This window comes from Helianthus annuus, chromosome 9, assembly GCF_002127325.2.
Source record: "Helianthus annuus cultivar XRQ/B chromosome 9, HanXRQr2.0-SUNRISE, whole genome shotgun sequence".
NCBI lineage: Eukaryota > Viridiplantae > Streptophyta > Magnoliopsida > Asterales > Asteraceae > Helianthus > Helianthus annuus.
Genome location: NC_035441.2, coordinates 716,632 through 860,810, shown reverse-complemented (window position 1 = coordinate 860,810; position 144,179 = coordinate 716,632). Strand labels below are relative to the sequence as shown.

Here is a 144,179-nt window from a genome sequence, read left to right as displayed (position 1 = left end):
CTTAAAAACAAAGGAATTGGGTTTGAAAAGAAATTGGCTAAACAAGTGGTTAAGCCAAAAGAAAAGATAGATGATGTTTTTGTTGCTGGTCCTAGTACTGAGGTTGAAAAGGAATGTATTTTTAGTCAAAAAGCTGTGGACGATTTCAATGCAGCACAGAAGCTTAAAGAAGAAACGGTCAAAACTACTTTTGTCGAGTATGATAAAAGAGTGTGCTATCGCTGCAATGAAATTGGACATATGGCAAAACAGTGTCAAAAAGTGTTTAAGAAACATGTTGGTGAAAAACCAGTTCAAAAACAAATGGGTGAGAAACCAAAGGTTGAAAAACCAAAAGTTCAAAAACAAATGGTTGAGAAACCAAAGGTTGAAAAACCAAATGTTCAAAAACAAATGGTTCAAAAATCTCGACCTAAATCACCAGTTGTTTCAAAAGGTAAAAAGGAAATGGTTTCTCCGATCCGTATTCTGAAAAGAGGTGAATCGTTGAAGTTGGAGGATAAGCCGAAATCGACTTTCGAGATTGGCGAATCCTCTAAGACTATCAAGACTTCAAAGTTTTACCCCAAGACGAAAATTTTTGAAAATCAGTCGTGGATCGTGAAATCAAAACCGTCGGTTGAGATCAAGAAGATGGAGAACGTTTTGAAAAATGATTCAAATTTTTTTAAAGATGATGTGGTTGATTTTGAAAATGAAGTAGATAAGTTTCTTGATGAATTTCCTCCAATAACTAACAATGTTAAAACAATTGTGAAAGAAGAGGTTTCAAATGTCACATTCGATTTTCCTAAAACAAATAAAAAGTGTGATGTTGTGTTCGGGACTGTGTCGGAAGTAAAGAAATCATGGGCTTCATTGTTTGAGTAATTTGTTTTTTGTTGATTGCAGGGGCTGCCCAAGTCAATTCTATCAAGATGGATCATGGATAGTGGAGCATCACGACATATGACTGGGACTTTAGCTCTTCTTTATGATGTTAAGTCAATCAATAGAAGCTATGTTGGGTTCGCAGGGAATCAAGGAGGAAGAATTGTCGGCCAAGGAACGCTTACAAACGGAGTGATCTCATTTGACAAAGTGAACTACATCGTAGAGTTAACGAACAACTTACTGAGTATATCACAGATTTGTGATAAAGATTTTAGTGTGCATTTTACTAAATCTGAATGTTTAGTGTTGAAACACGGGTTTAAAATCCCTGATGAGTTGGTGTTGTTGCGCGCTCCGCGGGTAAATGATCTTTATATTTTGGACATGAGTGCCGCAACTCCAACAACTCATCAAAAACAGTGTTTTGTCACCAAGTCTAAAGCTACTGAAAAGGAGTCAGTAATGTGGCACCGGAAAATGGGTCACATTCACGTGCGAAAAATGAATTTTTTGGTGCATAACGATTTAGTTGATGGTGTTAGGTCCGGTTTCGACACCGTTCGATTGCGTAACGACACGTTCAACGTGCGGAATCCGTGAACGTGCGTGACCGAACACACGAGATCGTACTAATGACGTGATTCTATTGATAATCTGACAAGTACAAGCTCCGTGAATCACGTTTTGCCACTTTCTCTCTCTAGTTTCTCTCTCTAAGCACCTAAGCTCTCCAAGCTCTAATGTGTCAAAAGTTCTCAACTCTAAACCTAAGGCTCCTATTTATAGGCACAAGGTTATAAGAGATTCCCCTTATTTACAAGTTTGCCACCTTGCCTATTTCTCTATTAATTACAATATAAAGCCTATTTTACTTCTATTTCAGCTATTGTTCCGATTGACGCAGGCGATAGACATTACTGCACTAACAGACTCCCCCTTGGATATTGCCACAGTCAATCTGTAGTCAAACTCGTAGCGATTAGTCTTTCTCTCTCTCTCTGAGTCTTCTTTGAAGGTTTGACGGTATTAGCAACCATAGACTCCCTTTTTTTCGAACAAAATCCCCGTGGATCTGTTTTTGAGCTTCCGTTGCTCCCCCTCTCGCTTAGACTCTTTTTCTTCAGGCTCCCCCTTTCGTCAAGCTTCCGTGCTTTTGGGATCGACACCTGCTTTCCGATTACAAGCTCTTCCAGGAACGATACCTGGCTCTTTGAATCCACGCTTTCGTTTGCGTTGAGCTCGTCTTCAGACTCCCCCTTAGACTCAGCTGTCGGGATCGTAGTCTGGCTTTCATCGGTTCACAAGTTCAGGATCAATTCCTGGCTTTAATCTGCATCTGCTCAGGGTCTGAAACCTGGTTAACCTGCATATCCTCTACCTCACCATAAGTTTCACAATTTTATAACAGTTGGATTTTAAGAAACTTTACTGGTAGAAATCATTCATCATTAATTTGTAAAATTACATCAAGTTCAAATGAATGACCTTGATTAACTAATCATACAATCTTTCAAAATATTTGTATATGACATTCAAAGTTTTCAACATATTCTCCCAAACCTGTTCATCATGATTAGCACTCAAATTTTGAATATCAACTCTTCAACATCAGTTGTCGAAAATCTTTTTGACTTTTCAAAGAATTTATGCTAAAACACTCCGAAAATCTTTTTGGATTTTTATTTTTGAAAGAAATGCAGTAAACAAAAATATACAAATAATATTTTTGTGAGTTTGTGTAAGAGGATCATATCAGTTCATGAGACAAATCACTAGCACCGTTAAGCTTTAATCATTTTAAGTTCTAAACGATTCACCTCGATTGACGATATAGTTGTCCTCTTAAATTTTCACACAATTTTCAATCTATTCAGGATACGATTTAGATGTTTTAGGAACTTAGCTCAATTCATGTGTCCCACCTCTTGAATATACTCCCGTATCCAGAATCTCAATATTCAGTCTTACAGGCAAGAATACTACAATGATGTCTGTACATAAATTAGGGGTTAAATGCGAGAACTGAGGGATCTCAGGTCAGAACTTCCGTTCAGCAGAGAGATATCAGTTTCGACTTAGCAGTGTGTCCCCTTTAGAGGATCTTTTCAGCTACAACAGATGATTATCAATTTTATTGTCTAATCAATCTGAGGACTATAATGCTATGTTTCAAGCATTTTGGTGAAAGTATTAGCCAAGGACTAGGTCAGAATTACCGTTCAGCAGAAGTCCCGGAATAATACCCCAGACATCAAATAGTATAGACACCTAGTATATCAGAATACGAGACCTTTCAAACGAGATTTCAGGGGTTACCTATATATCCAAGTAGTGTTCCCCACAAATTTCGCAAGTTTGAAATTTTAGGTTTATATCCCGAATAAATCTACTAAATGTATGAAAACCTATCGTCACATCATTAGTGAGACCGTTTATCACTTTTAACAATACATTTCTTTAGCGTGCTGTGATAGTCCACTGATGTACTATCATTTCCTCTTTTGTCAACAAAACTCATTTTTGCTTTTTCAATGTTTTTGGAATTTTCAAATTTTCTAATTTTTTTAAAATTTTTCTCCCCCTAAAATCAAAATATGTTTCAATTTTGATTTTCTGGAAAATTTGAAAACTGTACAAATAAAATGACAAACTGATATCGAATCACTTCAATTCGCCATTCATTTGGCATAAACACTCAGAACTCCCCCTCACAACAAACTATTTTCCCTTTGTGATTTCAAAACACTTAAGTTTGTTTTAATCAAAATGGTTTTTCCGGAAAATTAGTTTTGTGTGACATTTTATAAACTCGGGGTTTCATCACATTGTTTTTCATATTATCACTTGTAGGAAAGATGAATCAAGTACAACTTAATGTCCCTGATTTATCTTTTGAAAGACGAAAAATCACCATAGTGAAATTTCTCAAGAAATGTGCCGATTCATGTTCCACGCTTACCAACCTGGGAACTCCGGCAAGTCAGGGTTTTTCATTTAAACAGATTCAGCCAAGCCTGACCAGTCTTGGGTGATTTTGACAATTTTACCTCAAAACTTGGCTCTTCTGGTTTTGACGAACCAGAATCATTGCCTGAATGTGGCTTGTCTGACTTTGACCTGTCAGATTCATCGCCGACATGTGGCTCCTTTGTTTCCGAAGAAACAGATTCATTGCCACTAAATGTTACCTTCTTCTTTATCTCCTCTTTTGTCCTCAGATTTGCATCTGACGAACTCTGCTTGCTTGACTTTGCAGTCGAGTAAAGCGATTCATCAGTACTCTTATTCTTACCAACAGATGAACCCGGGGACAAAATCCTTTCCAGATATTCTCTGGCCTTCTTCCTCTTCTTACGCAGCCTGTCTTTCTGCCCCTGAGAAAGTTTTACTTTTGTTTCCTGAACTTTAGGTTGTTGAACCTTCTGTTCTTTGGGCTTGACTTTGACTGGTTTCTTTGCCTTACTTTGAGATTCAGCCCTCGATCTTCCCATTGATCTCCTTGGGCAATCTCTGGCAATGTGTCCTCGAATTTGACAGTTAAAGCATCTTCGCGTTTCATAACTCCAACTCTGGCAGTTAACCGCAATGTGACCTCTAACTCCACAAGAGTAACACACTCTGTTATCATACCATATATCACCTTCACTCCAAACGCTCAGATCATAACACTGTCTGGCTTTGTAGTAATCTGCACTCCTCCTCAATGTTGGATTTGGCTTTGAAGCACTGTGGTCAAACCTGCACCACTTATTACCAACATTTTGTGAGTTTTCATTTTTAACTTTTTGTGATTTTTGAAAATGATTGGATGATTGATCTGATGAGCTTTTATTTTCTTTTTTAGGATTTTTCAAATTTTTATCTTTTTGTTTCTGTTCCACATTCTTCTTTACAGTTTTTTGCGTTGAGCATTCACCTTTCTCAGTAGAATGTAAAACAGTATTTTTAAACATTTCATTTAATTTCAAAAATGTTTTTCTTTTTTCTTCCTTTTCCTTTTCATCATCAGATTTGTCATCACAATCTTCAATTTTGACTTTGTCAAAATTTGTGACCTTGTCACTTATTGGAACAGAATTGATCGGTTTTGGACAGGGAAAATTCAACCTGTCTGATGAAGTCACAAAACCTTTCAATTTCATTTCAAGTTCATCAATTTTGATCCTTGAATTCTCAGCTTCATTTTCAAGCTGTGATATTCTCTCAAGATAAGACTTGATTGATTTTTCATTTTCAATTTTAAGATTTTCAAGAACAGATTTTTCATTTTCCAAGGCTTTTAACTGTTCTTGAAATCGTGTTTCATTCTCTTTTAGATTTTTGTTTTCCAGTTTAATCCAGAAATCTTCAGATTCTGAAGATTTGCTTTTGCTTTCAAAATCTTTTTCAAACTCAGCATTTTCTTTTGAGCATCTACAGCTTCATGCTCAAGTCGAATAATTTTTGCAAGATGAGAGTTTATTTCGCTTTGTTTTTCCAAATTATTCTTGCCAAAAATATCTCTCTCATCTTGTAAAATCTTCATTTGACTTTTGAAATCATTTTCCAATTTTTAAAATTGTTGTTTTCCAATAACAAACTCTCAAGACTCTTTAAAAGTATGTCATTATCAGATCTCAATTCCAGAATCTGTTCGTCATCAGCTTTCTTCTCGTTTTTCAGGGTATTGTTTTCCAATGTCAAACTCTCCACATCCTTCAAGAGTTTCACACTGTCGGCTTCTGATTTTTCGCATTTCGAGCATACAACTTCACATTTTGAAGTTTCATCCTTCTTAGATTCTTCAATCTTTGTTATTCCTTCTCTAACCCTGTTGATTAATTCAATAAACTCATCCAAACTTATTTTTTCCGAGTTTCTTTCTATTTCATCTATTAACTCTTTCTTTTTCTTTTTCTCTTCTTCATCTCCCCACCATTTCTTCTGCCAATAATCATCCTCTTCTTTGTACTCCAGGATGATGGCTTCGATATCTATCGTTTTGTCATCAATCACGATGTTGCCATATTGATCAAGATAGAATTCTCTATCTGGATCCCATCTGTTTGCTCTTTTAGCTTCCAGAAAGACACTAGAAAGTCTGATGATTTTGGCTTCAGCAACCATCTTCCGGTATGTATACTTCTGTTCCTCTGTACGATTATCCTTCCACGGAATAGGTTCATTTTTCGCCATGAACTTATATTTGTGAGTTACCTTGTAAATTCCCTCGTGTTACCTGCAAATCAACAACCAAACAATCAGTTTAAAAATATTAAACAACTGAATTTGACGAGAAATCGATCGGTCAAACAGAATGCTAGTTGATTCGGACGGGGTACTGTTAAATATGTTGATCGATCGGTTGGGCACTTTGTTATTCGATCGAATGAAATTACTAGCCGATCGAACCAAGACAGTGCTAGTCGATCGAATGAGAATGTTCTGCTAGCCGATCGAGCGAAATGTTACAAACCGATCGAGTGACAATTTACGCTGCTGTACGATCGAGTACACCAGTCGATCGAGTGAGTGGTTGATCCAAGATTCCTGTTTGTTTCAAATTCTTCTTGATTTAACCTTCCTAGCTAGGGCTGTAAACGAACCGAACGTTCAGCGAACAGTTCGTGAACCGTTCGGCGGGAAGTTCGTTTATGTTCGTTCGATAAGCTTAACGAACGAACATGAACAAAAAATTTCGTTCGATAAGCTTAACGAACGAACACGAACAAAGGTCTCGTTCGTTCGACTGCGTTCGTGAACGTTCGGTAATATGTTCGTTTATGTTCGTTCTTGTTCGGTTTTTTATGTTTATTTTTCTAAAAGTTTTTAATGTTTTATTAATTTTTTTACTTTCCCCCATAAGTATTATTTCCCTCTCTTTTTATGTTTACCCATGTGGCCTTAACGGTGCCTTTTTTTAATTTTCAAAATTAGTGTTCATTTGTGTCCGTTTGTGTTTGTGGTTAGTGTTCACGAACTGTTCGCGAACAACCAAAATTCTTTAACGAACGAACACGAACACAAACTTCTGTTCGTCATGTGTTCGCGAACAGTTCACGAACATCCAAGTTTCGTTAACGAACGAACACGAACATAACCTTGTTCGTGTTCGTTCGGTTCGTTTACATCCCTATTCCTAGCCGATCGATTGAGCTACTTGATTAAAGAAACTTGCTAGCCGATCGAGTTAGCTAGCCGAACCAAAAAAAAATGCTATTCGATTCAAGTAACTTGCTGTTTGATCGGTTTGGCCAACCGATTCACTTGTGGCTATTTGATTCAAATAATTTGCCGACAAAGAACTTGAATCACAACTCAATGATGGAACTTATTTACTATGGTGGACACATAGACAAACTCAAACATATGGCAGTTGTGATGTTACTGAATTTTTAACTCAATTTGACTTTTAGCCACATGGGGTTGTGATGTCATTGAACCTTCAATAATAGTTAAAAATTTGACCACCTTTTAGGTATATATCAGACACCTTAGAATAATTTTTCAAAGCTCATTGGACCAAAATATTAAGTGGGGGCGGCAAACTAATTGTGATAGGGCCAAACAAAAAGGTAGTGTATAGTAGTGGGCGGTGGGTCGGTGAATCGGCGGTGCTAGTAAAGAAATGGATTGGGTATTAAATGTTAGTGGGTCGGTGGGCTTAAAGGACGATGATTGGGTAAGAAGTGTTAATGGGGCGGTGCCTTGGGCTTTTTGAACAAAAAATGGCGGTTTTGAATTTTTATAGGATAGATTCTTTAAACAACATAACCGACAAATTTAATATTCAAATCAATCTCATTTGGCTATCTACACTTAGTGGGTCGGTGCACTCAACATGATTTGGCCGTTAATCATTGAAGTCACATGGTTTCTTAAACTATGATAAAAGTTACACGTGATGCTAGTCGTTCAGGTTACACGTGCTATTCGATTGGATGTTAAAGGTGGTGATGCTAGCCGATCGAGGCAGGTAGCCGATCGAGGCAGCTAGCCGATCGGTTACAGTCAAATGGTCAAACTTATTAAATGAATGTCAGGAACTGCTAATCGATCGAACAGGGTCAACAAGTCAATGCTTTTAATGAATGCTGCTGTTCGAATGACTTGGAGGTGCTAGCCGTTCGATTAGGCCAATCGATTGATTTTGCTGTTCGATTCAAATATATGCTGTGCGTTCGATTAAAGTTTGCTAGCCGAACGGTTGGTAATTTGCTAGCCGTTCGAGTGGCCTGTTCGAACGAGTGGCCTGTTCGAACGAGTGGCCTATTCAATCGAGTGGCCTGTTCGATCGAACACGAACTGATGAACAAGTTGACGAACGGTTTCAGCAAAAACGTTCACAAAAACGCAGATTTCTCCCAAACGGCTTGGAATTTTGACCTGAAAATTTGTAGCATTATAGATCAGATATATGCGCACAACATATCAAAATTTCAGCCAATTTGAACCGTAAAAACCCGTTCAAATTTGTAAAATTCATAGAAAAACGTGAAGAACAAGAAAGTTAAGAAGAATTTGACAAATCTGGATGTTTTTGGCTCTGAATCTGCTAAAAACTTGTACGAATCTGTGAGTTTGATCTTCGCAACCGAGCACCTGCTCTGATACCACTTGTTAGGTCCGGTTTCGACACCGTTCGATTGCGTAACGACACGTTCAACGTGCGGAATCCGTGAACGTGAGTGACCGAACACACGAGATCGTACTAATGACGTGATTCTATTGATAATCTGACAAGTACAAGCTCCGTGAATCACGTTTTGCCACTTTCTCTCTCTAGTTTCTCTCTCTAAGCACCTAAGCTCTCCAAGCTCTAATGTGTCAAAAGTTCTCAACTCTAAACCTAAGGCTCCTATTTATAGGCACAAGGTTATAAGAGATTCCCATTATTTACAAGTTTGCCACCTTGCCTATTTCTCTATTAATTACAATATAAAGCCTATTTTACTTCTATTTCAGCTATTGTTCCGATTGACGCAGGCGATAGACATTACTGCACTAACAGATGGTGTTAATGTAAAAAACTTTCATTTAACTGATGATTGTATTGCATGTAAAAAGGGAAAGCAGACTCGAAAGTCACATCCACCGAAGATGCTCAACTCTATCAGGTTACCTCTTGAGAGATTGCACATGGATCTCTTCGGGCCTATCAACGTCAAGAGCATTAGCGGGGATTTATATTGTTTGGTGGTGACAGACGACTATACGAGGTTTTCTTGGGTTGTGTGCTTAGAACGAAAAGATCAAACATTCGAGTCATTGATGATACTTTTCAAGAAGATGGAAACGGTGTACAAACTGCCAATCCGGAGGATTCGGAGCGACAACAGAACGGAATTCAAGAATAACAAGATGTACGAGTTCTGCAACGAGAAGGGAATTCTTCATGAATTCAGTGCGCCATACACACCATAGCAAAACGGCATAGCTGAACGAAAGAATCGGACCCTGATCGAGACAGCACGTACGATGTTAGCCGATTCCAAGCTACCAATCTACTTCTGGAGTGAAGCAGTTTCAGCAGCCTGTTACACTTTGAATATGGTTCTCACTGTCAAGAAATACAAGAAGACTTGCTTTGAGCTGCTGCACCGTTACAAGCCAAATCTTGAGTTTTTAGAACCGTTTGGTTCACCTTGCACGTTTATAGATGAAAATGGTAAATTTGGAGCAAAATCTAATGAGGGTTTCTTTGTAGGTTACGCAAGCCTGCTGAAGAGGGTGTTCGTACCATGTCTGGGGAAGGTGATTCAAGTCCAACACGTGGATTGTCAGAAGCACACTCCATCGCCACAACTTTTCTGACAAAGATTCCTATTCGACTACGACAAACTCCGGGAGTCGTTTCAACTGCCTGTCGAGCCGAGTGATGAGGAACTTGCTTTTCTGTACCAGTATCAGCAATATACTTCACAAGAACCTGTGTATAGTCCGCTAGAAGTTTCTCAACCCACCGTGGGTACTCACGACAATGAAGCAGGACCAAGTGGAACTACTCATGAACCACCAGAGGAACCAGCTCCGTCATTTGATGTTTCTGACAACTCAGAGGAGGTACCCGCTCCTACCTTTGATGAGGAGCCAAATGATAGTTCAGAGGATGCTGTGGATCAAGCCGTTGATCTCGATATTTCGAATTTGGAATTGGAAGTAGTTGTGCCTGACACGGTTATGCCACAGACGTTGTCTTACCACCCTTCAGAACAGATCATTGGTGACCTGCAAAGTGGTGTCAAGACCCGACGTCAAATAGACCAAGCTTTTACTTGTGTTCACTCTTCTATTGCTGATATGCAGAAAGAAGTCTCACTTAAATGTTTTATTTCGCAGATAGAACTCAGAACCTACAAAGAGGCATTGACCGAAGATATTAGGGTGAATGCAATGCATGAGGAGCTGCAACAGTTTGAAAAACTAGGTGTCTGGAGACTTGTCGATCTGCCAAAGAATCAGAAGTTAATCAAGACAAAATGGGTTTTTAAGTGTAAGCGTGATGACAGAGGTGTCGTGGTGTGAAACAAGGCACGACTTGTGGTTCAAGGCTTCAGTCAACAGGAAGGAATAGATTACAATGAAGTTTATGCACCGGTTGCAAGGCTTGAAGCAATTCGTATTTTTCTAGCCTTTGCATCTTGGAAAGATTTTAAAGTCTATCAACTTGACGTCAAATCTGCTTTCCTGTACGGCACAATCAGAGAAGAAATGTACGTGGGGCAACCACCGGGGTTCACAGACCCACTACACAAAAACAAGGTGTATCTACTGGACAAAGCGCTATACGGACTGCACCAGGCCCCGAGAGCCTGGTACGAGACGCTTTCGACATACTTGCTGGACAACGGGTTCACAAGAGGCACAGTAGACAGCACTTTGTTCACCAAAGAAGAAGCAGGCCACTTGTTGATCTTGCAGATTTATGTGGACGATATCATTTTTGGATCCACCAACGACGATCTTTGCAAAGAGTTTGAGAAGGTAATGAAGAAGAAGTTCGAGATGAGTTCAATGGGGGAGATGAAGTTCTTCCTCGGGCTGCAGGTGGAACAAATGCCCAACGGAATCTTCATTCACCAGACGAAGTATGTAAAGGACGTGCTCGATAAGTTCGACATGACAGATTGCAGTCCTGCATCCACCCCCCTCGCGCAGAATCATGGAATTTGTCCCGACGAGCAAGGTGTGAAGATGGACGAGACATTGTACCAATCAATCATCGGATCGTTGATGTATTTCACGGCTTCACGTCCAGACATCAAGCACCCGACGTGTCTCTGCGCCAGATATCAGTCGAATCCGAAGCAGTCACACCTGACCATAGTGAAACGTATTTTACGGTATTTGAAGGGTTGCCCAAGCATCGGCTTGTGGTACCCAAGATCGGGTGACTTTACTTTGTCCGGTTTCGCTGATTCTGATTTTGGTAGCTGTAAACAGAATGCTAAGTCCACCACTGCTAGGTGCCAGTTCTTCGGAACACGGCTTGTCACCTGGCAGTGCAAGAAACAAACTGCAGTAGCGCTCTCTACATGTGAGGCCGAGTACATCTCTGCTTCTAGCTGTTGCTCGCAGATCCTTTGGATCCAACAGTAGATGCGCGACTTCGGTTTGTAATTCTTGGATACACCGATTTTCGTGGACAATGAAGCAGCCATTAATGTTACTAAAAATCCGGTTCACCATTCGAAAACTAAACACATTGAAATCCGTCATCACTTTATCCGTGATTGTCACGAGAAAAAGTTAATTCGGATTGAACACGTTAACAGCGATGATCAGAAAGCGGATTTTAACACCAAACCATTCGATAAAAAGAGATTTTATTATCTTTTTAGATTAAACGGGATGACGAATCTGCAATCTGGGAGGGTAATCGAATGTGAAGCCGAGTTGGGCGGCGATCTGACATGAACCTGTGTCGTGTTGTCAAATTTTTTTTGTACAGTTGTATTTTCTGCTTTTCGATAAAAACAAAAACACAAAAATATGTTTTAGTTTTAGGGGGAGATGTTCGCAGAAAAATACAAAAACATGATAAAATAAAAAAAACAAAAACAATAGAAAACCATAAAATCCAAAAACATTAGAAATTTCAAAAAGATTTGTGTAGAATAGGGGAAATGATAGTACATCAGCTAGATGGACACAGTACGCTAAAGATTTGTAGTGTTTAAAATGCATTTAAGCAGTCTCGCTAAAGATGTGCTGATGGGTTTTTACAAAATTAGTAGATCAGTTTGGGATATAAACATAAATTGTCACTTGCATTTACGTGGGGAACACCTCCAGGATACATAGGTAACCCCTGAAATCCTGTTTGAAAGGTCCCGTATTCTGAGATACTAGGTTTTTATGCTCAGTGATATCTGGGGTATTATCCTGGGACTTCTGCTGTATGGAAATACTGACCTAGTCCCCGGATAATACTTTCTGCAAAAGCTTTGAAATATAAGCTCGCCCTCAGCATGCTGATGAAACAATAAAATTGATAGTCGCTGCTGTTGAAAACAAAAGATCCTCTAAAGGGGACACACCTTAAAGTTGAAGCCGTCATCTCTCTGCGTATACGGAAGTATCGACCTGAGCTCTCACGGCCCTCGCACATTACCCCTTAACAGATATCAGCTGTGGTATATTCACCTGTAAGACTGAATACTGGGATCCAGATACGGGAGTATATACTGAGGTGGGACACATGTAGATTGTTAAGTCTTAAAACACTAATCACGTATCCCGAACAGATTGAAAATTTTGTGATAATTTAAGTGGATCAGTATATCAGCAATCTACGCGAATTGTTTAAAAGCTTAGTATGAAATAAACAGCTTAACGATGCTCGTGTCTGGTCGGTAGCTGATATGATCCCCTAACACACTCACAAAAATATTGTGTGTACATAGTTTCAGTTTATCCAGTTAAAATCCAAAAAGATTTTCTTCTCTCATTTTATTTTTCGACAACCGATGTTGGGAATTAGAAGATCAAAGCCTAAGTGCAGAGCATGTCAGTGGTAGATGAGGGATGGGTAAGCTGGAGATTGTTATACAGTGATTGGTATATTGTATGAAAGTTAAGATGTGTGTGAATGTTTGAAATGTTCAAAAGTTCATTTATTTGAACTGTTCTCGGAAAGAAATGTCAGCAAACTTCATAAATCTGATCATCCAAGGCCATTAACTTGGACTTGGTGGGTCAAACAGTTGACCAAGGTCATTGATTTGGACTTGGTCAGCTGGGTGTAACTGTGTTTAATCTGAAAAATAAATAAAAATTAAAAAATTGAAATTTTTGAAAAAGTTCATCACAGGTTCGCTTTTAAGTCAACATTTCATAGTGGTTCGCTTTTATGTCAAATACATTGTGGTCCGCTTATTTGTTCATTGTGGTCCGCTTATATGACATGTGTCATAAAAGCGGATCTATACTACATATATAAGTCACAGTGGTCCGCTTTTAATGTCACTTTACACACTTTACGCGGTCCGCTTTTGTGATTTTGTTTCTCCGGCGATTTGAAGCGGATCTCATTCACGACCATATTCAGACGTTGTGCTGCCCAAATTTCAACAGATTTAGTTAATTTCTTAGTATTTCAATCATGGGCAAGGTATGTCTTCGCTTAATTTGATCATTATTATGCTTATTTCATGGTGTCGGCATGTCTGTTTGAACGAAGTGTAAAATTTGAGTTTTAACTGTTAAAACTTTACAATAAAACAAGTCAATGTAGTCGTATGATTGTGTAGATCATGATGGTATGCTTTGATTGTATCAAATCGACTGATTGTTGATGTGTGTCAATGTTCGTGTTTAACAGATTTAGATCTAGGCTTTGTTATCTGTCATAAATGAAATTAAATCTGATCCCTAGTGTCGGATTCCTCATGCTATCATAGTAGGGAAGTAAATTTGAAGATTTGATTAGTTTTTGAAGGTTTGACAGTAGATTCGCTTGAACGGTCATCTTAGGTGGTTCGCTTATTGGTACACAGTAGGTCCGCTCATGTGATCAGATATAGGTTTGTTCATTCGAACATGTGTAGGTCCGCTTGAAAGAACATATGTTGGTCCGTTTGAATGAACATGGGCAGGTTCGCTTGTGTGAACCATAGGGATTCGCTCTTGTGTACATATTTAGATCCGCTTGTATATACATGTGAAGGTCCGCTCATGTGAACATTGTATGGTCCGCTTGTATGAACATGTGAAGGTTCGCTTGTACAAACATGTTTAGGTCCGCTTTTGTGTTCTTATGAAATTGTTGAAAAATTCGTCAAAAATACATGATTGAGTGTATATGTTTGATGTGCAGGCTTCTAATGTTATATTTGATCCTGTTCACAACAGCTGTTGTGACTTGGATATTGAGAAAAATCCAGAATTGGAGAATTTCAGGAGTATTCTGGAGTTTATGGGTCGTATTCCTATCCAGAAAGCATTAACTGACCAAAGGCCTATCTATAAATCTCACATCGAGCGTTTCTGGAACAATGCAAGTTATGACGATCAAAGTAAAGTAATTTCATCAGTTGTTGAAGTTCATAGAAAGTCAGAAAAGATTTTAGTCACAGAAGCACTGATTCGTGAAGTCATTAATTTTCCTGACGAGCCTGATGATCCAACAAGATTTCCAGAATGAATGGTGAAAGGGTGTATGTTGAGAATGGGATATAATGGAGCTTTAAATGCCGGAAACTATTTAAAGTCAAAGTTTCAGAAGCCTTATAAGTTTTTAATTCATTGTGTACAGATTTCATTAAGTCATACTAAAGGTGGATACGATGCAATGCGCGATTACCAAATGAATATGATTACGACATTGGTTTTGAACAAAAAGTATAATTTCTCACATATAGTATTCCACTATATGGCTGAGAATAGCAAGGCAAAGGTCAAGACTTGGATGTATCCAAGATTTGTGCAGATGTTGATTGACCATGCGTATCCAGAGATTGATCGAAATATTAAAGATGATTTGTTGGTGCATGCTCACATGACCAATAATACACTGAAGCAGCTTGTGAAATATCATCCGAATCACCCAGAGCCAACACTTGTTGTCGAGCCTTTCGGTTTTATTAAAGATGTTCAATATGTTGATCCAGATCCAGTTAATCATCTAAACTGGAGAAATGAGGCTGAGATGAAAGAAGCAAGATATGCTGATGAGTTGAAAAAACTTGTAGATTTCAAAAATACAAAGAATGAATGGTATGTGAAAGAATCCGGACGAAGACGTAGAATGGCAACTCCTATTGTTCGAGAAGGTGAAGGATCTTCGTCATCAAAACCTAGAAAGAAGCAAAAGAAAGCAGAAACAATGTCTTTGGTTGATGAACCGGAAGAAGATAATCCGGTGGTAACTGCTGAAAAAGAACAAGTGACAGCTACAGCAGATGATCCATTTAATGTTGATGTGTTATTTGATACAGATGTCTTGGAAACAGGGCCAGAAGTTGTTGCTAATGTTGAACAAGTTGTAGATGTTGAATCACAGAAAGAGAAAGAAAAGGTTGCTGATGATATATAGGGTGACGATGTAGATAAAAGTACAACAAGTTCATCAAGTTCTTCAGATGATGGTATTGATGAGATTGAAAGTCGAAAAAGAATTCAAGAAGAGATAGAAAAAGAGAAGATGTTGAGAAAGAGAAAGAGACAAGAAAAAGACGATGATGATGTTTATGGGCCTTCTCCAGAGCATGTCTCAGGATAACAATCTTCTCCAAAAGCTAGAAAGAAAGCGGGAGGTCGAAAGAAAGTAGTTTCTCCAAAGATTGTCAAAACCTCTCCAAAGATCAAAGTAACGAAGACTGTGCTCAAAAAGAAGAAACAAACCAAGAAACCACCTACACCACCACATGAACCTACACCACCACAATCACCAATCCAATCACCACCCCGACAACCTACTCCACCACAACAATCCTCACCCCCTAAACAACCAACACCTCCAAGACAACCATCACCTATTCATCAAACACCACCACCACAACAACCTTTTGTTACCTCACAAGAACTATTTCAAACACCTCCACTCACCCAAATGCAACCTGGTTTGTCTAGTAGAGGTCTTTATACTCCACAGGATAATCTGTTAGATGTTGGAGATTTTGATTTTGCCAACACTTCACAAGTCAGAAATGTTGAAAAGAAAGTTGAAGAAGTTGTTGCTGAGAACAAGAGACTAGCAGCTGAAAATAAGAAAGTGTCTGACCGTGAAAAGAATCTAGATATGAGAGTAAAGAAGTTGGAGATGGAAAACAGAGAGTTGGTGAAAAAGATTGACTTTGATCAATCAGAAATTGATATCTTGAAGGTTAAAGTTGCTGAACTTGAAGAAGAGAAGACAAGACGTGATGAACAGAATGAATACTTCAAGTTAAAGAATAAAGAGCTTGAGGCAACTAAGGCATTAAGAGATCACGAGTTCTATATGTTGAACAAAGTTCTCGAAAGCATGCTCGAGACATCGGTAGAACAAAAGTTTGAAGAGCTGCAGGTTGAAGAGCTCAGAGCTGAACGTCAAGCCAAAATAGACGAGCAAATGAAAGACAAAGGTAAGGGAGTTGAAGGTAGTTCAGCTGTGACTAAAAGATCGATAGTACCTTCTATGGTGGTTGATAATCCTGAACCTATCACTGCAATATCTTGTTTGTTTGAGGAGGAAACACATCTTGAAGAGTTAATGGGTAACAGTGATGATGATGATGATGAGGAGGAGGAGGATGAAGAAGATGAAAGGTATTCTCTGCGAGCAGTCATGGATCTGGTAAAGATGATGATGATGATGATGATGATGCTCAGGGAGGTACAGGTTTGAAAGTTACAGAAGCTTCCACCGAGAAAACAGTTGATGATCTGATGAATGATTCGGTAAATGAAGAATCATGGGAAGCAAGTGGAAAGGGGGAGTCGAGTAAAACTCAGATAGTTGAACATTCTGAAAAGTTAATCTTGGGATTAGATGTTTACAGAGAAATGATGCATACTGTGGATCTGGAGTTCAAGTTTGATTTTGAAGAAGAGTTGGAGTCTTTTGATATCAATCAACAGCCTGAATACACGTATAAGTATGTTGAAGAGCCTGATAAGTACGACAGAGTTGAGATTGAAGACTGGATGGATGAGGAGGATGTAGTTGAAGATACTTTTAAGTTTCCTACACTTATGGAGTTCTTTGCTGAAGAAAATAAAGAAGAATTGAGACATAAGGTGACTGAGGCAGTGAAAGAAAAGAACTTTGATAGTGCTCAAAAGGAAATGGAAAAGGAAGATAGATCGAAGTGGTTCAAAAAGAGTCACGAGAGAAAGTTTAAGAGACCTTTGAAGTATTATCAGCGTGATAGAAGTGTGTCTCTTGGTGATATCATCAGTTGGGGTTAATTACCGCAAGTAAATGCTTATGCAATCAGACGAGAATGCGGAGTTCAATACTTTGAACGTTTATATGACATCATGTCATTACCTTGGTGGGATGTAGATGAGCTACCGAAGGTTAGACGTTTGGATTACCCAGTTCGAAAGAATGATGTTGCAATGTGGGGTTACATCAAGTATGAATCTTTGAAAGAATTTCGCAAATGGAAGCCACATCATCCAAAGCGCGTGCAGAGGGTAGATCCAGATATCGGGGTTACAGAGACTATCCTTAATGTCAAGCCTCCGAGAACAATGAAGACAATTCCAATGCCTCAGATGGAACAAGATTTTTATAAAGGATTCATTGGATGGGTGTATAGTTGTATCTCAACCGAAGCAATAATTACTTACAGAGCAGGAGGGGAGATTCGAGAAATACATGTTTATGATCCAATGTGGCTGGTAAATTGCTCGCCGAAGGATATAGAATGTCTTTTCATCAACGAGATTCACTATCAACCAGTAGACAGAGAACAAGCGCATCAGTTTCAACGTGTTGTTTTTCTTTGCTTTCAGAAAAGTATCAATTCTAAAAGTAAATGGAAATCTTCTTGGTGATCGCTTGATGAGAAAATGAAAAGGAAAGCTAAACGTGAACGTCAAAAGCTTGAAGAAAAGAAAGGTACGTTTTTGAAGATGCAAGCTGAAGAAGAGAAAGCGAGGAAGAAAGAGAATGAAAGAGTAAGAGTTGCGCTTAGCAGGAAACCGAAGCCAAGGGAAGAGTCGTATAGAGCTGTCTAAAGACCCAAAGACAAGACGAAGACTGCGGCTGTATCCAAGGGGGAGTTTGTTGGTGCATTATGTCTAAAGCCTGCATCTTAGTCTTGTTATTTTAATGTATAGGGTCTAGATAGGTGTTTATGTAAAGTACAGGGGTTAATAGTGTAATTTTGTGATGTTAATGGTTTAGGTCCGCTTATATGGACACTTGACATAAAAGCGGATCTACAAAGAAGAGGTCCGCTCATATGGACATGTCCATATAAGCGAACCTGTCTCCACTATATATACCCCATTCAGTCTTTCACATTTGTAACTTTGATGTCATCGGGTAGCCGAACTGCTGACCGTGTGTTTTCTGAAGAATTAATGTGAAAGCAAGTTAAAAGTGAATTCTATCTGTTTTCTACTCATTTCTTCTATCATTTTGCTTTGATTCATGCCAAATATGTATTTCCGCTACATATTCGGTAGGTACTAGCTCGAATTGACTCATTTGACTGTCAAACTCGGTCCTACAAAGAGTTTGTTAGGAGGTTAGATGTCACTTTCATGGTGACGTCAGCTAAGATGCTCAGTGGTTTGTTGCGTGCCTATAAATAGAACAGTGCTCTGTACTGTTCTTCTTAGCTCTTTTACCATCTTCTTCCTGCACGAACAAATACTGAGCTCGGGTTGAGGGGGAGTTTGCAAAGCATACATGCAATTGTAATCAAAGTTTGAAATAAATTTAAGCATTTGATTCTTTGTTGAAAATGTATGTTTGAAAGCATTTCTTCTGTTTGATTGTGAAAAGTTTGCTTCCATTTAATTTCCGCTGCACTACTCTTTCATTGTTCATCTTAATTCAAACACAAATCACAATCAATCCAAACTCAGATCCTAACAATTGGTATCAGCAGAAATTAAATGGAAGCAAACTTAAAAGTCTGCCATAACCAAAAATTAAAATCAAAAATCCTTAAAAGTGAATTTTTCATTAAAATCCTTAAAAGTCTGCCATAACCACTGATGAGTTCAAAAGTCTGTTCTACTTCAAAAGACTGCCCACTGCTGAAAGCCATCCAATGCTCTCTCATTTCTTTGATAAACACTGTTGTTCAAAAGCAGTGTTGTATCCACTGATGAGCTATCCACTGATTGTAAAAATCATCCACTGCCTTCCGTACCGTTACAACAACTGCTTTCTTCAGTAACTTTCACAAAAGTATTGTCCTTCACTTCATCAGGGGATGGTACGTGGACAGTACATAATGGTCAGACCTTTTGTAACCGCTGCCACGTCAGCCTTCACTTTTTCGCCATAAAACCCCTTTTCACGCCCCAAACAGGGTTTTACTGTTGAATTGAATTCACAAAAATTCTCTTCTCAAAGCAGTTTCCTTCACATTTCATCAAAATCATCCACAAACTTCCTCAATCGTCTTCTCCAACATGCCTAAATCAAAGTCTTCTGCAAAAACTTCATCAAAAGCTGCCTCTCAAAAGGCTACACCCACCAAAATTCCACACAAAACTTCTCATATTCTTCTGGGTCTTCTTACAAAACCCGGCACCGTTGATACCTTTGATTCCATCCTTGATTTAATAACGGCTTCAAAGTACAAAACTTTGTTGACCGTCGATGCACCAATTTACTTGACAACCCAAAGAGAGTTTTGGAAAAATGCAACCCTTGAAAAACAAGGCGAAACTGTCACTACCATTACCTCTTCTCTAAAGGGCAAAGTTGTCAACATCACACCGCAATCCATATCAGAGGTCTTTCAGCTCGATGATCAGGAAGGTAAAGATTCTTTCCCTAAAAACGAGTTAAAAATTGACTTCATTGAGAGAGGGTATGCAGACACAATGATGAAGAGGGATACCTTACAAAAAGGTTTCTTCCCTCCTGCAACAAGGTTTTTATTCCATACCCTCCTCATGTGTGCTTCAAATAAACCACTTCTTTTAATGAAATACCATTGAAGATTCAAAACCTGGGGTATGCTATTCTTCAAGAAGAAAACTTTAATTATTCCCAGGTAATCTTCAATGATTTGGTTAAAAATGTTGAAACAAAATCATTCTGACTGTTTCCAAGATTTCTAAGTTATTATTTTGAGAAAAAAATTCAGTAAGAATGATATTGATGTAATAAACCAAGGTGAATCTCTACAAATGCACAGCTTAACTGCTGAAACTTTTACAAGAATGTCAACACCTTGCAAAACACAAGCAGAGGTGCATGAGCAGAATTTAGCAGCAAACACTGCTCCTCAGGTATCTGCTGCTGAGCCCACTGCTCAAGGTGATCAAGGTAGCAAAACAACTGCCTTGAAACCCACACCTAAAATCACCAAAACGCCACAAAAAAGGAAACTCAAAAACCCCCCAAACCTACCAAAAAGGCAACTCTGGAGGATGAGACACCAGAGCAACTGCCTGTGACAACACAAAAGTCACAACAAACCACTGCTGCTTCTTCCTCACAGCAGTTGGTAAAAATATCTCACACCATAACTGAAACTCCTCCTGTCTCTCAGGTTGTACAACAAGGGTCACCACATCATGATGCTCTGGAAGCACTTGTTTCCATCATCCACAGCCCAATGCCCGGGGCAAATCCTCTTTCTACACACAAACTCACATCCCCAATTCCTCCAAATACCAAAATTTTGTTGGATGCAATTGATTTGAACCTGGCACAAATCAGTCCTTCTCAATCACCTGTTCATGAGAATATACTTCAACAAGCGACTGGGACTGATGTATCAATCTTTGCTAACCCACCAACACAACCTGAGGATGTTACACCCCTTGAGTTACAAGTAACTCTTGGTGGTAATCCAAGTGAAGCAACCACTACAAGTGTTGAATCTACAGGTTTACACTTGGATAGTGGTTACATCAATAAGACTTCCTTGGAGGCAATTCCTTCTATAACACCTCTGTTATCTGCTAGTGAGTTTGTTTTAACCACTGGTTCCATCAAAAGATTATCAAGTGTTGAAGGAAGAAGACCCCAGTACCAAGAAAAAGGGGCATCAGTTGGGTGATGGTTTAAAGTACCAGGAATTGGCGGACAGAGTTGAAAAACTGGATACCTCTGTTGCAGAAATCAAAGAAATGATGCATCAGTTGTTGACAGTTCAAATGGTACAATCCACTACTGTTCCACCTCAACCACCTGCTCCACCACCAGCAGTTGTTACAAATGAGCTCTGGAACCTTTTACAACCTTTTCTCCAACAACAACAACAAGTGGCTGATCAGCAACATAAAAAACATGTCCAAGAGCTGAGAAACACAATGGAGTCTAGGTTCAAGAACACACAAGATGACATCAAGGCTAACAAGGCCCATCTGTTGACAACCACTGGCACTGCTCCTCCAACAGTTCTTTATAATGATGAACTCCCCCCAGATAATGCCAAAAAGAGGGAGAAAATTCAGGAGTGGAGGAAGAAAGGGATTGATAATGGTCTGTATCTTGAGCCTGAAAAGGATGCTATGCTCAGAAACATTCCCTTGCCAGATGGTAGCAAAAAGGTTGATGTTACCCAGAATGCACTTGATGAAGGTGTCATAAGTGTAAAAAGGGATAGAGCGGCAAAGGATTTATCAAGGTGGAATGAGGAGAAGAGAGCTTTCATGGAGCTGAATACGCAGGGTTGTTCTGGTGTAAAGGATGTTCAAAATCCTATTCCAAAAAGAAATCTTACTAGAAAAGTAAGGAAACCCAAGTCCACACCATCCAGTCTTGTCACACCCCAAAATTATCAGAGCATTGGCGTGACTGGACTGGTATCTTCATTGCACAGCGGAAGCAAATAATCTAGTCTTTTAGAAATTGAACGCCCAGTAAGTACTGGATTCTCCAATGGTTCTCCTATTCCAACCGTTCCATAATTTTGAGAAAGTAACCTGAGAAAGAAACATGCGAAAAATAGACATAAAGTTGAGCGAGTTCATAGTTTGTTTGTAAAAGATTTGAAATAAATCTTTTGAGTTGTGGAAGATTTGAAATAAATCTTTGGAATAACAAGGTTTTTGAAATGGTATTGAGAAAACGAATTTAAAAATCATTTTCTTGTCCAGTTATATGAGCACTTTGTATTTGTATCGATCTATGATCGTAAAACCATGTATTTGTAAAGTTTGTATAACCGTCAATGCCCACCCTGACTTTGACTCTATGCCCGTATAATTCTATACTCTGAATTTGTATAAAACATGGTTTTTATTTTGTATAAATCAAGCATTTTGTAAGTGTGTATGATAAAAATTTCTGGTATGTAGCAAATAAGGAAAATTGAGATCACCATTGGTTTGCAAGGCCAATGATATGTGTGAAGTGCAGTAGGAAGACTCAAACCTAGCAGATTTTTGCGTCGGGCTCAAAGTCACCCCGAGGTCCGTTCTGTTGGGCCTGGGCTCGCTACACCCAAATAGATCTACCGCTAATGACCCTCGGTCCTACAATGAGGATTAATGGCCTCCAGTTCCCGCCTACCCACTCACATGATCTAAGTAGTAACCCTCCTTATGCTAACCATACCATGTATATAAAAGTATCCGTATAATTGTAACATGTATTTCACCCCAGCCTCTAAGGCTGAACCTCCCCAGACACCAAGGCTGAACCTCCCCAACCACCCGGCTGAACCTCCCCAGCCACTAAGGCTGACTACCTAGTTATGAAAATCATTCGCATTTCGAAAACACACATTTGTGTTGGACCGTTCTTTGACCCGAAAAGTCAGTCAGAGTAGCTCATCCTCACATATAAAGGCGGAATCAGAATATGCAAGGTTACAACAGCTTGTACTATTAATTTCCTGGCTTTTATTAGCTTTCTAAAGATATTTTGACAGAGTTTCGGCTCCAAGCACCAACACACGTCTATGGTCCGCTCAGATGACCACACTATTTATAGACATCCTGGTTCGCTCATATGACATGCCATATGAGCGGACCTGATACAACTTGACTAAAAAGCGGACCAGCTAAGACCAAATAAGCGGACCACTATGCAACATGACTAATAAGCGAACCGACTTCTATTTTACATAATATTTACATTTTGTCCCCCTGTTGACCAATTTTGACTTCAGACTTCTTGTAGACGCAATCAACAGACGTTTCGTGTATCAACAGACTCCCCCTTTGATGTTGACGTAGTCTTTATCAGTCTTCAGTTCCATAGTCTTCAGTCTTAGTCTTTTCCTTAACTTTGTCTATTCTCACAAGCATTCTTCACAGGTTTCAAGATTGTCTCCTAGCTCTAACTTTAAGCTTCCCATTAGCTGCTGATCCAGACTCCCCCTTTCACAAACTCCCCCTCTCAGTATGCTGGGATCTAAAGTATCTGGTTCAAGCTTTGACAGTTTGCCTCCGTGAGAATAATGAAGTCTCCAAACCTGTTACTCAACCAATAACGTTACAATCTATCTCTTCTAACAATAAAACTCACACTCAATCAGTTATAAACATCCACTCAAGTATTCAGGTTCAAGTTAATGACCCTGATCACCTGATTAATCTACCAAGTTCAATTTAATGACCCTGGTTGATCTTATTGACGAATCAAACTGATTTAGTAAAATCATTTTTTTTTAAAAATGTAAAATAACAAGTATCAAGTTAATGAACTTGTTTGTGACTTTGAAAACACTCAATCTTCCAACAATGTAAGCTCTCCTCATTCTTCAGCTCAGAATCTCCTGCATCTGCTTCATCTTTCTAGAATCTGACAATCAACTTTCCACTCTGGTTTGTCTAAAATAAAACAGAAATGTAAAATCTTTTTGGATTTTTAATGTGATCTAAACTAACAAATGAAATACAGAAAACTTAAATTGCAGAAAGTAAACTATTTACACGTTTTATTTTTGGCGAGCGTGTCAGGGAATCATATCAGCTTTTCAGACAGATTACAAGTACCGTTAAGCTACATTTCATACTCAGACTTAAACAATTCACCTCGATTGTCGATATACTGATCCATTTTAAATTCTCACACAAACTTCAAATCTATTCAGGACACCATTTAAGTGTTTTAAGAACTTAGATCAATTCATGTGTCCCACCTCTTGAATATACTCCCGTATCCAGAATCTCAATATTCAGTCTTACAGGTATCCACACTACAATGATGTCTGTACATAAATTAGGGGTTAAATGCGAGAACTGAGGGATCTCAGGTCAGAACTTCCGTTCAGCAGAGAGATATCAGCTTCGACTTAGCAGTGTGTCCCCTTTAGAGGATCTTTTCAGCTACAACAGATGATTATCAATTTTATTGTCTAATCAGCTGAGGGCTTTATGCTATATTTCAAGCATTTTGGATAAAGTATTAGCCAAGGACTAGGTCAAAACTACCGTTCAGCAGAAGTCCCAGAATAATACCCTAGACATCATAGAGTACAAACACCTAGTATATCAGAATACGAGACCTTTCAAACGAGATTTCAGGGGTTACCTATATATCCAAGTAGTGTTCCCCACGAATTTCGCAAGTTTGAAATTTTTAGGTTTATATCCCGAATAAATCTACTAAATGTACGAAAACCTATCGACACATCATTAGTGAGACTGTTTAACTCATTTTGACTTTCCAAATCTTTAGCATACTGTAATCGTCTAGCCGATGTACAATCATTTTCCCTATAAACACAAGCTCTTTTTCAATTTTATCATGTTTTTGTGTTTTTCTGAAAATAAACTATGTACAACTATCTATCTCCCCCTAAATACCAAAACACGTAAAAAACCGACAAACCATCGCAGATTGTTTCTCATCTTCATCCGCAACAGTACCCTCATCAACGCTCACAACCCCATCCGACACCGAAAGCAATTTCATACCATTAAGTTTTAACAAATATTGAAACCGATTTTTATCAAAAGCTTTGGTATGCAAATCAGCTTTTTGTTCGTCAGTGTGGATTTTCTCAATTCGTATCACCTTTATCTCGAAGCAATCGCGAATAAAGTGATGACGAATTTCGATATGTTTAGTTTTAGCGTGATGTACTGGATTTTTAGTTATATTAATTGCGGCCTCATTATCAACAAACAGAGGTGTGTTAAGAAACTGCAAACCGTAGTCGCGCATCTGTTGCTGTATCCACAGGATCTGAGAGCAGCAACTGCTAGCAGAAACATACTCCGCTTCACATGTAGATAGCGTCACAGATGTTTGTTTCTTACACTGCCAGGTAACCAATCTCGGACCAAAGAACTGGCATCCTGCAGTTGTTGATTTCGCGTTGACTTTGCAGCATCCAAAATCTGAATCGGAATACCCTTCGAGTGTAAAATCGCCTTTTCTAGGATACCATAACCCCAATGACGGAGTACTTTTCAGGTAACGTAATATCCTCTTGACAATAATCATGAGCGATGCTCTCGGGTTAGACTGAAATCTTGCTGCGAGGCACGTTGGGTACATGATGTCAGGACGTGAAGCAGTCAGATACATTAAAGAACCTATCATGGAACGGTAGAACGTTTCATCAGCCTTGTCTCCGTTGAGATCTGGGTGAATCCCATGATTAGTCGCAAGTGAGGTAGCAGCTGGAGTAGAACTTGACATTCCAAATTTCTCTAGAATATCATGCACGTACTTCGTTTGATGAATGAAAATTCCCTCAGGAAGTTATTCAACTTGTAGACCTAGAAAGAATTTCATCTCCCCCATTGATGACATTTCGAATTTCTGCGTCATCACCTGTTCGAAATCTTTGCATAATTTCTCATTCGTTGACCCAAAAATTATATCGTCCACATAAATTTGTACTATCAGAAGATGACCATCAACGACTTTAGTGAAGAGAGTGGCATCCACTTTTCCACGTATAAACTGGTTAGCGAGTAGGTGTTGAGACAAAGTCTCGTACCAGGCCCTCGGCGCCTGATGTAGACCATACAACGCTTTGTCCAGCAAATAAACTTTGTTCTTGTGGATTGGGTCAGTAAAGCCCAGCGGCTGACCAACATAAACCTCCTCTTTGACCTTCCCATAAAGAAACGCTGATTTAACATCTAACTGATATACTTTGAAATTCTTCCAAGACGCAAATGCTAGGAAAATTCTGATAGCCTCTAGTCGTGTGACAGGAGCATAGACTTCGGTAAAATCAATCCCCTCCTGTTGACTAAAGCCCTGAACAACGAGTCGAGCTTTGTTCCTTACAACCACTCCTCTATCGTCTCTCTTACATTTGAAAACCCATTTTGTATTGATTTTCCTTTGACCATCTGGCAAATCAACTAACTTCCACACTCCCAACTTTTCAAACTGACTTAACTCTTCTTGCATCGCTATGACCCAAGAGTCTTCAGTAAGCGCCTCTTTGTAAGTTCTTGGTTTGACCTGCGAGATAAAACAACTTAATGAAATTCAGTTTGTAAAGGTGCTACTGTAGAATAAAAACATGTTAAGCCCTGGTCAATTTGACGTCTCGTGCGAACGCCCGATTGCAATTCTCCTATAATCAACTCCTCTGGATGATAAGAAAGAGTTCGTGGCATCACTTCGCTTGGAACTTCTACATTTCCCTCCAGATTAGTAACATTTTTCTCTGCATCTTGTTCACCAACATGGTTTGTTTGAATTGACAACTGGATCTTCTCCCCCTCAAGGTCTGAGTCACCATGGTCAAAAACTGGCATATTTTCAGCTTCTTGATCATCATTCACCTTCGACTGATTTCCAGGAGCAACTTCATCATCATGCTCACCAGCATTACTAGGACCTGCTTCATCGTCATTTGAAGTCTCCCTAGGTTGTCTAGAATACTCTGCTGGGAACCTGAGCGTCGATTCATACTCTCGCAAAATATCCAGCTCATCAAAGAAATCTTCTTCTTCCTCTGATTCTTATCTCATGTCAATCGAATCCCAAAGTTTGTCATAATGATAACGCCATGAATCACCAGGATTCTGTGGCGGCATAGTGTAACCTTGACATTCAACATTCGCTGCATCAATAATTCTCGCTTGGAACAAAGACACGTCGTGTAGGACTTGAATATCCAACAAAGATTCCCTCAATGTTCTTTGAACCAAACTTGCCATTAGGCTCTATCACCGTACAGGGTGACCCAAACGGTTCAAGATACTTCAAATTCGGCTTGCGTTTATTGAATAGCTCGAAACACGTCTTGTTGAACTTCTTTACAGTAAGAACTCTGTTGAGAGTATAGCATGCAGCAGAAACAGCTTCAGCCCAGAAATTTATTGGTAATTTAGAATCTGCAGGCATCGTTCTGGCTGTCTCGATTAGCGTCTGGTTTTTGCGTTCTGCAACTCCATTCTGCTGCGGAGTGTACGGATCACTAAACTCATGCAGTATACCTCTTTCGTCACAAAATTCTTCCATCTTACTATTTTTGAACTCAGTACCATTATCACTGCGAATTATACAGATCGACCTCTGGTACAGATTCTCAATTTTCTTAAACAATGACATCAAACTATCAAAAGTCTCATCTTTTGATTTCAAAAACATCACCCAAGAAAATCTGGAATAATCATCAGTCACGACCAAACAGTAGGAATCTCCTGTTATACTCTTGACATTCACTGGACCAAACAAATCCATGTGAAGTCGTTCCAAAGGTCTTGAAACTGAATTGACTTGCTTTGTAGGGTGTGACTTTTTCTTCTGTTTGCCTTTGACACAACTTATGCACTCCCCTTCCAGATGAAAACCTTTAATATTCACTCCAGTGACCAAGTCGTTATGCACTAGGTGATTCATTTTCCTTAGGTGAATATGCCCCATCTTTCGGTGCCATAACCTTGACTCTTTCTCCGTTGCTCTGGACACAAAACAGTGAGCCTGACCCGTGGTTGTAGTAGCGACGCTCATGTCCAACACGTACAGATCGTTGACTCTTGGTGCCCTCATGATGATCCACTCTTCAGGTATCACAAATCCCGGTTTCAAGATCAAACATTCTTTGTCAGTGAAATGAGTAGTTTACATCCTGTCACAGATCTGGGAGATACTCAGCAGGTTGTTCTCCAGCTCAGCGATATAGTTAACTCTCTCAAACGTTACGATGCCATTTGATAACGTTCCTTCACCTATGATCCTTCCTCCTTGATTACCCGCAAAACCCACATAACCACCGTTAATGTTATTCACATCATACAGCAATGCGGTCTTCCCTGTCATATGCCTTGACGCTCCAATATCCATTATCCACCTGGATACCAGTTTTGGAAGATCCTGCACATAACAAATCATCATTTAAACAACTTCAAGAAAGATGCCGATTCATGCTTCACGAACCAGGAAGCTCCGGCAATTCAAACTGTTTAGTCAAACATGGAGTCCACCCAGGCCTCATCAGCCTTAGGTGCAACCTTGACTCTTGCAATTTGAATTTTGAAATTTTCAGCCTTGAGAGGCGGAAAATTTTCATCATAATCAACAATAATTGGCTCTTCAGCCTTTTTCTCTTCAGAATTTGAGACTATCTTCTCAACTTTTGATTCAATTTTTGGTTTCCACACCTGTTGAGTTACTGCAACCCTTTTGTATCATTTTTAGTTACCGACTTTTCTACGGGTTCAGTTTTTACTTTTAAGTTGTCAATTTTAACATTTTTCTTCTCAACAACTTTCTTCTCAACATACATCGGTGCTTTACCCTTCACATCAACCTTCTTTTGTTGAACCTTCACAGCTTCAGTCTTAGGCTTCACATATGTACACTTTCGTGCAATATGACCAACCTGTTCACATCTAAAACAAGTACGAGTATCAACTACCCGACTCGTGCCTTCAGACTGAGCCTGTGAAGCTCTTTTCTCAAAAAATTCTTTGTTCGATTTTGAAAAAATTTCATTTTCTTCATCAGCAAGTGAACTTGAACTATTCACAAACTTTTTCTTTTCACCAAACCTCTTGTGTGAAACATTCTTTTTCTGATACGGTTTACCCCCTTGATAACCACCCGACCAGTTATTTCTGTTGCTATTGTAAAAACGCGGTGGATAACCAGTTTTCTTGTTGTAAACCCTGTCTTTCTTTCGATTCAAATTGTTCACTGTTGACAACTCGACTTCAACAAGTTTGAAAACATTTGTCAGTTTGTTCATGTTAACATTCTCAATCGGAAACTCTGAATCCGAAAACAACTTATCCGAACCCATCATCTTGTACATGACAAGGTTTGATTCTTCATCTAAGTTGTTCTTGGACTTTTGTTTCGGAATGTATTTATCCAAGAAACACCCATCCTCCTCAGAAGTGTCACAATCCGGTTTAAGCACTTTGTCTACCACACTCTTCACCACATCATTTTGGACACCCTCGTCATTGGAAGACGTGAACGTGACATCAATGTTCTCAGGAAGTTTAACATCAGTTTCCACCAAACTAGACTGCTTTTTCGTGTAATTGTCTAAAATTGGCGGTGGAACTTTGTGATATCCTACACCTGTGCCATCAGAAAACACATCCTCGCCAGCTTTTGTTTTTCCCTATAGGTTTGGGAACAATATGTTGCAAAACAAAGCTTGCTGAACTATAGCTATTTAACTTCAATTGAATTCTTTCGTTTTCAATTTCAACTTCTTGAACTTTAAGTTTCAGTTTAGCAATTTCATCCAATTGGTTGTTAATTGACTCTTCTTTTAATCTCATAACAGCTCTCAGATTTTCATTTTCTTTAAACGTTTTGCCATTTCGATCATCACTGTCTTTCACAACAGTTTTAAGTTTTTCAAACTTTTCTGAAATCTGACGGTTTTCCAGAATTAACTTTTCATTTTCAGTTTTAACTTTTTCACATTCAGTAGTTAATTCATTGATTCGTTCAGTTGAAACTTTTACATTTGTGTCATGATCGAGAATCTGATCCTCAACATTTTTAACTTTCGTTGTCAGATTCTTGATTTTTTCATTGTTAAGGTATGTGACAGTGCTACAAAAATTGCATTGTTTAGTGCAATTTTTGCAGTGAGCATTTCCATCAAACTTGTTACCTGATGAATTTGTTGACACACTTTGACTGACCGGCCCCTTAGACTTAGTAACAGAATTAGGGTCTGCCTCAAGTGCTTTCGCAGCCAGCACCTTGTCAGCTATCTTTCCTAGGTTCTCAACCATCAACTCTTGCGTAGTATCGATCAAGCCTGTGTCAACCTTCTTTTCTTTCTCTATTTCTTCTTTTTCTTTCATCTCTTTCTCTTCTTTCTCCTTTCTCTCTCTCTCCTTTTCTTCTTCAATCATCTTCTCAGTTGGCGTTCCCCACCACTTGTGCTACCAGTATTCATCTTCTTCTTTGTACTCCTTGATGATGGCTTCAATATCTAGCGTTTTGTCATCAATTGCGACGTTGCCATACCTATCAAGGTAGCACTCTCTATCTGGATCCCATCTATTTGCTCTACTCGCTTCCAAATAGATACCAGAAAGTCTGATAATCTTGGTTTCAGCATTCATCTTCCGGTATTTATACTTCTGTTCCTCTGTACGATTATCTTTCCACGGAATGGGTTCATCATTTCTTGCCATGAATGCGTAACCCACCGCATCTTCCTCTGGTAAAACTTCCTTACTCCAATCGTACCCCTCATCGTCGTAAATCACAGCCAGAGCCCTTGATTTGTCTCTGTTATCTTCAGACTGCTTCAATCTGGGCGGCTCAGATTTATTTTGATGGTAGATTGCCTTTTTGTAATAATCATATCTAAACGGATTCTCTGACTCATCAGCATACGCGTTTCTACATTCACGCTTGAAGTGACCCTTCTGCTTACATTTAAAGCACGTCACCTTTGATTTATCGAACCCCAACTTTGTAGACGGACCACCAATTGTTTTTCTCCCGTTAATTTCCATGAAACGCTGAGCACGTCAAACAGCACTTGCCATCGCCCAACGAATGTCGATCAGCTCCATTTCTTCAGGGTCTATCTGATCGTAATCTTCTTTCGTCAGATTTGTGTTCCCGATCTTACCAGCTACCAACCCTTCATAAGACTCTAGCACAGATGCCAAAAAGACCATCTGTTGCTTAGCCGACTCCTCATCAAAATTCTGTGCGTTCTTCAAATCTATCGCAATATTGCAAGAAAACTTCGCATCAGAACGGTTTGCAGAAGACGTAGATCCACTATGATAACCACGGTGGCTTCCGCTGCTTGAACTGCTTTGACTTTCTTTATTTGCTGAAGATACATTCTCAGCTGAAAATGCAGTCTTTGGAGAAGTAGCTTTTGGCATCATGCTTTTTGGATAATAAAGATCCAAATTCTGCTGAGAAGACGAGTGATTAACTTTGTAAGTTTTCTTCAGTTCCAGCTCGTGACTTTCAAGTCTCTCAATCACCAAATCTGGAGTCAAATCTTTAGGAGCAATAGTGTTCTTCAACATAAGTGCATAATATCTCCAATCAACTTCATCTGGTAATAAATCGAACAATTTATCAACTAGTTCTTCATCAGAAAACTTGATATCATGTCTTGCTAATTCTAGTTTCAGATGACCGAACCTCTCTATCATTTTACACACCGATTCATTCTTTAGACAACCAAAAAGATCAAATTCTTTTCTAAGAAGCTTTCGTTTATTCTTTACAATCTCTTTGCTTCCAAGACACTTTTTTCCGAGTTTATCCCACAAATCTTTAGCATTGGAATAATCTATCAGTGAAATGATGTCTTCCCGCACTGATTGAAACAATAATGCCACACACTTTTGCTCGGCCACAAAATTCTCAATCTCTTCAGCCGATCTCAATGTTGCACCATTCTCCTTTTCCTCAGTGTAACCATTCTTCATACTCTTCCAACTGGGAAAAGCGAATGCCATTAACCAGTCTTCGAACTTTGTTGCCCACCTGCTGTAATCTTCTATAGCCATCAGCTTAGGAGGTTTGTTGAATGTTCCAAATGCGCTTTCGGACTCCCAAGCTTCCTTCTTTCTTTCTTTAGGTGGACTTTTGTCTACATTGCTTGAAGAAGTATCATTGTTTCCCGAACCACCCGTGAATGCATACATGTCGCTGAAAGGGTTCATGAAAATATCATTCATTTTGATCGTTCCTGCAAAATCAACCAACACTTAGAAAAATTTTCGAGATTTTTGAAAAACAGAACCACAAAAGCGGACCAATCTGTTATCGTGACAGATAAGCGGACCAAACAGGTTCAGATAAGCGAACCAGCAATGTCCGTTCAAGCGGACCAGACAGAAACTGTGCTAAAAAGCGAACCCAACTATGTCCGTTCGAGCGGACCAGTCAATGTCAGTATGAGCGAACCAGAATTGTACGTTCGAGCGGACCAGAAAGTGTCTGTTCGAGCGAACCAGTATGTAAAAGTGTCTGAAAAAGCGATCCAAACAGGCACTTCGAGCGAACCTGATCACAAATGTACGAAAAAGCGGACCACTTTGTTCGAATACGCGAACCACTGTTTTTAGACGGTTTTAACCATTTTTAGTCCGAATTTCACTCTAAAACTTTCTAGGGTTTGTTATTAGTGTGTTTTACACGTTATACTCAAATTTCAGACAATTTAAACCGTAGGAACCACTGAAAACCGAAAAAGTATGAGAAAAAATGAGTAGAAGATAGAGATTTCTGCAGATATAAGCTGTAGTAGTATGAACTCCTTGTCCTGAGCTCTGATACCACTTGTTGGACCGTTCTTTGACTCGAAAAGTCAGTCAGAGTAGCTCATCCTCACATATAAAGGCGGAATCAGAATATGCAAGGTTACAACAGCTTGTACTATTAATTTCCTGGCTTTTATTAGCTTTCTGAAGATATTTTGACAGAGTTTCGGCTCCAAGCACCAACACACGTTTATGGTCCGCTCAGATGACCACACTATTTATAGACATCCTGGTTCGCTCATATGACATGCCATATGAGCGGACCTGATACAACTTGACTAAAAAGCGGACCAGCTAAGACCAAATAAGCGGACCACTATGCAACATGACTAATAAGCGAACCGACTTCTATTTTACATAATATTTACATTTTGTCCCCCTGTTGACCAATTTTGACTTCAGACTTCTTGTAGACGCAGTCAACAGACATTCCGTGTATCAACAATTTGTTTTGTACAAACCGGTATATTTAGTATAAACCTTTCGTAAATCATTTAAGTTCCTCAAAATCCATTCGTGATATGATTTAGAAATACGAGTTTTGCATTGGTTCAAAACTTTGTATGTTCTTGCAAAACGTGCTTTGTCTAAAAATATACAGTCTTTGTTTGTCGAAAACTTTGTATGTCTCTGAAAAACGTGCGTGTCTTTCCACCCCGAAAACATTTACAAAAGTGTAAAACCGTAAAAAGGTGGGGTTAAGAACTCACCTGAATATTCCTGTGCAAAGCTAGCTAAATACGACTTTGTGATGTCATTCCCAAGACGAGACTTGTTAGCGTGTATTCTACAATATCCCTTACACGGAATATCTTATAAGTTTCTAAATAAACGTAGTAACTAAACTACGTGTCATCGAGCTCTACCGAATCGTTAATCGAATGATTCAACGGTAAGTTGTTACTTAATGAAAGTGACTAAGTTGAACTTTGTTTAGTTTCTCTTAATGTCGTAAATAATCAATAAGTCTCGAAAAGACTTGATTCTCGAGAGATTTAAAAACAATAAAATAGTTGCCGTAAATAATTCCGAATCGTCGCTTTCGTAATGTTGTGAAATGTCGTTGAAAGTAGTATACACCTGTATTTTGTTTCATAAAAATCATTTGTAGTCGATCGGTTCTGCTTCATTTTATAATAAAACGTAATTATTTTACGGATTTTCTCGAAAAACGGGCAGAGTTTCCTCTGTTTTTGGACGCCTCGTTATTTTTCAAAATTCAGTCAAGATTCAAACAGTGTATCAATTTCTCCAAATATTTCATAAAATGTAAACTAATATCATGTCGTTCGAGCTCGTTATCACGTAATCAATTTTAAAATTATAAAACAACAAAATAATTGCGCCACTAAATTCTTTACCAAAATTTCGTCTCGAAAAGCTGAGTTGACCAAGTCAACTGGGTTGACTCGCTGAGTCGACTCGCTGCGTTGACTTGGTTGACCGAGTTGACTCGGTTTGACCGAGTCAACCCGAACCGCTTCACATCTGACCTGAGCCGGCTGACTTGAACCAAACCGAAACGTTGACCCGAAAACCGTTGACCAGTTGATTAGCTTGACTGTTGACCCGAGTTGCTGTCCCGAACCATAACCTGACTGGAACTCGCTTCTTTGTAACATGCGCCCAAGCCGAGACCTAAACTATCCAAGCTAAACACCAACATCAACTTCAGTAACAAAAGTAAATGAAGGAAAAAGCAGGGGAGGAAGGTTTACCGGCGAAACCCAACGGTCCAAGGCGAGACCCACCGGTCCGGGACAGGGACCATCGGTCCAAGTAAAGGACCTCCGGTCACCACCACCACTGCCGACAACAGCAACCTCTGTCGCTCCTGATGTCGTGAATACCACCACCGCCGTCTGACCACCGGATAAATGACCCGAACAAAAACCCGCCGGATAAACCTGCTGACCACCGCAAAATCGAACCAACCGGCGGTCCGAGCCTTTGACTGCCGGTTCTTCCTCTCTCCCTCTGGTTATCGTCGCCGCACCACCACCGAACAGTGGTGGTGGTGATTCGTTTCTGAGTCGGAAAAGAAGAAGGAAAACGGGGGGTGTACCGGTTGAAGATGAGCAGGGGAGGGATGTTTGGCCGGAAAACTTATCTACGGCATCTTGCCGGACCGCCGCCGCCTACGGCGGCTCCGCCGTTTTCGCCGGCCGTCGCCGCCGGGCCTTCACCGGAGAGAGAGAGGTCTGCGGGTGTGTGTGTTGTTTCTGTCTGTTGTTACAAATATGAGGATTAGAAGGCATCAGATCAATTTATAAAGGCAGGTTGGGTCTTATGGGTTTTGGGCTTGGGCCCAGGGCCCGCAAGCCCAATTCTCGTGTTTAGTGGCCCGTTCTTTTCTACGAGACCTGTTTTCACGACCCGAACTCTCCGTAGCGTTGTAAAACAAAATTTAAAATTAAAAATACGTATAATAGTGGTGTTTGTCGTGTGACGCGTTCGTTGTCGATCACGGTAATAATCGCAAAAATTATATCGTTGTCGTCTTTAATTCGTTTTTTCGATCCGGTTTCAACTACGATTGTTAAACTTAAATTACGAAACAAAATGTATCGAAATATTTAAGTTTCGAAGGTAACGCGCGTGTCCGCTGTTTCGTTACCGGTACGTTTTCTGCAGTCGCGTTTTCTCGTTCTTGTCTGCGTTTTGCGATGTACAGAAGCGAAATAAATTCACAACGTTAATCCATAAATATAAAATTTTTCTAGAAAATTCGTATTTGTCAGCGTCGTCAGTATTCTGTTCGGTTTCAATCCGTTGTCGCTTATTATTCATCAGACTTTTCCGCATACCACCGCACGCGCACTGTATAGTCGAATAAACGTTCCTGGGCACTCCAAAAGCCTAATGAAGTTAATTCGCGCCATAAACACTATTTATTATTGCGCTAATCATCTGTTAATCACGTAATTTGGAGTCGTAAACTACCGGTTGTCACAAGTCTTCCAAAGCATACTTCAAAACCACCATCCAAAAGCCACAAACATCAAACCTCCACCCAAACAACTGCTGAAACTCCTGTTGTATCAACATCTGCTGGTACTTCAGTTGTTACACCATCTGCTCTCACTTCAACACACACCACTTCAACACACACCACTACCACTGCCTTATCACCACCAAAAACAACATCTCCACCATCATCTCCTGCCAAAAAGTAGAAGACAGCAGATGTCACAACATCTGCTGTAATGACAACAGTGGTTGAAACACCAGTTGTTTCAACAACTGTTAGTCAGTCACAAACCACTGCCACTCAAACCACCTCCACTGTTCCACTTAAAACATCATCTGCCTCTCCTAAAATAAAAAGGAGAAGGATTATCAAATCAGGTGATGATTCTCCATCACCACCACCAACAGCTTCAAAATCCCAAGCACTTGCCACAATTCCAAAACCCATTCCTCTCTCTTCAGCTCAAATCCAAATGCCATTACCTCCGGCAGGTGTTGTATTTCCTTTGGAACTCATAGCAGTTAGGGGAGAAATCAAATCTTTCTATTATGAGGATGACCCTGCCAAAAGGAGTTTGCCATCGATTGAAGGATATCCCAGGCCAAATAATATTGAAGAATATTTGAAAATCAAGGCCAAACAAGCAGAGGATATCTCAATCAAAAATAAACAAGGGAAATCTGATAGAGAATTTCAGCAAAACTATCAGTTTCTACTCACACAGGTCAGATCTATGGAGCAATTTACCAAAAATGTATGTCAGCAAATCTCTGAAAGGGCAGATGAGTCATTGAGAAAAGACTACATTGAAAACATCATGACCTACAAGAAATACAAGGTGGAGAAACACATGTACAAAAACTGGACCATTCCTGAGCTTGAAAAAGAAGTAGCCAGGATTCATGAAATGATCAAAATTAAGGTCAAGCAGACTCCTCCTGAAAATTCAAACAATTTGAAGCTGACAAGGCCTTAGAGTTGAAGAGAATGAAAGAGGAGCTGGCAGCAGCTGATTATGGGTCAAAGAATTCTATGTCAAAGTGGGGAGAAGCTAGGGTCAGGGCCACCTATAAAAGGTTGGAGGAACTTAGGAAGAAAGATACAACAGCTCCACAAAAGCCTGACTACTCCAAAGCACAGGTCTCAAAAAGACCACCAAAGCTGCAAGTCAAAAGAACCACGCTGCAAGTCAAAAGAACCACTGCTCCTGCTAGTGCTGCCATCTACAAAAGGAGACAAAACCAGATGGGTGGTGAAACAGTTCAAGATCTAATTGCTGGTAATGACCTTGTAAAAGAGGGCATTAGGTTAATGATGAAAGAAGATCCTGAATTGGAACAATCTGCAAGTACTGCTCAGCCAGTTGTGAATAGGCCAGCATCACCAAATACCTCATCTAATAAAAATCTCCCAAGAAACCCACCAGGCTCAAAAGTACTAAAGTGGAAAACTGGTAAACAGACCCACGTACTGACTGTGTTCAAGTCTAGTGGAGAAGTGAAGAAATTAACAAGGGAACAAGCTCTTGGCCAGAGTATTGAAGATTTGCAGGATCTCCTTGATCTTCCACTTGGCAAGGATGAAGATGATACAGATGCCTTAACCTTTGAATTGCAACTCAAAGGGCAAATAAGGGAACTGCTGATAAGGCAATAAAGATCTTCTAATAATGGGGAGTTTTGGCATTATTTGATCCAGGGGGAGATTGTTGGGATTCAACCCTGCCAAAGGAACAGATAATAAAAGCCTAAACTGGATCAGAGCAGTAGATCCAGAATAAGCAGATGTTATGCATGCAAATCTGTCTCCTTGAAAGTGGTTTCAACATCTGCTGACCTCCTATCTGCTGATCATGCAAACTGCTGACCTAGAACTGCTGATCAAGTCAAAGACTGTAGAAGAACTAAAGCTCTGTTGCTCAATCTACTGCCTTGTTTCAAGCACTGCTGATCATGACAAGTACTGCTGGGTTCACAGCAGTGGAAGGATGCAGCAGCTGTTTTATGTCTACTTTATGTAATGAATTGTAACATCAGTAGTTACCATAGCAGTGTTTGTATAGGTCAGTTGTTAAGAGTTTGTTAGGAGGTTAGATGTCACTTTCATGGTGACGTCAGCTAAGATGCTCAGTGGTTTGTTGCGTGCCTATAAATAGAACAGTGCTCTGTACTGTTCTATTTAGCTCTTTCACCATCTTCTTCCTGCACGAACAAATACTGAGCTCGGGCTGAGGGGGAGTTTGCAAAGCATACATGCAATTGTAATCAAAGTTTGAAATAAATTTAAGCATTTGATTCTTTGTTGAAAATGTATGTTTGAAAGCATTTCTTCTGTTTAATTGTGAAAAGTTTGCTTCCATTTAATTTCCGCTACACTACTCTTTCATTGTTCATCTTAATTCAAACACAAATCACAATCAATCCAAACTCAGATCCTAACAACACGTATTATATATTAATTTTTGCAGATATGCTGTCAGACGAGAAGGAGTTTGGTGCAGCACAGGTGCCTGGATTCGATGTGATGGCCGGGGTGATTGTTTGGGTATTCCCTATATGGACTACCCGAAAAATTCAAGGGAGTATAAACGTTTTAACAGGTTGCGACAAATGAAGGTGGGTCAGTAGAGGTCGTTGTCATTGGAGGCTTTACAAGAGGTCGGGGAGGTGGAGAGAGCCCGGGGTTTGATCAGGGAGAATTTCCCGTGGGATCGCATGTTTTCGGTGGCGGCTGGGCCGTCTTATAGGACCATGATCATTGAGTTTCTGTCCAAATTCATGTTTCGTCCACGGCCGGCTGACCGGCCCAATTTGGATATGGACGATCCGAATGTGGAAGCACCGCCTCCCAAGTTATCTTTCTGTTTGTTCGGGCAACGACAAAATATGTCGCTGCGTTAGTTTGCTGTTGCCACCGGGTTCTATACCGATGATGAGTTGGTTCAGGACATCTATACCACCGCGATTTGGGCTATGTCTGATGATCAGTTGTTTTCTTGGTGGCCCACTCTATGTCCTGGATCCTTCGACAAGAAGGCTCGAGTTTCTACGACTCCTAACCCACTCGTTCGCTACATACATTGCTGCATTGATACGTCGATCTCTGCGTGTGGCAAAAGCAACGAGTGGGTCACGAAGGTGGATCTGTTCTTTCTGTACTGCTTATATACGGGCACACTGTGCGCCCTCCATCGCTGTATGGCAGAGTATTTCGCCTCGTACGACAAACGGCAGAGGCGTAGCCGTTTGATTGGAGGGGCATTTATCATGCGTATTGCGCAACATTGCGGTCTGTATTACCCATTCCTTGAGGATATGCCAACCCCAGCACCACACGAGCCCTTAGATCTTAGAACGATGAGAGGGATAAAGATTGCAGTGAATTATTCGGATCTCGGGCATCGGTTTGTTGACGATCACCAACAGATTTTTGAACCCCAACCGATAGTCCACCAGGCACTGCTCGAGGCTGGGGAGGTGGAGGTATCGCATATTACTGACGTGCCTGGTATGAGACATGGAGCCTTAGGTTGACCAGGGGCATCCGCAGGAGCCGCCACAGATTCCACAACGCGTTTTTCATGCAGTGCGGTTGCCTCAGTCCACCCAACGTCTCCTTGAGAGGCTGGTGGCGGGTCAGGATGGTATGATGGCGAGCTTGACACGGTAGTTTCAGCGGATGGACCGGATGGAGGATTTGATGGAGTGAGTGATGGCTAGTGAGGTCGAGAGACGTACCCAAGCGGGGTTGCCGGTTCGACCCCTGCCACATCCACGAGTGTATCCGGGTTTTGACATGGAGGCAGGTCCGTCCGGGACGCAGGTAGGTGGTGGGGATGATTCTGACGACAGCGATGAGGACATCGATGATTAGTATTTGTATTTGTTGGGCGAACTTTATTTTGTTAAACATGTGTGGGCATGTATGAACAAATATTTATTTCTTTTTTTTATTTTGGTTTTGTTGGGCATCTGTGGACAAGTATTTATTTCATTTTGATATGTTTTAAACATTTGTAACCTGATGAATGTTTGTTCGTTTTGTTATTTATGCTTAGTCGACTTACTATAAAAAACAACATTTTTTAAAAAACTTAATATATATAATAATATTAAAAAACAACATTTATAACTAATATTCGATTACATGTCTTTCATAAACTTACATACTAACAATGAAAAATAACAAGACAAACAACACAAAAAAAAAAATCCAACTTATTATCAAACAACTTTCCCTCTTACGAACAACCCTTGAATGAACATCTTCAAATTCCGCTTCATGCAATTTATAAATTCGAATCTCCTCTCTCAAATACTTGACTTCGTTTTGAAGCACAGCCTTCATATCCATCAGTTCTTTGATGACCACACATGCCCGACGACACATGGGAGGATCAACCCACACAAAGAAGTTGCACTTAGAACATTGACACGAAAAAAATAAATCACTAATATACAAGGTTTAATGGAAAAAATACATTAAAAATTCGGGTAAACCAACCATTGTGATTAAAAACATACCATACTGTGACAAGTGTAAAATTGACGTCCGGGATTAGCTTCAGTCCAAGATGTTCTTAGTGCAGTCGTCCTACCACATTTGCAAACAACCATTGTGATTTTGTGATTGTGAAGATGGTGTATATTTCTGTGGCAAGTAAGGATAACAAAAATACCCGACATTTGCAACCAACATATACAAGCTTTTAAAAAAAAACCCAATATGCTGCTCATAGGCCCATACGCGCGTATTGTGGGTACGGACGCTGACAACTTTTTAGCCCATATGCCTCGTATAGCCCGATGAGACCCATATCCACCTACTTTTTCTGAAAAGTTGATAAGAAATTTATGACACCCCACTTGCATAAGCCTCTCATCGACTCATACGGGTCTCACTGAAGTTCAGTTTCACCTTCTTTTTATAGTTTAACCGAGAACAAGTACATATCCAACAGTTATTTTTTGGACGAGTTCTGGACCACACGATGACAATCCGGAAGGGGACCACACGTGTCTCTCGTATAGTTTTGGCTCTCGTATCGGTCTATACGGTCGGAATATTCAAGTTTTGTTTACGCTTGGTTTTTTGTGGTTTTATTTTGGCGGTTTGTGGTGGTGTTGGGGTTGTGGTTGTGGTGGTGGTGGTGATGGTGTTGGTGTTGGGGTTGGGGTTGTGGTTGTGGTGGTAGTGGTGGTGGTGGGTCGGCTGTGGTGGTGGTGGTGGTGGTGGTGGGTCGGCTGTTGTGGTGGTGGGTCAGCTGTGGTGGTGATGGTGGTGGTGGTGATGGTGATGTGTCGGCTGTGGTGGTGGTGGTGGTATATCGGCTGTGGTGGTGGTGGTGGTGGGTCGGCTGTGGTGGTGGTGGGTCGGCTGTGTTGGTGTTTTGTTTTTTTTTTACAATATATTTTCGAATGCCGAGTCTAATGCTAAATTATATTTTTTATTAACAGGATATCGAAAGTCGGTGTTTTGACGGTGGTGGTAGCGTAATCCTTATGGAGAAACTACGTTCGTATTTCAGATTCATGCACTAGAACGCCGATCTAGGATTACGTGTTATCGGAGTAGCTTGTTGCCTCGTCAGCTCCTAGTGACGCTAGCCAACGCGATCTGCCCTGTAACATGTCCTTCCAAGAGAGGAATTCATTAGTGTTCTTATGAGCCTTCCACCAACAGGAATGCCACTTCACTCACTATCCTGACAAGAGCTGAAGACTGGACAGTGGTTGATAAAGGAAATGCCGACTCCACTGCTCCAACCTCCTGATCCCTTGTGCCATCTCAGTGTGGTAGATGTGAAGCAGAATCCCGTTGGAAGGTAGGGTATGGTACGCAATTCCAAGACAGCCGGGCTGTCTTTGAATTGTGTATGCTGCACCCATCGTTTTCCTGTACATGAATTCAAGAATATGTAACAGTTAGCGATTTAGGGTTTAGGGTTTAGTCATTACATTCTGTATCAAAGTTACATGTTTTGTGTATTAATATAAAACGATGTTTAATTACATTTTGAATTATGTTTCTTGTTACGTTATGGTTAATAAACGACAATTGAAAACAATTAAAGACTTTCAGAAGTTGACATTTTTTAACATACACATTGCGTTATGGAAACAATTAAACACATAATAATAATTGATAAATAAAAAAGTTGACATTTAATAGAAGTTTATAATATACCCATTTAATAAAATTTGACATTTAAAAGTTTGACAATTAAAGACGAAATAATACTCATTTAGTAATATTAAATAGAAGTCATTTAATAAAAATTTGACATTTAAAAATTTTGACAATTAAACACATAATAATAATTCATAAATAAAAAACTATTTTATAATATATACAATTCGTTTATTAAAAAAATTGACATTTAATAATACTTATAAAAAAATGGTATTTTATAATATACACACAATTCATTTCATAAAAATATGAAGTTTTTATAATACTAACACAATTTTTTATAAAAACATTTCATAAAAAAAATTTAGTTTTCTTATATTAATATTTCACAACTTCCCCATACAAATATCCTATCAAAATAAAGTTCCTTACACCCCAATCATTGGTAATCATTGGCTGGCACACAATGATTGGCATTAATTAGATGGTAAGGACCATTTTCAAACGTATTGGGCAATGAGGGGAGTATGGGTGGGGCCAGGTTGAGGCGTATTGGGCAATGAGGGTCATTTAGGGTTAGGGGATGCGTAAATACTTTTGGGTGATGTGTGGATACCTCCACCGTTAACAAAAGAGAAGAAAAATAGCGCATGTTAGAAACTAAAATCTTAAGGCTATATTTTACATAAAGTTCAGTTTTAGTTTTGATGAAATAACAGAACTATAAAGTGAAGTTATTTTTATACAGTTAAAACTTTAAAGATCTATGAGATTTTTATCAGGAGAGATAATTTTTTTAAGTATTATACAGTTAAAACTTTAAAGATCTAAGAGATTTTTATCAGGAGAGGTAATTTTTAAAGTAAACAAAAATACCCTTTTCTCTTAGTTAAGAAAAAATAATAAAACTTTGCTTATTGTCACTCAACAACAAGAAAGCACATGGATGTCACCATGTCAGCAACAAGCTTACAGATATTGATGTGTTGTTTAATAAGTTTAATAAATATATGGAATAAAATTGTGTATATACCATATTAGTTGTTATTGTATGACTTTAATCATTGTTATATTACTTGAGTTGAATTCCAAATTTTAATATTTTGTACCACAAAAGTTTTCATTGTTTAACATTAGTGATTAGAAAACAGTATTCATATCTTTTTAATTTTTATATACGTTGAAGCTAGCTTGCAATATTACTTAGACTTTCATATATATACATTTGATTTAACAAAGAAAGTAGTAATTGGTGAATAATTAGGACCCCTCATCCTCCCCCACACAAATTAAAACTATTACCACATGCATGCATTAAAAAGAGAAACCTGTTTCAAGCAAAATTTTCTACCCATCTCACTTGCTATGCTTCATTTAATTTTTCATCAAAAGTCACATTCATTTTTGTAAATGCATACTAGGGAGGGACCCCTTCACAATCATCCATCATCAGCATCTCCATGCATCCATATTAATATAAGTAGTATGATATTCCATAGATATTTTGACATTGTTACTTGTTTTTAGTAACTAGAGTGAAGAGAGATGGGGAGAAGCCCATGCTGTTCAAAGATAGGGTTGAATAGAGGTTCATGGATAGCTTCAGAAGACAAGAGTCTCACTTACTACATCACACTCCATGGTGAAGGCAAATGGAGGTAGCTTCCCATCAAAGCAGGTACATATATATATATATATATATATATATACGGGAAAATTAAGAAATTGTTGGTTGACCAAGAGGGTTTTCAATTTTGTCACTCTCCTGCGTCCTTGGAAGGACCACTGAGCTTCGGAAGAGTCCGCATGTTATGTTGATGCGTCCATGTCCCTAGAAGCTGACACGTGTCCGACATATGTCCCACATGTTTATGGGAAGAGTCGGTGACTCTTCCGAAGCGTCGGTGGTCTCTTCCAAAGCGTCAGTGACTCTTCCGATCTCGGTGGACTCTTCCGAAGGAGCGTGATACATGGACTCTTCAACATGATACGCCGACTCATCCTATGCTCAGTGGTCCTTCCAAGGACGCAGGAGAGTGACAAAATTGAAAACCCTCTTGGTCAACCAACATTTTCGTAATTTTCCCTATATATACACACACACACATACAAGTGATTGTGCATTCTTTTGAATAAACACATATGATTTTGTTATGTTCTCGTCATATATATATATATATAGATGTGACGCTTCCATGATCTTGACCTTAAATTGTGTACTTTTGCAGGTTTAATGAGATGTGGAAAGAGTTGTAGGCTGTGATGGTTGAATTACTTGAAACCGGATATAAAAAGAGGCAATATTTCATGTGATGAAGAAGATCTCATCATCAGGCGGCATAAACTCTTGGGCAACAGGTTCAGTTGTAGTATATATGAGTTTGTTCATGCATGTTTTAAATAAAAAGACATTTACTTGTAGTTTAATTAATCTATGGGTGTAGATGGTTTGCAGGGAGGCTCCCTGGGCGAACAGACAATGAAATCAAGAACTACTGGAACACCACACTTGCCAAAAAGGTGCATGATCTTCATCAAAACGACGACATCAATCAAGAACAAAACCTTAAAAAGAGGAAAGATAGAGAATCTGCGAATGAGATGGGGTCGAATGTGGTTAGAACCAAGGCAGCGAGATGCTCAAGAACCCATTTTAGCTCTCACCCACAACAAGTAGAGCCACCAAGATCCAATGTTGTTGAGAATAGAGGTCCGGCTAAACCTACCGAACCAGCTTCATGCGCGTTCTATCATCATGAAGTACAAAGCCATAACAATAACTCTGTCAAGTTTCCATCTTGATGTGAATATGGGGGAGGGGATTCTCTTTTTAATATGGATTTTGTGAGATTAAATATATAAATGTAATATTTAATCTTGTAGCCTATATAATCATTTATATTATATTAGATCAAAATATATTAATAACCTATTAATAATTAGTTGGTAATTGTTGATGGACCATATTACCCTTATTAACTAATTGGGTTTCCTCTTGGGTGTATAAATAAGGGGCTTATTAGAGAGTTAAAGGGTTACACACATTACACAATCACAAACCCTCATAACATCAAGAATTCGTCTCTCTCTCCCCATAACCGAAACCTCCCTAATTTCGGTTTCATCACCATCATTAACTTACACCCTAAGGAGGAACCAGATCATCCTGACAATCATGTCGAACTCAATGGCTGCATCTCTGACTGGATTCTCTGCTGGTCTGTCTGCTGTAACAGGTATTATTCATGTTTTCCATTATGTTTAAACAGAACTGATCCAACATGTGGTATCAGAGCATATGTTGATAAATCAGTTCTGTTTTCGTATCCTTTATTCTGGGATCAAAAATCTGGAAAACGGAAGTTTTTTAAGTCATTAAAATCAAAACTGTTTCGAGTTCTAATGAGCCGAAATCCCTATTTTCGGAAAATAAGTTTAATAATTTTTGACTCGAAACCATAAACGGGATAATAATATCCGAAATCTGTTAACTGGAATCTTAAAATCTAGATTTCGGAACCCAGAATTATGTTTATATTTTTAGGGTTCATCATAATGTTCTAAGAAAACTCGAAAAATTCATTAAGTTTTGGAATATAATCCGGATTAGTGGGTGTTTTACTGTTTTTGATCTGAATTTTATCTACTAAAAATTTCGGAAACTGAAATCTTTTGATAAGTTTAGATCAGCATTAAAACAGGAAACATTATCCCACAATCCCTAAAACTTCGAGTTTTCAGTTATCATCACAAAACAGCTGTTAACAAGGTTACTACTCGAGACCATGAGGTTGCTACTCGAGACCATGAGGTTAAAATCAAAACTGTTTCGAGTTCTAATGAGCCGAAATCCCTATTTTCGGAAAATAAGTTTAATAATTTTTTACTCGAAACCATAAACGGGATAATAATATCCGAAATCTGTTAACTGGAATCTTAAAATCTAGATTTCGGAACCCAGAATTATGTTTATATTTTTAGGGTTCATCATAATGTTCTAAGAAAACTCGAAAAATTCATTAAGTTTTGGAATATAATCCGGATTAGTGGGTGTTTTACTATTTTTGATCTGAATTTTATCTACTAAAAATTTCGGAAACTGAAATCTTTTGATAAGTTTAGATCAGCATTAAAACAGGAAACATTATCCCACAATCCCTAAAACTTCGAGTTTTCAGTTATCATCACAAAACAGCTGTTAACAAGGTTACTACTCGAGACCATGAGGTTGCTACTCGAGACCATGAGGTTGCTACTCGAGACCATAAGGTTGCTACTCGAGACCATAAGGTTGCTACTCGAGACCATAAGGTCATAACTCGAGACCAAGGTTGCTACTCGAGACCAAGGTTGCTACTCGAGACCAAGGTTGCTACTCGAGATAATTAGGCTACAACTCGAGACTAAGGTTGCGACTGGAGACCTCATAACCAACTCGAGATCTCAAAACTCAGTCGAAACCATGACTCGAGACCTCACTCGAGATCTCAAAACTTAGGCTGTTTAAATGTGAACTAAAAATACTTGGTTTTGTTAACACTTAATTAATTTATCAGAATGATTCGATCCGCGCTAACAGGTGGTTTGCTATTAAATACTTGGTTTTGTTAACACTTAATTAATTTATCAGAATCAGATAATTTTTGCAAAACCAAAATAGCTTTACTTGAATGAGCTTCTGATGTATTAATTCTGGCCAAAGCTGATTTAATACATCTATTTATTGTTCAAGTATTATGAAAGCTATGTTAAGTATGCATTACAAACCTGAAATGTCTTAATTCTGGCCAAAGCTGATTTAATTCATTTATGTTTAGCATGCTTGACAAGTGCATAACTAAAGTGATTGTCTCATTTCTGGCCAAAGCTGATTTGTCACGATTACTTTGCACACATACTTAAATGATTACACTTCTGGCCAAAGCTGATTTGTCTTCGTTTAAGTAGAATTTTTACTAAGTCTATTATTTTGATGTTAGTAATAGACATTATCACAGCTTCATAATTAAAATGGTCATTATTTATGTCTGCCTTAGTATAACAAGCCCATTAGATCACATTAGGACTTCTTCTTTTGTATCGTAACTTGCTCATCTTATTTCCACTATCAGCACCCAATTGCGGGATTCCACCTTTGACTGGTGATAACTTTCCTGAATGGAAGGATGCCCTCATGCTTACTCTAGGATTGCTAGACTTTGATTATGCTTTAAGAGAGAATAAGCCAGCGGACCTCACCGCTACAAGTACTGCTGCTGAGCAGATAATCCATGATAAATGTACTAGATGTAATCGCATGTCTCTCATGTTCATGAAGCAGTCCATTCATAACTCAATCAGAGGGGCCATTCCTGATTCTGAAGATGCTAAAGCCTATTTGGCTTCTGTGGAGAATCAATTCAAGGGAACATCAAAGGCACACGCAAGCACTCTTATCCTCAAGCTGGTGACAACTAAATATGATGGGAGGAGCGGCATTCGCGAACACATCATGATGATGCATGACATGGCCAATAAGCTGAAGGGCCTTGAGATGGAAATCAGTGATGGTTTTCTTGTTCACTTCATCATCACTTCGCTTCCTTCGTCCTATGAAGCATTCAAGCTCAATTACAACACTCAGAAGGACAAATGGACGATGAGTGAGCTGATCGCTATGTGCGTGCAGGAGGAAGAGCGTATGAAGATGGATCGCACTACTGATGTTGCTAACTTCACCACCTCCAGCTCAAAGAAGAGGAAGAACTCTTATCCAAGAAAGGATGTTTCTAAGGTTAAAAAGCCAAATCCAAATCCTAATACAAGTGCACCTTCCAGCTCTAAGAACTCCTTAGGCAAACCCTATTGCAAGTTCTGTAAGAAAACAGGACATAAGCAAAAGGAATGCCTTGACTTCAAGGAGTGGCTGGCTAAGAAAGGTAACGATTTTTTCATGATACTTGAGTCCTTTAATTTAAATGTTCCAGCTAATTCTTGGTGGTTTGATTCTGGTTCTATGGTTCATGTTACCAATTCACTTCAGGGATTCCTTACAATCCGGAAGCTGAGAAGAAACCAAAGAACACTTAAAGTTGGGGATGATCGGGAATTAGAAGTGAAGGCCATAGGAACATTACAATTATTTTTGAAAACTGGTTTATGTATTAAACTTTATGATACCTTATATGTTCCTGAGGTAACTCGGAACCTTGTATCAGGACCAAATTTAGACATGGACGGTTTTGTCGTTTCTCATGCTCATCGCAAACTCTCTATTCTCTATGATTCCGTTGTTTATGGTACTGGCATTCTGGATGGTGGTCTCTATAGATTAGAACTAGATGATAATTTTTCCAAATCTTTGTTGTCATATAATATAAATGAATCACTCACAAAGATGGAAAAGAAACAAATTCGAGACTTAGAGACTTCATCTATGTTGTGGCATCAACGTTTAGGCCACATCTCAAGAGAACGATTAAGTCGTCTCGTAAAGGATGAAGTCTTACCTCCTCTCGATTTCACTGATTTTGGAACATGTGTCAAATGTCTTAAAGGCAAAATGACATCAGCAAATAAGAAAGGTGCCACTAGGAGCTCTAATTTATTAGAACTCATTCACACTGACATTAGTGGTCCCTATCAAATCGCTGGCATCACAGGACATACTTCATTTATCACTTTCATTGATGATTATTCTCGTTACATGTACTTGTATCTTATAAAGGAAAATTCTGAATCTCTTACAACTTTTAAAGATTATAAAGCTGAAGTTGAAAAGCAATTAGATCGTAAAATTAAAGTTGTGAGATCAGACAGAGGCGGTGAATATTATGGAAGACATACTGATGTGGGTCAAGCTCCTGGTCCATTTTATGAGTTTTGTAAGGGCCAGGGGATTGTGAACCAATACACCATGCCTGGTACACCTCAGCAGAATGGTGTCGCTGAACGAAGAAACCGTACCCTTATGAACATGGTGCGCAGTATGTTAGCCAACACTAATTTACCATTATTCCTCTGGACTGAAGCGTTAAAAGCAGTTGTTCATATACTCAATAGAGTTCCTTCTAAGTCTGTCCCTAAAACTTCTTATGAACTTTGGACAGGAAGGAAACCGAGTCTTAAATATATGAAAGTATGGGGTTGCATTGCTGAAGCAAAATTATATTATCCTTTCCTAAGGAAACTTGACCCTAAAACAGTTACCTGTTTCTTTATCGGGTATCCTGATCATTCAAAGGGTTATCGTTTCTATTGTCCTTCCCATGTCACCCGTATTGTTGAAACCAAGCGTGCTGCGTTCCTGGAGGATTTCAAGGTCAGTGGGAGCAGTACCAACCCTTACGAAGAATTGCAAGAAGTACAAGACGCGGGGGGAGAGACTCGTCGCTTACCATTACTCCGTTTACTCCTCTTGTACCCCATGCAACTGCACCTGAAGTCACTGCACCAATTCTGTAACGCCCTGCTTCTACGTACTTTCCATAATTAGAATGCTCGCCTTGTAATGCTATTTTTGGAAATCTTGTATTATTATAGTCGTCTTCTCGCTGTAAAATCCGAGACTTGGATCATAAATAAAATTCGTATTTCTTTAAATTCACCATCTACGTATTCATACATGTTCATACGTTCGAATTCATTGTACATCAAATCCTTATTTGTAATTCATACTTATACGATACTTATTCACGATGCATGTCCATGCTTGTCCTTTAATTGTTGATACCTAAAAACCCCTAATAATATGCTTATTTATACAACGGTTAATCATCAAATATGTGACATATACTTGTCACTTACAGACATGTTACATACTTGTACATTACACTTTTTACCTAGTTAAATCATGTTTTATTTCATATTTCACCTTCTTACAAGTTACGGGAAACATTGTTGCATATTATTACACAACTTAACTAACAAAATTACTCATTATAATATTTTAAAAAAATAAAGAAATATGGCAGCCCCAATTCAGCAAAATTCAGCCCCATATAGTTGGGTTTTGTGGGCTAGTTTCAAGGTGTAACCCCTTCTAAACACTTCCAAAGCCCAACCCATTGAAACCCTAATCCTTCCCCCTATAAATACCACTTATAACCAGCCTCTCTACCACTTTTGTAACACTAAAAACTCTCAAAACATCCTCCAAACCGTAGCTGAAAGCAAAGGTTCGAGCAGATTGACACCCCTTCACGAAAATGAGCATAACTCACTCATTTCTTAACGAAATCACTTGATTCTTTTTCCTACTTACTTGGATAATCATGGGGTTCGATTCCTAGACTTCTCCTTGGAGAAATCAGACCTGGAAATGCCCCGAAATCATCCATAAACTTTCTGTTTGTTTTTATGTTCATCAAAAACTTGTTTATACCTATGTAACTTGTGTTCAACACATCTCATACCTAAGTCCTAATGCTTACAACTTATCCCATGGTTGGTTAAGCTTAAAAACAAGGTTGAGACATTTAAAATCAGAGGATTAAACCTCATAAACTTGGTGTTTTGTCTAGGGTTTCAACCCACAAATCATGTCAAACATAACCTTTGATACATGAGTGATTAGGGAACAACTTGGGTTGTCCTACATACAATCCTCACGTGATTTGATGATTTCTCTATAGTTAGGTTGTTTATGTTATTGTGCAAATCCTAGTTCGTGACCCTCCTTGGTTGTTGTTACACCAAGTGAAGTGGTGAACATTCAAGGGGTTCCTAAATGGAAGCATGTCCTTCCTACCCCATACATGACATCTATGATAACACGAGGTGCCTAAATGAAGATTCTAATCTTCTACCTCGTACTTGAATTATTGGACTAAATAATATGTAGTACTTAACCTAGATATATATATACACTCATTCGAACCTTTGATTTTGAACTCATGTTTATATGTTAAAGTAGTAGAACATCACCTAAGACCTAAACCTTGTTGTGAATCTTATGGGTGTTCAACTCATGAAAACATTATCATAACCCTTGTGGTTACCAAGTGTCATACAAGTGTTAAGTGTTGAAGATGATTATTTTCACATGCTATTCACATATTTTACTTTTTATGTTGTTTTGAATACCGAATCTCGACTCTAAGCATACTTGAACTTTAACCCTACACATTCAATCTTCCAACCTCATCAACTCGTCAATAATTGGATAATTGGAAAGCATATGCAAACTTTGTGAGTATACTCGTATTCCCCCTTTTTACTTTTACCACTTTTGGGGTGTAACATGTTTATCTATCAGCAAACTTACACATGAACATTTTGCTTAAACACATGAACATTCCTATAACATGCTTGTATACGTGATGACTTGATGCTTTAAACTTGGATTTATCTTATGTGTTGAATTTATCATTAACTTCGTACGAGCCAAACCGTGACATATGTAGCGCTATAGGATTAACGACCCGCCCCTTTATCTCGGTTATGTCATGAGCATATTGCGTTTCCTTGGTTTGATATGTTAGACACATACCATATTTAAAGGCTTATCTTGAATCACATGCTTGCTATGGGGAATTGTTCAAAACTTATCTTTTGCTATGTATGTACCAAACTTGTATACTCGCCTTTGCATTTGCATTGAACTTTATTTTAACATGTTACAGGTGGATGTTGACGATGCATGGAATCTAGTAGGATGCTTAGATACCCACTTAGAAAGAATTGTATTCGTATTGTATCATTTTATTATTCATGTTGTTGTACTTTGTTTCAAAACCTTGTACTTGATTCTTTAGAAATGAAATGTCACACCCCGATTTCCACGTGTCTCACCGGTGGGCCCGGTGGGGGATTACCGTGACGATGTTGGCAACAATATAGTTAAACCACACAATTATATATTGCACAGCGGAAGCTTTAAAGATAAATACATATTTCAACCTCTGATGATTATATTAATGTATTACAGAAGTTGAGAATCCACAGTGGATCGAAAGTAGTAAAATATTGTCCATACAGATATCGCATCAAGTTTGCGAGACTATCTATGATGCTAAGGAAGCTAATACCGGCCCATTGCGTTTAGTACCTGCATTTAATCTTTTTGGGGAAAATACGTCAGTTTACACTGGTAAATACGTTCAACTGACTCATTTGAAAATGTTTATTAAAATTGATTTGAATGCACAAGGCACAAACTCTTTTATAACTTGGGAAAATTCATAATGATCTTGTGAACGTTTTACATGTTCTTTTATGCGTTTAGTAGCCCGGGTCGTGCCGGGTTAAAGATTAATTGACGCACCACATTGCGTAAAACCGTAGTATAAAAACCAACGGCTACGTCTTTTAAAATTTATATGTCGACAATATATACCGGGTGTACGCCTACACCGGGATGTCGATGGTCGTGGCCATTTCGTAAAATGATGCCAAGGATATCCGGGACAACGGTCAATAACCCCCCAAAGGCTTATAAGAAACAAAACTGTTTAAATGAGCCGATCATATTAAATCAATTAACCACCTAAGCGATGGAATCATATAATGCTCAATCAAGCGGTATTTAATATACCGTAACCCAAGCCCATATAGGGGAAATAAGTCAAAAGTATTTACCTTTGCAAGTATAAGTCCTTAGTTAGATTAAATCGCCGATATCTTTTACCGGGGCTCCTAATCTGGAACGAAGGTTTTAATTAACCTCTTAGAATCCTAACGGGTCTTTATAGTGGCCGTAGCCTAGACCGGTTGGTTCCGGAATATAATTAAGGTTTAATCGCGCGAAAGGCGAAAACCGAGAATGGAATGAGATTCCGACCCAACAAGTTCAAAGACTTGTTTAATATGGGTTTATGGTTCACATTCTGGATTTTGGGGTTGAAATAATATTATTTGACCCGTATCGGCTAAATTATGAAAACTAGTTTCATAAGCCGAACCGTGCGCGCAATAGGCGAAACGGTGTAACATGTGAGTCCTACGCTTATTTCCTAAGTCAATATGCCTTAAATAGGTTGTGGTATCAGTAGGATACCTCCCGTAATGCCCGTAACGAGTTCAAGTTAAAATATCGCCCCGTAGGGGTTTATCGGTCATTTTAAAGACTTTACAAAGGCTTTTCGAGTTCTACTGGAAATCTGAGTTTCCCGAACAGCTTATAAAGTTTAGAATACCTTATTTATTATTTAAAACTAGTGGCAACTAGAATCGGGTCAAAAGACATTGTAGAACTCATGTTTTGGCCAAAAAGGGCGTATTCGGTAATTACCGAACCGTAGCCATAACCGCAGGTTATGAGCGAGGTAAAAAAATTATTCAAAAATCTTTAAAATTCCCAAAATATTATTTTAATACAGTGGGTAAAAGTTTTGGTGACGAAATCTTAGCTTAGATGGGCGTTATGCTAATTGCGCCGTTAATTACAAAAGTTTCTTTTAAATGCGCTAATTAGCATATCTCCCATTCTAGACCTCGGACTGACGTGAAAATTTACGGACATGCTTATAATTTACTAAGCAAGGTTCTGGTCCGTTCACGTGTCCGAAATACTCGTTTTATTTTCAAAAGGCCGTTACGGTCAACTTTTAGGCAAATGACGGAAATGCGCAAAAGACTTGGATAACTCATGAACCGATCACAGAGGTTTATACCAACATGTGACCTGGTCCTAAGAGAGTCCTAAGGCATATCTATACCTCACTAAAACGGGTCAGAACTGAAGTCAAAGCAAAAGTCAAACTTTTGCGACATTCGGCTCCGAACCGGTTCAATATAGCAAATGATCGATTCAAACGAGCGCAAACAAGTTTATATACTTAATATCATCTTTTATGAGTGTCAAAACAGGTTCCATAACATATACTTTACAGCTTATGCATAAATCGCCAAAATAGCTTTCTGTTGACTTTTTAACCGCACGTTTGACTCGATATTTGACATAGTTAGAGTGGTGATCAGGGGGAACCCTTTTAGAGGTTTATTACCCACATAAATACCAACTTAAAACTACTTTTGATTCGTCATAAGACTGAACCATTTGCAAGATATTGTAATGACAACCGTTAGTTACGACGGTTGCGTTTATAGGCTAAAACTAAGCAAATGTGGAACCACAAAGGTTGAATTACTTACAGAAGCTCAAGAGAAGACTTAAGAACACAGGGGAATGCTTTAGAGCTCTTGGAATGATCAGGTGAGTGAGTTTTGAATGTGATGAATGTTGTGAGCACAATGGTGCTATTTATAGCCAAGAACAAGGCCTAAAATCATTACACAACATGCTACTACTGATCATGATGATGGGTAGGTGTCCCCTGAGTGATATGGGTCAATTGTAGGGTGCCCATGCCCCATTGATTGAGGTTTGATCGTTCAAATGGTCCAAAGGCCAAGTAGTTACAACAATTCTGCATCTGGGCACTTTACGCGGCCCGCATGGGAGTCCCATGCCATTTTAACGCGGGTCGCCTAAAGTCAAAAAATCAGACGCGAAATAGAGGAGGCTCGCGACCCGCCTCAACTTATGCTTAACCTTCACGCGGGCCGCGTGAGGTTAAGATTTCAGATTTTTAAAATCTTTTGTCATGATTATCAGAATCTGGCCATTAATAACGAAATCTTTCGTAATGATTTGCCTGACCTTTCGGTTCTGAAGGGGTAACTTTGCGGTTTGGCCCTCGGTTAATTACAACGAAGGACCTCGTGATATTTATCCGCGTTATTAAGTCCCCGGTTTACTTATTAATTAATCAGAAAGCCTTAACTTTCATTGTTTACGCTTTTAACCCTTCTCATACGAATTCGAGTATAACTCTTTCGTTTTAAAACGGAACTTTGCGGAATTTATACAGTATATTATAGTGAGCGTGTAATATGGTTACGAAGCTTTGGAAACGTTAAAGGGTCACTCAGAGGTATAATTAAACATGTTGACACAGTTAACCCCTGTAGCTCGTAATTTCTCACTTTCTTCCGCGTTTCGCTTCCGTACGGTTTACGATTTATTCGTTTGAAGGTACAAGCGTTTATTTAGGGTTACTATACAGTATATTACCCTTGTTGACATTTATAACCCTCGAATTTATATACTTTCAAGGTTTGTCAAAATTAGTCCTTTATTTATTACGGATACCACGTGTAATCTAATGACACGTGTTAACAAATCATTGGACACAAAAATTCGAGGTGTTACATCCTCACCCCCTTAAAATAAATCTCGACCCGAGATTTACTCAAATAAGTAGGGGTACTTTTCTTTCATTGTAGCTTCGACTTCCCACGTATATTCAGGACCTCTACGAGCGTCCCATTTGACTTTTACGATCGGTACGTGTTTTCTGCGAAGCTTCTTTACCTGCCGATCTTCAATCGACAAAGGTTTTTCTACAAACTTTAAGCTCTCATCTATATGCACATCTGTGTGGGGAATCACCAATGATTCATCGGCGAAGCACTTTTTGAGATTGTAGATGTGGAATACGTTATGAATTCCATTGAGCTCTTCAGGCAAGTTCAATTTATAAGCAACTGATCCGACACGTTCAATAACCTCAAAAGGTCCTATGTACCTCGGACTCAGCTTACCTTTCTTGCCGAAACGCATCACTCCTTTCCAGGGTGATACTTTAAGCAACACCTTTTCACCTACTTCGAAGTGAAGATCCTTTCGTTTTGGATCGGCGTAGCTTTTCTGCCTGTCACGGGCAGCCTTGAGACGTTCCCGAATTTGGACAATCTTGTCCGTTGTTTGGAACACTATCTCTGGTCCAGATAATTGGACCTCTCCTACTTCCGCCCAACAAACAGGCGATCTGCATTTCCTACCATATAATGCCTCGAAAGGCGCAGCCTTTATGCTGGTGTGGTAGCTATTATTGTAGGAGAACTCGATTAGGGGTAGGTTCTTATCCCAGTTACCACCTAAGTCGATTGCACATGCACGAAGCATGTCTTCCAATGTTTGGATAGTACGCTCACTTTGACCGTCCGTCTGTGGATGGTAAGCCGTACTAAAGTTTAAGCGCGTGCCCAAGGATTGCTGGAAACTCTTCCAGAAATGAGATGTGTACCTGGTATCCCGGTCGGAGATAATAGTCACAGGTATGCCGTGTAAGGCTACAATCTTGTCAACATAAAGTTGGGCTAGCGTGTCGGAGCTATACGTCTCCTTGATGGGTAAGAAATGTGCTGATTTAGTCAGCCTATCAACTATGACCCATATCGTATCATTTCCCTTCCGGGTTTTTGGTAACTTGGTTACAAAATCCATAGTTACACATTCCCACTTCCACTCGGGAAGTTCAGGCTGTTGTAGCAAGCCAGATGGCTTTTGGTGCTCGGCTTTGACTTGAGCACAAGTCAAGCACTTTGCTACGTGGGTGGCTACAGACTTTTTCATGCCTATCCACCAATAATTTGCCTTCAAATCTTGGTACATTTTATCAGCACCAGGATGGACCGAGTATTTGGAGCTATGGGCTTCTTGGAGAACAACATCACGTAGTCCTCCATAAATCGGAACCCATATTCGTCCATTCAGCCTCAAGATTCCATCCTTGCTAAGAGTCAACTGCTCCTCAGTTATTCCTAGCTTTTCATTTGGATAATTAGCTTCCAACACAGCCTCTCGCTGCGCAGCTAATATCCTTTCCATTAAATTATTCTTGACTTCAATGCTCTTGGCATTGATGCGAATGGGTTTTACCCTTTCTTTTCTGCTCAGGGCATCGGCGACTACATTCGCCTTGCCGGGATGGTACCTGATTTCACAGTCATAATCATTCAGGGTCTCCATCCAACGGCGCTGCCTCATGTTCAACTCCTTCTGGTTGAACAAGTGCTGAAGGCTTTTGTGATCTGAATAAATCACAAATTTGATACCATAAAGGTAATGCATCCATAACTTTAGTGCAAATACAACGGCACCCAACTCCAAATCATGGGTGGTGTAATTCTTTTCATGCACCTTTAGTTGCCTAGAAGCATAGGCAATCACCTTGCCCTTCTGCATAAGCACACACCCCATACCTGTGTGTGATGCGTCGCAGTAAACTACGAACTCATCATTACCTTCTGGTAATGTTAACACAGGAGCGTTGCTCAGCTTCTGCTTTAGGACTTCGAAGGACTCTTGCTGCTTCGGGCCCCAAATAAACTTTTCTTTCTTCTTGGTCAAAGAAGTCAGGGGTGCAGCAATCCTCGAAAAATTCTCAATAAACCTTCGGTAGTATCCTGCCAATCCTAGGAAACTACGGATCTCGGTAGGCGTCTTTGGCTCCTGCCAGTTCATGACTGCCTCTACCTTAGCGGGATCCACTTGGATGCCACGCTCACTCACAATGTGCCCTAAAAACTGAACTTCTCGCAGCCAAAATTCACACTTCGAGAACTTGGCGTAGAGTTTCTCACGTTGTAATAATTCGAGAATGCAACGAAGATGCTTCTCGTGGTCGGCTTGGTTCTTAGAATATATCAGGATATCGTCGATGAAGACTATGACGAATTTATCTAAATACGGCTTGCAAACGCGATTCATGAGGTCCATGAACGCAGCCGGTGCATTTGTGAGCCCAAAAGGCATCACAAGGAACTCGTAGTGACCATAGCGAGTCCTAAATGCAGTCTTGTGTACATCTTCATCTCTGACTCTGAGCTGATGATAGCCCGACCTTAAGTCGATTTTTGAGAAGTAGCTGGCTCCTTGCAGCTGGTCGAATAGATCATCTATCCTTGGTAAAGGATACCTATTCTTTATAGTGACTTTGTTCAGCTCTCTATAATCAATGCATAAACGCATTGACCCGTCCTTCTTCTTGACAAAAAGGACCGGTGCTCCCCAGGGAGATGAACTGGGTCTGATAAAACCTTTTGCCAGCAGTTCGTCCAACTGGGTCCTAAGTTCCTTCATCTCCGTTGGAGCTAATCGGTAAGGTGCTCTTGCTATTGGAGCTGCTCCAGGAATAATGTCGATTCTGAACTCCACTTGTCTATCTGGTGGCAAACCAGGTAGTTCTTCGGGAAAAACCTCTGGATATTCAGAAATGACTGGAAGATCTTCGATCTTTGGCTTAGGTTCTTCAATTAAAACTTGAGCCATGTAAATGATGCCGCCTCTGTTTAAACACCTTGAAGCTTTGAGCATAGATACGTCTTCGGGTAATCCGTACTGCGTATCTCCTCGAATGGTAAGAGATTCACCACTCGTAGTCTTTAGAACAATCTGCCTCTTGCCGCAATTGATTTGGGCCTGGTTTCGAGATAACCAGTCCATGCCTAGCACAATGTCAAAACCTGCTAGCTTGAAGGGAAGTAGGGATAGAGGAAAAGAGTGGTTCCTAATGGATATCTCGCATCCCTCTAAGACAGTGGAGACGGTTTCCATCGTGCCGTCTGCCAGTTCTACTTCATATTTTACATCTAAGGCTTTGATCGGCATATTTAACAATTGGCAAAATTTCTGGTCTACAAAAGATTTATCGGCTCCAGAATCGAATAGTACTCTTGCAAATATATTATTTACTAGAAAAGTACCTGTAAGCACGTTATCGTTCTGGACCGCCTCCTTTGCATCCATGCGAAAAACTCTTGCATTCGATTTCTTCGTCACCTCCGCCTTCTTAGCATACTTTGGGCAGTTACTCTTTATGTGCCCCTTTTCGTTACAACCATAGCAGGTTGCATCCTTTATCTTTTTGCACTCAACGGTCTTGTGCTCTTTGGACTTGCATAGCCCACAAGAAGAAGTCTTTTGTTGCGACTATGAACCAGACGCAAACCTACACTTCCATCAGTTTGCCCCTCCTTCTTCGCCTCTGACCCTCTCTTGCCCTCACCGTTTCCACGGTGCTTTTTCCCAGACTTTCGTGAGGTATCATCCTCACGTTTCCGCTTCTCGGCTTCCTTGCTCCTTTGTGCCCTCAGACGGACAGCATCTTGTGTAAGAGACAAGGAGAGGTCAGTAACTGACCTGAAGGTCGTTGGCCTAGAGGCCTTTACACTGGCCTTGATTGCCGGCTCTAAGCCCCCAATGAATCGGGCAATCCTTCGAGGTTCTGGTGTCACCAGATATGGCACCAGGCGTGACATGGTGTTGAAGCTTGTCAGATATGCTTGACAATCCAGGTTTGTCATCACAAGTGAGACAAAATCAGCTTCAATCTTTTCAACCTCGTGTTGAGGGCAGTAGTTTTCTTTTATGAGGGCAATAAACTCCCCCCATGACATTTTATACAAAGCAGACTTACCTGAAGCCTGCACTAACGCCCTCCACCACGCTAGGGCCTCGCCCTTGAACGACTGGGATACAAACTTTACCACATCTCTCTCAGCGCACCCGCTGATGTCCACAATTGTGTCCATCTCGTCCAGCCAGGTGATGCAGTCAACCGCACCTTTCTCCCCTGTAAACTCACGGGGTTTGCATGATACAAAGTATTTATAGGTGCAACCCTTTGCACCAGATGCATCAGTGTACTCGCGCTCGCGATGTACACTGTTTTCAGCCGACGAATGCCTGTCGTCATCCTTCTTGGGCTGAGAAGGTGGTTTGGGTTGTGACTTGGGTTTAGAGAGTGGTTTTGTCACTGACCTGCTGTAGGTCGCAGTAGATTGACGATTCAGGGCTGCCTGGACAGCTTCGTCAATTAAAGCTTTCAGTTGTGCGCCGGTTAGGTGCACCTGAGCGTTATCATAATATTCATCATTTGTGTGGCTGTTTGTTCCATCAGGATCCGCCATTGTGACTGAATCTGCCACAGAAGATATCAAGAATTTTATTTAGAATTTTATTATGGAATTATCTTTTATGACAATTCGTTAACCATGGTAACAGAGACCATATCTGGTTAATCTTATCACACATTATATATTAGGATTTGAATATATCCTATCTCAACTATAATAATAGTATTGGCGGCAAAAAGCCTAAGTGTGAAGATGTTTTATAATAGTAGCCAAGATTACAAAATCAACGGCGTAGAGGTTTGAACCGTAGTTCCATTACCTCCTTTTCTGAAAGGGGGTCATAGACCACCACTGTCTTTTGTCTTTATAAGACTATTATTATGGCCCATAGGCACTACACCACTAATGGGTGTTTTAATAAGGTTGACCCGTAGGCACGACATCACTAATGGATGTTTTAATATGATTGGCCCGTAGGCACTACATCACTAATGGATGTTTCAATATAGTTGGCCCGTAGGCACTACATCACTAATGGATGTTTTAATAAGTGATCATCTTTATTGATGATTCAACCCATGATTTATATATCATTTAATTGGGTTTTAGAAATCCTTTAAGGATTATTGTATAGGAATGACGTGGGCGATTTTAACGAATCTCATCTGCCATGGATGTCAACATGCTCGCAGAGGTTAACAGTGAATATGAACCTTTTAGTTAGGTCGTACCATCATGACCGGATCTTAAAAGACACCAGGCTAGGTTTCACCTTCTAAGATTCTTTATTTAGGCAGATCAATGTAAAAGGAATGGTTTTGAATTATTTCGTATATAAAAGCAAAACTCATAAAGTACATTCCATAAATTATAACCATTATCACACGTTGCCCTAAACGGGTCTTATACAGTACTTACCCTTAATAAGGTAAAAATAGCAGATAGGTCCATACAGGGACTAGTTCACGACTTATGTCCTTGTAGGATTAAAATATGATAAGTCCATGTAAGGACTGAAATACGATAATGTCCACGCAGGGACTTATTTATAATGAGAAATTACACTAGTACAATCGTTAGGGCTAGTGGTCTCGCTTTTTCTTCTTGCCCTTCAATAGGCTTGCCAAGCCCTTCAGGAAGCCTCGGTGGCTCTTCTTTTCTTCCTCAAACTCTCTCTCCACGCGATCTAATCGCTGGAGTATCTCCTCTTGCTCGGGAGGAGAAAATCGTGGTTGTGCTTGAGGAGCTGGAGGTCTTGGTGGCGCGGGATACCCATGAGCTGAGTAATCTGGCGCTCTTGGAGGTCCTTGAGCTCTATCTGGGTAGCGGGCGTCATACCTGGCCGCTACCACGTAGGGGTCGCGCTCGTAGTTGTAGTTGTAGTGCGCGCGCGATGTTGGCTCAAATGGATTATAATTTGTTGCATATGGAGGTAGCGGGCGGTCGTCCCCAAATGGCGGCGAATTACGTGCAACCAGTGCTGAGTTCGCCTCGTGAGCTGGGCTTGAAGGCCCTTCCTCCGGTAAGGATGGGTAATGACTACCACTTGAATGTCGTGGGGTGCTAAAGTGGAAATCCCCTCCACGAGTAGACATTCTTGCGTTTGATCTTCTCCGCCTTGGCGGATCGGGTATTACCGGCTGAGTAGCTGGGGGAGGCGGTGGCGTCACTGCCTCAAAGTGCGGGTCCTCAGAAGGATCTCGCTGATGTTGCTGCTGCTGCGACGACTCATGCTGAGATGGTGTGTAATACCACTCATGCTGGTCGAACAAGGCCATAAAGCTGTCAGGGCCTTGGTATTGTGGACCATGGTATGATGATCCATCAGAGATTTCGATCGGATGCGTGGGCGTACCACGCGCTGGCTCGGTAGGATCCTCGTCTTCTTCCATGGGGTCTTCCGAAAACTGGTCTTGAGGACCAAGTGGAACGAATCCTGAAGGTTCATGTATATAGTCAGCCGGGTTGAACTGACCTATGAAGTACGGGGTAGGATCCCCAAATGCACGGGTAGATACCGAGCGTTGTAGCAGAATGTAGGAAGGCTGCGGGTTGTTCGGGTCGTTCTCCGAGTCTGGCCCGAACGAGTGTCGGTAGGATGGTGTTGAACTGTGCGAGGTTGAGTGTCTCGCTGGCTCGTACAGGTCTCTTCTTCGCTGGGGTTCCTCGCTCCTTGTTATTGAGGGAGGTCGTGTACCTGACGGTCCTGCTTCGTGATCGTTACGGGTAACGATCTCTCCTCGGCCTCGTCTACCCCTTCCTCGTCCGCGAAATATAACAGGTGGCATTTTCCTGCTTCAAAACTTATTAAAAATCATATAAGAAAGAAAAGACAAAAGGAGTATTAATCCGAATTTGTCTTAAGTTATTGTCTAGACTCAAGTATGTGCAATTGTGTAGCTGAGATTAAACACAAAAGGCTAGTGTTTAATTCACTCAGTGTTGGCTCTGATACCAACCTGTCACACCCCGATTTCCACGTGTCTCACCGGTGGGCCCGGTGGGGGATTACCGTGACGATGTTGGCAACAATATAGTTAAACCACACAATTATATATTGCACAGCGGAAGCTTTAAAGATAAATACATATTTCAACCTCTGATGATTATATTAATGTATTACAGAAGTTGAGAATCCACAGTGGATCGAAAGTAGTAAAATATTGTCCATACAGATATCGCATCAAGTTTGCGAGACTATCTATGATGCTAAGGAAGCTAATACCGGCCCATTGCGTTTAGTACCTGCATTTAATCTTTTTGGGGAAAATACGTCAGTTTACACTGGTAAATACGTTCAACTGACTCATTTGAAAATGTTTATTAAAATTGATTTGAATGCACAAGGCACAAACTCTTTTATAACTTGGGAAAATTCATAATGATCTTGTGAACGTTTTACATGTTCTTTTATGCGTTTAGTAGCCCGGGTCGTGCCGGGTTAAAGATTAATTGACGCACCACATTGCGTAAAATCGTAGTATAAAAACCAACGGCTACGTCTTTTAAAATTTATATGTCGACAATATATACCGGGTGTACGCCTACACCGGGATGTCGATGGTCGTGGCCATTTCGTAAAATGATGCCAAGGATATCCGGGACAACGGTCAATAACCCCCCAAAGGCTTATAAGAAACAAAACTGTTTAAATGAGCCGATCATATTAAATCAATTAACCACCTAAGCGATGGAATCATATAATGCTCAATCAAGCGGTATTTAATATACCGTAACCCAAGCCCATATAGGGGAAATAAGTCAAAAGTATTTACCTTTGCAAGTATAAGTCCTTAGTTAGATTAAATCGCCGATATCTTTTACCGGGGCTCCTAATCTGGAACGAAGGTTTTTATTAACCTCTTAGAATCCTAACGGGTCTTTATAGTGGCCGTAGCCTAGACCGGTTGGTTCCGGAATATAATTAAGGTTTAATCGCGCGAAAGGCGAAAACCGAGAATGGAATGAGATTCCGACCCAACAAGTTCAAAGACTTGTTTAATATGGGTTTATGGTTCACATTCTGGATTTTGGGGTTGAAATAATATTATTTGACCCGTATCGGCTAAATTATGAAAACTAGTTTCATAAGCCGAACCGTGCGCGCAATAGGCGAAACGGTGTAACATGTGAGTCCTACGCTTATTTCCTAAGTCAATATGCCTTAAATAGGTTGTGGTATCAGTAGGATACCTCCCGTAATGCCCGTAACGAGTTCAAGTTAAAATATCGCCCCGTAGGGGTTTATCGGTCATTTTAAAGACTTTACAAAGGCTTTTCGAGTTCTACTGGAAATCTGAGTTTCCCGAACAGCTTATAAAGTTTAGAATACCTTATTTATTATTTAAAACTAGTGGCAACTAGAATCGGGTCAAAAGACCTTGTAGAACTCATGTTTTGGCCAAAAAGGGCGTATTCGGTAATTACCGAACCGTAGCCATAACCGCAGGTTATGAGCGAGGTAAAAAAAATTATTAAAAAATCTTTAAAATTCCCAAAATATTATTTTAATACAGTGGGTAAAAGTTTTGGTGACGAAATCTTAGCTTAGATGGGCGTTATGCTAATTGCGCCGTTAATTACAAAAGTTTCTTTTAAATGCGCTAATTAGCATATCTCCCATTCTAGACCTCGGACTGACGTGAAACTTTACGGACATGCTTATAATTTACTAAGCAAGGTTCTGGTCCGTTCACGTGTCCGAAATACTCGTTTTATTTTCAAAAGGCCGTTACGGTCAACTTTTAGGCAAATGACGGAAATGCGCAAAAGACTTGGATAACTCATGAACCGATCACAGAGGTTTATACCAACATGTGACCTGGTCCTAAGAGAGTCCTAAGGCATATCTATACCTCACTAAAACGGGTTAGAACTGAAGTCAAAGCAAAAGTCAAACTTTTGCGACATTCGGCTCCGAACCGGTTCAATATAGCAAATGATCGATTCAAACGAGCGCAAACAAGTTTATATACTTAATATCATCTTTTATGAGTGTCAAAACAGGTTCCATAACATATACTTTACAGATTATGCATAAATCGCCAAAATAGCTTTCTGTTGACTTTTTAACCGCACGTTTGACTCGATATTTGACATAGTTAGAGTGGTGATCAGGGGGAACCCTTTTAGAGGTTTATTACCCACATAAATACCAACTTAAAACTACTTTTGATTCGTCATAAGACTGAACCATTTGCAAGATATTGTAATGACAACCGTTAGTTACGACGGTTGCGTTTATAGGCTAAAACTAAGCAAATGTGGAACCACAAAGGTTGAATTACTTACAGAAGCTCAAGAGAAGACTTAAGAACACAGGGGAATGCTTTAGAGCTCTTGGAATGATCAGGTGAGTGAGTTTTGAATGTGATGAATGTTGTGAGCACAATGGTGCTATTTATAGCCAAGAACAAGGCCTAAAATCATTACACAACATGCTACTACTGATCATGATGATGGGTAGGTGTCCCCTGAGTGATATGGGTCAATTGTAGGGTGCCCATGCCCCATTGATTGAGGTTTGATCGTTCAAATGGTCCAAAGGCCAAGTAGTTACAACAATTCTGCATCTGGGCACTTTACGCGGCCCGCATGGGAGTCCCATGCCATTTTAACGCGGGTCGCCTAAAGTCAAAAAATCAGACGCGAAATAGAGGAGGCTCGCGACCCGCCTCAACTTATGCTTAACCTTCACGCGGGCCGCGTGAGGTTAAGATTTCAGATTTTTAAAATCTTTTGTCATGATTATCAGAATCTGTCCATTAATAACGAAATCTTTCGTAATGATTTGCCTAACCTTTCGGTTCTGAAGGGGTAACTTTGCGGTTTGGCCCTCGGTTAATTACAACGAAGGACCTCGTGATATTTATCCGCGTTATTAAGTCCCCGGTTTACTTATTAATTAATCAGAAAGCCTTAACTTTCATTGTTTACGCTTTTAACCCTTCTCATACGAATTCGAGTATAACTCTTTCGTTTTAAAACGGAACTTTGCGGAATTTATACAGTATATTATAGTGAGCGTGTAATATGGTTACGAAGCTTTGGAAACGTTAAAGGGTCACTCAGAGGTATAATTAAACATGTTGACACAGTTAACCCCTGTAGCTCGTAATTTCTCACTTTCTTCCGCGTTTCGCTTCCGTACGGTTTACGATTTATTCGTTTGAAGGTACAAGCGTTTATTTAGGGTTACTATACAGTATATTACCCTTGTTGACATTTATAACCCTCGAATTTATATACTTTCAAGGTTTGTCAAAATTAGTCCTTTATTTATTACGGATACCACGTGTAATCTAATGACACGTGTTAACAAATCATTGGACACAAAAATTCGAGGTGTTACATCCTCACCCCCTTAAAATAAATCTCGACCCGAGATTTACTCAAATAAGTAGGGGTACTTTTCTTTCATTGTAGCTTCGACTTCCCACGTATATTCAGGACCTCTACGAGCGTCCCATTTGACTTTTACGATCGGTACGTGTTTTCTGCGAAGCTTCTTTACCTGCCGATCTTCAATCGACAAAGGTTTTTCTACAAACTTTAAGCTCTCATCTATATGCACATCTGTGTGGGGAATCACCAATGATTCATCGGCGAAGCACTTTTTGTCACACCCTGGCTTTGCGGAAGCGTGGTTAATTTGGTGTGACTTCTTAATACCATAGCTTAATCATAACAAGCTATATGAATTTAAAATCATGCAAAAGTCATCCATTGAAAATAAAATCGTCAAACATTGTCTAAATGGGTAAACACCCAACAACCATTACTTGTCTAAAACAGTACAACCACTATCATGATGCAAACATAAGATAAACATGGTTCAGGGGCTATGGCCTGTCCAGGAAAGAGCCATAAGCCTTGAACCCCGGATGACCTTAGGTCTAAATGCAGCGGGAATCCTGCTAACCGTGCCAGATCCTTAATTTCCTGAAATACATGTAAGTTGAAAAATCAACAATAATGTTGAGCGAGTTCATGCGAAAGTGAGTAAATAAACCTTTATCTTTATCAAAAACCCTGGTATGTAGCAAATAAGGAAAAAGAGATCACCAATGGTTTGCAAGGCCATTGATATGTGTAAATGCAAGTAGGAAGGCTCAAACCTAGCAAATTTATGCGTCGGGAACAAAGTCATCCCAAGGTCCGTTATGCTGGACCTGAGACTGGGCTCGCTACACCCAAATAGATCTACCGCTCCTGCCCCTCGGTCCTACCCTGAGGATTAATGACCTCAAGTTTCCGCCTACCCATTCACATGATCTAAAAGTAACCCTCCTTACGCTAACCATACCATGTATAAGTAATCATAATCATTGTAACATGTATTTCACCCCCGCAGTTTATAAAACTGTAAAGAGTTAAGAGAAAAGGGGGACATGAACTCACAGTGAACGCGTCACAAAATCAAGCAATCCAATATCCAAGTGCTGTGCAACGACCTACATGTGCTAATTTTATTAGACGGATGGCCGTGCTTTAGCTTCATAGTTTACATTTTTGGGAAACAGTTAGACAACCGTTCCGTGTATATATTTGATAACGCATTCTCCTTCCCAAGGATGGGGGAATTAATACATGTGTATTCATATCATCTTATTAAGTCCCACTTAATATATTTTATTTCCAATTCAAATATAATTATTTTTCTCAAAAACAATATATTTCTTTTTCCACATAATATTTTCTCAAAATAATATTTTGACAACACATGTGCTTATGAATATTTCCGAATAAAGCGTAAGTTACGTTTTGGCGATTAAGTGGTAATAGTAATTACCGTTGTAACTTATATTCTTGACGTACAAGCGTTTGTATTATTTCGGGCTTGACAAAGTTAGTAAATATTATTTTTACTCTAAAAATAATATTTATACATTTCACAAAATAATCATAAACAGTGAGGTGGCAAAATATATTTACCGAATATATACTTATCTCGTTTATTTTTGTGAAAATCCCACCTCCGATTATTTAAAAATAAAGTTGTGGCGAAATATATTTTGAAAACATGTCAAAGTAGTCTAACACTTGTAAATAATTCTAAGTGTTAGATTTTTAGAAAATTTCGCCAGAGTTTCCCCTGTAATTGGAGGTGGCCACGCTTTCAAGCGTATCATTTTCTTTTACAAAATCATCTCAACAATTTATCAAATCAACCGAATCAATTTTCAACACTTCAAATAGAAGACTAGTATGTAAAATCGCGTCGTTTCATGAACTTGTAGTTTTTACAAAAACTACGGTGTAGATCTCGTTATATTTAGTGGATCTATTCATAACATAACTTAGTCTTGCAAAAACCCCGTTTTTGGAACAACTTACTTCTTACAACTTCCCGACAATTTTTGTAAAAATTGTTATTTTGTCGGATCTTTCATTCTACAAGTGTTTCTACACTTGTAGTTTATAGAAATCATGTTTGTTAACACTTTATCCACTTTTATAAAAACATGATTTTCTCGACACCCGGTCCTACGAATATACCACTTGTACATACGTAGATCGGTTTGTTTTAAATACTATTTTTCATGTTAAAACGCTTTTATACAAGTTCATGTTTCTCGTGTGGTGGAGTTTCACCTTTTAACCCTTGAACCGCTGGCATCTAGTGTATGTCAAGATTCGGGATCTTAACAAAGTCGGGTTAAACGATGATAAGAGCCACCACATCATAGATCGGGCCATTTTAATCAACATATTTAAATACTACAACATTTACACGCGTCATGTGCTTTTATCCAACGATATACTCGTTTTAGAAGACTTTAAAGTTTCTTTTAGCGGGTTACCGACATTCAACCGACAATAATCCTTTTAACCACTTTAGACATGACCAAAAATGAGTTTTAAACGTTATACCTCTAGCTCGGGGCTAGGGAAGAAACTAGTCGAAAACTGCGTGGATAATAGCAAACGGTAGAGGTCCTTCGCGTTCCGTTTGTTCCGAGCTCCGTTGTATGTGACCACCGACACTTGAGTATACTTGGAACTTGCAAGACTTGAACCGACAATGGATGTGGGGGTGGGGTGGCTCACGGCCGAGAGGGAGCAAGGGGAGAGGGAGAGAGAGAGTGAGTGAAGTGTGTGTGTGTTTGTGTGTGAGATGTGAGGGTTTTTATAGAAAAAGTTGCCTCGTTCTTCGCGTAATCTAATTAAATATAATAAAGGACGTACCCTCGTGTCACATCACCTTGGCCGATTCCATTAGGATGTAATGGCATCCGGTTCGTTTCCAATCGTTCAGTTACGGTTCAGTTTGGTTAAGTGCGTTACTTAAGGGTCTAACCCCGTTAGTTGTTTAATGCATTAAAAAGCGGGTGTTAGGGTAATCAGGGACCCTAACTGGCTCAGAAAAGTACCAATATTAATTTTGGCAATATTTTTATGTTCCGGGTATTGTCCGGTTGTTCGGTCGGATAGTAATCCGTTAAAGTGCTTAAGATATCCGTTAAGCGTCATAAATAATATTTTTAGCGACACAATTTATTCTGCAAAGTGTCAGGAATAATTCCTCATGTTTTGGCACTTTATTAATTAGCTAGAAGCTAGTGTGTTGGTAAAAGTGCTGTGTTTCGTGCTTAAAGTATGTTTTAGGCACATCCAAATCTCTATATCTTATTCCTAGAGACGTAATCATACAACCCTTGTATCCCTACACACACTATGGGTGTAGTAAAATAATTCTGGCTCATTCAGGCCTTTAGAGGCAGTGTTTGCCTGATGCTGGCTATATCAGCATGTTCACTGTGTATCCGTTTAGTGCTACTGTGCTTTTGTGCATCATGTTTGTCACTAAAGTTCAGTAAATAAGTAGTGTAGTGACAGGAATATCAAAGTATGATGCAGATATGTACAAGTACTAATGATCAAGTAGCAGTTTATTAGCAAACTCAGTAAAGCACAGTGATTAGGCAATAATTAATAATTAATTAAGTCGTACGGATACCTGGTTTTGAGAGGGTTGTCACATTCTCCCCCTGTTAAAGAAATTTCGTCCCGAAATTTAGGTTCTGCTTGTAGATGCAGAGTTCTTAGGAAATAAGTGGGGGTATTTCTCTTTCATCCGGTCTTCACGCTCCCAGGTGAATTCAGGACCATGTCTAGCATTCCAGCGAACTTTGACGAGCTTGACACTGCTCCGGCGGGTCTTGTTAACTTTCCAATCTGTGACCTCAACAGGTTTCTCAACAAAGTGGAGCGTGTCATCAATATGAATTTCGTCGGTAGGAATGGCAACGTTAACTTGAGTTGGACTCCTCTTTAGATTGGATACATGAAATGTATCGTGAACGTTATTCAGCTCGGCAGGTAGATCCAACTTGTATGCTACTGTTCCAATTCTCTCCAAAACCTTGAAAGGACCAATGTAGCGCGGATTCAACTTCCCACGCTTCCCAAAGCGTGCCACACCCTTCCAGGGTGATACTTTCAATAAAACCATATCCCCAACCTCAAACTCTTGAGGTTTCCTCTTCAGATCAGCGTAGGTCTTCTGGCGATCACGAGCCGCACTAATGCGATCTCGGATTTGCGCGATCTTATCTGTAGTTTCCTGAACTACATCGGGACCTACCAATTGTCTATCACCTGCGTCAGACCAACAGAGCGGCGACCTGCACTTGCGCCCATATAAAGCTTCGAATGGCGCGGCACCAATACTGGTGTGGTAGCTGTTGTTGTATGAAAACTCAACCAGGGGTAAATGCTTATCCCAGCTACCGCCTAAATCCATCACACATGCTCTCAGCATGTCTTCCAACGTCTGAATCGTCCGCTCACTTTGGCCGTCGGTCTGCGGGTGAAATGCGGTGCTCATATACAGCTTTGAGCCAAAAGCTTCCTGGAAGGATTGCCATATCCTTGATACGAACCTTCCATCTCTATCGGATATAATCGAGAGAGGCACTCCATGGCGAGTGACAATTTCTCTCATGTAAATCTCAGCCAGTTTGCTTGTATGATCCTTTTCGCGGATAGGCAAGAAATGTGCTGATTTCGTTAAGCGATCCACTATCACCCAGATAGTGTCATGGCCCTTAGGCGTTCTTGGCAGTTTTGTAATGAAATCCATGGATATTTCTTCCCACTTCCATTGGGGAATTTTTGGTTGCTGCAGAAGTCCCGAAGGCTTCTGGTATTCTGCCTTAACCTTAGCGCAAGTCAAACATTGGCTCACGTAGATAGCAACATCGCCTTTCATCCTAGGCCACCAATAGTAATCCTTAAGATCTTGGTACATCTTATCCGCTCCCGGGTGGACAGAGTACCGTGACTTGTGAGCTTCATCAAAAATAACCTCCCTTAAATCACCAAACAAAGGAACCCAAATCCGTTTCTCAAAACATAACGTTCCTTCCCTGTTTGGAACCAATATCTTCTCCATCCCACGGAGATATTCTTTCTCAAGGTTTCCCTCCTTGAGAGCTTCCTTCTGCGCTGTTCGGATGCGCGAGGAAAGATCGGTTTGGATAATCATTTCCATAGCCCTAACCCTTATGGGCTTGATTCTCTCCTTGCGACTTAGGGCATCGGCGACCACGTTCGCCTTCCCTGGATGATACTTGATCTCGCAGTCGTAATCGTTCAGCAACTCAACCCATCGCCTTTGCCTCATATTCAACTCCTTCTGGTTGAATATATGCTGGAGGCTTTTGTGATCTGTAAAGATCGTACACTTTGTCCCGTAAAGGTAGTGTCTCCAAATCTTCAAAGCAAAAACCACCGCGCCTAGCTCCAAATCATGTGTGGTATAGTTCTTTTCGTGCACTTTCAGTTGGCGTGATGCGTAAGCGATAACCTTTTGACGTTGCATCAACACACAACCCAATCCTTCACGCGAAGCGTCGCAGTATACCACAAAATCATCAGTACCTTCCGGTAGAGCTAAGATTGGCGCGTTACAAAGCTTATCCTTCAACAACTGAAATGCTTCATCCTGTTTGATTCCCCAATCAAACTTTTTATCCTTTTGCGTGAGGAGTGTTAATGGTTGGGCGATTTTTGAGAAATCCTCAATAAATCTTCGATAATAGCCAGCCAAACCCAAGAATTGCCGGATCTCGGTTGGCGTCTTTGGCGCTTCCCAATTCTTGATCGCCTCGATCTTGGTTGGATCCACGTGAATTCCACTTTCATTTACCACGTGCCCAAGGAATTGCACGTCTCGCAGCCAAAACTCACACTTAGAAAATTTGGCATACAGCTGCTCCTTTTTCAGTAGCTCTAAAATAGCTCTGAGGTGTTGCTCGTGCTCTGCCTTCGTCTTTGAGTAAATCAAGATGTCGTCGATGAATACAATCACGAACTTATCCAGGTACGGCTTACAAACTCGGTTCATCAAATCCATGAACACTGCAGGTGCGTTTGTTAAACCAAACGGCATGACCAGGAACTCGTAGTGCCCATAACGAGTTCTGAAGGCTGTCTTCGGGATACTTTCCTCCTGTATCCGAAGTTGATGGTATCCAGATCGAAGATCGATCTTGGAGTAAAAGCTTGAACCTTGAAGTTGGTCAAACAGATCATCAATCCTTGGCAAAGGATACCTATTCTTGATCGTCAGCTTGTTCAATTCTCTGTAGTCAATGCACATACGGAAACTACCATCCTTCTTCTTGACAAACAAAACTGGAGCTCCCCAAGGCGAGAAGCTTGGTCGGATAAAACCCTTATCTAACAACTCTTGAAGTTGCGTCGACAACTCTTGCATCTCAGACGGGGCAAGTCTATAAGGTGCCTTAGCCACAGGCGCGGCGCCTGGAACTAAGTCGATGCGAAACTCCACTTGCCTCTGAGGTGGCAAGCCAGGCAAGTCTTCTGGAAAGACTTCCGGATATTCCCTTACGACAGGGATGTCTTCGATCTTAGGCTCAGCAGCCTTCTTATCCACAATGTGTGCTAGAAAAGCAACACATCCTTTCTTCAGACACTTTCTTGCTTTCAGACAGCTAATAATCCGCAACGGTGTCTCACGCTTTTCTCCATGAACAACAATGGTCTCACCATCGTCGGTCGGAATACGAATAATCTTCTCGTGACAAACAATCTCCGCTTTGTTACTTGCTAACCAATCCATCCCTACTACCACGTCGAAGCTTCCCAACTGGACTGGTAGTAGATCGAGAGCAAACTCACGCTCTCCTAACTCGATTACGCAACCTCTAATCACTTCATTGGCTTCTACTAACTTCCCATTTGCCAGTTCAATCGAATAAGGAATATCTAACTTACTAGCGGCTAAACCAAGCATGTTTCTAAACTCTAGCGACACGAAGCTATAATCGGCACCAGTATCAAACAAAACAGACGCATAGCGTTGGTTTACAGGGAACGTACCAGTGACAACATTGGGATCCTGGCGCGCTTCCCTGGCCTCCATGTTGAAAACTCTTCCACGAGCTTGGTTCAATTCCGGGCAGTTCCTCTTGAAATGCCCTTGGTCTCCACAATTAAAACATCCGGGCCTCTGCCCGTTTCCACCATTGTTCCCAGCTTGGTGGTTTCCCTGGTTTCGGTTCATGGTGCCTGCTTGGTTAGCATGATTAACACGGTTTCCATCTCTTCCCGGATTTCCTTGTGGGCGGTTCCCAGCACCACCACGGTTGTTTCTATTTCCATTCCCTCCTTGGCCTCCCCGGCCAGCAGTGACCCAACAAGTCTCCTTCAGGTGTCCAACCTTACCACATGCTTCACAAACTTTCACCCCACAACGACCAGAGTGATGTCGTTGGCATAAACTGCACTTGGGCTGCGCGCCCATGTATCCCTTGCTTCTCTTTCTACCACCAGCTGAATCATGAGCTGGCGCATCCGATTCTCCCTTCTTGACCACCGTCCCGGTGCTTTGCTTGAAACTCGAAAACTTCCGCTTATTACCACTAGATGACTCCACATGAGTCTCCTTCTTCTTGGGTTCGATCTCATCGAACTTGTTCAACCGAATCGCTTCTTCAGTGAGAGCCACACTTAGATCAATGGCTTATGTGATGGTTGCTGGTTTGGAAGAAGTCACCATACTGATGATCTGCGGAGCCAATCCCCAGATGAAGCGCTCAACCCTCTTAAACTCGGGTGTGACCATATAGGGTACCACATGCGACAGATCGTGGAATCTCTGAACATATTCCGCTATCTTCGACCCTTCCATCTTTAGGTGCCAGAACTCGGTTTCTAGCCTTTGAATCTCCGCGCGGGAACAGTACTTCTTACGCATCAGCTCTTTCAATTCGGCCCAGGTCAGGGCGTAGGCGGCAGCTTCGCCTAGGGTTTGCACTTGAAGGTTCCACCAAGATAGGGCTCCATCTAGAACCAGCCCTGAGATGTAAGTGACCTGCTGGTCGATCGCACATTTGCTCATACGGATGGTGGAATCAGTCTTCTCTGCCCAACGAACGAAGGCAACAGCACCACCCGTGCCGTCGAAGTTTGTGGGCTTGCAGTCCAAAAATTGCTTGAAGGTGCACCCTGCACATTCGTTTCAATATAGGAACGGCATTAGCAATTGCTACAGGAATCCAATTAGACCATGGTACGTCTTAAAGACTTAGGGTTACCATGAGGGGGATTCTGGTTGCCGTTGCCGTTGGAGCTACTCCCGCTGGGTCCTCCCTGCGATGCAGCATACTGAGCAATCGCGGCAGCAATGACTTCTTGCAGTTCGTCTTGAGTGGTCGGCATCTGCTGAGTTTGTCGTCTCGGTGCCATTCTCTAAAGATGCGTACGTCGATTAGGCCATAGAAATCATACGTATATAGTAATAGTAATAGTATATAACATCTCATGTTATTAATATATCACACACAACATCCCATGTCCAACATCCCATGTCCAACATCCCATGTCCCAATACAAAAATAATCAATCAAGTGAATCAGATATGGTGAGAATACGGCGATTGCATATATATCAAGACCATAAGCATAGTAAGTGTGTTAGTACATCCATCAATCACATAGGGGTTACATCACCCCTGTACAAAATATATCATATCAGTGTTACATACAATCAATACATCACATGTATCAACAAAAATCTGTGTAGTCAAATGGTCTTCAAAAGCTGTGCATAACAATCGCGGCTGTCTCACCCGTATCTACCCTGGTAACGTCGATGAGCTCTAGACGGGTGGTGGTGGTGGAGGAGGGGGAAAAAGAGGATAATGCAAGCGGCGAAAGAGAAGCCAGTCCTCCTCCAAGGCCTGCTGGGTGCGGATCACGGATGCAATCTGCTGCTCTAGGATCGAAAGTCGAGCAGCAATGTCGGGAGGAAATGACCGAAATGGCTGAGCAGATGAGGATGACGGACCATGACATGAACAAGGAGGCATCTGAGCTCTCTCGAGCTCCTGCAAACGCTGAGAATGGGAATCATGCTGAAGAACAAATGACATCAACAGGTCCTCTAGGGTATGCCCCATATGAGGTGGATCGACGGGCGGCATAACGGGTAGCGAAGACCAGAAAGAAGGCTCGCTGACAGTGCCAAAAGGCATAACAGGAAAAGATGAAGTGGATGCTGAAACAGGAGATATCTGAGGCATGACAGGTAATGGCATCGGTACATGGCCAAATGGATGGGTGGAAGAGCCCTCTCCAGGCCCCGCTGGAGGTATGAATGAAGGAATCTGAAACGAGAACTCAGGATGGTGAGCATCAATGCGGTGAGGAGGAAGCGGCGGAACATCCTCGTCAGCCGGTATCCAACCGTGCTGAGCCTCCTCGTCAGGGGGATCCATGCGCTCTGCAAACAGAGCATGCTCGGGCTCAATAGGTAAGGGATCAACAGGAGCTAAAGCAGGATCAACGTGGGCAACAACAGGATCAACATGATCGACATGAGGGTCAACTGGGACGTCAGCGATCAGCGGAGGGTCAACAAGAGGATCAACAACATGGTCAGCATCTAACAAAGGAATATCATCAACAGGAAAATCGCCAACGGGCGGGTCAGCCAGAACAGGATCGACAGGAACATCAGCATGCGCCAAACCATGCTCATGTACGGGATCGAAAGCAGCTGCCTGCTCTGGAGCTACGGCAGGCTCGGGATCGACAAACGCCATATCGAAGTCAAAATCTGGATCTATGGGATCGATAGGGTCGGCAAGGTCAACAGGGTCCTCTACATGCTGGTCCATATGAACATACTCAATATCACGGTCTGGATCAAATCCAGGAGGAAAAACAGGGTCAGAATCCTCAAAATCGTCATGCTCAAAAACAAAGCTCGGCATAGGGGCGGCAGAAGACGCCTGGTCAGGGTCCGAGTCATGAACGAAAAACTGCGTGCTCGCCACATGTGATGGAACAGATGCCACAGACTCAAAGGAGTCTGGGACTGGAGAATGAACAGGCGAGTCTCCGACAGGAGCACCGGCGATCATCAAAAGACCGCCAGCGGGCAAAAGAGCTGGGTCAGGAACCTCGTCCTCGTATAGCTCATCATCGAAAAGATCAATATCGCCACCAGCCTCGGCATCAAGCATAAGCTCATAAGCTGGGTAGGATGCAAGAGGAATCGGGGCGGGAATCACAGCGAGAGGAAGATCCGCAGCAGGACCACCAACGATGGGCTCATCGACGCCGTCAGGTAGTGCGAACGGCTGAAAGTCGTCGTCGTCTGTACTAGTATAATCCGAGGTATGCACCTCGTGCTCTGATGACATAATCTCGTCCGACTCCATGGGTCGAGGTCCAGTAGTGTCCGAGTCTCCCGTATCTGAGGTATCCATGAGTCTGTAATATAATCACAAGTATGCACAAATATCAGTAAATCAGGTAATCACACAAGTTACCACATAATAATCACATATTCCTCCTAGTCCCACTAGCCTCCCAGCCTCTAAGACTGCCTTAACATCCTCCTCGACCTCTCAGATCGAGCCTCGGCCTCCAAGACCGAGCCTCAACCTCCAAGGCTGAGCCTATTCTCCCTAGTCTCACTAGCCCTCTACCTCGATCTCTCAGATCGAGCCTCGGCCTCCAAGACCGAGCCTCAGCCTCCAAGACTGAGCCTAAATCATAAACATCTACCTCGATCTCTAAGATCGAGCCTCGGCCTCCAAGACCGAGCCTCAGTCTTCAGGACTGAGCCTAAAAATAATAAAATGTGCTCAACATTTGTTTATAAAAGTTTTGGATCTGGACTTAAGTGGTATGCAGAAAAACGTTTTCGTGAGAGCCCTAGTGATCATAGTCTAGACTCAAAATGAACCCTAGTTCGCTATGATCAGAGCTCTGATACCAAGCTGTCACACCCTGGCTTTGCGGAAGCGTGGTTAATTTGGTGTGACTTCTTAATACCATAGCTTAATCATAACAAGCTATATGAATTTAAAATTATGCAAAAGTCATCCATTGAAAATAAAATCGTCAAACATTGTCTAAATGGGTAAACACCCAACAACCATTACTTGTCTTAAACAGTACAACCACTATCATGATGCAAACATAAGATAAACATGGTTCAGGGGCTATGGCCTGTCCAGGAAAGAGCCATAAGCCTTGAACCCCGGATGACCTTAGGTCTAAATGCAGCGGGAATCCTGCTAACCGTGCCAGATCCTTAATTTCCTGAAATACATGTAAGTTGAAAAATCAACAATAATGTTGAGCGAGTTCATGCGAAAGTGAGTAAATAAACCTTTATCTTTATCAAAAACCCTGGTATGTAGCAAATAAGGAAAAAGAGATCACCAATGGTTTGCAAGGCCATTGATATGTGTAAATGCAAGTAGGAAGGCTCAAACCTAGCAAATTTATGCGTCGGGAACAAAGTCATCCCAAGGTCCGTTATGCTGGACCTGAGACTGGGCTCGCTACACCCAAATAGATCTACCGCTCCTGCCCCTCGGTCCTACCCTGAGGATTAATGACCTCAAGTTTCCGCCTACCCATTCACATGATCTAAAAGTAACCCTCCTTACGCTAACCATACCATGTATAAGTAATCATAATCATTGTAACATGTATTTCACCCCCGCAGTTTATAAAACTGTAAAGAGTTAAGAGAAAAGGGGGACATGAACTCACAGTGAACGCGTCACAAAATCAAGCAATCCAATATCCAAGTGCTGTGCAACGACCTACATGTGCTAATTTTATTAGACGGATGGCCGTGCTTTAGCTTCATAGTTTACATTTTTGGGAAACAGTTAGACAACCGTTCCGTGTATATATTTGATAACGCATTCTCCTTCCCAAGGATGGGGGAATTAATACATGTGTATTCATATCATCTTATTAAGTCCCACTTAATATATTTTATTTCCAATTCAAATATAATTATTTTTCTCAAAAACAATATATTTCTTTTTCCACATAATATTTTCTCAAAATAATATTTTGACAACACATGTGCTTATGAATATTTCCGAATAAAGCGTAAGTTACGTTTTGGCGATTAAGTGGTAATAGTAATTACCGTTGTAACTTATATTCTTGACGTACAAGCGTTTGTATTATTTCGGGCTTGACAAAGTTAGTAAATATTATTTTTACTCTAAAAATAATATTTATACATTTCACAAAATAATCATAAACAGTGAGGTGGCAAAATATATTTACCGAATATATACTTATCTCGTTTATTTTTGTGAAAATCCCACCTCCGATTATTTAAAAATAAAGTTGTGGCGAAATATATTTTGAAAACATGTCAAAGTAGTCTAACACTTGTAAATAATTCTAAGTGTTAGATTTTTAGAAAATTTCGCCAGAGTTTCCCCTGTAATTGGAGGTGGCCACGCTTTCAAGCGTATCATTTTCTTTTACAAAATCATCTCAACAATTTATCAAATCAACCGAATCAATTTTCAACACTTCAAATAGAAGACTAGTATGTAAAATCGCGTCGTTTCATGAACTTGTAGTTTTTACAAAAACTACGGTGTAGATCTCGTTATATTTAGTGGATCTATTCATAACATAACTTAGTCTTGCAAAAACCCCGTTTTTGGAACAACTTACTTCTTACAACTTCCCGACAATTTTTGTAAAAATTGTTATTTTGTCGGATCTTTCATTCTACAAGTGTTTCTACACTTGTAGTTTATAGAAATCATGTTTGTTAACACTTTATCCACTTTTATAAAAACATGATTTTCTCGACACCCGGTCCTACGAATATACCACTTGTACATACGTAGATCGGTTTGTTTTAAATACTATTTTTCATGTTAAAACGCTTTTATACAAGTTCATGTTTCTCGTGTGGTGGAGTTTCACCTTTTAACCCTTGAACCGCTGGCATCTAGTGTATGTCAAGATTCGGGATCTTAACAAAGTCGGGTTAAACGATGATAAGAGCCACCACATCATAGATCGGGCCATTTTAATCAACATATTTAAATACTACAACATTTACACGCGTCATGTGCTTTTATCCAACGATATACTCGTTTTAGAAGACTTTAAAGTTTCTTTTAGCGGGTTACCGACATTCAACCGACAATAATCCTTTTAACCACTTTAGACATGACCAAAAATGAGTTTTAAACGTTATACCTCTAGCTCGGGGCTAGGGAAGAAACTAGTCGAAAACTGCGTGGATAATAGCAAACGGTAGAGGTCCTTCGCGTTCCGTTTGTTCCGAGCTCCGTTGTATGTGACCACCGACACTTGAGTATACTTGGAACTTGCAAGACTTGAACCGACAATGGATGTGGGGGTGGGGTGGCTCACGGCCGAGAGGGAGCAAGGGGAGAGGGAGAGAGAGAGTGAGTGAAGTGTGTGTGTGTTTGTGTGTGAGATGTGAGGGTTTTTATAGAAAAAGTTGCCTCGTTCTTCGCGTAATCTAATTAAATATAATAAAGGACGTACCCTCGTGTCACATCACCTTGGCCGATTCCATTAGGATGTAATGGCATCCGGTTCGTTTCCAATCGTTCAGTTACGGTTCAGTTTGGTTAAGTGCGTTACTTAAGGGTCTAACCCCGTTAGTTGTTTAATGCATTAAAAAGCGGGTGTTAGGGTAATCAGGGACCCTAACTGGCTCAGAAAAGTACCAATATTAATTTTGGCAATATTTTTATGTTCCGGGTATTGTCCGGTTGTTCGGTCGGATAGTAATTCGTTAAAGTGCTTAAGATATCCGTTAAGCGTCATAAATAATATTTTTAGCGACACAATTTATTCTGCAAAGTGTCAGGAATAATTCCTCATGTTTTGGCACTTTATTAATTAGCTAGAAGCTAGTGTGTTGGTAAAAGTGCTGTGTTTCGTGCTTAAAGTATGTTTTAGGCACATCCAAATCTCTATATCTTATTCCTAGAGACGTAATCATACAACCCTTGTATCCCTACACACACTATGGGTGTAGTAAAATAATTCTGGCTCATTCAGGCCTTTAGAGGCAGTGTTTGCCTGATGCTGGCTATATCAGCATGTTCACTGTGTATCCGTTTAGTGCTACTGTGCTTTTGTGCATCATGTTTGTCACTAAAGTTCAGTAAATAAGTAGTGTAGTGACAGGAATATCAAAGTATGATGCAGATATGTACAAGTACTAACGATCAAGTAGCAGTTTATTAGCAAACTCAGTAAAGCACAGTGATTAGGCAATAATTAATAATTAATTAAGTCGTACGGATACCTGGTTTTGAGAGGGTTGTCACACTTTTTGAGATTGCAGATGTGGAATACGTTATGAATTCCATTGAGCTCTTCAGGCAAGTTCAATTTATAAGCAACTGATCCGACACGTTCAATAACCTCAAAAGGTCCTATGTACCTCGGACTCAGCTTACCTTTCTTGCCGAAACGCATCACTCCTTTCCAGGGTGATACTTTAAGCAACACCTTTTCACCTACTTCGAAGTGAAGATCCTTTCGTTTTGGATCGGCGTAGCTTTTCTGCCTGTCACGGGCAGCCTTGAGACGTTCCCGAATTTGGACAATCTTGTCCGTTGTTTGGAACACTATCTCTGGTCCAGATAATTGGACCTCTCCTACTTCCGCCCAACAAACAGGCGATCTGCATTTCCTACCATATAATGCCTCGAAAGGCGCAGCCTTTATGCTGGTGTGGTAGCTATTATTGTAGGAGAACTCGATTAGGGGTAGGTTCTTATCCCAGTTACCACCTAAGTCGATTGCACATGCACGAAGCATGTCTTCCAATGTTTGGATAGTACGCTCACTTTGACCGTCCGTCTGTGGATGGTAAGCCGTACTAAAGTTTAAGCGCGTGCCTAAGGATTGCTGGAAACTCTTCCAGAAATGAGATGTGTACCTGGTATCCCGGTCGGAGATAATAGTCACAGGTATGCCGTGTAAGGCTACAATCTTGTCAACATAAAGTTGGGCTAGCGTGTCGGAGCTATACGTCTCCTTGATGGGTAAGAAATGTGCTGATTTAGTCAGCCTATCAACTATGACCCATATCGTATCATTTCCCTTCCGGGTTTTTGGTAACTTGGTTACAAAATCCATAGTTACACATTCCCACTTCCACTCGGGAAGTTCAGGCTGTTGTAGCAAGCCAGATGGCTTTTGGTGCTCGGCTTTGACTTGAGCACAAGTCAAGCACTTTGCTACGTGGGTGGCTACAGACTTTTTCATGCCTATCCACCAATAATTTGCCTTCAAATCTTGGTACATTTTATCAGCACCAGGATGGACCGAGTATTTGGAGCTATGGGCTTCTTGGAGAACAACATCACGTAGTCCTCCATAAATCGGAACCCATATTCGTCCATTCAGCCTCAAGATTCCATCCTTGCTAAGAGTCAACTGCTCCTCAGTTATTCCTAGCTTTTCATTTGGATAATTAGCTTCCAACACAGCCTCTCGCTGCGCAACTAATATCCTTTCCATTAAATTATTCTTGACTTCAATGCTCTTGGCATTGATGCGAATGGGTTTTACCCTTTCTTTTCTGCTCAGGGCATCGGCGACTACATTCGCCTTGCCGGGATGGTACCTGATTTCACAGTCATAATCATTCAGGGTCTCCATCCAACGGCGCTGCCTCATGTTCAACTCCTTCTGGTTGAACAAGTGCTGAAGGCTTTTGTGATCTGAATAAATCACAAATTTGATACCATAAAGGTAATGCCTCCATAACTTTAGTGCAAATACAACGGCACCCAACTCCAAATCATGGGTGGTGTAATTCTTTTCATGCACCTTTAGTTGCCTAGAAGCATAGGCAATCACCTTGCCCTTCTGCATAAGCACACACCCCATGCCTGTGTGTGATGCGTCGCAGTAAACTACGAACTCATCATTACCTTCTGGTAATGTTAACACAGGAGCGTTGCTCAGCTTCTGCTTTAGGACTTCGAAGGACTCTTGCTGCTTCGGGCCCCAAATAAACTTTTCTTTCTTCTTGGTCAAAGAAGTCAGGGGTGCAGCAATCCTCGAAAAATTCTCAATAAACCTTCGGTAGTATCCTGCCAATCCTAGGAAACTACGGATCTCGGTAGGCGTCTTTGGCTCCTGCCAGTTCATGACTGCCTCTACCTTAGCGGGATCCACTTGGATGCCACGCTCACTCACAATGTGCCCTAAAAACTGAACTTCTCGCAGCCAAAATTCACACTTCGAGAACTTGGCGTAGAGTTTCTCACGTTGTAATAATTCGAGAATGCAACGAAGATGCTTCTCGTGGTCGGCTTGGTTCTTAGAATATATCAGGATATCGTCGATGAAGACTATGACGAATTTATCTAAATACGGCTTGCAAACGCGATTCATGAGGTCCATGAACGCAGCCGGTGCATTTGTGAGCCCAAAAGGCATCACAAGGAACTCGTAGTGACCATAGCGAGTCCTAAATGCAGTCTTGTGTACATCTTCATCTCTGACTCTGAGCTGATGATAGCCCGACCTTAAGTCGATTTTTGAGAAGTAGCTGGCTCCTTGCAGCTGGTCGAATAGATCATCTATCCTTGGTAAAGGATACCTATTCTTTATAGTGACTTTGTTCAGCTCTCTATAATCAATGCATAAACGCATTGACCCGTCCTTCTTCTTGACAAAAAGGACCGGTGCTCCCCAGGGAGATGAACTGGGTCTGATAAAACCTTTTGCCAGCAGTTCGTCCAACTGGGTCCTAAGTTCCTTCATCTCCGTTGGAGCTAATCGGTAAGGTGCTCTTGCTATTGGAGCTGCTCCAGGAATAATGTCGATTCTGAACTCCACTTGTCTATCTGGTGGTAAACCAGGTAGTTCTTCGGGAAAAACCTCTGGATATTCAGAAATGACTGGAAGATCTTCGATCTTTGGCTTAGGTTCTTCAATTAAAACTTGAGCCATGTAAATGATGCCGCCTCTGTTTAAACACCTTGAAGCTTTGAGCATAGATACGTCTTCGGGTAATCCGTACTGCGTATCTCCTCGAATGGTAAGAGATTCACCACTCGTAGTCTTTAGAACAATCTGCCTCTTGCCGCAATTGATTTGGGCCTGGTTTCGAGATAACCAGTCCATGCCTAGCACAATGTCAAAACCTGCTAGCTTGAAGGGAAGTAGGGATAGAGGAAAAGAGTGGTTCCTAATGGATATCTCGCATCCCTCTAAGACAGTGGAGACGGTTTCCATCGTGCCGTCTGCCAGTTCTACTTCATATTTTACATCTAAGGCTTTGATCGGCATATTTAACAATTGGCAAAATTTCTGGTCTACAAAAGATTTATCGGCTCCAGAATCGAATAGTACTCTTGCAAATATATTATTTACTAGAAAAGTACCTGTAAGCACGTTATCGTTCTGGACCGCCTCCTTTGCATCCATGCGAAAAACTCTTGCATTCGATTTCTTCGTCACCTCCGCCTTCTTAGCATACTTTGGGCAGTTACTCTTTATGTGCCCCTTTTCGTTACAACCATAGCAGGTTGCATCCTTTATCTTTTTGCACTCAACGGTCTTGTGCTCTTTGGACTTGCATAGCCCACAAGAAGAAGTCTTTTGTTGCGACTGTGAACCAGACGCAAACCTACACTTCCCGGAGTGAGGTTTCTTGCATACCTTGCAGTGAGGTCTTCCATCAGTTTGCCCCTCCTTCTTCGCCTCTGACCCTCTCTTGCCCTCACCGTTTCCACGGTGCTTTTTCCCAGACTTTCGTGAGGTATCATCCTCACGTTTCCGCTTCTCGGCTTCCTTGCTCCTTTGTGCCCTCAGACGGACAGCATCTAGTGTAAGAGACAAGGAGAGGTCAGTAACTGACCTGGAGGTCGTTGGCCTAGAAGCCTTTACACTGGCCTTGATTGCCGGCTCTAAGCCCCCAATGAATCGGGCAATCCTTCGAGGTTCTGGTGTCACCAGATATGGCACCAGGCGTGACATGGTGTTGAAGCTTGTCAGATATGCTTGACAATCCAGGTTTGTCATCACAAGTGAGACAAAATCAGCTTCAATCTTTTCAACCTCGTGTTGAGGGCAGTAGTTTTCTTTTATGAGGGCAATAAACTCCCCCCATGACATTTTATACAAAGCAGACTTACCTGAAGCCTGCACTAACGCCCTCCACCACGCTAGGGCCTCGCCCTTGAACGACTGGGATACAAACTTTACCACATCTCTCTCAGCGCACCCGCTGATGTCCACAATTGTGTCCATCTCGTCCAGCCAGGTGATGCAGTCAACCGCACCTTTCTCCCCTGTAAACTCACGGGGTTTGCATGATACAAAGTATTTATAGGTGCAACCCTTTGCACCAGATGCATCAGTGTACTCGCGCTCGCGATGTACACTGTTTTCAGCCGACGAATGCCTGTCGTCATCCTTCTTGGGCTGAGAAGGTGGTTTGGGTTGTGACTTGGGTTTAGAGAGTGGTTTTGTCACTGACCTGCTGTAGGTCGCAGTAGATTGACGATTCAGGGCTGCCTGGACAGCTTCGTCAATTAAAGCTTTCAGTTGTGCGCCGGTTAGGTGCACCTGAGCGTTATCATAATCTTCATCATTTGTGTGGCTGTTTGTTCCATCAGGATCCGCCATTGTGACTGAATCTGCCACAGAAGATATCAAGAATTTTATTTAGAATTTTATTATGGAATTATCTTTTATGACAATTCGTTAACCATGGTAACAAAGACCATATCTGGTTAATCTTATCACACATTATATGTTAGGATTTGAATATATCCTATCTCAACTATAATAATAGTATTGGCGGCAAAAAGCCTAAGTGTGAAGATGTTTTATAATAGTAGCCAAGATTACAAAATCAACGGCGTAGAGGTTTGAACCGTAGTTCCATTACCTCCTTTTCTGACAGGGGGTCATAGACCACCACTGTCTTTTGTCTTTATAAGACTATTATTATGGCCCATAGGCACTACACCACTAATGGGTGTTTTAATAAGGTTGGCCCGTAGGCACGACATCACTAACGGATGTTTTAATATGATTGGCCCGTAGGCACTACATCACTAATGGATGTTTCAATATAGTTGGCCCGTAGGCACTACATCACTAATGGATGTTTTAATAAGTGATCATCTTTATTGATGATTCAACCCATGATTTATATATCATTTAATTGGGTTTTAGAAATCCTTTAAGGATTATTGTATAGGAATGACGTGGGCGATTTTAACGAATCACATCTGCCATGGATGTCAACATGCTCGCAGAGGTTAACAGTGAATATGAACCTTTTAGTTAGGTCGTACCATCATGACCGGATCTTAAAAGACACCAGGCTAGGTTTCACCTTCTAAGATTCTTTATTTAGGCAGATCAATGTAAAAGGAATGGTTTTGAATTATTTCGTATATAAAAGCAAAACTCATAAAGTACATTCCATAAATTATAACCATTATCACACGTTGCCCTAAACGGGTCTTATACAGTACTTACCCTTAATAAGGTAAAAATAGCAGATAGGTCCATACAGGGACTAGTTCACGACTTATGTCCTTGTAGGATTAAAATATGATAAGTCCATGTAAGGACTGAAATACGATAATGTCCACGCAGGGACTTATTTATAATGAGAAATTACACTAGTACAATCGTTAGGGCTAGTGGTCTCGCTTTTTCTTCTTGCCCTTCAATAGGCTTGCCAAGCCCTTCAGGAAGCCTCGGTGGCTCTTCTTTTCTTCCTCAAACTCTCTCTCCACGCGATCTAATCGCTGGAGTATCTCCTCTTGCTCGGGAGGAGAAAATCGTGGTTGTGCTTGAGGAGCTGGAGGTCTTGGTGGCGCGGGATACCCATGAGCTGAGTAATCTGGCGCTCTTGGAGGTCCTTGAGCTCTATCTGGGTAGCGGGCGTCATACCTGGCCGCTACCACGTAGGGGTCGCGCTCGTAGTTGTAGTTGTAGTGCGCGCGCGATGTTGGCTCAAATGGATTATAATTTGTTGCATATGGAGGTAGCGGGCGGTCGTCCCCAAATGGCGGCGAATTACGTGCAACCGGTGCTGAGTTCGCCTCGTGAGCTGGGCTTGAAGGCCCTTCCTCCGGTAAGGATGGGTAATGACTACCACTTGAATGTCGTGGGGTGCTAAAGTGGAAATCCCCTCCACGAGTAGACATTCTTGCGTTTGATCTTCTCCGCCTTGGCGGATCGGGTATTACCGGCTGAGTAGCTGGGGGAGGCGGTGGTGTCACTGCCTCAAAGTGCGGGTCCTCAGAAGGATCTCGCTGATGTTGCTGCTGCTGCGACGACTCATGCTGAGATGGTGTGTAATACCACTCATGCTGGTCGAACAAGGCCATAAAGCTGTCAGGGCCTTGGTATTGTGGACCATGGTATGATGATCCATCAGAGATTTTGATCGGATGCGTGGGCGTACCACGCGCTGGCTCGGTAGGATCCTCGTCTTCTTCCATGGGGTCTTCCGAAAAGTGGTCTTGAGGACCAAGTGGAACGAATCCTGAAGGTTCCTGTATATAGTCAGCCGGGTTGAACTGACCTATGAAGTACGGGGTAAGATCCCCAAATGCACGGGTAGATACCGAGCGTTGTAGCGGAATGTAGGAAGGCTGCGGGTTGTTCGGGTCGTTCTCCGAGTCTGGCCCGAACGAGTGTCGGTAGGATGGTATTGAACTGTGCGAGGTTGAGTGTCTCGCTGGCTCGTACAGGTCTCTTCTTCGCTGGGGTTCCTCGCTCCTTGTTATTGAGGGAGGTCGTGTACCTGACGGTCCGGCTTCGTGATCGTTACGGGTAACGATCTCTCCTCGGCCTCGTCTACCCCTTCCTCGTCCGCGAAATATAACAGGTGGCATTTTCCTGCTTCAAAACTTATTAAAAATCATATAAGAAAGAAAAGACAAAAGGAGTATTAATCCGAATTTGTCTTAAGTTATTGTCTAGACTCAAGTATGTGCAATTGTGTAGCTGAGATTAAACACAAAAGGCTAGTGTTTAATTCACTCAGTGTTGGCTCTGATACCAACCTGTCACACCCCGATTTCCACGTGTCTCACCGGTGGGCCCGGTGGGGGATTACCGTGACGATGTTGGCAACAATATAGTTAAACCACACAATTATATATTGCACAGCGGAAGCTTTAAAGATAAATACATATTTCAACCTCTGATGATTATATTAATGTATTACAGAAGTTGAGAATCCACAGTGGATCGAAAGTAGTAAAATATTGTCCATACAGATATCGCATCAAGTTTGCGAGACTATCTATGATGCTAAGGAAGCTAATACCGGCCCATTGCGTTTAGTACCTGCATTTAATCTTTTTGGGGAAAATACGTCAGTTTACACTGGTAAATACGTTCAACTGACTCATTTGAAAATGTTTATTAAAATTGATTTGAATGCACAAGGCACAAACTCTTTTATAACTTGGGAAAATTCATAATGATCTTGTGAACGTTTTACATGTTCTTTTATGCGTTTAGTAGCCCGGGTCGTGCCGGGTTAAAGATTAATTGACGCACCACATTGCGTAAAACCGTAGTATAAAAACCAACGGCTACGTCTTTTAAAATTTATATGTCGACAATATATACCGGGTGTACGCCTACACCGGGATGTCGATGGTCGTGGCCATTTCGTAAAATGATGCCAAGGATATCCGGGACAACGATCAATAACCCCCCAAAGGCTTATAAGAAACAAAACTGTTTAAATGAGCCGATCATATTAAATCAATTAACCACCTAAGCGATGGAATCATATAATGCTCAATCAAGCGGTATTTAATATACCGTAACCCAAGCCCATATAGGGGAAATAAGTCAAAAGTATTTACCTTTGCAAGTATAAGTCCTTAGTTAGATTAAATCGCCGATATCTTTTACCGGGGCTCCTAATCTGGAACGAAGGTTTTAATTAACCTCTTAGAATCCTAACGGGTCTTTATAGTGGCCGTAGCCTAGACCAGTTGGTTCCGGAATATAATTAAGGTTTAATCGCGCGAAAGGCGAAAACCGAGAATGGAATGAGATTCCGACCCAACAAGTTTAAAGACTTGTTTAATATGGGTTTATGGTTCACATTCTGGATTTTGGGGTTGAAATAATATTATTTGACCCGTATCGGCTAAATTATGAAAACTAGTTTCATAAGCCGAACCGTGCGCGCAATAGGCGAAACGGTGTAACATGTGAGTCCTACGCTTATTTCCTAAGTCAATATGCCTTAAATAGGTTGTGGTATCAGTAGGATACCTCCCGTAATGCCCGTAACGAGTTCAAGTTAAAATATCGCCCCGTAGGGGTTTATCGGTCATTTTAAAGACTTTACAAAGGCTTTTCGAGTTCTACTGGAAATCTGAGTTTCCCGAACAGCTTATAAAGTTTAGAATACCTCATTTATTATTTAAAACTAGTGGCAACTAGAATCGGGTCAAAATACCTTGTAGAACTCATGTTTTGGCCAAAAAGGGCGTATTCGGTAATTACCGAACCGTAGCCATAACCGCAGGTTATGAGCGAGGTAAAAAAAATTATTAAAAAATCTTTAAAATTCCCAAAATATTATTTTAATACAGTGGGTAAAAGTTTTGGTGACGAAATCTTAGCTTAGATGGGCGTTATGCTAATTGCGCCGTTAATTACAAAAGTTTCTTTTAAATGCGCTAATTAGCATATCTCCCATTCTAGACCTCGGACTGACGTGAAACTTTACGAACATGCTTATAATTTACTAAGCAAGGTTCTGGTCCGTTCACGTGTCCGAAATACTCGTTTTATTTTCAAAAGGCCGTTACGGTCAACTTTTAGGCAAATGACGGAAATGCGCAAAAGACTTGGATAACTCATGAACCGATCACAGAGGTTTATACCAACATGTGACCTGGTCCTAAGAGAGTCCTAAGGCATATCTATACCTCACTAAAACGGGTTAGAACTGAAGTCAAAGCAAAAGTCAAACTTTTGCGACATTCGGCTCCGAACCGGTTCAATATAGCAAATGATCGATTCAAACGAGCGCAAACAAGTTTATATACTTAATATCATCTTTTATGAGTGTCAAAACAGGTTCCATAACATATACTTTACAGATTATGCATAAATCGCCAAAATAGCTTTCTGTTGACTTTTTAACCGCACGTTTGACTCGATATTTGACATAGTTAGAGTGGTGATCAGGGGGAACCCTTTTAGAGGTTTATTACCCACATAAATACCAACTTAAAACTACTTTTGATTCGTCATAAGACTGAACCATTTGCAAGATATTGTAATGACAACCGTTAGTTACGACGGTTGCGTTTATAGGCTAAAACTAAGCAAATGTGGAACCACAAAGGTTGAATTACTTACAGAAGCTCAAGAGAAGACTTAAGAACACAGGGGAATGCTTTAGAGCTCTTGGAATGATCAAGTGAGTGAGTTTTGAATGTGATGAATGTTGTGAGCACAATGGTGCTATTTATAGCCAAGAACAAGGCCTAAAATCATTACACAACATGCTACTACTGATCATGATGATGGGTAGGTGTCCCCTGAGTGATATGGGTCAATTGTAGGGTGCCCATGCCCCATTGATTGAGGTTTGATCGTTCAAATGGTCCAAAGGCCAAGTAGTTACAACAATTCTGCATCTGGGCACTTTACGCGGCCCGCATGGGAGTCCCATGCCATTTTAACGCGGGTCGCCTAAAGTCAAAAAATCAGACGCGAAATAGAGGAGGCTCGCGACCCGCCTCAACTTATGCTTAACCTTCACGCGGGCCGCGTGAGGTTAAGATTTCAGATTTTTAAAATCTTTTGTCATGATTATCAGAATCTGGCCATTAATAACGAAATCTTTCGTAATGATTTGCCTGACCTTTCGGTTCTGAAGGGGTAACTTTGCGGTTTGGCCCTCGGTTAATTACAACGAAGGACCTCGTGATATTTATCCGCGTTATTAAGTCCCCGGTTTACTTATTAATTAATCAGAAAGCCTTAACTTTCATTGTTTACGCTTTTAACCCTTCTCATACGAATTCGAGTATAACTCTTTCGTTTTAAAACGGAACTTTGCGGAATTTATACAGTATATTATAGTGAGCGTGTAATATGGTTACGAAGCTTTGGAAACGTTAAAGGGTCACTCAGAGGTATAATTAAACATGTTGACACAGTTAACCCCTGTAGCTCGTAATTTCTCACTTTCTTCCGCGTTTCGCTTCCGTACGGTTTACGATTTATTCGTTTGAAGGTACAAGCGTTTATTTAGGGTTACTATACAGTATATTACCCTTGTTGACATTTATAACCCTCGAATTTATATACTTTCAAGGTTTGTCAAAATTAGTCCTTTATTTATTACGGATACCACGTGTAATCTAATGACACGTGTTAACAAATCATTGGACACAAAAATTCGAGGTGTTACATGAAATGAAATGATTATTTAAATACTTGTCACAATTATTAGCGTTATGATGTCTCGAGCAATCTTCACACTTTGTCTCATCCCGATGTTTCCGCCATTGGTTGGGGTGTGACAGATTGGTAACAGAGCCATAACTATAGGGAATTTGGAAAAGTAGGAATGCTTTAACCTAGTCTATAGTTCTAGAGCCTTATTCGTACCTTTTACTTAAAACTACTTGCATGCTATCTTATTTACTTTTATTTATTCTCTTGATCTTGTAAGCATATGTGTCACTTATGCGTTAACACTTAACATGCTATACTTATTTTTATTATGTGTTAATACCTGTTTCATCGTCTTATCCTTTATGTGTGTTCTTGACATACTTTTTATGCATTAATATTCGTTTCATCATTTCACTTTTATTGTGATATTCTTGACATGTTATACTTGTTTGTTTAATCTTTAATATACACTTTTCCTCACGCATTTTACTCGACTATTCTAAATCCGACAACACACATATTACACAAACGAGACGAGTTCACCCAAAATAGGCGTGAAACCCACAATTTGGTGAATGACTCTCAATCCTTCTACTTTTCTTTTTACACGGAATTCACCACCAAGTTAGGAGTGAAATCCTCACCTTGATGAAGAAATTCGAATTTCAAACTCTAGTGGACCCTCGTCAAAGTGTTGAAATTAAATTTTGACCCGACGAGTACCAACCACACTTAGGATACGAAATCGTCAAGTTAGGGGTGAAACCCGCACCTTGGCGACTAGTTCCACTCCTTGATATTTTTGTTAAATCCCGCCAAGTCTCGAAATTTCGATTGATTTGGGACATGTAGTAACTGGAAGGGTAAATACCGTTAACCGACTTGTCGGCGAGAGTATTTTACCTATTAGGCCAAAGCATGCTCCTCAAATTCAAAAGACTTTTCGACCACTTTGGTTAGTCAAAGTTCCGTTTGGAACACTCCAAACTTTGGTCAAACATGTGTTTCTATTGTTCATTTTATACGATGCAATCTTTCAACCTCGAGTGTACCTTGATTTCTCTTTTCACACGCACAACATATCGAACCTTTTCGATACATTTATATATGCATGATTTTCATATAATTTAAATTCATATTCCTTGTAACAACTAGTGGAGAGGTATCATTCAGATTGGAGTGATTTCCTTACCTTGACGATTAACTCCACTCCCCTTTTCTTAAAAACGACCTCACCAACGAGTTAGGGGTGATTCCCTTACCTAGGTGATCGTTACCAAAACGTCTCTTCAAAATATCTTATTATGCAAACTCGATCATATTTTATACCCAAATTGTTTATCATTATTCAAAATACCCACTCATACCGATTTCAGAATACATTGATTTGTCAAAACGTACTCAACTCATATACACGAGATTCTTAATCATGTCTGGAAACATTTTATTACGCAAACTTCAAAACCTTACGAAATGCTACCTATCAATTTAGACGGCCCAATGAAACTCTTGCCCATGAACTTCGTATTCGACTTAATCACTAAAACTTGCTCACATTATATCGTCATACTAGAGACTTCCATTCTTAATTGAAACCAAACCAACCTTTCTCAATTACCTATAGGATCTTATAGATATTATGAGATCGTTTTACCAAAGAATATTTCCAACATCAACGAACCATTTGTCGAAACCCTTTAAAATGAACACTGAGACCTTTGATAAATCCCTTTTCCAAGGATCAACGTATTCACAAAAAACTCCAAAATTTCTTGTTTTGATGAAACAAACTTACCTTTTCCTACACCTATTTTTCAAAACACGTGGGCAAGAAGACTCCATGGGGACCGACCATCTTCGGATTTCGTAAACTCTTTTAAAACAAAGGTAGCATTTCCATTCATTACAAAATACGATATGCATGACCAATAAGTACTTTATATCCTCTTACATATGCAAACTATATTCTACCTTTTTAAACCAAGCCCAATCTAAATTTGATTCAATAAACTCAACGTTTCGTTTAAACAACTATACATGCATGTCATCATACACGTTTTGTCGCTTCATCGCAACAATTTCACTTATATCGTTCGTATCTACATACTCAACCTTTTGAGCACTCTTACATACGTAACTTTGTTATGTTTCAATTAATACTATATACGTAATCAATAGTATTTGTACTCACCCTCTCACTCATATTCATAACAACACATTTTATGCTTATACTTGTAATCGTATTCATACTTGTACTCATGCGTTTTATGATTTTAATTATATTTATACGTTTCATGCTTACACGTATACTCATACTACGCGTACGTTTGATACCCATACTTACGTGTATGTTCATACTTAAACTTATACTTATGCTCATAATTTTGCTTATACTCATGATTCATACATTCGTACCTATACGCAAGCGTAACCTGAGGGATTCGCTTGCGTGGGTCCCACACATACTTAAACATGGACTTGCTTATATACCATATTCTTGTACGTACACATTCTAAACTTTTATGTATACCCCGATTCATACACAACTAGTACAAGCTATGCGGATCATGCGACGATCAAGATAATCGCGGGTGCACACGGGATTATAGTGATTGGCTCATGAAAAACCATAGAGTGTACTACAGTGTATGGTAAGACACGGAACGTAACATGACACCGAACACAAAACGGACGTAATGTGGTCAAAACATGGTGGATACGCCGCTGGTACTTCCTATACATAAGTGTTTTCATCATGTTACCAAACTTTCGTAAGACGTGCCATGAGAAAATCAGTGTTTTACAGACCTTTTAGACCTAATTCAAACTTTAAACAACTCACAAACGCGCTATATCCGATTATCCATGACGAGACTTCATTCTTAGCACGCTACTTTTGTCTATCCAATACATATGCCATTCTTATACTTGCATTCGTTTATTAAGAGTCAATCGTTCAATTCCATATACACAACTATACTTTTCCAATTATGTTTGGTACCTCAAATCATTTTAGACAAACGAACTCCTTTGCAAACCTATCTTGTCATCCTTCAAAATTTCATACTTTTTACGTTTCAAAATTTTCAAGACTCAATTCTTAATACTCACCTTTTGCCAAAACTCTTTCAAGTCTTCCTCTTGAATAAATAGGGGAGACTGTAACGCCCTGCTTCTACGTACTTTCCATAATTAGAAAGCTCGCCTTGTAATGCTATTTTTGGAAATCTTGTATTATTATAGTCGTCTTCTCGCTGTAAAATCCGAGACTTGGATCATAAATAAAATTCGTATTTCTTTAAATTCACCATCTACATATTCATACATGTTCATACGTTCGAATTCATTGTACATCAAATCCTTATTTGTAATTCATACTTATACGATACTTATTCACGATGCATGTCCATGCTTGTCCTTAAATTGTTGATACCTAAAAACCCCTAATAATATGCTTATTTATACAACGGTTAATCATCTAATATGTGACATATACTTGTCACTTACAGACATGTTACATACTTGTACATTACACTTTTTACCTAGTTAAATCATGTTTTATTTCATATTTCACCTTGTTACAAGTTAAGGGAAACATTGTTGCATATTATTACACAACTTAACTAACAAAATTACTCATTATAATGTTTTAAAAAAATAAAAAAATAAAGAAATATGGCAGCCCCAATTCAGCAAAATTCAGCCCCATATAGTTGGGTTTTGTGGGCTAGTTTCAAGGTGTAACCCCTTCTAAACACTTCCAAAGCCCAATCCATTGAAACCCTAATCCTTCCCCCTATAAATACCACTTATAACCAGCCTCTCTACCACTTTTGCAACACTAAAAACTCTCAAAACATCCTCCAAACCGTAGCTGAAAGCAAAGGTTCGAGCAGATTGACACCCCTTCACGAAAATGAGCATAACTCACTCATTTCTTAACGAAATCACTTGATTCTTTTTCCTACTTACTTGGATAATCATGGGGTTCGATTCCTAGACTTCTCCTTGGAGAAATCAGACCTAGAAATGCCCCGAAATCATCCATAAACTTTCTGTTTGTTTTTATGTTCATCAAAAACTTGTTTATACCTATGTAACTTGTGTTCAACACATCTCATACCTAAGTCCTAATGCTTACAACTTATCCCATGGTTGGTTAAGCTTAAAAACAAGGTTGAGACATTTAAAATCAGAGGATTAAACCTCATAAACTTGGTGTTTTGTCTAGGGTTTCAACCCACAAATCATGTCAAACATAACCTTTGATACATGAGTGATTAGGGAACAACTTGGGTTGTCCTACATACAATCCTCACGTGATTTGATGATTTCTCTATAGTTAGGTTGTTTATGTTATTGTGCAAATCCTAGTTCGTGACCCTCCTTGGTTGTTGTTACACCAAGTGAAGTGGTGAACATTCAAGGGGTTCCTAAATGGAAGCATGTCCTTCCTTACCCATACATGACATCTATGATAACACGAGGTGCCTAAATGAAGATTCTAATCTTCTACCTCCTACTTGAATTATTGGACTAAATAATATGTAGTACTTAACCTAGATATATATATACACTCATTCGAACTTTTGATGTTGAACTCATGTTTATATGTTAAAGTAGTAGAACATCACCTAAGACCTAAACCTTGTTGTGAATCTTATGGGTGTTCAACTCATGAAAACATTATCATAACCCTTGTGGTTACCAAGTGTCATACAAGTGTTAAGTGTTGAAGATGATTATTTTCACATGTTATTCACATATCTTACTTTTTATGTTGTTTTGAATACCGAATCTCGACTCTAAGCATACTTGAACTTTAACCCTACACATTCAATCTTCCAACCTCATCAACTCGTCAATAATTGGATAATTGGAAAGCATATGCAAACTTTGTGAGTATACTCGTATTCCCCCTTTTTACTTTTACCACTTTTGGGGTGTAACATGTTTATCTATCAGCAAACTTACACATGAACATTTTGCTTAAACACATGAACATTCCTATAACATGCTTGTATACGTGATGACTTGATGCTTTAAACTTGGATTTATCTTATGTGTTGAATTTATCATTAACTTCGTACGAGCCAAACCGTGACATATGTAGCGCTATAGGATTAACGACCCGCCCCTTTATCTCGGTTATGTCATGAGCATATTGCGTTTCCTTGGTTTGATATGTTAGACACATACCATATTTAAAGGCTTATCTTGAATCACATGCTTGCTATGGGGAATTGTTCAAAACTTATCTTTTGCTATGTATGTATCAAACTTGTATACTCGCCTTTGCTTTTGCATTGAACTTTATTTTAACATGTTACAGGTGGATGTTGACGATGCATGGAATCTAGTAGGATGCTTAGATACCCACTTAGAAAGAATTGTATTCGTATTGTATCATTTTATTATTCATGTTGTTGTACTTTGTTTCAAAACCTTGTACTTGATTCTTTAGAAATGAAATGAAATGATTATTTAAATACTTGTCACAATTATTAGCGTTATGATGTCTCGAGCAATCTTCACACTTCGTCTCATCCCGATGTTTCCGCCATTGGTTGGGGTGTGACAAATTCCATCTCTACAACCAGAACCCATTATACCTCATAACGAAGGCACATCAAACGCTCAAAACCAAGACAACTCTGAACCCGAAAATCAGCTCAGGAGGTCATCTAGGCAGAAACGGCCTACTAATTGGGATGATTATGTTACCTACCTGACTGAAATGGATGCTGGAAAGCTCAATGATCCTATCTCTTATAATGAAGCCATTAGCAGTGATCAGTCTTCTGAATGGAACAAAGCAATGATTGATGAGCTTGAATCCATGAAGAAAAATGACGTTTGGGATTTGGTAGAATTACCCAACGGTGTCAAACCTGTAGGTTGTAAATGGGTGTTCAAAACAAAACTGGATCCGAATGGGAACGTTGAACGCTACAAAGCGAGATTGGTTGCAAAGGGCTACACTCAGAAAGAGGGAATTGATTATCAAGAGACGTTTTCACCTGTCTCTCGTAAAGATTCATTAAGGATCGTTATGGCCCTAGTAGCTCATTTTGATTTAGAGCTACATCAGATGGACGTCAAAACTGCTTTCCTTAACGGAGACTTAGACGAAGATGTTTACATGAAACAACCTGAAGGCTTTAAACCTGAAGGTCAGGAGCATCTAGTCTGTAAGTTGAAGAAATCCATTTATGGGTTAAAACAAGCATCACGTCAATGGTACCTCAAGTTTGATGAAGTCATGAAGAGGCAAGGTTTTATGAAGAATCAAGTGGATCAATGCACCTACCTCAAGATGAGTGGGAGTAACTTCACTATACTTGTCCTTTATGTAGATGATATTCTGTTGGCAAGTAATAGTTTAGACATGTTGCATGAGTCGAAGCGGTTACTCTCGCATAACTTCGACATGAAGGATCTCGGAGATGCTTCTTACGTCATTGGCATCGAAATTCACCGAGATAGACACAAAGGAATCTTAGGATTGTCTCAAAAGACTTACATAGATCGTGTCCTTACACGTTACAACATGCAACAGTGCAAACCCTCCGTCGCTCCAGTAGTTAAGGGAGATGTTTTCGGTTCATTCTAGTGTCCGACAACAGAGGTTGAAAAGGAGCAAATGAGCCAGATACCTTACGCGTCAGTAGTCGGGAGCCTGATGTATGCTCAAGTCTATACTCGCCCAGATATCGCTTATATTGCTGGAATGCTAGGCCGTTATCAGACTAATCCTGGTCTAGATCACTGGAAAGCAGCTAAGAAGGTCCTCAGATATCTGCAAGGGACGAAAGACTATAAACTGACTTATAGAAGAAGTGATCACTTAGAAGTGGTAGGTTATTCTGATTCTGACTTTGCCAAGTGCAAAGATGACAAGAAATCCACTTCGGGCTACATCTTTATGTTAGCAGGCGGACCTATCTCATGGAAGAGTCATAAACAACAGTTAACTACAACTTCCACAATGATGGCAGAATACATTGCTGTTTACAACGCAACCTGTCATGGAATGTTGCTTAGAAATCTGATCACTGGACTCAAAATCGTTAATTCCATTTCTAGACCATTGAAGCTTTACTGTGATAACTCAGCTGCCGTTAGTTTCTCGAACAGTAACAGTTCGACTGGAGTTGGTTTATATCTCGATACAAAATACTTGTTCGTACGTGAACGAGTTGAGGAAAATAATCTTTGTATTGAGTATATTAGTACTAAAGATATGCTAGCGGATCCGATGACTAAAGGTCTCCCACCTAAAGTTTTCGAAGAACATGTATCGAATATGGGACTTACTAAAGACCTTATTTAATGGCATATTGTACTAGCTTATGTTTTAATTAATAAAATTTCCTCAGTTTGATTTTGTATGTCTCTAACATATGTTCTGCCGGTGTAGTGACATATAGACAAATATAAATACAAGTCAGACGCTAAAGGGCTTATACAAATTTTGATCATAACTATTAGGTTTTAAATTGAGGCTATAGTATGACTAATGGGGGTCCTGAGTCGAATGATGATTCAACGGTTGTATTTCTCTGCTATAGTTCTTGGTTTAAAGCTAAAATGAGTGTTAACTCCTGGCCAGGCTTACCTAATACTCATGATAAATGATTACTTAGCTAAGTGGGAGAATGTGAGATTAAATATATAAATGTAATATTTAATCTTGTAGCCTATATAATCATTTATATTATATTAGATCAAAATATATTAATAACCTATTAATAATTAGTTGGTAATTGTTAATGGACCATATTACCCTTATTAACTAATTGGGTTTTCTCTTGGGTGTATAAATAAGGGGCTTATTAGAGAGTTAAAGGGTTACACACATTACACAATCACAAACCCTCATAACATCAAGAATTCGTCTCTCTCTCCCCATAACCGAAACCTCCCTAATTTCGGTTTCATCACCATCATTAACTTACACCCTAAGGAGAAACCAGATCATCCTGACAATCATGTCGAACTCAATGGCCGCATCTCTGACTGGATTCTCTGCTGGCCTGTCTGCTGTAACAGGTATTATTCATGTTTTCCATTATGTCTAAACAGAACTGATCCAACAGATTTCACATACTTATCCGATCAACTTGTGAAAGGAGGTGATATGATGTTAGGTTCTTCTTCAACTATTACTACTACTGGTGTTGTTGCGGATAGAGACCCACCCAATACACGGTTTCTCCAAAGAAATTCTGGATTTGTTTACTTCTATTCCTAAAATTGGAGGAGAATGGTTGTCTTCGTTGTAAATTATATATATATATATGTTTACACACCAGAATATTGTTCAAAAGCATATGAATTGGCCAATAAATAGAAAATTGAGGGGAATAAAAAGATGGTGGAAAATTGATGCATCATGGAGAAGATTAGTATGTATGTGTGTGTCAACTTCCTTTGGATTAATAAAATGATATTTCTTTTAGTTAATAAAATGTAATAATTAACATAGTATGTATGTATGTATGTGTAAACTTGTTTGGAATTGACTAAAGTCACAAAATTCTTTCTATCTTAACGGCCAAACCTCATTTCTTTCTTCAGGGTGTTTGAGAATGTTGCTTGTTTATTATATGTAATTTGATGGATTAGGATCAAATACAAAGGCTTCTAAAAATAAAAAGTGTACAAAGACTCCTAAAAATAAATCCACTACAAACAAAAAAAAAAAAAAAAAAAAATTGCCGAGGGTGGGGATGTTTAGGTTTTTGGTGGTGGTGTGTAGTGGGTTTAGGTTTTAGGTTCTTGGACACTTAGGGGCTGTTTGGCAACATCTGAATGGTTAAGTGATGAACCAGTAAGATGTTAGAACCAGTAAGTGGTCTGAACCATTAAGAGCTTGTATAATGCTTAACTGTTCAGAGGCAAATGCCTAACCAATTCATATTAGAGGTCTTAACAATTCAGACTCTGTATAAATCTTAACCATTCAGAGGCAAATGTCTGAACCATTCGGACATCTGCTCGTGAAACAAATAGTCTGAACCATTAAGTGCTGAACCAGTAAGAAGTCTGAACCATTAAGAGCCTGTATAATGCTTAACTGTTCAGAGGCAAATGTCTAACCAATTCATATTAGAGGTCTTAACAATTCAGACTCTGTATAAATGTTAATCATTCAGAGGCAAATATCTGAATCATTCGGACATTTGATCGTGAAACAAACAGTCTGAACCATTAAGTGTTGAACCATTAAGAGCCTCATTAAGAGGTAACAAACGGCCCCTTAGTCTTCTTACACTTCTTACAATTAGGAGCCTTTATAGAATAACTTAACCACCAGTAATTTGATTTGTTTAGTTCTTTTGATTCTCTCAGTTAAATTTATTTCTTAACTTCTATATAAATAATAGCAATGTGATTCTAAAACTATAACAAAAACATATTTTATGTAATTATCCCCCTTTAATCCTCATCAAAATGTATTTCAAGAATATGCAATTTGCAAAAATAATAAAAAAGAATAAAGGATTCATATATATATTTACTAGGAGACAGGAATGGCATGTACGCATTGTTCTCCAGTCTTACATCAATTGGTCGAATTTGAACTGGTTTGCTATTCGTTTTCGAGTCGATGGTCTCTCTGGAAGCAGCCTCTCTATCCCTATGGATAAAGGCAAGGTCTGTCTACATCTCACCCTCCCCAGACCCTATAAGTAGCTTTGCTATTTGTAGGATGACTGGGTATGGTTGTTGTTGTTGTACCAGAACTGATTGGTCAAAAACAGTTCAAATTTATGAGCTTATAGCTAAACCAGTTTACATAATTAAAACAGCACACTAATTGTCTTTAATTTGAGAACAAAATAAAATAAAAACAAATGACTGTAACCCCGTTCAGTTCAGTTCTAGTTTCTAACTGCTTGAACAGAAGCAATCATCTGCAGCATAAGTGTGGCATACTGAACAGCTGTGTGTTGCAGTGTGTATTGCCCAGAGAGCCCGTACTCTCCAAAATTCGGTTCCATGTGTACAAAATGACCCGGCAACTGTCGTTTCGACAAAGCTTCTTGCCATATGTCGAAAAACTCGCCCATGATTTTGTGGGACTTTTCCCATGAAGAACTCGGCTTGTATTCCATCTGCGTTGTCAAAAAAGACGCACATCCATTTTATTATTAGAATAAAATGTCATTTTCGTCCCTAAGGTTCGGCCAGTTTTGCGAATTTCGTCCAAACATTTGTTTTTTCGCATCTGGATAAAAAAAAAAGTTTGAAATCTTGCCATTTTCATCCGGCTTGTCAACCCCATCAGTTTTTCTTTGTTAGGTCAGGGGTATTTTTGTCTTTTTTTGTTAACTTAAAGGGCAATTCGATCTTTTTCGCTTAAGGTATGCTAAATGCTTATACATAAAGTGAAAAAGACTGATTTGCCTTTTAAGTTAACAAGTCAGGTGAAAATGGCAAGATTTCAAACCTTTTGGATCCAAATGCGGTAAAACAAACCTTTCGACGAAAGTCGCAAAACAGAGCAAACCTCAGGGACGAAAATGGTATTTTACTCTTATTATTATTTTTTTAAACAAAAAAACTTCAAAAGTAACTTAAAATACCTCCATAACAATGCCCCTTAAGCTTTCGGATTGAATTGAAACGACTTTACCAACCCTCAACTGGAAATCACCAAGCTGATATTGAAATCCCTAACATCACATTAAAATATAAAAATAAATAAAGATATATAGACATGTGCACGCACATACACAAAATGTAATATAGATATAACCGCATCGCATAATAAAGATAAACTTAGACAATGGGGTATGGGGCGGGGGTTGGGTACAAACGCCCACGTCACCACCCCTTGGGCGGGGGTTTCAGCCCAGGCGTTGGGCAGGGCTACCCACATGACATGGCGAAACCTCATTGGCCAAGAGCACTAGCCCTTTGAAATTGGTTTTTTTTTTCCACGCCCCACCATACCCCTTTGAAATTGGCTTTTGGTCTTGGGTGCCCCATAGTCCACGTGTCGCACCATGCCCCCAACCCACGCTCCACGGTCTTAGATGCTAAGCAGTTAATACGGTAAAATATCAGATATCGGTCAAGGACCATCGCGGTGAGATATCAGTAATCTTAATATGATGCAAAATTTATTTATATAGCAAAATTTAACATTAACAATTTAGTATGCTCGCCTACCAATCTTTTGTAACTTGCAAAACACAAACAATTGTAGGAAGTGATTAAGACTTAAAGAAAACACCTCAAAATTGAGTGCGACTCTGGTTTTGTAAGACTGAAGTTTCTCCATTATAGTTTGGATAGTGGAATCTGCTTCAACAACTAAGCGATGTCCTCTTAAGACAAAGTAATACTTATTGGGCTGCTCAGGGAGTGAAATTCCCAAAAAATCACGGGGGAATTCTGCTGCATTTGCTTGATCTAAGAAGAAACAACAATTATTAATTAATTAATTGATTGATGTAGAAATACTATTACTAATTGAATTGATGGATAAGATTGAGATTACCTTTGAGAAGAGGCCTGTAGAAGCTGAGGGTAGCTTTCCATTTACCCTCCTTGAGACCGTTGATGCTCTCAACAACACACTGGGATACCTCCGCCAGTATTTGACTGTTCACCGTATGCCCTGCATTCGGCTGCCAGGGCAAAACCCTAACCATTCCAGACATCAAACACACACTGTCACACATACATATACATATACATAAACATACATACATACCATTTGATAGGCATGGAGCTCCGATTCAATTTACGATTTCAAATTAGGGCAACCTGTATAGAGCGATTAGCGAAGAAGAAGAAGAATCATAGGGCAAACAAAAACAATCCACAAACGATGATGAACGAAACAAACCTGAAGAAGAAGAAGAAGCACAAACAAACTCTCTCTCGATGAACAACACACTCAAAAAAAATCAATCAATTGCTTGGCTAATGGACGGACATCTTCATTAATTTCTTTTTACCCCCGGGTTAGAGCCAACCGGCACTCTAACCCCCTACAAGGGAAATATTGTTGTCTGACCGCCCACTAATGAGAAACCATGCAATATTACTCTCTGCCGTCAAAGAACTTAACAGTTCTGTTAAATTGTATGTATTTTACCCTTTCATATTACCCCCTATGCTTTATTCTACTCTGCAATATTACCCTCAGGTGTTAAATGACTATATTACCTTTTCTTATTATCCCCTATGGTTTGTTCCACTCTACAATATTATCCCTCGCATTGGCGAAGCCACGCCCCCCTGAATTTTCGCAAAACCGGGGGGGGGGGGGGGGGGGGGGCGGCAACGTATATATACCTATACGAAAAAACTATTCATAACACTACGGATCGAAAAGTTCGGGGGGTCGGGCGGCCCCCCGGAGATACCTTATCCTTCGCCCATGATCCCTCGTGTTAAATATTTCTTACAAACCTTACCCCTGTAGAAGAAAAAAAACCTTTCCCGCCTAAATATGTATGTATATAAATGATTTTGGTAAAACTATAATCATACCATATAAATGATTTTGGAATAGTAACATGGATGTCAAATTGCGTAGCCAAATTCATTCAATCATTCTCTTTGAGTTGGCCTGCTGCATTTGCTGTCGTTCAAGGAGCATACTTTTTCATCCATTACATGTTTGCTAGTTAAACTGGCTAAACCTATTAAGTCTTGTGTTAAAAATTAGAGTAAATTATAGTTTTGGCTTTCTGGTTTAGCAAATTTAACCATTTATGTGTAAAAACAAATCTTTTAACATATCAGATCCCGAGATTACATTTTATAACGATTTTGGCCCCTGACACTAACTTTGTTACTTTTTCTAGTTAAGTTTAAGGGTAATTAGGTAATTATATACCTTAGGGTTGTTTTTTGACAATTACAAAGTTTTTTTTAATATTTAAGAGGTTATTAATGCAATTACTCAAGTTTTTTTTTTTATTATTTCGTTATTTTCACGATTACTATTTAACAAAATATTTTTATATATACAAATAAATATGTATTTTCATTAAGCATTTGTTTTTTTTTTATTTTTTTTTAAATCATTTGTTTTTTTAACATTTTTTAAAGCATCTATTGTTTTTAAAATTATTCATTTTTAAACTGATTGTTTATTAAAATCGTTCTTTTTAAAGTTGTTGTCTTTTAAAGTTTTTTTAAACGACTCATTTTACACCGTTCTATTTAAAATCTTTTTTAAAAGAAAACAAATGGAAACTTGGAGCAAAAGAAGCTTTGGCTTGCTGGTTAATGTATGTGTTTCTAAGCAGATGGTCACGGGTTTGATCCCGACCATCTGCATATCTTTTTCTTTTCTTTATATTAAATCTGAAGTAAAAAATGGAAAACAAAAATTCTATGTAAAATGACAATTTTACCCCTAAGCTGATTGAATTTTTTCACCGGGGTTAATTTTTTGGACTGAAATGCCACGTTTCAAGAACGTCGGAGAGGAAAATGGTGCAATTTTGAAATTTGGTCTGAAATGGCAAAAGTGAACAAATCAAATAGACGTAAATGACACTTAACTCCATGAATTAAAACATAATAATATAAACTAAGTTCTATATATAATTCGGTACTAGTACCCGTTTTTACACGTACCGATACCAAAAGTAACAAATACCAAAATCAATAAAACTAAATACAGATATATGTACTGAGTACCTAAAATCGATACAAATACAAGAACACGAATAAGTATTTGGGAAAAAAATTCTATCCCTAACAGAGAGATATGACTTTAATTGAATAATAATAATAATAATAATAATAATAATAATAATAATAATAATAATAATAATAATAAAATTGTAAAACAAAAATAGGTTAAGAATGAAAATTGGGCAAACGAAACCCTAATCTAGAATGATACTATAAGTTGGCTTTGGCGGGAATTCGAGTATCTTACCTTACAAGCTTCTCCATTTTCCCCCTTTTTTTAAACCTAATAATAATAAACCCTAACCCAACCCAACCCAACCCAACCGTCGTCGTCTTCATCAAATCAACATACGTTTTCCCCAAATCAATCAAGTAAGTTCTGAATCTCAACATTTTCATCATCAATTAGAATTAGGTTGAAATGACGGTTTTAAGGTCCAGAAAAACTCAACCTCCTAATGTTGAAATCGAACCCTCAACACCCGCAAAGGAAGTTGAGGCTTCGTCTTCTTCATTTCACAACACCCATACTTCAGATTCCAATCTTGGCTTGAGACGCAGTGCCAGACTCTCTTTGAATCGGACTTCGTTTAACAATAATGCTGCTGGTAGATGTAAAAGAAAGGCTGTAAATGATGATCTAGATAAAGAGTCTGCTACTGTTAGGCTTCCATTAGACTTAGATACTCCTGTGAAGGCCCCAACTTTAGACGTTCAAGACAGTGACGTAGGAAACCGATGTTTACGACTGCGGTCCGGCAAGAAACTTGTCAAACCAGAAGCTAACAAGAATGAAAAGGAAACACAAGTTGAGGCTAATATTGATGGAGTTAGTGAAGGGTGTGTTGTAATTGAGGAAGAACAGGTGCCGGTTGATTGTGAACAAATGGATGTTGGTGTCAATGGTGCTGTTAAAACGGATAGGAATGAAGAAAAGGGGAAAGGGAAAATAGTTGAGGGTAGTTCATCGTCGGATTTCAGTGTTACGGATTATTTGAACGATGCGGATGATTTGGTTGTGGGACCTGAAGAAGGCGGTTTGATGGATACTGTAATGGCTGAGTCTAGCAATAAAATCGATCCTAAAGAACGGTTTAAGAATGTAGCCAAAGTGAACGCATCACGGTTTGCGCATTTCTCTGTTCAAGAGGAAGATGAAGAAGATGCGGATGAAGATGAACTCGAACCACAAACGGAACCCAACGGTGACGTGGAGGATTGGCCCGGTCCGTTTTCAACTGCTATGAAGATAATCAAAGACCGATCTTCAAACACGTCGACTGAACAGGCGAAGAAGAGTGAATCCGTTCCGGTGATATGGGTTCCCAAGAAAAACAACCAGGATCGGTTTGTGAACGTGCCACCATCGTTAGAAGAGTTATGCATGGAAATAATGGCTGAAAATGTCGATGCGATAACGTCACTTGAAAGCGTGCCTGATGCACTTAGACACAAGCTTACACAAGCACTTTGTGACTCGAGAAAAATGAACCACCATTTTTTTAACCTGCTTGCAAGCCGGTCTCCTTCTGAGATACGTATAAAAGATTGTTCGTGGTTAAACGAGGAGCAATTCACTAAAACGTTTGAAGCAATTGATGCTAGTAATCTCACTGTAAGCTTCTCATCTGGGGTTGTAAACGATCCGAATGAACACGAACAAGACCTTGTTCGTGTTCGTTTGTTAAGAAATATATGATACACTTACACAAATGGAAACAAATGAACACAAACAAGCGTTTATGAACATAATATATAATACACTTACACTTATTAAATATTTTATTTGTCGGGATTTTGAAGTATTTAAATTTAAATAAAATATGAAAACTAAAAACACTAATGAACTATCGAACACAAACGAACACGTTACCGAACATTCACGAACATAAATGAACAAACACGGCCTCTGTTTATGTTCATTCATTTAACTAGACAAACGAATTTTTCTGTACGTGTTTGTTTGTTTAATAAACGAACAAACACAAACGAACTTCCCGCCAAACGATTCACGAACTGTTCGCCGAACGTTTGGTTCGTTTGCAGCCCTATTCTCATCCATTAGATTATTGTTTGTTAGTACATTTTCTTTTGCTAAAACTTAAAGGGTGTTTTGAACGTTCGGCTTTAGGTACTACAACTGGATCAGTGTGGAAGATGTTTACCAGATTATGTTTTATACGATACATTGACTCATTTCCCTAGTAAACTGTCTGCGTTAACTAACATATCGTTGAAAGGTGCATGCCGGCTTTCGGACGCTGGGCTAAACGCTCTAATCACTTCTGCATCTTCGTTACGATCGATTAATCTCAGGTGCTGTTCATTGCTCACGTCCAATGCTATCAACAACTTAGCTGATAAGTTAGGCTCGGTGCTTAACGAGTTGTACATTGACGAGTGTTTCGGTATTGATGCTAAAAGGATTCTTCCCGCATTGTTTAAGCTACAACATTTGGAAGTGCTGTCTATCTCTCGGTCTGAAACCGTTAACGATTCTTTCATCACACAATTTGTCGCTGTTCAAGGTCATAAAATGAAAGAGCTTGTGTTGGCAGATTGCACGTGAGTTCTATATCCTTCTTTTTTTGCAGGATCCGTGCTTTAACAGTTTCACTTTTGTTGATTATGCCAAACCTTTTTTTTTTTTTCAATTTGATTAGGAAATTGACCGATAGAGGGTTAAAAGCCATTGCAACAAGTTGTCCTGATTTATGTGCAATAGATTTGACCAATGTGTGTAAGTTGACCGATGCATCACTAGGACATCTTGCTAATGGTTGTCAAACAATTCAAACGATGAAATTTTGCCGTAACACATTCAGGTTTGTTGGTTGTTTTTCAATTTTTTGCTTTGAGTACAATGTCGTTTTCGTCCCTAAGGTTTGGTCAGTTTTGTGATTTTTGTCTAAAGGTTTGTTTTTCCGCATTTGGATCCAAAAGGTTTAAAATCTCGCCATTTTCATCTGGCTAGTTACTCCATCTATTTTTCTATGTTCATTCAGGGGTATTTCCGTCTTTTTTGTTAACTTAAAGGGCAATTTTTTTCCACTTTATCAACAAGCATTTAGCATAATGGACAAGTATTCAAAAGACCGAATAGCCCTTTAAATTAACTAATAAGATGAAAATATCTCTGACTTAACGGAGAAAAATGAAGGGAGTTAACGAGCAGGATGAAAATGGCAAGATTTCAAATCTGTTGGATCCAGATGCGAAAAAACTAACTTTTGGACGAAAGTTGCAAAACTGACCAAACCTTAGGGACGAAAATGACATTTTACTCTTTTGCTTTTATCCGGTATGTATATATGTTTTTTGTTCTGATAAATATATGAACATGACAGTGATGAAGCTGTAGCTGCATATCTTGAAGCCCGTGGAGGGTCTTTGACGGAACTATCGCTAAATCATGTTGATAAGGTATCAACCATCATATTCATATTAGCATGTTATGTTATGATGTTCTGTATCTAAGGAAAACAATTTCAGGTTGGTAACCACACTGCTCTATCACTTGCCAAACATGCGAAAAAGTTGCAATGTCTGGATCTGTCTTGGTGTCGGGAAATGACAGATGAAGGGCTAGGATTGATTGTAGATAGCTGCTGCTTATCGCTGAAAATGCTGAAATTGTTTGGGTGCACTCAGATTACAAATGTGTTTACACATGGACACTCGAATGAAAATGTGAAAATTGTTGGTTTGCAAGGAAGTCAAATATTGAAGAACATTGTGGCTCCTGATCTTTTACCATTACGGTACTCATCGGTCTGAGTTGCGGCACAGCATATGGAGTTTTGTCACCTGATGTATGCATTTTGTAATAGCCATGGGGAACGTTCTCTCTTTTGTTGTTGATGAACGGTTTGTTGCACTTGAAATTGTAACTTGGTGTTTTTTTTTTGGAACATGGTGTTATATTTTGAATGATATAACACATTTTGATTGCGGGTTACATTTCTTTATCCGTCGCGGATGTTTTGCCTATTTGGGTTGGGTTGGATCCTGCTACAAGTATAAAGTAATCTGTTTGTTACAAGGTGTTTTGATGCCGGAGTTTTGGGTACACCAATAGTCTTCTAACATCAACATGAAAATTATTACATTTAGGCTGTCATTGGTTCGTTTATACCATTTAGTAAACAAGTTATTCGTTAACCTTTAATAATTAAATAAAATATACACAAAAATATTATATATGGTCGTTCTGTGAACATGCCAACCCGTTTATAATCAATTACATTGTAAAACATTCCTCCCGTTAGTTTACTGGTGTGGTAAGTATGTACGATGCTTTTTAACATAAGTTGTAAATAAGTTAATAGCGACCACTAAACGCAGTGATAGATTTGGCTGATGTCAATGATATTGTTCGGTTTGGGTAGGTTGAAAGTAGGTAGGGATGATCTTAATATTGTATCAGTACCAAACTGAAAGTATTGATCCTAAAAAGCGCAAAAAGTAGATGATACCAGTACAGGTCCTGAAAGTGGTTGGTACGGTACCGCTCCCAAAATACTGTATAGTACCGAACCGAAAGTACTGATCACGAAAAATACAAGAAGTGAGTACCGATAAGAAGGTTTGTCATGCAATCTCTTTCTTTACTTGCCCTCTAGAAAAAAGTTGAAATCCCTTTGATTTCAACAATCTGTTAAATTAATTTTTCACAAATTCATGCTCTCATCCTCACAACCAATTAAAGCCTCCTCGTCTCAACCAACAAGACGGTTTGGTTTCTTTGTAGCCAACAATGGACTATGCCCGCGATGGGAATGGAAACAAATTCACTGTAATTTAATTTAGAAATATGGGAAGACTTGGCTTGCTTATGGTTATTGCTTCTTATGAACAAAATAATAATAATACTGATATCAATAAACAGTTTTATATTTTCAAGGTCTGTAGCAAAGTAAGTACATTTTATCACGCGACAATTGAGGGCTGGCTAATTCAACCACCTTAAATCCTATTTTTTCGTACAATTCTTGTGCAGCTATGTTGTTCCTATGTACATGCACATACACTTGTCCTGCACCTGCCACACAAAAACCAACCAACCTTGGTCAACCACCAAACGGTCAGTCAGTCAGTCAAACCTCTACTAAACACAAATCTTACCATCTGATACAGCAAAATCAATGGAAAAATGTAACATGTTCCTTGCAATTCCCTGTCTGCGTGCGGATTTCGCTACACATAGGTTTGCAATGTAACCGTATTGGCTTTTCGGCTCTTTTCTATCTGTGCTGTGAAATATAGGTGCTTTGACTTTCTCCTGCGAGTCAACAACATTTTTTGTTAGTTCATCACTTCATCTACAGTTGTGAATTGTAATTCAGTTTCAAGGATATACCCCTGGAAAGGTCTCCCCGAGTAAGAAAGGGCGAATGCTGACATCAAGCGTTCCGACTACACTCTTTAAAACAATATGTCTCTCATTCGCGTTTTCTTTCTTAACCTAACAAACGTTTAAAGATTTTGTCATTACATCACAAATAAGCTATGGCTAAAGCTTATTATATTATACCGTGACAATGCAGGCACTCTTTTGTCCGAGTTTTGTTTCTGATTGGCGTTTTAGTGCATTAAACTCCTAATCAAGTGGAAAAAAATGGGATTTTTACGGTCAAAATCACGGGCCACAAATGTATGCTATAACTGTCCTACCTGCTCTGCAAATTTCTTTTTGTAGCTGTCAGCAAATCTGTGTTTTTGACAAGAGTTTAGTATTAGTTGCATTCATCTCGTCCGTTTTTTATATTTTTAAGTTTCATCTGAACATGATATAACCATGGTTGTAAACATCCCGACTAGCCTTCCGTTAGTCACCGATTAATCGCTAGTAGAAGGTTCACCGAGTAATTTTTATCTAATCGGCCAATTATTTAGTAGGCGGTGAACAGTGGTCAAATCCAGTCCTAATTGGTCAAAAATTGGCGGCAGCCTAGCAATTCCGGCCAGATTCTTGACCAAAACTTGTAAATTCCAACAATTAATTCTATCTACTTGAAAATATGGGTCGAAGAAGGTGTTAAAACATGCCTACTTAAAACCATGGTTGTAAAAATCCCGACTAGACACCGATTAATCCCCGATTAATCACTGATTAATGTCGATTAATTACAATTAATCCCGATTAATCCCCGGTTAATCTCGACTAATCGCTAGTCCCCACCTCACCGACCGACTAGCGACTAGCGATTTCTACAACCATGCTTAAAACAGTGGCGAAGGTTGAAAATTTACACCGAGGGGTCGGAAGTCACCGGATTCTATATAAGTAATTTTTTTTTATAAAACCGGGGGGTCATACCTAAAAAATTCTATACGAAACGTACATACATAACACTACTGAGCGAAAAGTTCGGGGGTCGGGCGCCCCCGGCCCCTTGAAAGCTACGCCCCTGACTTAAAACAAATACATATAAATTGCGTGTATATGCATATAAAACTGAAAATTACATATAAAATAGCAATCGGATTAATCAGTAACCCACGCCTAGCTATTATTACAACACTGGTTATTAGTACATATAATATGAGAAATGAGATGGTTATGAACAATTATAAAACTGGTGACTAAAACATACCTATCATCTGTCCTATTTTCCCAGTGAGTTTCCGCTCTTAACCAAGCTGCAGTCTGCCCCAACCAAATTATCAAAAAAAACTGCATTAAGAGAGAGAGAGAGAGAGAAGTATTTTATATAAATAATTTGGATAGAATTACCCAATATTCTTCATCAAGTACGGCCTCACGTGCTACAAACTGCCCAAAGTCCCTATGTTTCTTGTTTTGAACATGATCAGCCTGCTGCTGCTGCTGCTGCAACTGAAGAAGACGACGGGGTTGACTTGCAATCTGTTTGTGAAATTCTTGTTTCTTCATGGTCCTGTTTATTTGCATAATAAGTTTTTTTTTTTGTTAGAAACCAATTGGTTGGGTTGGGTTGTGTTTATGTGATTAAAGAAACTCACATTGTGATTATGAGAGTTTTTCTGGGTCCATAACAAGCAGCAGGAATCGGTTTGATACTGATGGTCGTCGTCATTAAATCTTTCAAATTCGCGGGTATTGGATTGAGGAAAGAACATATGATAAACTGATTCTTTTCTTTAAAACTAGATGGAGATGAGACAATCATCATGAAAGCATTAAATTAAGGTTTGTTAGGAAGATAGTGTGGGTTAAATAAAATACAAGAAAGAAAGAAAGAAAGTGAATGCCGGCTTCCAAGAAAGTTTATAAAATAATTTTGGACGTGGATGGTTATGGAAGTTGAACAAGTGATTGTTGTTGTTGGTGTTGGAAGAATGAGCAACCAATAATTTGGTTTGGAATGGATGTGGATTGATTTTGGCCACCAATTTTCATTTTAGTATCTCACCCTATACATATATATACATGGCTCATAATAAGATTAAAAATAGGTAAGCATAAGAAAGTTTTTTTTTTTTTTTTTGAATTTTAACCGCTCACCGGTAAAAATGAGGTTGAAACAAAACAAAAATGAATAACTCGAATGGCAAGAGAAACATCTTCCACACCATCATCACACCTCAGTTGTTTCTCTTGCTTTGATTCTTATCATGCTAACCACCGATTTCCATCATCCACCGTAGTCATCAAGGAATCGAGAAACTCATGAATTTTGAAGTTGATAAATCTGAAACGGGAAATCAGGAAGATTGAATGAGTTAGATGGAAGAATGTCCCCTAAACTAACAAATCAGAACAAAATTTTAAACCCTACACTAACAATCAAACGATGATGATGGTGATTTTGTGTTACTTGACTCAGTTTTTTACCAAATACATTTTGCTATTTTTTTAGTAAATATTAAAATGATTTTCATCCATCTTTTACTTTGCTTTTTAGCGTTTTCTTTATTAATTTTTACAAGTCAAGCAATTTCTCTCTCCCCTTGAAAGCTTTTCAAAATAGCTGCTCTAACTACTGATGCATCCAACTATTGCTCTCAAAGAACTAAGTTTAGAAGAACAAGTGTTGATGGTCAAATTGCTAGTTAACAAGTCAACAATCAAGTCAACCAAAGTTAAAGACTAGAGACTAGAAGACCAAGTAAACAAGTTAAAGACATAAGCTTAGAATTTCCAGAAGTGCTGGTATCCAACAAGTAGTTATGTGAAATCCAGCTGTTCTCACTAAACTTGCAAAGAGCAGCAGTTCAATGTAATAATCCAACAGTTTCACAACTACTGGCAGTTACATAATTTATTAAAACTGTTAAGGGTCCCTTTCAATATGACGTCACAAGCAGTTCACACATCCTATATATAGTTTTGTTTGTTCTTTGTAACTTCTTAACACTTAGAGCATACAACATAAAAACCAAGTGAGAGTGTGTTCACCTGGTGAGGGGGAGTACTATTGTACCTTGTGATTGTATTACATCATTTGAATTCAATATGAATCATTTATAATCATTCCCAAATCCAACTGTGATAGTTTGATGTGCTTGTTTATTACTGTTTGATTGAATTCTCAATTTGATTAAATATTTTATAAGAAAAACATACAGTACACACACTCAGATTCAAAAAAAAAAAGTTAAAGTTAGGTAAATATTAAACTTTAAAGTTTCAAAAAATAAGAATAAAATATGATATTATATATATTAACTAGATTAGGTACCTGTATAATACACGGGTTGAGGATAATAAAAATATAAGTAATTTCCTTGTATATATATGTCTTTTAAATGAAATTACATAGCACATTAAATAAAAAATCACAATCATAATTAAAATTAAAATTTATAAACTTTAGAATCTATAAATAGTTAATAAATATGTAAATAAATCTTTGTATACAATGTTTGTTGTTAGATTTATAACTTTACAATCTTTGTCTAATATTAGTAGTTTCACCATGTCTCTGTTTTCAACTCTTGACAACGTCACATAAATGGAAGGTTACCGGGTGGCAGTATATATAATTTACTGCCACGTCTTCTCTTAACTCGTAAGTTCCAATAATACCTACATATGTGTTATTATTGTGATTTTCGATATTTATTTGATGTTTTTTAGATATGATCTGCCACGCCTTTACTTAGAGTACACAGGTGTGGTAAGGGGGTGAAGGGGGCGTGGAACGTCGCGTGGCTGCGTGTCAACAGAAGGGGTTTTGCCCTCCAAGCCTTAAAAACCACAAGGTGGTTGTGGTCGGTTTTTATCCTCCACCTTTTTTTATTGTTAAAAAAACTAAACAATTAAATAACCCACCAATCAAAATCAACCACCTCCACCAAACTTATGCCCCCACGCCGATGAAATCCTTTAGGCACCCCCCTCCACACCCATTCCACGCTTATAATGGGGTGGGGTTGGTAGCGTGGAAGGGCTTCACCCCCTCTCCACGCCACAACACCGTGTGGTCTTACCACAAACATCACACCATTCCATACTTGCAAAGCTTGAAATAAGAAACTAAATGCAAAATTGAAATTAAACTTGTTATAACTTAAACTTTTGATCCTAAGAATCATGCATTTCAAGACTGGAATGATGGTGGTTGTGAATATGGTGGTGGTGGCTGTGGAGATGGTGCTAGTGGTGGTTGTCGGAGGTTGGCGGGGATACGACAATCATATTGCAAACTTGATAGGAGTGCCGATCATGGTGGTGGTGGTGTGTAGTGGCCGTGACGATGATGTGTGTGGGGTGGGTGGTGGTGTGGTGGTAGATGGAGAAGAAGAAAAAAAAAGAGATTCAGATTCTATAGAGAGAGATATTACTTTGTTTAAATATATTTTAAAAACACTAGTAAAATTACCAATCTACCCTCATGTGCAAGGCACATGTCATACTTAACTGAAAATTTTAACAAGGTTATGGGCTAAAGGATGTAACGCGAAATGAGTTTTGCAAATAAATGATTGTGATTGTAACTATTGAATTTAAATACTATCCATTGCAATCACATACAAATACAAAGGACGAAAAAGTGTAATTTACGCTTGAAATTAAAAAAAATGCTAGTATTAAAACATATCTATCTACTATAATAAAAGAAACCAAGTTTTGGACACGTATCATTCATTGAAGGTATCTTCAAATCTATACTTATCTTATATTAAATAAATAAATAAATAATATTAAATCTTATCCTAGTTTAATAAAATATTATCCTCAAATCTAAATTGTTAATTTAATATATATTTAAAACAAATACCTCTCTTTCCTACTTATCTTATATTTAATATTAAATTAAATATTAAATGTTATCCTAATTTATTAAAAAAAATTATTATTTGGTGTATCTTCAAATCTGTACTTATCTTATATTAAATAAATAATATTAAATCTTATCATACTTTAATAAAATATTATCCTCAAATCTAAATTGTTAATTTAATATATATATTTAAAACAAATACCTCTCTTTCCTACTTATCATATAATTAATATTAAATGTTATCCTAATTTATTAAAAATATTTTTTTATTATTTAGTATACAAAATTATATTTATTCAACTCGTGTAAAACGCAAGGTTTTTAAAAATATAAATTTTTTTATTATTTACTGTAAATATAATTTTTTTATTATTTACTATATAAAGTTACATTTATATAACCCGTGTAATACATGAAGTTTTTAAAGATATAACTTTTTTTATTATTTGGTAGATTTTTCAACCTGACTATACATGGATTTTTAAATATATGACATTTTTAGTATTTAATATACAAAATTACATTTATTTAATATGTGTATAGACATGGTTTTTAAAGATATAACTTTTTTAGATCTATTCAACGCGTGTAATATACGGGGTTTTTAAGGATGTAATTTTTTTTATTATTTGGTAGATTTATTCAACCCGATTATACACGGATTTTTTAAAGATACGTCGTTTTTAGTATTTAGGATACAAAATTACATTTATTTAATCTGTGTAATACATATGGTTTTCAAAGATATAACTTTTTTATTATTTGATATATAAAATTACATTTATTTAACCCATACAATATACGAGGTTCATAAAGATATAATTTTTTTATTATTTAATATATAAAATTACATTTATTCAACGAGTGTAATACACGAGATTTTAACCTAGTTATAATATATTAGGCTATAGGGTGTGGTCATGATCCTTATGGACTCCATGATCCTCCATATCAGCACCATGTCACTTGCTTTTAATTCATCATTCAAAACCACTACCCTATGGGTATGGTCATGACCCAAACCACTATTCTTTTATTTTAATTTATTTGTAAAAAAGGAAAAAGAAATATTAAAAAAGGAAAGGAGGCTCATGGTTGTCATGGTTTAATCCATGCCAACCATGGTGGATGAAGTAAGGGGATGGTGTAGCAATTTATTAATGGTCCTACATGGCAATTAATGACTTAATCATGCTCCCCACACCCTTTAGCCTTATAGCTTTAATCATTAATGATACTATATTTAGAAGAAGGTATTTAGCTTTTAAGTATATATTACAAGTGATATTTTGTAACTATAAATGAGTATGATTAGGTTAGGAAGGAGAGAGAGAGAGAGAGGGTAAAAGTCAAAAGAAATTGAAAGAGGATGGATTTGAATAGTACTTAGTGTAAAACACGTTAAACGAATGAGGAGGAGGAGGAGGAGCATTGACGTTAGTTACCCTTTCTTTCTTTCTTTGTTTGCACTTGTTTTAAAGATATAAAAAATCAAGAAAGAAAGAAAGAAAGAAATAGAATAGAATTCCTGGTGGTGAAGGAAGGAAGGAAGGAAGGATCCCCAAATCAAATCAGGATCCACGGCAACTCAAATAAAATAAAACCAAACCAGAGAGAGATTGGATTCGTGTCTTCTCCAATTCAATTCCTCAGGTGATTTCAATTCAATTCCTTCGAATAAACGCCAACTGACTCACTGCATATTGTTTGTTTGTTTGTTTTAGATCCACTGGTAGAATAGAAATAATTGATTGGATGAAAGAAGGAGGGGGAGGGTGGTTGTTGTATGAATGGAGGAGAAGGAAACAGCTTTCTCTCTTGTTCATCTTTCTTCTTCTTTCTACCACTTTTATTCTTTGGTCTTCTTGGGGCCCAAACACCTCCTTTCTCACCACAATCTCCTCCTCCTTATCTCCTCCTCAACAGCAGCAGCAGCAGCAGATGCAGCAGCTTAATCCAGATTTCAATTCACCATTAATGCCAGCATCAGCAGCTGGAGAAGTAAAAAAAGTTGCAGATGATGATTTATCATCATCTCCAGTGACTTCTTCTTCTATTAACACACCCCCCGATGTGAATGTGAATGTGAATGTGAATGTGGATATAAACACACCCTCTCCCTCTTCCGACATTCAAGCTGAGGATAATAATAAACATGATGATGATGATGATTCAACCACTCACCATGGTACCTTACTTTTCTCTTTACATTATTATTCAATCTTACTTACTTACTTACAGCAAGCTATCTATATGTTTCATGCTTCTTAACCCTATCCTATCAATCACACTGCTTGCTTGCTTTCTTTCAGATAATAATAATAATAATACCACACAAATTCTTGTTTCTGACTCCAAACAACACTTACTTGAACCCAAGAAACAAGACTCACCCGCTGCGGAAAACCAATGTGCGTTTTATTTTCTTTCTTATCTCCAACACATGATAAACTTACTTGTATTATCATCATCTACACATATGACGGTTTGTTATCTCACTATTGTTGTTGTTTCTCTTCTTTTACTTATGTTCCAGCCTGCACCAACTTTGGTAGAGGAAAATGGGTCAGGGATGACACTCGCCCTCTGTATTCGGGATTTGGTTGTAAACAGTGGTTGTCATCGATGTGGGCTTGCCGTTTGACACAACGCACGGATTTTGAATACGAGAAGTTAAGATGGCAGCCAAAAGATTGCCAAACGGATGACATTTCAGGGCCTAAATTTCTTAAAAGGTTCGGTTTTGATGACGTTGAAACAAATTACCTTTTCTTGATTTCCTGATTGTGTTGATGTACTCCAGGATGCAAGACAAAACGCTGGCGTTTATCGGAGATTCCTTAGGGCGGCAGCAGTTCCAGTCATTAATGTGCATGATCACTGGCGGTGAAGAGCGGCAAGATGTTCAAGACGTGGGTAAGGAATACGGTCTAGTAAAAGCCCGTGGGTCGGTTCGACCCGACGGCTGGGCTTACCGGTTCCTGGTTACCAACACTACAATCCTCTATTATTGGTCTGCTAGTCTTTGTAACTTGGAGCCAATCGACCCCCGAAACAAAACCACCTATATCGCCATGCACCTGGACCGTCCACCAGCTTTTTTACAACGTTATATTAACCGATTCCATGTGGTGGTTCTGAACACGGGCCATCATTGGAACAGAGGGAAGCTTAACGCCAACCGGTGGGTTATGTATGTGGGTGGGAAACCTAACACCGATAGGAAGATAGCAGACATAGCAAGTGCTAAGAACTTAACGGTTCACAGTATTGTAAAGTGGGTAAATGGTGAATTACGAAAATACCCTGGGTTGAAGGCGTTCTACAGGTCGATTTCACCTCGGCATTTCTTTAACGGAGATTGGAACAGTGGAGGCACATGTGACAGTAGTACCCCTGGAGCGTTGGAAGTATTACAAAACGTGTCTAGTGATTCTTTAGCTTCAGGGGCAGTGAAGGGAACAGATGTGAAGCTTCTGGACATAACGGCGTTATCGGAGGTAAGAGAGGAAGGACATATATCAAGGTACAGCATCGGAGCCACTCCGGGTATGCAAGATTGTTTGCATTGGTGCTTACCGGGAATTCCAGACACATGGAACGAGCTTCTTTTTGCACAAATCTGAGCATGTGGTTTTGTATTGTTGTTATCATAATATCTATCATTCATTAGCTTCTTGTTTTGTAGCATTAAAGAAAGGACATATTTGTTATACTTGCGATGATATATAACAAACTGGTTTAGAATTGATACTTTGTTAGCATAGTAAGTGGTGATTAACTAAACTGATGGTATTTAAATACTTATATAACAAGACTACCACAAGGAACCTAAAACTTTCTAATAGAGTACAAGAGCCGTTTTTTGGTATGAGTAAATACTAAACTTGATGATGTATGTATGTATATATGACCTCTAGGGTAGGGTGAAAGAGAAAGTTCATGGTAAACTCGTTTTGTTGTTGAAGCTTTGAACATAGTGTAGTAATGTAGTAAGTCATGTGTCTGTGGAAGAAGAAAACATGGCTCACTTTTTCTTCAATGTGGGGTTCTACAGTACAATCCCAATTTAGGTTCGATAAAGACCAAAATGAACATTAAAAATCACACACAACCTCATCCAACATATGAACACAAAACAGAATGTTCAATCACGAAAGTGCAAGTGTAAAAGGATCTTGTTAAGATATAATATCGACATTTGACTAAAGGTGCAACATATTTGAAGGCAAAAGATCAAATACAAATAATCTTAACATACTAAACATACAAATTGAAGGAAAACCCAAAAAGACAAGGTGACATTTTTGTAATTACCACCAACTATCAAAGTTACAACAAAAAATACCTAAAAAAACACAATTTTTTTTTTAACATTTTTTATTAAAAAATCGCTACATTTCGTTAGCCAAAAAAAAAAAAAAATTTTTTTTTGGCTGCTACTAAAAGTAGCGATTTTTTAATAAAAAATGTTAAAAAAATAAAATAAAATAATTTGTGTGTTTTTTTTTTTATTTTTTTAGAATTTTTTTAGGTTTTTGGGGGGTGGGGGGGGGGGGGGTTAGGTTTTTTTTTGGGGGGGGGGGGGTAGGTTTTTTTTAGGTTTTTGGGGGGTGGGGGGTTTAGGTTTTTTTTGGGGGTGGGGGGAGTGGTTAGGCTTTTTTAGGTATATTTGTAGAGTAACTTTGATAGTTATTAATAATTACAAAAATGTCACCTTGTCTTTTTGAGTTTTCCTTCAATTTGTATGTTTAGTATGTTAAGATTATTTGTACAAGAACTTTACCCCATATTTCAAAAAGACGGATAATAAATTTCTTTTTTTTTTTAATTCAAATAAAGTCAACCACTAATTTAACCCACAAATTTGTATGTTGTATGTTACGAACAATTTCGTAATCACGGTAAATGATCGAAAGGTAGAGAAGAAGAACACAAAAGAAGAGGAAAACTCAGTTCATTCGATACCTAATTGATTACAACTAACTCCTATATGAAGCTAACCAACAAACACCTGACCCCCCTAACTATGGAACAATTACAATCTAGCCCCCTTTACTTATTTTGACCCGTAACATTGTAGGTTTTTACATGATTCTTTGCTTTAGTTGAGATGCTTCTTGGTGTCCATGTTGGAGCACTGGAGTTCAAGTTTGTTAGCGAGGGGGCTAAAATGCACCATGATGCCACGGACCTATTAAAAGTATCGTTAGCCGAATATTTATTTATATGAGCAAAACGCAATTTGCCATCCTGTGGTTTGTCTCTTACTTTACTCTAACATCCTACCTTCTAGATATTGCCAAATGAAACCATGTGGTGGGCATTACATTACCCATTGCTCTAGAATTATTATTATTATATATATCAATTGACATCGTCCATTTGCGCCAGGAGTTTTTTTGACTTTTGCTTTTTGCCACTGAAGTTTGTTCATTAACAATTTACGTACAACTGTATCTTTTTTACACTTTTACTCTGCAAACAGCCCAACACCACATCGATTACCGCACCACAACCGAGATTCTTTGCAGAAAAACCACCACCACCGCCAACCAAAGTTCTTTGCCAAAATATGGGTTTTTGTCTTTCCGATCGCCGATCAAAGTTCTAATCATGTCTCTGGCTTCGCCGTTACCGGTAACGGTCTTTCTTTGACTAGATTGTCGGACAACTAGCTTACCTAGGATTGTTTCATGAAGTTTCAAAGAGAGAGAAGGTGGTTTGATGATGTTTCCATCGTGTGGTTGGTGTAAGTAATGAAGCACAACATACTGACGATGATGCACAATTTTTGTTTAATGTCACCGGAAAATAAGCGATGAAGCACGATTCTAACATCAGATGACGGTGGCAATGGTGGGTTGAGGATAGCATAAGGTTCCGTTTAACGCCGGTGGCATCTTGCGATGATCCAGGAATTCTGATCACTTGGTTGCATATGTGTGTCAGAACGGATTTGTGGTGGTGTTGAATACGGGTAGAGAGAGAGAGAGAGAAAGTGGAGACAATGCCGCCGCCCACTGTCGGAAAACCGTTGACAAAACGTACCCTGATGGCCGGAAACACCTTGAGAAGTCGCCGCTGTGGTGGTGGTGGTATTGTAGTCGTTATGAGAAAGAGATGGCACACAGAGAGTGAGAGAGTTTTAGAGAGATACTCTGTACCCATGGTTTTCTATATCTTCACTATCATAATAATTTAAATTTACCTATTTAAAAATTTATCAATAAAAGATAACGTCAGAGGAGTATGAGCTAGACTTACTCCAAGTTGGTCGAAAATACATGGATGACATTCACTTGTGAAGTATTTCGTTTTAAACCAACACTATTAAATATAAAATCCAGGCAACCTTGTAAATATGATTGTAGCATTTTTAAATAATGTAAGAAACATGTATAATCTTTTAGTGTTACAGAGTAAGGATGAGTTCGGTACCAACAGGTACCAGAGGTACTGGAACCGAAATTATCGGTACCGAAAATACCTAAAAGTAGGTACTGGTATCGAATATACCGGGTACGGCAAGGTTAGGTATCGTTACCGTACCAGACCGTTACCGAAAATGTCAAAAGTCGGTACCGAACTGATACCGAAAATGTACCCGGTTCGGTAAATTCGGTACCGATATCGGTACTGCATATCATTTGCTCATCTCTATTACAGAGTTCACTATATAAAGCAAAACACAATGTGTCGTGTGTGATGTGTCTACATTGCTGGTATGAGAGAGTGTAACCTTAAATTTTGCAATTCATAACAAACTAATTAAGAGTAAATTACTTTTTCAGTCTCTATATTTTAGTGATTTTAACCAATTAAGTCTAAAATCAAAAACTTTTTTTAGGTGTATGGTTGTTTCTGGTTTTTTTTTTTTTTTTTTGTGTGTGTGTGTGTGTGTGTGTTAACGTATACCGCAGATTTGTTTAAAAACATAGTTGTATTCAAAATCAAGTATTTTTTTTTTTTTGCATCGTAGGCTATAACGGCAATGTTAGCGTGACGACACACAACCGCTTATTAGTAAACATCCTTGCCGGTATTTTGCCATAATGAAAACGATATCGGTGTTCGCCTTTACGTTTTTTCCGACAAAGCAAACCGATAATGACCAAACTCCACCCACTTGCGTGGAAAAACGATCACACACACTCCCGCCACGAAGCGTGGGGGTAAACATCTAGTTATTATTAATAGCTGTTATAAAATCATGTTAAAAGACTATTTGGTCCTTTTACCATTTCATTATGCCACCTAGTGGTTTTCAAATTATATCAAACTGAAACTCCCTCCAAAATCAAATTTTATCACCTTTAAGTTGCAGGTTTTATGCCCGGCTTTGAGGACCACCGGCTAAGATCCGATATTTCAAAAAACACGTTATTTAAAAAAAATAATATGATATGTATATGTAAAAAAAAATTAATAGGGTATACTCATACAAATATCAACATAGGCTCACTTGCAAAACTATTTTTGTGGTTTAGATTAGTTATTAGCCTATTAGCACTAAGTTTAGACATTAAGTGAGCCCAATACCCAATTTCGTTAAAGCTTAGGGACACATTTTTCGAGCTCAAACAGGCTACATGAATTCTCAGAGCCGGCCCTGGTAGGTTTGATTATAATAAGTCAAAATACTTGAACCTATTAACCGTTAATCTATTATTTTGACTTTAGTTAGTCAAACCAAATTCACCCTAATAACCTGCATTAAATCTAACGACCTTTTGACTTTAATTAGTTAAACAAATTTGACTTTAGATGTCACCCTAATTACTTTGCACTAAATCTTTTGTTTTGACTTTAATTAATCAAATTAGTCAAACCATTTTTCATTAGAAACTCTATTTTTCATTGTATAATGGGGGAGGGTAACTTTGTTCAAGTCGGTTCTAGATAATTTACCGTTATACTATTATTCATTGTATAAAGCTCTGAAAGGGGTATTGGAAGCTCTTGAGGCTCTTAGAAGAAGATTTTTTTTTGAGAGATGATAATGAAAAATCAAAAATGGTTTGGGTTGTTGGGAAAGAGTTACCGGACCAATTGATAGGGGGGGGGGGCTAGGGTTAGGTTCACTAAGGCTAGAGGGTATGGTGATGATCCTCTAAGGGAGGATGATCCGTCACGTCATAGTCCTCCCAAGGATGGTCCATCCCACAAAACTAGAGGGTATAGGAGGATGATCCTACCCTACCATTATGTACAAGTACCACCAGCCTAATGTACAAATCACAAACAAAGAGGGCTCACCAGCTTGGATCGTCTTGAACGTCCGCAGCTCGACGTCGAAGACGGTGACGAAGGGGGGCGGCGTGGATGGCGGTTTGTCGCCGGTGGAGGACGGACCAGGATGGTCCTCCATACCGTGCAGCCTAAAGGATATGAAAGACAGTCTACTTCTAAAGTGGTGATGGAGATTTAAGAAGGAAGAGAATAATCTATGGCACCATAATAAAAATTCTTGGTCATACCTTCTAGTCAAGGCATGCATAACAGGGGTCTAGAATGGAGTTGTTAAGGTAGAAGGACTTGTCAGAAGTAAACATTCAGGTTTTGCAATTACTCAAAGCGGTGGTCAGTAACCACTACAAGAATTATACACTTTTAGCGGCGACACCTTTAGCGGCGACAGGCCAAGTGTCGCCGCTATTGGTCGATCCGCGTCAACCCAAACCCCAGTCGTTGATCATTAATCTGATCTAACGGTTGGGGATTAAGGAAGCAATACCGGCGACAATTAATAAGCAATAGCGGCGACAGGCTGTCTCCACTAAAGATTGGTGTCCCACTTTAATCCCTAGCCACACAAATCTTATCCTTGTTAACCCTAGTTAGCATAGTAGCGACAATAGTGGAACTAATAGCGGCGACAGGTCGTCGGCGGTATTGATCTTTCCGTAAAAGTCCTCACAGCGCCATTTTCTTCCCTCCTCCTTCATTTTCCCCCCTTTTCTCTGCGAACCACCACCGTAGAACCGGCTGTTTTGCCCAAATCGGTTAGTTTGACTTTGTTTTTGTTAAATCTCTTCTCTATTTTGTTATTTACATGTTATAGGCTTTAATTTTTGCTCGTTTTTGTGTATATTTGTGTTTATGGAAGAAAATTCGGATCACCACCGTCTCTTCTCCGGTCACCACCTTCACTTCTTCGGCACCACCTCGTCTCAACGGTCTTAGTCTACTTGAAACCTGAAAAAACGGTTAGTTTTATATGTATTTTTTTTAAAGTTTAGAAATTGTATAATTTTTAGTTTAGGTATGTAAATATGTGTATGTAAGGATGAATGTTTGTATGTTAAATGTATAATGTAGGTGTATTTGGAGAAAATGAGTATATGAAAGTCCATGTATTTATGTATGTAGGTGTATGTAAGCATGTATGTGGGTATGTAAGTGTATGAATGAATGTATGTATGTAGGTGTATGTTAGTATGAAAGACAGGAATTCTGATCACTTGGTTGCATATGTGTGTCAGAACGGATCTGTGGTGGTGTTGAAGACGGGTAGAGAGAGAGAGAAAGTGGAGACAATGCCGCCGCCCACTGTCGGAAAACCGTTGACAAAACGTACCCTGATGGCCGGAAACACCTTGAGAAGTCGCCGCTGTGGTGGTGGTGGTATTGTAGTCGTTATGAGAAAGAGATGGCACACAGAGAGTGAGAGAGTTTTAGAGAGATACTCTATACCCATGGTTTTCTATATCTTCACTATCATAATAATTTAAATTTACCTATTTAAAAATTTATCAATAAAAGATAACGTCAGAGGAGTCTGAGCTAGACTTACTCCAAGTTGGTCGAAAATACATGGATGACATTCACTTGTGAAGTATTTCGTTTTAAACCAAAACTATTAAATATAAAATCCAGGCAACCTTGTAAATATGATTGTAGCATTTTTAAATAATGTAAGAAACATGTATAATCTTTTAGTGTTACAGAGTAAGGATGAGTTCGGTACCAACAGGTACCAGAGGTACTGGAACCGAAATTATCGGTACCGAAAATACCTAAAAGTAGGTACTGGTATCGAATATACCGGGTACGGCAAGGTTAGGTATCGTTACCGTACCAGACCGTTACCGAAAATGTCAAAAGTCGGTACCGAACTGATACCGAAAATGTACCCGGTTCGGTAAATTCGGTACCGATATCGGTACTGCATATCATTTGCTCATCTCTATTACAGAGTTCACTATATAAAGCAAAACACAATGTGTCGTGTGTGATGTGTCTACATTGCTGGTATGAGAGAGTGTAACCTTAAATTTTGCAATTCATAACAAACTAATTAAGAGTAAATTACTTTTTCAGTCTCTATATTTTAGTGATTTTAACCAATTAAGTCTAAAATCAAAAACTTTTTTTAGGTGTATGGTTGTTTCTGGGTTTTTTTTTTTTTTTTTTTTTTTTTTTTTGTGTGTGTGTGTGTGTGTGTGTGTGTTAACGTATACCGCATATTTGTTTAAAAACATAGTTGTATTCAAAATCAAGTATTTTTTTTTGCATCGTAGGCTATAACGGCAATGTTAGCGTGACGACACACAACCGCTTATGAGTAAACATCCTTGCCGGTATTTTGCCATAATGAAAACGATATCGGTGTTCGCCTTTACGTTTTTCCGACAAAGCAAACCGATAATGACCAAACTCCACCCACTTGCGTGGAAAAACGATCACACACACTCCCGCCACGAAGCGTGGGGGTAAACATCTAGTTATTATTAATAGCTGTTATAAAATCATGTTAAAAGACTATTTGGTCCTTTTACCATTTCATTATGCCACCTAGTGGTTTTCAAATTATATCAAACTGAAACTCCCTCCAAAATCAAATTTTATCACCTTTAAGTTGCAGGTTTTATGCCCGGCTTTGAGGACCACCGGCTAAGATCCGATATTTCAAAAAACACGTTATTTAAAAAAAATAATATGATATGTATATGTAAAAAAAAAATTAATAGGGTATACTCATACAAATATCAACATAGGCTCACTTGCAAAACTATTTTTGTGGTTTAGATTAGTTATTAGCCTATTAGCACTAAGTTTAGACATTAAGTGAGCCCAATACCCAATTTCGTTAAAGCTTAGGGACACATTTTTCGAGCTCAAACAGGCTACATGAATTCTCAGAGCCGGCCCTGGTAGGTTTGATTATAATAAGTCAAAATACTTGAACCTATTAACCGGTAATCTATTATTTTGACTTTAGTTAGTCAAACCAAATTCACCCTAATAACCTGCATTAAATCTAACGACCTTTTGACTTTAATTAGTTAAACAAATTTGACTTTAGATGTCACCCTAATTACTTGCACTAAATCTTTTGTTTTGACTTTAATTAATCAAATTAGTCAAACCATTTTTCATTAGAAACTCTATTTTTCATTGTATAATGGGGGAGGGTAACTTTGTTCAAGTCGGTTCTAGATAATTTACCGTTATACTATTATTCATTGTATAAAGCTCTGAAAGGGGTATTGGAAGCTCTTGAGGCTCTTAAAAGAAGATTTTTTTTTGAGAGATGATAATGAAAAATCAAAAATGGTTTGGGTTGTTGGGAAAGAGTTACCGAACCAATTGATAGGGGGGGGGGCTAGGGTTAGGTTCACTAAGGCTAGAGGGTATGGTGATGATCCTCTAAGGGAGGATGATCCGTCACGTCATAGTCCTCCCAAGGATGGTCCATCCCACAAAACTAGAGGGTATAGGAGGATGATCCTACCCTACCTTTATGTACAAGTACCACCAGCCTAATGTACAAATCACAAACAAAGAGGGCTCACCAGCTTGGATCGTCTTAAACGTCCGCAGCTCGACGTCGAAGACGGTGACGAAGGGGGGCGGCGTGGATGGCGGTTTGTCGCCGGTGGAGGACGGACCAGGATGGTCCTCCATACCGTGCAGCCTAAAGGATATGAAAGACAGTCTACTTCTAAAGTGGTGATGAAGATTTAAGAAGGAAGAGAATAATCTATGGCACCATAATAAAAATTCTTGGTCATACCTTCTAGTCAAGGCATGCATAACAGGGGTCTAGAATGGAGTTGTTAAGGTAGAAGGACTTGTCAGAAGTAAACATTCAGGTTTTGCAATTACTCAAAGCGGTGGTCGGTAACCACTACAAGAATTATACACTTTTAGCGGCGACACCTTTAGCAGCGACAGGCCAAGTGTCGCCGCTATTGGTCGATCCGCGTCAACCCAAACCCCAGCCGTTGATCATTAATCTGATCTAACGGTTGGGGATTAAGGAAGCAATACCGGCGACAATTAATAAGCAATAGCGGCGACAGGCTGTCTCCACTAAAGATTGGTGTCCCACTTTAATCCCTAGCCACACAAATCTTATCCTTGTTAACCCTAGTTAGCATAGTAGCGGCAATAGTGGAACTAATAGCGGCGACAGGTCGTCGGCGGTATTGATCTTTCCGTAAAAGTCCTCACAGCGCCATTTTCTTCCCTCCTCCTTCATTTTCCCCCCTTTTCTCTGCGAACCACCACCGTAGAACCGGCTGTTTTGCCCAAATCGGTTAGTTTGACTTTGTTTTTGTTAAATCTCTTATCTATTTTGTTATTTACACTAGAGAGAAAGCCCGTGCGATGCACGGCATGAATAATAGCTATTGTTTGTTTGTGGTAAGACGTTTTACACGGTCGGTGCATAACATGTAAGACAATACGCCTACAAAGGGGCGTGCTTAAACTTTATTAAACCATGGACCATAAGTTGTTTCGTTGGCAAAACTTGCCGGCCAAAAAGAAGTGTAAAAAGATGTCTTCCAAGGAAAAAAACATGAAACAGAAAAAAGAAAAACGCATAAACTCTCGCACGCCTTCCTATCTTATTGGATAACACATAGACCAAACGTTAGCTAACGCATGCCACCGTCATCCCCAATCCCATCACCAGCCAACTGACTGCAGTGAAATAACAAAAAGAAAAGTATTAAAAATGGTATACTATGTTTACGTATATATGCATCGAAAAGTAGTACGGGTTTTCATTACTAATACTAAGTGCAGACGGTATACCTTTCATATGGGTCACTGTCAACTGTTTCTTCTGAATCCGAATCTGCATAAGCAGGCCTGCGAAGGAAAAGCACGAAACATTTATGTAGACGGTTATCCAAAAATAAATATGCACAATTACATTGTTTATAGAAATCAATCAATTATAGTTGAAAGTTTTTTTGTTGCCTTTCCATTTATAACGACACCAAGATGATTTTTTTTTAAAAGCCCACTTCTCCCCTTATATGTCTTGACACATTCGAAGTGATGCGGTACCAAGTTTTTTTATTGCTAGATTTTTTAATGTAGAACAATGCACTTTTATATTTACAAACTCAAGTTTCCGACTGTGGTAGCCTCATAATTTTAAAATATAGTAAACATATACCAGGTATGTAAATAACATTTCAGATCGAGTAGAAAGGTAAGTAGCACATCTTTAATTAAAATGGTTTATTAAACAGGGCACGAATAAAGTGTAAGCCGATATATACCTTACGATCGTTTCAACGCGCTTAATTGGTGTCGGAATGGGTAGTACCCCTTTATCTTTAGCGGGGATCGATGGAGGTGTGGAAGAACCAAAGGGCTTACAACCATCTCCATGTAGCAGGACATTCTTGCAGTTGAAGGATTCAAAATGGCCATGATCATAATATGTACACGAATCAAGCTGGAGGGTCTGAGTGCTACCTACAAGAGAGTGCAAACAACTGGGCAGTGTTGAAATGCTTCCATCAGCGTTCCTTACCATCACCGGAGTGAACTTATCCTGTATGTCAGTGGAATAAAGGTTGTAGACGCGTGATAGGCCAATCTCTGCTGTGAGTATACTATGAGCAGTGGTCTTTGTCAAGCGTTGGGCGGTGTCTTCAAAGCAGACAACGACAGCTTCGGCTGTTGAGTCAAACACCTCAAGTTCTACCCTGAAACTGTGCAAGGTTTGTACTTTATTTTCAGTTATAAGCCTGCATGAGAATGGCTACAAATTAAGACAACTAAACATTTTTATAAACAAACCTTGCTCTGGGGAAGACAACGGGGTTTTCGCACCTATCACACCACATATTATTGTCTTTACGCGACACACCTTTCATGCAATTCCCACCACCACATGTCAGCCTGAACCAATCTTGGCTATTGCGTATGCGTTTGACTTCAACACGACAGGTGAATTCAGCACTCTGCATATATTACCAGCGTAACTATAAACTTTAACCATTTGATTAAAAAATGATAACCAATATTGTGCTTATCCAAAATGACATATCCTAAGTGTATATTACATTCTAATGCAAACCTGATTTGAGGTTAACCAAAATGGCCAACGTTTACATATGCTTGGTTCGCCACGGACTACGTACATACCTAATATTTAAATTACATTTTATGTTTTCAATAAATATTTATAAACGTGAATTCGGTATTAAAAAGAACATTACTTTTTTCGGTAATAAAAATGTGAATTCGGTATTTAAAAATATTTATAAATATTTATAACTGTTAAAAATATTTATAAATATCTATAAATGTGAATTCCGTATTAAAAAATATATTTCGGTATGTCGGTTATGAGGATTTTCAAACCATTTGATCCGGTTGTTAGGGTTTAGGATAATTGCAAAAGAAACCAACTATAAAAAGAGATGAGATGAGATCCAGACATATTTGATTCATCCAGCTTTTTAGCATATTTGACTCAAAGGAGGTTTTATTATTTTTTTTTTGCTCAAATAGCCAAATTGAGTATATTTTTTTCTTATACAGTACTGGTTTGGCTTTTTAAGCGGTTAACCAAACCTGACCTGCATTAACCAAATCGAATGGGAAGAATATATTGAGACTTGGGGTCAATCAAATGATGGAAGGAGATGAAGAGTTGTTCTTAAAATTCTTTTAATTCTATTATTTCGGTTATGTTATCTTTAATTATTGTAATTCTAATTTCTCCTTTAATTCCATTTATTCAGTTACTTTAATTCTATTATTTCAGTTATGTTATCTTTAATTATTGTAATTCTAATTTCTTCTTTAATTCCATTAATTCAATTACGTTATCTTTAATTTTATTTTAAGTCTAACAAAAGGAGATGAAGAGTTGTTCTTAAAATTCCTTTAATTCTATAACACACGTATATTTTAAAGTAAATGTTTAAAGTTTTTTATTTCTTTAATTCCTTTAAAATTCCTTTAATTCCATTAATTCCATTAATTCAGTTACGTTATCTTTAATTTTATTTTAAGTCTAATTTGTTACAATTATAATATTAATTTTATTAATTTGAAGAAAGAACGTATTTAAGAGACTCATGTATTTAAGAGTCTCATTAATGAAGGTTGTAAAATAGTTCATATAACTAAATTTTTAATTATATATAGATGTTATAGGCTTTAATTTTTGCTCGTTTTTGTGTATATTTGTGTTTATGGAAGAAAATTCGGATCACCACCATCTCTTCTCCGGTCACCACCTTCACTTCTCCGGCTCCACCTCGTCTCAACGGTCTTAGTCTACTTGAAACCTGAAAAAACGGTTAGTTTTATATGTATTTTTTTTAAAGTTTAGAAATTGTATAATTTTTAGTTTAGGTATGTAAATATGTGTATGTAAGGATGAATGTTTGTATGTTAAATGTATAATGTAGGTGTATTTGGAGAAAATGAGTATATGAAAGTCTATGTATTTATGTATGTAGGTGTATGTAAGCATGTATGTGGGTATGTAAGTGTATGAATGAATGTATGTATGTAGGTGTATGTTAGTATGTTGGTGAAAAATGTGTATGTTAGTATGTTGGTGAAAAATGTGTATGTTAGTATGTATGTATAAAGTATGCAAATGTGTATGTAAGGATGAATGTTTGTATGTCAAATGTATAATGTAGGTGTATTTGAAAAAAATGAGTATATGAAAGTCTATGTATTTGTGTATGTAGGTGTATGTAAGCATGTATGTGGGTATGTAAGTGTATGAATGAATGTATGTATGTAGGTGTATGTTAGTATGTTGGTGAAAATTGTGTATGTTAGTATGTATGTTTGTATAAAGTATGCAAATGTGTATGTAAGGATGAATGTTTGTATGTCAAATGTATAATATAGGTGTATTTGGAGAAAATGAGTATATGAAAGTCTATGTATTTGTGTATGTAAGCATGTATGTGGGTATGTAAGTGTATGAATGAATGTATGTATGTAGGTGTAAGTGTATAAATTTTATGGTTTTGATCAAAATGTGTGTTTGTTTATGTGTAGGTTTGAAAAAAATGTTAAAGTTTGATAATTTGTATATTTGTGTTTAGGTTTTAAAATATTTATATTTAAATTTGACAAATATATATTAGTTAGGAAATACCCTCTTTATATTAAAATCATCATTTAAAATAACGAACATAGAAAATACCCGCCAAAATTGAATTCATCATTTAAAACAAAAGGAGCTAAGAAAATACCCGCTCGAAATATAAACCATTGTGCCTGATATTGAATTCATCATTTCAATCATAACGAGCTAAGAAAACACCCAATCGAAATTGAAATCATGATTTAAAACATAACGTTCAGCCCAAAATTTAAAACAATCATTAAGAACATAACAAGCTCCCGTGTTTGAATTAATCATTTAAACATAACGAGCTTAGAAATACCAGCCCAAAATTGATTTAGAAATTAATTTCGGGTTTTCCCCGTTTATCTTGGGACTGCTTTTTAATATTTTATCTCATTTAGGATGTGAATGTGTATTACATGATTGTTTGTTTAAGAAGGATTCGGTTATCATTTTCTCTTTGCTCCTCGGGTATATATATCATTACATATATACTTGGGAGCAAAGAGGAAATGCTGCCGAATTTTTCTTAAACAAACAATCATGTAATACACATTCACATATGAGATAAAGTGTTCAAAAAGTGGGTTTAGCAGCCTACCCTTGTCTTGTTAATCCTAAATTAGATTTTCTTTCAGTTGCATAATGCCTATCGATAAAAGTTGGATTGATTCCCCACGTCATTCACCTCACTACAAGCAAGGCCTCAAGTCATTTATCGAGATGTGTGAAAAAGTGATAAAAAACCACGATGAAGTTAGATGTCCGTGTACCAAATGTAAAAATTCCGGCTTAAAAACTATGGCAGAAATGGAATACCATTTGCGTATTAACAATTTTTGGAAGGAATACACGAAGTGGACCTATCACGGGGACACGACTCCAATTGCAGAAGTAAACGATGTTGCGCCACAAGACGGTATGGTAAACATTATTGAAGACATTAGGGGGGAGCGTATGGAAGAAGATACATACCTTAACCAAGAGAACTCGAATGGAGATAATAGCGGTGTTGTTGATGATTTTGAAGACCTGGTAAAGGAAGTTGAAACAAAATTATATCCTGGTTGTACCAAGTTTTCTTCTATCGACTTTTTAGCAAAGCTTTTGAATATAAAGGATACGTACCACTTGCAAAATGAAGCAGTAGATCGACTCCTCTCGTTGTTGCGAGAGTCAATGCCAGAAGGCAACAAGATTCCCCTTCGTATTATGTAGCTAAGAAGACATTTAAGAAGATTGGTTTGGCATATGAGATGATAGATGTGTGCACAAATGATTGTGCTCTCTTTTGGAAAGAAAACGACTCCTTGCAAAATTATCCCGTTTGTAATGAGAGTCGACGGGTCGATAAAGACATAAAAGGCACGAAGGTGGCTCGTAAGGTGTTACGATACTTTCCTTTGACGCCTAGACTACGATGTTTGTATTGTTCAAGGCACACAGCGAAAGATATGATATGGCATAGTACCGGACGATCAGAAGATGGGACTATGCGTCATCCAGTTGATGGATCTGCATGGCAAGACTTTGATAAAAAGTACCCAAACTTCGCGATGGAGCCACGAAATGCTCGCTTAGGGCTTGCAGCTGACGGTTTTAATCCCTTTAACAACGGTAGTGGATCCTCGACTCATAGCACGTGGCCGGTTATACTCACCACATATAATATGCCTCCCTGGCTATGCATGCGAGAGTCCACATTCATGTTGACCTTGTTGATTCCTGGCCCTAAATCACCGGGGAAAGACATGGACGTTTTCCTTAGACCGTTAGTGGATGAGCTTAAGCAATTGTGGCAGACAGGTGTACGTACTAAAGACGCAGCAACGAACACATACTTCACAATGAAGGTGGCGTTGTTATGGACAATAAATGACTTTCCAGCCCGTAGTAGTCTATCAGGTTGGAGCGGACAAGGCTACATTGTGACAACTCGTAATTCCGAACCTATCTTTGTGTAACATTCGTGAACACGACACGACTTTATGAACTTGACTGATTACTTTATGAACTTGACTGACTATGTGAATATTATGATCGTTGAATACATGATATGTTGTTATGTGGATGTGTGCTATGTATGTATGTATGTTAATCGAGCCCCAACCAGAGCCGCACAACTCCCTCTCGATCGCACAAGCCCACTTCGGGCCTTACTTTTGTACACGAACTAAGGGCGGCCCATTTAGGGGTCCGGCCCACTCCTCTTAAACGTGTAAACACCTAAGGTTGGGGTTGGTGCTCTCATTTGTTACAATCACCTCACACACACAAGAAACCCTAATCTTTACTTCTCTCTCTCTCTCACGAACCCGACGGCAACACTCGTTCCAATCACCCGAAGATCATTGTGCTCGGATTACCTTCTTGTTGGATAATCCTCGTTATCATTCCTCTAACCGGTTAGTGTTTTGATTATGTTTTCGTGTTGAATGTTGTTAGTGGTCCATGTTTTGTGATAAACGATTAGGTTTACTTGTATGAGGAACAATATGATACTATGTGATGATGCTCTTATGAACCGGATGTGTGTGTGTGTGATTACATGATGAAATACGATCGAACCAATAGGTTAGGGATTGATTGTTGTCCACCGAATCAAATAAATGTTCCTGTGACCGAATGATAATGTAATCGGCTTGTATGTATGTTTTGGAGCATGTTTATGTTAATCATTGATCGGATTTGAGGCTGTTACGTTATAGGGATGGATCTGATTGATTGTTGATGGGAAAGATATTGTTATGCAAGCTTGTTCATGATTAGGGTTCATACATTTTAGATGTTACAAATCTTGTTTTGATCGGATATGGATTGGTTTGAAAACAGTTAATTGATTTGTAAATTGGTAACCGATTAACTGATGATTGATGTGTTAATTGATAACAAAATTGGAAACCTTGAAATTGATTGCAAGATAATAGTTGTGTAACTGATTTCCATAACATCCGAATAATAAAACTGGCCGCACAACTTATTCTCGGTCGCACAAGATCAGGTCATACAAGACCTGATCTGATCGCACAAGCCAGTCAAATCGCATAAGTGTTAGGTTGTTAACTGTTGGGCCGTGCATGTCATACTGGACTGGGCCAGCTTAAATCGCACAACCCAGCCCAGTCGCACAAGGTGTCCCGATCGTACAAGATTAACTGGACCGCACAAGATTGTTATTTGTTATTGTTGTTGGGCCGGGCTAGTTCTAGTCGCACAAGAGTTCCATGGTTAAATTAATTGGGCTGCTGTTATATTGGGCCGACTATCCTTGGGCTTAGACTTTCAGTTGCACAACCCAACTCTGAGTCGCACAAGTTAACCGTTGGTTTGTTTAAATGGGCCGTTTGCTTGCTAAACTACTTATGCTATTGGGCTAATTATATGTTGGGCCGGTTCATATTGGCTCGCACAACATGTTGTGGATCGCACAACATGTTGGGCCGGGAACTTTGGGCTTATTAAATCGTACAAGTTCGAATATGTTATGACTGTTAACTTGTATTGCTTAACTGCTAAGTGTTGCTATGATCTCTACGTGTTTGTAACATGTTAACTCTGTGTAACTGTACATGCAATACTTGAATACAAACCTGACCCGTATGATAAACCTGCTAGGATGTGGTTGATCACACTGTAGCTTAACTGAACCTTTTCGTGTATCATACCGAGCAATTCCAGGTGAGTTCATTGCATTTTCTCAAGCATGCGTCCCGGTGGTTTGGGACAACTGGTAAACATTTGGAAGGGAAACTTTGGGTAAACAACTTAATCGGTTTTTGATATTGGACATGGAATTTATCATCGGATTGCCTGGAGGGCAATGGGGGTAATTAGTTGATAGCGCTATTAGGTGGGATACCTCACACCGGGCCGTAAGGAAGGGCGTGAACTAATTATCTGGGTATGGCTATGCTTGTTAGAGGCACACTCCTCGGATACATATGGGCACACTCCCTAGGGTATCTAGCGATGGCAACATAGCAATCAGTCGTTAAGGGGTACCCACTCCCCAGATACACATGGGCACACTCCCTAGGGTATCTAACATGAGCAACATCGTAACGCAACATTGAATCGCATTAACATACATCTGGTAACTCAACACGTTAACAAAACCTTGAACTCACCAGCGTAGTCTGACACACTTGTTTGCATGCTTGTAGGTCATTAACGTTTGGAACATGGACTTGCTATCTGGGAGTGCTGGAGTGGTCATGGATCGAGACTTTTGGATTGACTTATAAACGAAACATGAATTTTGATTATTATCATGTAACTATTGCTAAACGATTTATTACATGCTTCCGCTATACAACATTGTGGGATTTGATATCATGTTTGACATTTTCAATTGGTAATTAATGGTATGTTTAATTAAGTATTTATCATTGGTTCAATGTGATTGGTGGCTTGAACTCTGATGCGTAGCACGCCTCGCGGGGCTCCCGCAGGTGGAATTTTGGGGGTGTTACAGTTGGTATCAGAGCCACTGGTTATAGTGAACTAGGTTTTAAAACGTTTTTGTAAAACCAGACTATAACCGAACACCTTCGAAAATCGATCATGACACTCAGCTCCAGATTGCAAGGTTCGTCTTTCGTATACTCATTGTACTATGTAATTAGTGGACACTTACATATGATATTGCATGCTGGTGCACGTTAAACACGATAGTATGAACTTACGTATCCCTTGCACGTGTTATATGACTGATAGGGTGGTAATTCCCTAAACATTCGTGACTTATGTTATGTGATGCTCTTTGTTTACTATTCGAGTTGGGGGAACCATTCGACATGAGTTAGGAGGAGCTGAGATGAGCATGCAAATCACAATATTATTGTGGGTGCACACATAATAATAGTGTGGGGTGCATGCGAGTCCCAGTGAGGCTTAACAAGTGAAGGAGGGGATTCCGCTCTGTTAATTGATCAGTGTAAAACGTAACGAACTAATAGGAGTCATAACAGTGATCGTCTCCTACTCAAATGTGACTCTCTCACCTCTCTTTGAATCCTTTTGAAATCGCAATGCTATCGAGTATTACTTGAACGTCCCTTTGAACGTCTAGCGAACTAAGTAGAATGCTAGGTGCTTGCACGAACGTCCCTGAGTGGATGTTGCAGCGTCCATGATTGGTTTATACCCCTTTTCTTTCCCCCTCACTCCTCTTTGTTGTTGGAACTCAATATACTCACATCTCAGACCCTGAAGGGCGGTCACACCTGCAACACTCTGGAAACCTACCGTGTTTTACCCAGTCAACTTGTAAGAACGATGGGCATGAGGGTAAATATAGTACTCTACCGACTTCAGCATTTGAACGACTCCAATTATTGACAATGAACATCAACGATTTGACGCCAAACGAATCCTTAATTCTAGCCAGCAACTTATGGGAGCCGACTTTTATGAATCAATCGAAACGTAAACGATGACAATCGACCAGGATGTGGACTGTGTAACTTCCAACACAACGAGTAGCACCCCAGAACTTAGCACGAAATATGAAGAGATGGACATCATTGGTGAAGAATCGTGGAGTCCTGTTTCGAGCAACAACATTAGAAGCAATAACTATCGTGACATCAAGGTACTTGTAATAGTAGCTTACAGTATGGAAATGAAGGTGCCTGCGGCATGTAATGGCAGTTGATAATTCAAGACGACAACAACCAAGGGAGCGATGACAGTATGGTTGAAAATCCGTGTGATTGTAACAATAACACCGGCAGTGGTGCTCGCGAAAGGATATTTAGGATTGACGTGGGCGACGACAGGACAATAACAACATGGTAGTTTGGATGGATAACAAATCGCATCGGCTCGATTCCGTTTAACCCTGATGCTTCTTGAAACCAAACCTGTTATGAAACCGGCTGATGGCAGGTCAGCGGAAACCGCATATGTTAGTTGGGATGCAAACCCGATATTGCAGGGGACAGACATTCGACACCGGTGTTACCTCTGCTATCCTTGGTAGTTACGGCGCAATAGTTAGTGTTGGTGGGTTATTAGGACATATCGCCCGGACGTACCCTGTGAGAAGAACTTTAGCGTCACTATATGCTCCAAAGCACCAGAGTGGTGAAAAGATTAGCATCATGTCAGTAATGACAGCCTCGAAAGCGCCTATGGAAGGAGGACCTCACTGTATTAGCAACTATATCTAATGATCAGACTAAGTAAGATAGGATTGAGGACCCACCGATTGTTGTGACTCATCTCAAAGTGCAATTGGAGGAGTTTTCAGGTCTACTACCGCAACTATTAGTCAGAAACTCAGTGATCTCACGATTAGAGGGAGCTCCGAATACACATACTTTTACCGTCTTACACCAGGAGGGTTGAAAGAACCGTGTAATCTACTACGAGAATTGTTGCATAAGAGTTTGTTGGACCTAATTCTCACTTTGGGAAGCCCCAGTTATATCCGTAAAGATAAGCCTTTTGTGTGTACGTACCAATTATCGAGCACCTATCGAGACGACAGTTGAGAACCGTTTGCCGCGGCCATGTATCGAAAACCGATCGACTAGTTACAAGGGACGAGCTTTCATTCAAGGATTAACTTACAAGCGCGTTGTTATCAGATGGGAACCCAAGGGGAGAAAGTTCTTAAAGAAGCTTACCAGACGCAATTCGGCAATACAACTTTGCACTTCAAGACCTTTAGAGCGATCATCACACCGGCAGCCTCATAGATCATGTGAACCGACCGTGCTAGTGGGTGACATTTTGAACCCTTCTCGGGGGGAAAGCAACAACGTGGACAACTTTTTATCCTATTTGGGAGGTCCTGATGGAGGAGCCACATCACGCGAAGTCTTGATAAATGTATCTTCTGAATTCGAGAGGTACCTTTTGGGTAATGTAATCAACAAAGTGGGAATGCACGTGAATCTCGCTAAGACCCGTATTCTTTGGAAACTGATCGACACTAAAAGTCCTTCGAGGATACAACGATCTCTTGATTCCGCTTGATTTATCACAGGAATTTCGAAGGTCGCATAGCTTAGATCCCTTTAGCACAGCGGGGTGCCGTGTGCGCGAAAGACAGGATATGAGGACGTCTCTTCAGCTTTCGAATCCTAATTCAGTAAGGTACTGAGCCTCATTTTTACCCAAGGGCATGGGTAATACAGTGGTATATCATTATGTTTTGAATCAGAGTCCCAGTTACACGTCGACGCAACACGAGAGAGTAACGACTTACGTAATGAAATTACAAAGAAGAACTGCATGACACACAACTAGTGGTGGAAACCGTGGTCTTTGGAGTTACACGGAGGCATTACTTGGACGGTACCAAATGCGTTACTAGACCGATCACAAGGGCCTTCTGTGTACTCTGGTGTCGAAAGAGCTAAATCAGTAAATGGCATCGTTGGATGGAACTTCTGGGTGGATTACGACTGTGGAACCTGAACACGTATGGACTTTGCAGCTCGCCATCGACTCTAACCCACCTGACCCAACTCGTTCTGTACAAACTAGGGAACTAACGGGAGAGAATTTTCAAGTTGAGTCCATGCGGGGCATGGAAGAGCAACCTTGGTGAAACGAACGATATTCATTAACTCATAGGACGACTATAAATCTCATTTCACAGCAACGGTAGGGAAGTTGTGGCTAGCAAAACACACTGGCTTCGAAAATTCTATTCAACTGGATTTTAAAGAAAGACGTTTGGACATGAAAATCTTGTACTGATGATTGGGCATGAAAACCCGCCTAACAACGTATGGGTATGACTTTTGACTTTGGGAAAAGTCAAGGCGAAGTATAAGGAAACTGGCAATACCTATGTGGAAGATGGGAGCAGACTGCTATGAATGCTGCCACTAGTCTATTCACAACTCGAAATGGAAACACAAACAGTAACAATCGTTGATCGCTGAATGCGACCAGCACACCTCCTTGCAGTCAAGGGAACTGATGAGTCTTCTCAGCTTGTGAAATTTCTCTGGAAGAGACAGATTATAGGCATGAGGTGCCAACTTCTATTACCTATTGGACTATACCAAATTTAAGGCGGGCATGGCGCACACCTTTGACTCACGTCTTGACATGAACATTGCTTATTACTGTAGGACAATCGAGCAAAGTGACGAACCATCTGAGCACACGAAGGCATGTTGTAAGTATGTGCATAACTGACTTTAGTAAACGTATGGGAAGGACACTTATCTTGGGGAGAAGCTCTAATGCAGTTGCACCATGATAGTATGCATACAGCCCATGCTGAGGCATAACCTGGACAGTAACTCTAATCTCCTTGTTGGACTAACGTAGTTGGCGACGTAATCGCAGGTCCAGGACTTGAGCTCAAAACTCTCGAACATTGCTTAGATTGGAAATTGTTTGATGGCAGCACATGAGCGCTAGGAAAGCTGATGAGCTTAGGAAACACTGGAAGTTTGTTGTAGGCAAACGTGTCATAATCGAAAGCATCACCTGGGGGGGGGTGCGGTATGCTATAGAAAACATGGCAAACTTACTTTACGACGCGTGAGACATTCGGATTACTGGAACAAACGGTGACTTGGCTCACAAACTCAGGCTAATTGATGAAACGGGATAACTATTGTAATGGTATGTATGCCTTAGGTTTAAGGCAGTGGTTGCCCGATGAAACCCTGGTGATACCCTTACCGGAATTTGAGGTCATCGGATCAATTGTATATATCAGGGAATCTATCGAAAGCATGGGCTAAGAAGTCAAGGTTCGCTAGCAGGAGTCATGTGACAATCGTGAAGGCTTGTTAAACTTCAAAACGTGAACTGAAGTACACATAGGAACGGAAGGATATGTTAAAACTTCAATGTTCTCAATTGTTCAAGGGATTGAACCAACTCTTGATATCACTGGTGAATTTCGGGACGAAATTTCTTTCAAGTTGGGGAGGATGTGACACCCCAGGAAAACCAGCAAACGATATAACTTACCTAGCTTTAACTTATCTAGCTTTCTCGGTGAGTGCGTACCAAATTTCGGGACGAAATTTCTTTTTAGTTGGGGATACTGTGACAACTCGTAATTCCGAACCTATCTTTGTGTAACATTCGTGAACACGACACGACTTTATGAACTTGACTGATTACTTTATGAACTTGACTGACTATGTGAATATTATGATCGTTGAATACATGATATGTTGTTATGTGGATGTGTGCTATGTATGTATGTATGTTAATCGAGCCCCAACCAGAGCCGCACAACTCCCTCTCGATCGCACTAGCCCACTTCGGGCCTTACTTTTGTACACGAACTAAGGGCGGCCCATTTAGGGGTCCGGCCCACTCCTCTTAAACGTGTAAACACCTAAGGTTGGGGTTGGTGCTCTCATTTGTTACAATCACCTCACACACACAAGAAACCCTAATCTTTACTTCTCTCTCTCTCTCACGAACCCGACGGCAACACTCGTTCCAATCACCCGAAGATCATTGTGCTCAGATTACCTTCTTGTTGGATAATCCTCGTTATCATTCCTCTAACCGGTTAGTGTTTTGATTATGTTTTCGTGTTGAATGTTGTTAGTGGTCCATGTTTTGTGATAAACGATTAGGGTTACTTGTATGAGGAACAATATGATACTTTGTGATGATGCTCTTATGAACCGGATGTGTGTGTGTGTGATTACATGATGAAATACGATCGAACCAATAGGTTAGGGATTGATTGTTGTCCACCGAATCAAATAAATGTTCCTGTGACCGAATGATAATGTAATCGGCTTGTATGTATGTTTTGGAGCATGTTTATGTTAATCATTGATCGGCTTTGAGGCTGTTACGTTATAGGGATGGATCTGATTGATTGTTGATGGGAAAGATATTGTTATGCAAGCTTGTTCATGATTAGGGTTCATACATTTTAGATGTTACAAATCTTGTTTTGATCGGATATGGATTGGTTTGAAAACAGTTAATTGATTTGTAAATTGGTAACCGATTAACTGATGATTGATGTGTTAATTGATAACAAAATTGGAAACCTTGAAATTGATTGCAAGATAATAGTTGTGTAACTGATTTCCATAACATCCGAATAATAAAACTGGTCGCACAACTTATTCTCGGTCGCACAAGATCAGGTCATACAAGACCTGATCTGATCGCACAAGCCAGTCAAATCGCACAAGTGTTAGGTTGTTAACTGTTGGGCCGTGCATGTCATACTGGACTGGGCCAGCTTAAATCGCACAACCCAGCCCAGTCGCACAAGGTGTCCCGATCGTACAAGATTAACTGGACCGCACAAGATTGTTATTTGTTATTGTTGTTGGGCCGGGCTAGTTCTAGTCGCACAAGAGTTCCATGGTTAAATTAATTGGGCTGCTGTTATATTGGGCCGACTATCCTTGGGCTTAGACTTTCAGTCGTACAACCCAACTCTGAGTCGCACAAGTTAACCGTTGGTTTGTTTAAATGGGCCGTTTGCTTGCTAAACTACTTATGCTATTGGGCTAATTATATGTTGGGCCGGTTCATATTGGCTCGCACAACATGTTGTGGATCGCACAACATGTTGGGCCGGGAACTTTGGGCTTATTAAATCGTACAAGTTCGAATATGTTATGACTGTTAACTTGTATTGCTTAACTGCTAAGTGTTGCTATGATCTCTACGTGTTTGTAACGTGTTAACTCTGTGTAACTATACATGCAATACTTGAATACAAACCTGACCCGTATGATAAACCTGCTAGGACGTGGTTGATCACATTGTAGCTTAACTGAACCTTTTCGTGTATCATACCGAGCAATTCCAGGTGAGTTCATTGCATTTTCTCAAGCATGCGTCCCGGTGGTTTGGGACAACTGGTAAACATTTGGAAGGGAAACTTTGGGTAAACAACTTAATCGGTTTTGGATATTGGACATGGAATTTATCATCGGATTGCCTGGAGGGCAATGGGGGTAATTAGTTGATAGCGCTATTAGGTGGGATATCTCACACCGGGCCGTAAGGACGGGCGTGAACTAATTATCTGGGTATGGCTATGCTTGTTAGAGGCACACTCCTCGGATACATATGGGCACACTCCCTAGGGTATCTAGCGATGGCAACATAGCAATCAGTCGTTAAGGGGTACCCACTCCCCAGATACACATGGGCACACTCCCTAGGGTATCTAACATGAGCAACATCGTAACGCAACATTGAATCGCATTAACATACATCTGGTAACTCAACACGTTAACAAAACCTTGAACTCACCAGCGTAGTCTGACACACTTGTTTGCATGCTTGTAGGTCATTAACGTTTGGAACATGGACTTGCTATCTGGGAGTGCTGGAGTGGTCATGGATCGAGACTTTTGGATTGACTTATAAACGAAACATGAATTTTGATTATTATCATGTAACTATTGCTAAATGATTTATTACATGCTTCCGCTATACAACATTGTGGGATTTGATATCATGTTTGACATTTTCAATTGGTAATTAATGGTATGTTTAATTAAGTATTTATCATTGGTTCAATGTGATTGGTGGCTCGAACTCTGATGCGTAACACGCCTCGCGGGGCTCCCGCAGGTGGAATTTTGGGGGTGTTACATACATGGCATGCCCAACTTGTAACCAAGACACTCCTTCAATACGTGTAACTGGTAAATGTGCTTATGTTGGTCATCGCCGGTTCTTAGATGCCAACCATCCTTGGAGAACAAGTCTCGACTTTAACGAGAGACCCGAGACACGAGACCCTCCGAGACAGTTTAGCCCAGCTGACATAGAAGCTCAACTTGGTCGTTTAATTAATCGTCTACCAGGAAAGCATCCAGATTTTGGAGGTGGGAGGATAACCCGGTCAGATTTCGAGTTGAACTGGTCCAAAAGAAGCATATTTTTTGACCTTGAGTATTGGTCTTCTCTGCAGCTGAAACATAACTTAGATGTAATGCATATAGAGAAAAATGTGCGACAGCTTGCTCGGTACTCTTCTAATGAACGATAAGAGCAAAGACACGCCAAATGCGCGGTCCGACTTGGAAAAACTAAACATTCGGCCGACACAATGGCTGAAACAATCGGGTGGCAAGTTCTTAAGTCCCCACCCAAAGTACTAATTCAAGCCCGATGATCGAAAACTTTTTTGTCACTTTATAAAAAATGTTAAATTACCAGATGGGTTTGGATCTGATATCAGTAAGAGGGTGACAGATAACAATGCTAACATTACCGGGTTGAAATCTCATGACTGTCATATCCTCATGCAATGTTTGATACCGACTGGGTTAGAGGGCTTTTGACTAAAGATACATCTACACCAATAGTAGACCTTTGTATGTTCTTTAAGCAACTTTGCTCTAGAACACTATCGGTGGATGATATGAAGAAAGCAAAGGATGACATTGTTACCATCTTATGCAAGTTAGAGATGATCTATCCACCTGCGTTTTTTGACATTATGGTTCATTTACTTGTGCATTTACCTGATGAAGCGATTGCGGGAGGTCCAGTAGCTTTTAGATGGATGTATCCATTTGAAAGGTACATGAAAAAACTAAAGAACTATGTCAAAAACCCGGCAAGGCCTGAAGGTTGTATAGCTGAAGGTTATGTGTTTGAAGAAGCTATAACATTTTGTTCAATGTACCTTAAAGATGTTCAGACTAAGTTCAATCGCCCAGATAGAAACGATGATGTCGTTGTTGAAAAAAGAAAGTTATGGGTGTTTGAGTCCAAATGTCGTCCTGTTGGCGCAACAAAGGACAAATATCTATCATTCATCGAAAAAAGCAAGATGGAATGGTTTGTCCTCGAAAACTGCGCAGAAGTTAGGGAGTACATGAAGTGAGTGCTTCTATCTTTAACTTTTCATAACCTGTTAATTGGTATTTTTCATTCCTTTCTTATATTTGTCATCAATGTAGTGAATTCAAACATACACATCCCCAAGATGATCTTAAAACCAAATTTCCGGGATGGTTTCTCCATAAGGTATAATACATATATAACACTCATTACTCTACACTTGCTAGGTAATACACATATAACAAACATTATTACTCTATATTTGTTAGGTCCATTCGATGAAAACACAAAATTCTCCAGAATTCCACCCGGAGTTGTATGCTCTTTCAATTTGTGCGAAAATGACTGCTTACACTTACACTGCTTGCATAGTCAACGGTGTTAGGTTTAAGACACTTGAACCTGATGCAAAATGTGCAACGCAAAACTCTGGGGTGGAAGTGGTTGGAGAGAACGGTGTGAAATTTTATGGCCAATTAGAAGAAATTATTGAGTTGCGTTATACAAATAATTATTCCACTGTCCTATTTCGGTGCAAGTGGTTTGATACTCAAAGGGGTGTAAACCATGACAATAATATCACCAGTATAAGCACTGAACATGAATGGGACAAAGACGATCAACTCATATTTGCTTCGCAAGCCAAACAAGTGTTCTTCATTCAAGAAACGTCTCAAAACCAAAAAAAATAAACATAGGGGGGTAGTCGAAAATGTTAATCATCGAAGAATTTGGGATCGGCCATTAAGTGATGACCGTGTCAATAAGGTTCAAAATGTTGACAAACGCTTAGAAGATATTGACGTTGTCGACAACAACTCTTCATCTAACTGTCCACTTGTCATTGACTTGACCCAATACTTTCAAATTGGATCTTCTCATGTTACTGCGGGTGAGCCTTTAATTGAAGTTGATCCCCCAACGGCTACCATCGATGAAATGTTTGAGGTCGAGACTGATTGTGATGAGGTCGAGGCTGATTGTGATGAGGATGATCCCAATTATGTGGAGTCTGACTAAAAGAAAAGTTATTGTAATTTATATTGATTTGTAATTGATAAACACTTGTTTGAAATATTTATTTGAATTTGAGTTACACTTGTTGTACTTTCCCTTAATTTCTATTAGATACACATGCTGTAACATTTGTAACTTTATAGGGATTATGTTTTCGGTATTGCTGATATTCGCTTATTTGATGGCGGATGTGGCCCCCTGGGGACATGGGGGTGACGGCGCTAGTGATCCACCGATTCCTCCTGGTGGATTTCGTGGCACACACGAGACAGACGTTAAGTCTTTTACTAAATTTTTTTGTAGTCCTTATATTTTACATAATATAAATGTTGTTACTAATTATTGTTTTTAATTGCAGCGGTTCCCCCAAAGAAGGTTAGGGGGAAAGCTAAAAACAAGAAACTACGGCGTCTAGCAAAAGCGGGGGGGGGGGGGGGGGGCTGTATCGCTTACATTTGATAGACAGGTCACGTTTAACCCTGTTGGTAACTCAAGAGACATGTTTTCAAGGGAGGCCGGCATGTATATGTGGCAGAGCATCCCGTTTGATAAAATTGGATGGGATAATGTTGAAC

General features: G+C 39.4%; 7 protein-coding genes across 9 annotated transcripts; 3 read left to right on the top strand and 4 right to left on the bottom strand.

Annotated features, from left to right (window-relative positions):
- The first annotated feature begins 43,270 nt into the window (after positions 1-43,270).
- Positions 43,271-44,527, top strand: LOC110880344 (transcription factor MYB1). The gene is given in 3 exon segments (XM_035977331.1): positions 43,271-43,403; positions 43,954-44,083; positions 44,170-44,527. Coding segments are annotated over 3 exon segments (621 nt in total).
- A 15,902-nt stretch (positions 44,528-60,429) lies between these two features.
- LOC110880345 lies at positions 60,430-83,796 on the bottom strand. Its single transcript, XM_022128939.2, has 4 exons — positions 83,648-83,796; positions 75,393-75,594; positions 74,608-75,110; positions 60,430-61,639 (listed from the first exon to the last, which is right to left on the bottom strand). Exons 1-4 carry the CDS (start codon positions 83,794-83,796, stop codon positions 60,430-60,432), a joined length of 2,064 nt encoding a protein of 687 aa, XP_021984631.2.
- A 1,028-nt stretch (positions 83,797-84,824) lies between these two features.
- LOC110880346 (leucine-rich repeat extensin-like protein 5) lies at positions 84,825-85,634 on the bottom strand. Its single transcript, XM_022128940.1, has one exon. The coding sequence runs from the start codon at positions 85,632-85,634 to the stop codon at positions 84,825-84,827; it is 810 nt and encodes a 269-aa protein (XP_021984632.1).
- A 13,696-nt stretch (positions 85,635-99,330) lies between these two features.
- LOC110877017 (mediator of RNA polymerase II transcription subunit 20a) lies at positions 99,331-101,559 on the bottom strand. Of its 2 annotated transcripts, none has more exons than XM_022125171.2 (6): positions 101,444-101,559; positions 101,309-101,361; positions 101,093-101,238; positions 100,826-101,004; positions 100,173-100,262; positions 99,331-99,701 (listed from the first exon to the last, which is right to left on the bottom strand). In XM_022125171.2, exons 2-6 carry the CDS (start codon positions 101,320-101,322, stop codon positions 99,468-99,470), a joined length of 663 nt encoding a protein of 220 aa, XP_021980863.1. In that variant the 5' UTR covers positions 101,323-101,361; positions 101,444-101,559; the 3' UTR covers positions 99,331-99,467. The 2 variants fall into 2 exon arrangements, with proteins under 2 accessions (XP_021980863.1, XP_035833223.1); XM_035977330.1 differs by having other exon boundaries at positions 101,309-101,368; positions 101,448-101,539.
- A 1,920-nt stretch (positions 101,560-103,479) lies between these two features.
- Positions 103,480-107,209, top strand: LOC110877018. Its single transcript, XM_022125172.2, has 5 exons — positions 103,480-104,866; positions 105,383-105,816; positions 105,915-106,076; positions 106,599-106,674; positions 106,744-107,209. Exons 1-5 carry the CDS (start codon positions 103,673-103,675, stop codon positions 107,026-107,028), a joined length of 2,151 nt encoding a protein of 716 aa, XP_021980864.1. The 5' UTR covers positions 103,480-103,672; the 3' UTR covers positions 107,029-107,209.
- An 893-nt stretch (positions 107,210-108,102) lies between these two features.
- LOC110877019 lies at positions 108,103-110,601 on the bottom strand. The gene is made up of 8 exons (XM_022125173.2): positions 110,236-110,601; positions 109,988-110,150; positions 109,848-109,900; positions 108,925-108,961; positions 108,785-108,850; positions 108,611-108,715; positions 108,376-108,532; positions 108,103-108,292 (listed from the first exon to the last, which is right to left on the bottom strand). The coding sequence occupies exons 1-8, from the start codon at positions 110,403-110,405 to the stop codon at positions 108,150-108,152; spliced, it is 894 nt and encodes a 297-aa protein (XP_021980865.1). The 5' UTR covers positions 110,406-110,601; the 3' UTR covers positions 108,103-108,149.
- A 4,240-nt stretch (positions 110,602-114,841) lies between these two features.
- Positions 114,842-117,210, top strand: LOC110877020 (protein trichome birefringence-like 14). 2 transcript variants are annotated; one of them, XM_022125174.2, is made up of 5 exons: positions 114,842-115,112; positions 115,184-115,647; positions 115,772-115,870; positions 115,996-116,194; positions 116,263-117,210. In XM_022125174.2, exons 2-5 carry the CDS (start codon positions 115,215-115,217, stop codon positions 117,083-117,085), a joined length of 1,554 nt encoding a protein of 517 aa, XP_021980866.1. In that variant the 5' UTR covers positions 114,842-115,112; positions 115,184-115,214; the 3' UTR covers positions 117,086-117,210. The 2 variants fall into 2 exon arrangements, with proteins under 2 accessions (XP_021980866.1, XP_035833222.1); XM_035977329.1 differs by having other exon boundaries at positions 114,874-115,112; positions 115,781-115,870.
- The last annotated feature ends 26,969 nt before the right edge of the window (positions 117,211-144,179 follow it).

What these genes read in the sequence shown, in the direction of transcription:
- LOC110880345 (XM_022128939.2), bottom strand. Translation starts at nt 83,796, where the DNA reads ATGGCGGATCCTGATGGAACAAACAGCCACACAAATGATGAAGATTAT. An exon ending in TCTACTGCGACCTACAGCAG is followed by an intron (nt 75,595 to 83,647) that starts GTCAGTGACAAA and finishes ATTATATTACAG; the next exon opens with ACTCATGGATACCTCAGATA. An exon ending in ATTGAGCCCGAGCATGCTCT is followed by an intron (nt 61,640 to 74,607) that starts GTTTGCAGAGCG and finishes GTTTTGAAGCAG; the next exon opens with GAAAATGCCACCTGTTATAT.
- LOC110880346 (XM_022128940.1), bottom strand. Translation starts at nt 85,634, where the DNA reads ATGGAAGAAGACGAGGATCCTACCGAGCCAGCGCGTGGTACGCCCACG.
- LOC110877017 (XM_022125171.2), bottom strand. An exon ending in GAGTCGCACTCAATTTTGAG is followed by an intron (nt 100,263 to 100,825) that starts GTGTTTTCTTTA and finishes ATGTGATGTTAG; the next exon opens with GGATTTCAATATCAGCTTGG. An exon ending in TAAGGGGCATTGTTATGGAG is followed by an intron (nt 99,702 to 100,172) that starts GTATTTTAAGTT and finishes TTGACAACGCAG; the next exon opens with ATGGAATACAAGCCGAGTTC.
- LOC110877018 (XM_022125172.2), top strand. Translation starts at nt 103,673, where the DNA reads ATGACGGTTTTAAGGTCCAGAAAAACTCAACCTCCTAATGTTGAAATC. An exon ending in TTTTGCCGTAACACATTCAG is followed by an intron (nt 106,077 to 106,598) that starts GTTTGTTGGTTG and finishes TGAACATGACAG; the next exon opens with TGATGAAGCTGTAGCTGCAT. An exon ending in CGCTAAATCATGTTGATAAG is followed by an intron (nt 106,675 to 106,743) that starts GTATCAACCATC and finishes AAACAATTTCAG; the next exon opens with GTTGGTAACCACACTGCTCT.
- LOC110877019 (XM_022125173.2), bottom strand. Translation starts at nt 110,405, where the DNA reads ATGATGATTGTCTCATCTCCATCTAGTTTTAAAGAAAAGAATCAGTTT. An exon ending in TACTTGATGAAGAATATTGG is followed by an intron (nt 109,901 to 109,987) that starts GTAATTCTATCC and finishes TGGTTGGGGCAG; the next exon opens with ACTGCAGCTTGGTTAAGAGC. An exon ending in TCGGGGAGACCTTTCCAGGG is followed by an intron (nt 108,533 to 108,610) that starts GTATATCCTTGA and finishes GTTGACTCGCAG; the next exon opens with GAGAAAGTCAAAGCACCTAT.
- LOC110877020 (XM_022125174.2), top strand. Translation starts at nt 115,215, where the DNA reads ATGAAAGAAGGAGGGGGAGGGTGGTTGTTGTATGAATGGAGGAGAAGG. An exon ending in TGATTCAACCACTCACCATG is followed by an intron (nt 115,648 to 115,771) that starts GTACCTTACTTT and finishes GCTTTCTTTCAG; the next exon opens with ATAATAATAATAATAATACC. An exon ending in ACCCGCTGCGGAAAACCAAT is followed by an intron (nt 115,871 to 115,995) that starts GTGCGTTTTATT and finishes CTTATGTTCCAG; the next exon opens with CCTGCACCAACTTTGGTAGA.